This window comes from Quercus robur, chromosome 7 (genome assembly GCF_932294415.1).
Source record: "Quercus robur chromosome 7, dhQueRobu3.1, whole genome shotgun sequence".
NCBI lineage: Eukaryota > Viridiplantae > Streptophyta > Magnoliopsida > Fagales > Fagaceae > Quercus > Quercus robur.
The window spans coordinates 16893815-17037993 of NC_065540.1; the positions used below are offsets into that span (position 1 = coordinate 16893815).

Sequence of the window (144179 nt, forward strand, 5' to 3'; positions counted from 1 at the left end):
ACGTGCAAGACACATACTTGTCATAAAAGAAAAAGTAATTAAAGTCAATTCTAGATTTTATTTGTATTAAGAGCATCCGTAGCAGATGTTCCAAAAATTATGTCATTTTACCACATCAAATGCCTACTTTATTATTTTACCACATCATTTTACAACATCCCATTTATCAGATGTTTTATAATTCAATTCTATACATTAAAATAATATTTACTACACAGTAAAATAATATTTACTACTCATCAACACAATAAACAAACAACAAACAACAAACAATATACCACATCTCTTCCGTACCGTGGCAAATTTGCCATGGTACTGTTCAATGTTGCAAAAAAAAAAAAAAACAATTTACCACATCTACTAAATGGGCTAAAATTGGGTTTGGTGTGGGATATGTGTCAAATATTTAGCATTTGGCACATATCCCACATCTAGTGTGGGTGCTCTTACGAAATAAAAATATGAATCATTTGATTTTTAAAATATATAGGAATTTAAATTAATCAAAAGAGACATGAATTTTAAGAATTTTGATAATTATGTCGTAAAAAGTTAATCTCATTCACATAAGAATTTTGATCAACCACAAAGTTAAGGTAGCTATTTAACTTATAAATATTTATTTAACTATAATAGTTTTTGAGTATCTACTTGCTAAAGACAATATATCTAATCTCTAAAAACTTCTAAGAATAATAACGAATATCATCATCTTTCAACAATAAACAATTGAGTTTTGCTAAGAAATTTAAAAAATAAATAAATAAATAACAAAAGTCATGTGTCATCGAATTTTTTATTAGATAAATTATAAGTTTTGAAAATTTAAACCTAGAAAATCAATGTTCTTTAAATAAAAAATAAAACACCTAATATCATCATTCTAACTTTTTAAAAATTTGGCGAAAACACCATTTTGGTCTCTACATTTTGGGGTCACAATCAATTTAGTTCCTACATTTTGGTAGCAGTCAATTTGGTCTCTATTATTTTCAATTTACAGTCAATTTGATCCCTACCATTAATTCACCAACGAAAAATGCCTACGTGGCAAAAGGTTTGTTCAATTGCCACGTTTAGTGTTAAAATATTAAATCAGAAGCTAATGTGTGGCCACATCAGCGATTACATGCAAAAAAAAAAAAAAAAAAAAAAGCCACATCAGCTTTAATATTTTTTTAACCAATTTTTTTTCCTTTTCTTTATTTCTTCTTTGAATATTCTTACAATTTTTTAACCAATTTCATTTTAATTCATTTCTTTCCATTTCTTGGTAACCAAACACTAATCTATAGTAACCAATCTTGACTCCATCCAAGGCCGTTTCTCTCCACTAGAGAACGTGGGTTTTCCCTCTTCTCATAGGGTGTAGAATTTGCAGTCCCTTCTACGAAGGTGTAGTAGTACCTCTGGGTAACAAGTTACCTGTGAGGCTTTGTGGGTTCTGTTTCGAGGGTTACAGGGAAACACAATTTCTTTTTACGTTTTATCAACTGGGAAACAATGGAAGACCTAACAAAATCCTGGAGTTGCCTTACACTTTCAGAGAACGAAGGTTCCAGCCTTCGCTTGACAGAAGAACAGGCAGAGATAGAACACGTTTTGGCTGTGAAATTTCTAACTAAGCGTGCTCTTAACATAGATGCTATTGCGAAAACCTTCACACCGCTATGGAGAGCAAAAAACGGATTCAAGATACAGAAAGAAGCGGACCAAGTAGTTCTTTTTACCTTCGACGATGCAAGTGAGATGGACAAGATCGTAGCAGCAGAGCCTTGGAGTTTTGATAAGCACCTAATGGTGCTGCAAACCTACAATAAGGAGATAGACTTGTCAGAGATGGATTTCAAGTGGGCTACTTTTTGGGTGCAGATTCATGATCTCCCAATCCGTTTCAGAAGCAGAACAGTGGCAGAGAAGATCTGTGAGGACATGGGAAAGGTAAATGCGATGATGGATGAAAACGAATTGGCAGGGGATGGTTTTGTTAGAATCAGAGTCACCATTGATGTATCAAAGCCTTTGTGCCGTGGACGAGTGATCTCTCTGGATAGCGGCAAGGAACTTTGGGTGTCCTTTAAGTACGAAAGACTCCCAAATATTTGTTACCGATGTGGCTGCCTTACGCACGATGACAGGGATTGTGTTCAAAGGGCGGAACCGGAAGGAAGCGAGTCAGGGGATTCTCAGCAGTTTGGGTCTTGGATTCGTGCGCCACCTTTTTTTCCATCCAGGAAAAACATGGTTAAGGTACCAGGCTTTTACACTCGACCAGCAAGGGACTCCTCCTCTTCTCCACCGCCGCCAACAGGGAAGCCACCAGTAGTAGTTATCCGTACAGGGAAGCCGTCACCGGTGGTTATTAGATCAGAAACGGAAAGCATAGATGACGGGATGCAGGGGAACACGGAAGCGGATTTTCAGGAAGATCCCTTGCATGAGTCACGGTCAGTTTCCTATAATTCAGGGATATTAAGGGATGCAAATGTGAAGACGCCAGCTGGAGGGGAGTTACGTACAGCAGAGGAGATATTTGAGGAAAGGTTAAACGAGATTGATAAAGAGTTGAATAGGTTTGACCCAACAATAAATACTGCTGCCAAAAATAAAAAAGTCTTAGAGTCACACTCACTCTCTGAGGACCAATCCGAATATACCCAAACTTCACGTGCACAGCAACTTACTTTCTCAAGTCCACTAACTGGGACACCACGACCAATTATGGACGAAACCTCAGTGCATAAAGTACAAAGGGTGGCAACGTGGAAAAGATTACACAGAACGGACATGGGGATAGATGTTGATATGGAGGACGTCGTAGGGGAAAAAAGGAGGGGGGAGATTAGTGATGACCAATCTGAGTTACTTAAGAAAAGAAAGGTTTCTCAGGGGGGTAAGGATAACAAATTAATATTGGCGGAGGCTGGTTCCCAGCCCTGCCAGAACCAATGAGTATTTTATGTTGGAACTGTCGGGGGCTTGGGAACCAACGAACAGAAAATCAGCTTGTAGAGATGGTGTGGGCAAAAGATCCCTCCGTCGTGTTTTTAGCCGAAACATGGACGGATGAAGCTAGGCTAATGTGGGTGAAAGAACGTTTGAAGATGAAGAATAAATTTGTGGCTCCTAGAAGAAATAAAACGGGATGTTTGGTGATTTTTTGGAAAGAGGAGTTTGATTTAACGGTGGAGACCTATTCGGAGTATCACATTGATTGTACAGTAAACAAGAATAAGGATAGGGAATGGCGTTTTACAGGTTTTTATGGGGAACCGGATACTCAAAAGAGGCATGAAGCATGGGGGAGGTTGAGAAGTTTGAAAGTAAGAAGCAAGGTGCCGTGGTTGTGTGCGGGTGACTTCAATGAAGTAACTAAGCAGTCAGAAAAAATTGGGGGTAGAGCACGACCACATAGACAGATGCAAGGGTTTAAAGATGTACTGGATGAATGCAGTTTTATGGACTTGGGTTTTGTTGGACCTATTTTTACTTGGCATAAACATTTTAAGAATTATACTGTATGGGAGAGGTTGGACCGGGCTGTGGCAACCAATGATTGGTTCTCAATGTTCCCAGATACAAAAGTGTACCATTTAGACACAACGGCTTCAGATCATAAAGCCTTACTAATTCGGCCTGAGGGCATGGAGTGTAATCAGCAAAAACCTTTCAGGTTTGAGCAGATGTGGATGACCGAGCAAGGATGTGGGGCAACCGTTGAAGCGGTGTGGAAGAAGGATATTGAAGGTAATGCTGGTAATAGAGTGATCAAAAAAATTCAGAATTGTGGTGAAGCACTTTTGAAGTGGAGCAAGACAAGTTTTGGGAGTGTACGGCGGGAACTAAGGGAAAAGAAAAAATTATTGTCCAAGGCAGAACTGGCAGCAAGTAGAGGAGGAGATGTGGCACGGGTGAGAAGGCTTGAACATGAAGTTAATGTACTATTGGACCGTGAGGCTCAAATGTGGTCCCAGCGGTCTAAAATTCAGTGGCTCCGAGATGGTGACAGGAATACCCGGTACTTTCATAGTAAAGCATCGGTAAGGCGACGAAGAAATTACATCAGAGGATTATACAATAGAGAGGGCAGATGGTGCACTGATCAGAGTAGTTTGGTGGACACGGTGGTGGATTTTTATCAAGATTTATTCACCTCCTCAAATCCGACCAGCTTTGAGACAATTTTGGAGCAAATCCCACATGTAGTTACAGAGGAGATGAACTCAGAATTGATGGGGGAATTCACAACACAAGAGGTAGAGGTGGCCATCAAACAAATGGCACCATTAAAGTCACCTGGACCTGACGGTATGCCTCCAATTTTTTATCAAAATTATTGGTCTTTGGTTGGTAATGATGTTACAGATGCTATACTTATGTATTTGAATACGGGTATGTTTCCACCCTCACTTGGCCACTCCTTTATTACTTTAATTCCTAAAGTAAAAAACCCGGAATACATTTCACAATATCGACCTATTTCCCTTAGTAATGTCCTTTATAGGGTGTACTCAAAGGTCCTAGCAAATAGGTTGAAAAAGGTGCTGCCTTCTATTGTGTCTGAGCATCAAAGTGCTTTTATGACGGACAGACTGATTTCTGATAATATCATGGTTGCCTTTGAAACACTGCATTACATGAGAAATCATAGCACAGGGAGTACAGGCTTTATGGCACTCAAACTTGACATGAGTAAAGCCTATGATAGGGTTGAATGGTTGTACATGGAGAATTTGATGAAAAAAATGGGGTTTTGTGAGGCTTGGGTGAAGCTTATGATGGGTTGCATATCCACAGCCACTTATTCGATCTTGATAAATGGGGAGCCACAAGGAAACATTGTTCCAACTAGGGGGCTTCGTCAAGGAGACCCTCTTTCCCCTTATCTTTTTCTTCTGTGCACCGAGGGCTTTCATGGTTTGTTGAAAAAAGCCGAAGAAATGGGAGAAATTAAAGGAGTCTCTATTTCTCGTAATGGTCCTAAACTAACCCATCTCCTCTTTGCAGATGATAGTCTTATTTTCTGCAGGGCACAAGATAATGATTGTCAAAAGTTGCTGGAGATTTTAAATACATATGAGAGTGCTTCAGGGCAGCAAATAAACAGAGAAAAGACCACTCTCTTCTTCAGCAAGTCCACATCCCCAGCTATGCAAGAATCCATAAAGCAAGCTTTAGGAGTTCCGGTGGTTCAACAATATGAGAAGTACTTGGGGTTGCCATCCTTTATTGGAAGGAAGAAAAGGGAGAGTTTTGACAACATAAAGCAAAGGGTGTGGAAGAAGTTGCAAGGATGGGAAGGGAAGTTGCTCTCACAAGCAGGAAGGGAGGTTTTAATCAAGGCGGTTGCTCAAGCGCTTCCTACCTACACGATGCCATGCTTCAAATTGCCAATCGGGCTATGTCATGAAATTGAGGCCCTCATCAAAAAGTTCTATTGGGGTCAAAGGGGAGAAGGTCGAAAGGTCCATTGGGTTAAATGGGAAGAGCTTTGTAAACCTAAATCCCAAGGAGGAATGGGGTTTAAGGATTTATCAATGTTCAATGATGCACTATTGGCTAAACAAACTTGGAGGCTCTTGCATGATAAAACATCCTTGTTCTATAGGGTGTTTAAGTCAAAGTTCTTTCCAACAACTACAATCATGGAGGCAGCCACTCCAAGCTCAGCCTCATATGCATGGCGTAGTATTATAAGAGGTAGAGAAGTCATAAAAAAAGGAGCAACTTGGCGGATAGGAGATGGACATTCTGTAGACATATGGGCAGATAGGTGGTTGCCGAGAAAACACTCTCCCAGGATTTTATCACCTCGGCCCGAGTCTCTGGTGGATTCTAAAGTGAGTTCCTTGATAGATGCGGAGCAGCGACAATGGAAAACAGAGGTGTTGGAGAACACGTTGCCCAGTTTTGAAGTGGAGATCATAAGGACAATTCCCCTGTGTCGCACTACTCAGCCTGATGTACTTACATGGCCCTATAATCCTAACGGAGAATATTCCGTGAAATCCGGGTACCGACTTTTGCAAAAGGAATTCCAGAATTCACAACCTGGACAATCTGATACGTCAAGGTTAAGTCCTCTGTGGCAAGCCATTTGGAAGCTACCTGTGCCAAGCAAAGTGAAGACTTTGGTCTGGCGGGCAACTAAAAACTCCTTGCCTTCTAAGGACAATCTGGTTCGGCGGAAGATCATTCAAGATGCAGGATGTGAAGCATGCAGAGAGCACACTGAAGACGTGAAACATGCTCTCTATAGTTGCCCGAAGCTTGAGGAGCTGTGGAAGAAGATGCCACTGTGGTACCACGAAAATTTGAGAAGAACCGTGTCCTTTGTAGACCTTATAGGGACAGTCTTCGCGGAGAATAGAGAACCAACGCTGTTTGCCATGGTGCTTTGGGCTTTATGGAACCGGAGAAATAACCTTAGACTGGGAAAAAATGCAGAAAATTTGGACCAATTACTGCAACGAGCCCGGGCAAGGGTGAGTGAATTTCCACAACACAACACGGCAAGGGGAGTGACAGGGGGAACTCAATCAGCAAGATGGCAACCTCCAGGTCCTGGGCAGTACAAGGTGAATGTGGATGGAGCTCTTTTTGCTGCAGAAAATACAGCCGGTTTGGGTGTGGTTATCAGGGACGAGCATGGGCAGGTAATGGTTTCTCTATCGGAACGCATTCCGCTGCCCTCAACGGTGATAGAAGTGGAAGTGCTGGCGGCTCGACGAGGCATGGAGTTAGCAGTGGAAACGGGTTTCAGAAACATAGTGCTGGAAAGTGATTCTCAGATCCTCATTAAAGCACTACGGGAAGACTCCTACTCTTTAGCAAGTTTTGGTCACATAGTGAAAGATATTCAGGTCATAGCCTCTTATTTGTCATCGAGTAATTTTTATCATGTAAGGAGGCAATGTAATGGTCTAGCTCATTCTTTAGCAAGGCGAGCTAAGAACCTATCTCAATCTAACGTCTGGATGGAAGATGTACCACCAGATATTTCATCTGTTTTACAGGCTGATCTATTTGGCCTTCTTTAATACAAAGCATCGTCTTATGGATTCTCAAAAAAAAAAAAACACTAATCTATAGTCCAACAATCACAGATCATATTCTTTCTAACCTTCAATTTGGCTTTCATTCATAGCAAATTTTATGCCATCAATCAAGAAAGATCAAATTAACTCCATAAGTTTCAGCCAAAATCCCCAAATTCAGAACTAACCCCAAACCCAGATTCACTGCAACACAACCGTCCAGCACCATAGATCCATCATAGAGCAAGGAGATCGGCGATGTTACATGTATTTCAATACAAGATCGGCAATGGTGTCTTGACTCTTGAGGCATTTCGTGGTGGTTGCACGACTGCCAGTGGGGTGGATCTGTGGCCACGGACTGGGTACCATGGTGGTTCAGTGGTACTTGAAGGTTGGGTTGTGGTGAATCTGAGTTTGGAGATGCTGGGTTTTCACACCCATCTTCTTCAAAAACTTGAAATTTTCAGAATTGACTCCTAGACTTTTCCACCATAGAACCTGACAGAAACATTTGGAAGAGCACCACCAAAAAAAACACAGCTACAACACAAATCCATTAGAAGTAATTAATCTAACTTCTTAAACAACAATAACCTTGAGAATCTTGCACTGGGTCTTTATGAAAATGGGTGCTCTCGGTTCTACCAAAAGAAAAATACTATAAAAGGTTCTCTTTTTAGCGGAATCCCAGATTTCAAAGAATTCATTTAGAGTCCCATCAAAATAAAGAAAAACAAATCAAAGTTAAGACAGATTTTCTTGGTATATTTCTCAGTAACAAGGGTTAATAGGTGAAGGGTCAGAGAAAGAGATGGATTGAGTTCATAATTGGGATGATGATGAACTATATTTGGTCGTAGTCATAGATTAGACTTTTACAATACTTAATATATGTTACTGATTCTCAACAAAAAAAAAAAAAAAAAACTCTGAGAAACGTGTTTTTTTTTTTTTTTTTTTGAAATCAAGTGCTCGTTTGGATAGCACTTATGTTGCGTCTGCCTTACCTCCGTTGTTTTTTTTTTTTTTTTTTTTTTTTTTCAGCCGTAATGGTTGACCTGTTTTCTATGAACAGTGTATTTGTGCACTGTTTATGGATCCCACAAACTCCACTTTTTATCAACTTTTTCATTAAAAATAGGTCCCACAGTACTATTCATATATTTAAAAATTATTTTGCTATAGTGTTTTCGGTTTTTTAGTTTTTTTATTTAGGAAAGGAAAAAAATTGGCACAAAAACAAATATTTTTAAAAGAAGATATGGCTTTTTTTTGCCATGTAATTTAATATTTTAACATTAAACATGCCAATTGGACAAACTGTTTGCCACGTAGGCATTTTCCGTTAGTGAATTAACGGTAGGGATCAAATTGACTGCAAACTGAAAATAACAGGGACCAAATTATTGCTACCAAAATATAGGGACTAAATTGACTGTGACCCTCAAATGTAAAGACCAAAATGGTGTTTTCGCCTAAAAATTTCTATCATTTAAAACTCAAAATATGTAAAGAAAATTTTTAAAATGTTAAAATTCAGCGGGAGTAATTTAGACATTACACAATAAAATATTTTAAGAATCATAAGCTTTCATTAGGGTTTAACTGAGAGAATAACAATATGACATATTTGCTCTTTTCCAAAATATTAAGAGAAAAATTGCTTGATTTTAAAGTTTAAGGAAGAATTATAAATTACCTCCAACATAAAGGATGAAAAACGTATTTTTCCTAAGTTTTTGTTTTTGTTTTTGTGTGTAAAAACTATGTGTTTTTACTAAAAATAGTGTGTAAAGAAAAAAATATACAAAAAGTCAACCCAAGAAAATTGTATGTGGAATAGTGAATTTTGGCTCAACAAAGTTGATTAAACCAACAAAAAATTTCTAAAAACATAACAAAATGACACAACATTTTCATAATGCCTTTATAATTTTGTTATATTTTATTTTAACTTGTAAAGAATTGATAGCTCAGCAATTTTAAAAATATTGTGACGACATCAAGATGTCTTAACATTTTTCACACAAAAAAATGTTACGTCCATGCCATTTTCACAACAAATCATAAGTAGTAAGTTATTACAAGTTGTTATTAGTGGGCAAAAAAGTAGTTTTGTTGGTAAGTTTAAATTAAAACTAATAACAATTTACCATATTTGATTTGTTATGAAAGTGTTGTGAAAATTATTGTAGATATTAGCACTTCTTATTCACAATACTTTTATTTTTAGTTGTAACTGGTTCTAGTTTGATATTTTATTATTTTATTTTGACCTATAATAAATTAACACCTCAACAATTGTGAAAATAATGTGCCAATTTGTGATGTTAATATTTTATTATAATGTGAAACAGCGTGAATTGGACAAACCAAAAATAATATAGCAAATATACTACAACTTTATGAATTCACAAAAAAAAAAAAAAAAAAAAAAAAGAAGCAACCAACGAAACAGTGAAAGTTGAACAAACGAAAACTACTATAGTGAAATTACTGTAACATTTCTATTCACTTTTTTTATATATAGAAATATACATTGCACTTACAATGTAAATTTATATTGTAAACACATAAAAATTAGCAAATGTTGTACACGTGCAAAATTTGTACAATTTTTTTTTTTGCAAATATATATAATATTTGCTACATTTTGTATGTATAAAATGTAAGCTTACATTACAAATAGAAAGTAAACATATAAAGATTCTTAAAAAAAAAATAACTCAAACCAAGTTGTTAAACTTGAAGAAATAAAAATAAATAAATAAATAAAGGGGAAAGATGCAACTCACTAGATTAAAAATACTATTCATAATATTATTTATGAGCTTATTAAATGTATATAATATTTGCTACTTTTTGTGTGTATACAATGTAAGCTTACATTACAAGTACAGAGTAAACATATAAAGATTCTTAAAAATAAATAATAATAAAATTAAAAAAAAAAAAAAAAAAAAAAAAAAGCTCGAACTAAGTTGGTGAACTTGAAGAGAAAAAAGGGGGGGGGGGGGGGGGGAAGGCAAGTCACTAAAAAAAAATATTGTTCATAATACTATTCATGAGCCTATTCACTCTTTTTATATATAGAAAAAAGAGCATAAATTAATAACTGGAAAAAAAGAAAAAAAAAATACATATTGAACAAACCAAAAGTACTTTAGTTTTTACACATTCACCCAACAAGTGTCACAACATTTTCACAAAATATTTATTTTCAGTTATGGTTGGTCACAGTTTCATATTTTATTATTTTATTTTGACTTATAAGAAATTGACACCTTAATAATCGTGAAAATATTGTGAAATTTGTTGTGTCAGTATAACAATATATATGCGGGTTCTTATAAATATTTAAAAGAAAAAAAAAAGTACAAACAGAAGACTGAAAAAAAAAAAAAGAAAAAAAAAGTTGTAGCTACAGTGCTACTTGAACAAACTAAAGTAGCACTATAGCAACTGTTCAAAACTTAAAAAAAAATTAAAAAAAAAAAAAAAAAAAAAGGAAGAAGAAGAAGAAGAAGACTCAATAAACCAAATGTGTACTGTGAGGGCATTGACGCTTTTTAAATAACTAATAGATATACTAGTCGTTATCTTGTGCAATGCACCAAATAGTTACAAATCAATTAACTTTTTATAAGATAAAACACTATATATATATATATATATATATATTGTAAGGATCATATTTGAGTTCCTAGCCCAAAGAGTGGATGGATTCGGGCCCAACAAGCCCAAAATAATGAATTTGTAGAGAGTGGGTTGAAAAACTGGTTTAAATTAATTTGAACAACAGATAAAATGAGCTCAGATGACAAAAATAAGAAGATAGATTGATTTCAACTAAAGAAAATTATCCTCGGCACGGTCCGAGGATACAAGTTTTTGTATATTTCTCTTAAGTTTGATTATAAATTTTTTTTCTGATTGCTACAGTGTTTCTCTCTAGATTTCTCGATCCTTCTCTCTCATTGCCTCCTTCTTTTTTTATACTAATTTCCCTTTTCATCTCTACCCTCCACGTGCAAACCAGATGGTTGGTGTTTGATACTTGTTCTATCAGCACATTCCTGAAGTCTTTAGGTAGTAGCTATAAGGCTCAAAACCACTGTTCAAGTATCACCTCCACATTAATGCGGCCAGAGAGTTAGCTGCAGAACATTTAATGCGGTGGTAACAGCTTTCTCCTTAGATATTTTAGGACTCCCCTTTGTCCTTTGTTATCACCTCCACATTAATGCGGCCAGAGAGTTAGCTGCAGAATATTTAATGCGGTAATAACAACTTTCTCCTTAGATATTTTAGGACTTTCCTTTGTCCTTTGTTTCTGCAATGCTTATCCGTGCCAACAGAACTTCCTGGAACATTCCCCCAGACGGCAAACCACCTCTACGGACCTTGACTTTGGTTAGTCGAGGAGGCATTCATCCTTAGCCCAACCTCCTAAGCTGTTATGATCAAAACTGACTTCTTCACTTACAAACATGGGCTCCCTTGACAATGTTTATCCCTCATCGGACGCCCTCTAGTCTTCGACTTGGGCCTTAGGCCCACTTAGATAATGGGCTCTTGGGCCCAATACCCCTACATATATATATATATATATATATATACACAGAGAGAGAGAGAGAGAGAGAGAGAGAGAGAGAGAGAAAGAGAAAGAGAGAGAGAGAGAAATAACCATATTATGTCATTTTTTATTAGATGAAACAAACAGTCAAATACACACTACTAATGTTTCTCCCATACTATTCATTTCCAGAAAAACAGTTAATAGATATTCACAACATGAGGGAAGACATGACAAACATACTTATTGCCTCCTAGACATCAAATTTCAAAATGAAACATACATGATCCACATTTTCATATGCATATTTTCAAATATCAAGATACTTTGATGTCAAACATGAATAAAAATATTTCTTTTAGCATTTACTCAATTTGTAGTTAGCATAGAAATCTCAACCATGTTGCCACAATGCATTAAAAAAAAAAAAACATTATTCATCATGTAAAACTTTAGTTTTTTTTTTTTAGAAGGATGTAAATCTTTAATTAAGTCCATATATTACCTTTAAGGGAGGCACATAATAGTTGCATATTTAACTTCATAGGATCTATTACTAAATATTTTACAATTTTAAGTACAATTTATATCAGTAGGAAACTATCTAGAAATTAAATTGAATTAACAAATTTTTTTTTTGAGAGAAAGAAAGTACCACTTATATTTTTGAATTGAGAAAAAAATAAATTTAAATTCTTGGTCAATCACATTGATCATCAATCAATTAATCATAACTTGATTTATGATCATATTTAACAATTGTTGATACCCATTTTCGTGACACATTTCATACAAGCTTGATTCATCTAAGCAAAGCGTGAAATTTTTTTTTTTTGTTGTGCTGGGAATGAAACAACCCTATACCAACATCTTTGATGTTTAACTTATCATTGTCCCAAAATTAGAAATCGAGTTAGCAAAGTATAGAGTTGTTGTTTGCGGCACAACATTTTTTTCTTCGTCAAAGGAGAATCGTATTCTGCCTTCCATACAACAAATTAAGGGACCCCATTTTTGGAATTCATCTTGGAGGAATATGGAGAGTACTAAGGGAGGAATAAATCCCACCAACAACTCTTGGTGATGGGATACCATTGGTTTGACGCAACCAAATTCGCTAAAAGTCATTGCACCTCCAAGTGCACTCCAACCTCATACTCACATATCTTATAAACCTTTAAGACATGAGTATTCCAAAGCATTCCACACTTGGGGGCATGATCTCATTGGACTTATCCATCCACCCTTGAATGGGTGCATTTGAGTCTTTGCCTCACTAAATAATTCACTAAGTGGGTGGAAGCAATTCCACTCAATAAAAGCAATGGCAATGGTTGTAGCCAACTCCACTAAGAAGCATATCATTCATCATTTCTACATCTCACACAAGATTATAAGTAATAACAATATCTCTCGCTCATACCAATTTTTGGAGGCAAGCCCTATAAAACATTAAGAAGTCGACGAACTATCATATTACCCAAGCACGGTGAGACCTCTACATGCGAAGGTGCAATGCCTTCAATAATGTAGGGAAAGCCAATGCTTTCTCCTAATGCAAAACCTTGCGAAGTGGCAAGAAAGCCAAAAAATTACTCTTACGACAAAACCTCTACATGCGAGGGTAAAAAAAAAAAAAAAAAAACTCTCAATAAGGTGGAGAAAGCCAAAGCCAGCGAAATGTTTTTTTATTATGGCAATACCCCTACTTGTGAAGGCACTAGCCCTTGACATGGTAGGAAAGCCAATACATCCTTAAAGGTAAAACCTATCGAATGATTAGGAAGCCAACAAGATATCACATTATTCATACGTGGTAAGACCCCTACTTGCGATGGTGCAACACTTTCAACAAGGTAGGGAAAGCCAACGTTCTCTTAAAGGCAAGCCTTATGAAGCGGTATGGAAATCAACACAATATCTTATAATTCAAGCATGGTGATCCATTACATGGTGGACATAATCATCCCTAAAAAGTTATTGGAAAATCAACGCAACTAATCACTATCTCATTGTCACATGGTAATTTGCTATACGTGAGGATAAAACCCTTTCTCAAGAAATTAGCAAGCCTACACATTGTATGTGAGAACACGATCGCCCTATGAAAGGTGACAAACAAATGCACCATGAACCGCAATGGGTGAAAACGCAGCCCATATGTGGGGGCTTCTTGAAACTAACAAAGTAGCAACCTAATACATGTTAAGAATAAGTCGACTACCAAGCGGCGAGCCAAGTTTCAATATATATGAGCTGCTGTTTGCAAAACCAAACCTACCCGTCAATATAGCACTGAAAAATAATGCATAGCCAGCGAGACGTGTGCTAGGCCAAAACCTGTTCGCAAAGGCATGACAACCAAGCAACATGTCTGCTACCTTGCCCTTGCAAATGAAAAATAAAATTCACAACATATCTAATCAAGTGTGAGTCATTCTCAAGAGACTAATTGTGTACAATCTATCAAAACTATGCAACTCAACTACAAGGTATGCATGGGCTTTTCAAGCAAGTTTTCCTCAACATATCAAAGCATTCATAACCATATAAGGACTATTTTCACAACAAAAACATACTCATAGCCTATTAGAGAAAAGTACAAAGTCATTCTCAAGGTACAAATTACAAGCCATATACATCCTCGAGGTACGAATCATTTTTTCATTTCAAAATACAAAATTTACATCCAAATGTCATATATGTTTGCTTTGTACAAAATGCAAATTGTGTCTACTAATCATGACAGTACAAACTCAAAGTGGCACCAATACAACTTGATAGGAGCTGTTCTATACATAAGTGGGCTGTCCACAAGGGTAAAATACAAGAGAAATTGTCTCCAAAGCAGTAGCCCATATTACACACTTCAACTAGGTCGAAATTTCAAAGCTTGGGGCTCAATACAAGACAATCGGATAAAAAAAGGGAAGCAAGAAAGGAGGTGAAGGGAAAAGTTGAAGTAATGTTGTAGTCCCCATCCAACGTCACCAGCTTTGGGACATTGGGTTGCAGTCATTCTCTTTTTTACTTCAAAGCCACAAGTGGGAGACAGACCAAAATGGTTCAAAGTTATTAATAGCTGTCATGGTACCATCTATTGCAGCTCTACGTTGCTGTCCACAGAGGCTTCAACCTCGGAAAATGATACATTGGCAATGAGATTGGCCTCGAAAATGAAAGTGCCAACGATGGCATTATGATTGTCTATGCCAAAGTCATCTTACAAGAGACCATGCTACAACACACTCAGGAACTCCTATTGGCATGACAAGAAAGGGTGGCAGTGGATTTTGACTTGTCACATCAAGTTTTGACTTGCCAAAGAAGTTGTGGCTTCGTTCTCAAACAAATAGAGCGGCTGTTTGTGTACCATTTTTAGTATGTCACAATGATATAACAAGAATAGTGGCTGCAACATTGCCAAAAGTGAAAGCATCTTGACACAATGTTTCATTGAACAACATCTCTTATAGCCACATATCGTTGAGGAGCATCTCATTTGATAATAAGTTACACTATCCATTCCTTTTGGTGCACACAACAACCATCTTACAAAGCGTCTTCTCATGCTACCATGGTCTATTTTGCCCTATCAAGGCCCAAGACACAAGGGTTATTATGGATTGACAATACCATGATAAAAAAGACGCACACCATATGGAATCACTAATCTCAGCTTCACCAACACTTTCCTCATCATCACAACAAGCATGAAGCAACAACAACTTGTGGCTCTACACTTTTATTTGCATTCGCCACAAGAACACAATTCTGGGGGCTGCTAGCACGTACAATAACTATGTCATACCCCTATAATACATCACCATGTAAATCTTCGCTCAATTCCATCTCAACTACGCTATCCCAAGGCAACCAGCAATATCACTCATCGCTCATGGTTGCAGATTCGTCAAAACTAATTTTGGCAAACATAATCTTGCATAATTAACCAGCAATCAAGCAAATCAAGAAAATTAAAGCATCCTCAATGTGGTACAATTTGCATTGAGGTTCAAGATAGCCTCTCATTCATCATCATCTTCTCCTATGGACCCAAATCAAATTTACAATGAAGTATGCTGCTTCTACTTCCATCACCAATGCCAACTCAATATTAGGTGTGGTCACGCTACAAATTGATTTCCATGCCCTGTGATTATTAGAATCTATGGGAGTCGGCTTCAATATGAAATTCGACTTCAAACATAACAATAGTTGAACTTCATGGGTCTCTATCTAGCCGTAGGTCTGTGATTTTCCAAAGAAGATCCATCCTACACAATCGATTGCACAATTTATTCAACACATCGCTAAATATAGCCAAGAGATCAACAAAAACAAAATTAGCTCACCAAGGAGGGTGTCACATCCAATTTATCAAGCTTATGCAAAGAATAGTTTCAATAACTTATTGCTGCATTTGATGCCATTCTCCTATGACAAAACCTTGATCCTTCTTGATGAAGTTCTTTTCTCTTCACCATTGGCACTGCTTCGCCAACATTAGTACCAAGACGTCCCATGGCCATGGGCGGCAATTTGTCGCAAACCTCCATTGACGTCATCCACGATCTCCTCATTCGCATTGCCTTCATTCGGCAATAGCAGTGGAGGATTAAAGGTAGGTGTTGCAAGACCTGACGAAGCTTGAAGGGTTTGAATGAAAGATTAAAAAACACACACACACACACACACAAACAAACAAACAAAAAGACTAGGAAGATCTTGAGAATTAGAAGTGATCTTTCTTTCTTGATGCCTTTACACAGTTCCTCTCTAAAGGAAGAAGCTTATAGGTCCTCTCTTGCCATGAAGCCCCAATCCTAAATCTCTCTTTTATTCCTTAGGAGTTGCGAAATGGAAGAGGTGTTATTATGTGCAAGATGGTGTGTAAGAGCACTAGCAATAGTGGTGCTAAATAGCTATATTGCTATTTTTAGCACCACTAATACTTAAAATACATGCTACAGCAATGGTGTTGTAAACTCTCTCCCCCACATTTTCTCGGCAATCAAGTAGAGCAAAATCCAAAGTTCCGAACAAATGAATTAAAAAGAAACAAAACCCAGATCTTTGTTTTACTTGCGGAATCCCTAGTCTTGACTCAATTTGACTCCTTTTGCTCAAAACAAAAATGAAAAGCACAACCACTACTCCACACAATACCCACCACAACACATTTGGAAATCACCTCCTCACTGGCCTCCGAAAATCCACAGGTCTCCGCTTCATACTCTTTAATTACAAGAAAATGATTTCCAAGAAAACTGTTTTCCTATAAAATTTAGATTAAAAAAAGAAAGGAAATGTTACGGCTTTTGGGTAATCTATTACAGATCAAAAGGTAGGAGTTTGAGATTTGTAACAGAAGTGGAATTTGGTTTTGAATTATTGGATTTTTTTTCTTAAAAAAAAAAAAAAATTGTTGGTGATTGAGAGTTATTGGTTTTAATTATTTTTTTTTATTAAAAAAAAATATTTGGCTGAGTTTCTAATGAGTTTTGTAAGGGTGAAAGGCTAGGGAGCCCATATCTATGTATATGTTGGGCCAGGGGCCCAATTCAAGGACGTTAAACACTTCCAGAGGGGTTTGTGCCAATAGGGGAAGAAATGGAATCCAATCAGAGCCACTCGGGGGAAAAAACGAGGAAAAATACCATGGCATTGAATGCTCTAAAGCTGACTAAACCATGTTTTTTTAGCTTTACAATTACTCCCAAAGACTTTAGGGAGGAGCTAATGGGGCAAGTATCAGAGTTATCAATCTAAATCTACACGTGGAATGTGGAAATAGAAGGAGGAGGATAGTATAAAATAGAGGAGAGACCATGATAGTGGGGGATCCAAAAAAATGGAAAAAGAAAGGACGACAGCAATATGGACTAGATTGGTAACCTAATCCGGAAGACATACAAGAACTGATCTCCTTAGACCGTGCCAAGGGCGACTTTCTTCAAATATAACTTGCCTGTTCTTACTTTATTGTCATTTGAATCTACCATAATAACTATCCAACTCATTAGAGCCTAGATTTCCAACTCACTTTCTACAAATTCATTGTTTTGGGGTTTTTTGGGCCTAGATCCATATATCTTTTGGGCTAGGGAACCAAATTGCGTACCTACAAGTTTGATTAGATTTTTAGATCATATATTTTCTCCGTGTGTGTTTGAATATCAGAGCTTGATTTCATTACTCTTCTTTTAACTAGTTTTTTTTTTTTTTTTTTTTTTTTTTTGCTGAGGCGTTTGGTTGGTGAGAAAATGTTGCAAAATGAAGGATGTATTATTTTATTGTAGTAGATATATTATTTTATTGTAATATTTATATTATTTTATTGTGTTGAAAAATAAAATAGATCCACTGCTGCTGGATATTTTGTAAAATGAGTAAGTAAAATAGATAAAATAGCTTTTTGTGGTGTCAAATAACTAAAAAAATAGCCCTATTGCTGTGTATGCTATAAGTGGAGGACAATGAAGTTTGAAAGAGAGAAGAATAAAGTGGCGTGTAAACTGATATATGTCTTGCAAAATGGAGAAGTGGCGTGATGTTATGGAGAGAAATCTTTATATATAAAAGCAGCAATGCCGCTACAGTGCTTCGGCATTGTTCATTCAGTGTATTTACACTGTTTATATCACTGTTCATCTACAGTGGAATTTGGTGAGGCGCTTTGTTTTTTTTTTTTTTTTTTTTGGCGAAAAACCACTTTTAGTCCCTACATTTTCATGCGATTCCCATTTTAGTCCTTATATTTTATTTTTCCCTCTTTTAGTCCCTATCCTGAAAAACGCTTCTCGTTTTAGCCCCTGCCGTTACATCAAAAACGGAGAAAGCTGATGTGGCAAACGGTAAGAATAAATAATAATAAATTAATGTCCACGTGGCCTAAATTAATAATAAAAAATATTTTTTGGCATTAAAAAATGCCATGTCAGCATCTAAATTAAAAAAAAAATTATTAATTTTAACTAAATAAAAAAAATTAAAAACTAAAATTTACATGAATTGAGATCTAAGTGTGTCTTGAACAAGAACACAAACCCAGATCTAAGAACACAAATCCAAAAATTAAAAATCTCAAAATCACCATTTTCTCAAACCCAGCAATATCATGAAATCCTAAAGCCTCATAGTATCAAATCAATCCAAAAATACAATACAACCAATCCAAACAAAAAAATCTCAAACTCAGAACAACCCATCAACCACCACGTTTGAAGCAAGCCACAAACCTAGGGACAATCACAGTGACCAAACCCACCAATAAATCACAAACCAAACCACAAATGAAGAACCAAGCCACGAAGCAAGCCACGCACCAAACCTAGATCGGAACCACCAACCATTGCCACCCTGACCCAAATTGGAACCACAACCCAACAAAAATTTACCCATGAAATCCACGAATTTAGAACAAACACCGTGGCCCACTCCCAAAAAACACAATCAACAAACCCCCCCCCCCCCCAAATCCAAGACCAGCGACAAAAGCCAAATGCGAAAGAGGGAGAGAGAGAACTCAACGCCGTCGTGCCGCTGCCTTGGATCTGATCTAGTCGGGCTGATGGGTTCATGATGGGCCGATGGTTTTCAGGTGGATGTGCTCTCTCACGTTTGACCGATGAGAGTTGTAGTGGAACGAGCTTTCCGTTAGAGAAGAGCTCGTTGGCGGGGAGCATGGCCACCGGATCTGGGTTTGCTTGAGGTAGGTTTGCTGGGTTTCTTTTTAAATGAGATGGGTTGTTCTGAGTTTGAGATTTTTTTGTTTGGATTGGTTGTGTTGTATTTTTGGATTGATTTGATACTATGAAGCTTTAGGGTTTGATGATATTGCTGGGTTTGAGAAAATAGTGATTTTGAGATTTTTAATTTTTGGATTTTAATTTTTGGGTTTGTGTTCTTAGTTTTGGGTTTATGTTCTTATTCAAGACACACATAGATCTCAATTCATGTAATTTTTAGTTTTAATTTTTTTTTAATTTTGTTAAAATTAATAAATTAATTTTTTTAATTTAGATGCTGATGTGACATTTTTTAATGCCAAAAAACATTTTTTATTATTAATTTAGGCCACGTGGACATTAATTTACTATTATTTATTCTTGCCGTTTCTCACGCCAGCTTTTTCCGTTTCTAATGTAACGGCAGGGACCAAAACGAGAAGCGTTTTTCAGGATAGGGACTAAAATGGTTATCGCCTAAAAATGTAGGGACTAAAAGTGGTTTTTTGCCCTTTTTTTTTTAAGTTCCGAATAGTAGCTACAGTCCCAGCCGGCACTGTAGCTATAGTAGTTACAGTTTTTTTTTTTCTTCTGTTTGTACTTTTTTTTTCTTGTATATATAGTTTTACTGACACAATATTTTCACAAATTATTGAGGTGTCAATTTATTATAAGTCAAAATAAAATAATAAAATATGAAACTGTGACCAACCACAACTGAAAATAAATGTTTTGTGAAAATGTTTTAACACTTGTTAGGTGAATGTGTAAAAATTATAGTACTTTTGGTTTGTTCAAGTGGCACTGTAGCTATAGAGTTTTTTTTTTTCTTCGGTTTTCTATTTGTACTTTTTTTAAAAAAAATATTTATAAGAACCCACATATATATTGTTATACTGACACAACAAATTTCACAATATTTTCATAATTATTAAGGTGCTAATTTCTTATAAGTCAAAATAAAATAAATAAAATATGAAACTGTGACCAACTACAACTGAAAATAAATGTTTTTTGAAAATATTGTGACACTTGTTGGGTGAATGTGTAAAAGTTACAGTACTTTTGGTTTGTTCAATATGTACTGTTCATCACTTTTTCTTTTTCTTTTTTTCCAAGTCATCGATTTGTGCTCTTTTTTCCACAGTATTTTTGCACTGTTCATACGATGTTTTTCACTGTTCATCTACTGTTCCATTTTGGTTAGCCACCTTTTTTTTTTTTTTAATTTTTTTTTTTAGTCTTCGGTTTGTACTTTTTTTTTTCCTTTTATATATATCACTGTACATCCAATGTTTGTGCTGTACATCTATAGTGCCATTTTGTTGAGCCACTTTGTCTTCTTCTTCTTCTTTTTTTTTTTTTTTTTTTTTTTTTTTTTTTTTTTTTTTTTAGGTTTTGAACAGTAGTTACAGTACCAAGTTGGTTTACTCAAGTTGGTTTACTCAACTTTGTTAAGCCAAAATTCACTATTCCACATACAATTTTTTTGGGTTTCCTTTTTGTATATTTTTTTTCTTTACACACTATTTTAAGTAAAAACACATAGTTTTGCATACAAAAACAAAAACAAAAACTTAAGAAAAAACATTTTTCATCCTTTATGTTTGGGGTAGTTTACAATTCTTCCTTAAACTTTAAAATCATGCAATTTTGCCCTTAATATTTTGGAAAAGAGCAAATATATCATATTTTTATTCTCTCAATTAAATCCTAATGAAAGCTTATAATTCTTAAAATATTTTATTGTGTAATGTCTAAATTACTACTACTAAATTTTAACATCCTAAAATTTTTTTTTACGTATTTTGAGTTTTAAATGATAAAAATTCTCAAAAAGATAGAATGATGATATTCAATGACACAAGCCTTTTGTTACCTTTTTTTAAAAAAAAAAAATTCTTAGCAAAACTCAGTTGTTTATTGTTAAAAGATGATGATATTCGTTATCATTCTTAGAAGTTTTTAGAGAATAGATATATTGTTTTTAGCAAGTAGGTACTAAAAGAATATTATAGTTAAATAAATATTTATATGTTAAATAACTACCCTAACTTTGTGGTTGATCAAAATTCTTAAACGAATGAGATTAACTTTTTTCGACATAATTATCAAAATTCTTAAAATTAATATCTCTTTTGATTAATGTAAATCTCTATATACTTTAAAAATCAAATAATTCATATCTTTGTTTTATAATATAAATAAAATTTAGAATTGACCTTAATTACTACAGTTTTTTTTTTTCACGGCAAGCATGTGCCTTGCACGTGCTACCCTAACCCTAACTAGTAAAATAAAATAAAGGAAAACCCCACTTGGAAAGAAAAGTCGAAGGCCATAATATGACAAAGCGAAAGTGGCGTGGGCCTTTGCAAAGCTAAGGCATTCTCCACAATTGATATTAAGGAGTTTTATTCCTAAAAGTTGGCTACAGGAGGTTAAATTCCAGTAGTTGTTGGCGTGGCATACTATCACAAGACAAAGCGGCTAAAAAAAAAAAAAAAAAAAAAAAAACCTAATTTTTATTGAAAGACAAATGCTACTGGAATGCTAAGGAAATGAGCTAGAAGATTCAAAGGCCAATTATGTATTACAAACCAAAAGTGGTGTAAAGATTTAGGCTCTGTTTGAATATCACTTATTTTGTTAAAATTGAAAACTTATTTATGAAAATACTGTAAATAAAGGTAAAAATTAGTTGAAATAGTACAGTGGGGCCATGAATAGTACTAAAAAGTGCAGTGGAACCCATAAATAATAGAAAAAATAATTTGAATAGTAAAAAAATTTATAATTTTCATCCAAATCCAAACGCACACTTAAGCCACCTAGTCATCCAAGGAGAAAATGTTAAAATTTCTCACAGTAGCATGAAAGCCACTTAAGCCACCCCATGAAGAGAAATTTAGTTATATGAAGCAAGGACCGTTTTGGGTTAGGCCTATCACTTGGTTACCACTCGACTTTCTTGGACTTACGACCACAACATTTCAACAAATGGGCTTCTTTGACTCGTGATTTTTCTTACAAGTGGGTGCCATGACGCATTACATTTCTACAAATGGGCTTCATCGATCAGTACCTTCTCAACAAAAAATGAAGCGTTTGGATGGACTAATTCCCAAACTCGCAAAATTTTCAAGGAATGGGAAACATCAACTACTCAAACATATGCTGTAAGTGCCACACGTGTTTGGGGGGCCTAATGTTGATACTCATTTTTGTGACACATTTCATACAAGCCTGATTCAACTAAGCACGACTTCCTTATGGGCTCAATTCATGTATTATATTATATTTTATTCTTTTAAGCATAACCCAAGCTTATGCAACTTATGGGGGAAATTGAGGAAGTGTAGTTTGGAGGGTATGGGTCGGTTCCTTACGGACCTTTTGCATGAGCCCAGCCCATGTGTGCTACTAAGTGGGCAAGGAACACTTGTAGCACCTCTAGCTCATGGAGGAGGTCTTGTACCCAAAATTTTCATCCCAAAAGAGCTTTTATGCTCTAGCTGACTATGGTCCAAATTTTTTACTCTACCATTTTTTGCCAAAAACACATAGCTAACCCTAAGTGGCTGGTCTTGTCTGCTGCAACAACCAAATGCAGACTCCAAGGGCTTGCCATGTCTAGGAAACATCAGTCCATGAATTTAGGTCACTCCATTTCCCAAATTATGTAAAAAGCAAGCCAACTCTCTTACCTAATTAAAGCAAATCTGACCATAAACTCTTTGATTGAGACCTTGGGTTCAAAGCCTCTTCTATTGACCAAAAACTAGTCACTTAGTGCACCCCAAACTCAATACAAAAGACCCCAATCAGATTCAAAAGGGACCAAACCACGTTTTCCCCAAAGAGCTAAAACTTGAAAGCAAAAACCCACTAGGGTTGTCCACGGGTCGGTCCGGGTCGGGTTTGTGCCCAACCCGAAACCGACCCAATCAGATCGGGTGGAGAAATTCCAGACCCGCCGCCGACCGCGAAAAGCCACCGGTCGAGTCGGATCGGACTCGGGTGGGCGGCGGTCGGAGTTGATTTCGACCGAAATAAATTGTAACAAACACTGAAGAACCAAAATCAACAGAACAAAAATCAAACTTCAGTAGTTTGATTCCTGAAGAACAAAATCAACAGATCTACAAACTCAAAGAGAAGATCTACAAACCCAAAGAACAGATCCACAAATCCACAGATAACCGAACCTAAGAGATGAAATAGAAAGATTGAATCTGAGAGATGGAGGCGAAGACGAGCTGGGACGTTGCGGGCGAAGAGCACAGATCAACGACGAAAAGGCAGAGATCGACGATGGAGAGGCATATATCGACGACGACGATCGGCGAAGGGTAAACATCGGCAGTTGGATCGACGAAGGGTAAGAACTGAGAGTGAGAGGATGACTTTGGAAAGCAAGGACTGGAATGAGACTGGTTAACAAGCTTTAGACCTTTAAACCCATTGATATGGCAGTCAGGTCAGGTGGCTCGGGTATTGGAGGAAGAGACCCGCACCCGATCCGCCGGAATCGGTTTTGGAAAGTAAGGACCCGCCGCCGACTGCCGGAGGAGTCGGATCGGACGGCGAACGGTTCGGGTCCGGTCAGTTTGACCGGGTGGGTCGGATTTGCGGGTTGTTTGGACAGCCCTAAAACCCACTGAGTCAGGAAACATTCTCATAATTCTGAACCTTAGGGGTGGAAATATAGGTAAATGGGAACCTTCTCTCTCTTCCTCACAACTTCTCTCAATTTCCTCTTCTCGATGACTGTGGGTTGAAGTTTCAAACCTGTTATGTTTTTATGCTTTTTCTGCACTTTTGTTAAACCCATTCAACCAGCTAACATTCTCGCAATTCTGAAGCATAGGGGTGGAAATATGGGTACAGGGGAACCTTCCCTCTCTTCCTCACAACCTCTCTTAATTTCCTCTTCTCGCTGACTGTGGGTCGAAGTTTCAGACCTATTATGTTTTTATACTTTTTCTGCACTTTTGTTATTAGTATTTTAATTTTCTCTTGTCAAAGTACCATTAGTTTTTTGTTCGTTATACATTTGGAATTTTGGGCTTGATTCACCACAATAAATACTTCTAAAGAACCCAAGGGGAGATTTGGGCCTTTCTTGCATTTTTTGCCCTTGTTGCAAAAACGTCCCTGACAACAATAAAAGAGGAGTTACTAATAAATTATATATTTCACATTTTAAATCAAATTCAAATCTATAGAGGTGCAATTCATCCCTCTTAGTGGACTTTTTCTTCTAATGAAAACAGGAGGAAACTTTATGAACATGTTATATATTTTAGAATTTTTCACAAATTTCAAAAAAAATCTTACAAACCTCAAAGTTCATGAACATATTTTAACATAAAAAGAAAACAAAAGCTATCCTTATGTTATGGAAACTCGTTGATCACAAACCAAAGCAGTATACTCTCTCATTAAAAAGTCAATCTTTTATAATAATACATAAAAGAATTTCAAAACACCGTCCCCAAAAAAAGCCAATCTAATTAATGTAAGCCTTGAGAATAAAAAAATTTCGATACCCACTGTGCATCTACCTATAATTTGATTTTTATTTTTTCTTTAAAATTTATCTATCAACCTTACCTAATTTTGTAACTTCAAACGTAAAATATACAATTCAATATTTCCAAGTGATGATTCTCATTGGAAAAATCTAATAGTTATAAATCAAAACTTAAAATTCTTAAAAGTATGATGTCAAGAGCATAAAAAAACTTTGGATAAAGGTGTAATATATATGCCTTTTGATTTCTCAAGAATAATGCCATAAGAAACTGTAATGCATCCAAATGCTAATAATCACTATTACATACCTATCACAAACTGTTGTTACAGTCCAGAGTTTCTTTTCCATGAATTTGGTGAGATCATAGGAAAACGAACCAAATTTCTCATACATATATATTCACTTTATAATATAGAAAATAAATAAAAGAATTATATTAAAGATGAGAATTGGAGGAGAGGAAAAGAAACAACAAAACTAACCCTGCCCACTCCTCTTTTATTCAAACATGAACCATTAGAATTAATTAACCCCCACTTTATACCAGAAATACAACTTTTCGTGCAAATTGAAAAATAAGGACTCCTAAATAGAAAAGCTACTATCTTACCACAACACAATGACTCCAACTTGACCATCCGGTTATAAGAGATGAGAAGTTGCTACAACGATTTTACATTTAGGGTTTGTGGAGCATAATTTTTTTTTTTTTAATAAAAAAATCCATACATATTCCATGGTAGTTTTTGTATTTGTATGACTTTCACATCTTCAGGACTCTTGAGGTGAGAAAACAAAAGAGAGTAATAGATAGGGGCTGCGTGAAGAGAGGAGTAATTATGCGAAGGAAGACTGGAGTGGGAGAGGAGGTTTACTACGTGAGGATTGTTTGAAGTAAAAATAATTTAAATAAAATAGAGATGACGTGGAAAATTGTGGTGTGAGTAGCAAAAAGTCAACCAAAAGTCAGAGGCAGGAGTCCTAAATGTGAGTGAGATTAAGGAAGGAGTCCTAAACGTGCTCATGTATTATCGGGTTTAATCAGAATTTAGGTTTTGTATTATCGGGTTTTAGGAAAAAAAAATCAAAATTTTTTTTATTTAAATAATGCTAACGTGAAAATTTGTGGAGCTTAGTAAAAAAGTAGGAGGCTTCAGTTTATATAAATATATATATATATATATATATATTTTTTTTTTTACTACGCACAACATTCTTAAATAATGAGAGACAATTATCATTTTTTTGTTTTGAGAAACAAACACACACACACAGTGACCGTGACTTTTGAGTGGAGTTGTGTGTTTTTTTGTTAGAACTCATTTCCTTCTCCCTTGTGTATGTGTGTTTGTTTCTCAAATTTTATATATATATATATATATATATATATATATATTTTGTGTGGTAAAAAGTATTTTCCTCTCTATGTTTGGGATATTTCTTAATTCCTTTAATTATCTTTGAAACTAACCAATTTTTCCCTTTATGTTTATAAAATGAGCATATACTCAATCCATTATTTTTTTTATTATTTGATGTTAATAGTGTTAGGCATGTGCTGTAATAATTCCTCCCTCCCAGAAGATATTTAATTTAGGCTGCTTGCCTGCTTTGAAGAAAGACTTTGTCTCCTAACTAATATCTATATATATATATATATAAAAACCCTGGTCCTTAGGTTAAGTGAGTATGCAATCTTTTACTGGGTCACTAACCAGCATGGAAGAATGAGTGTGGTTGCCTTATTAGACCAGACAATAGAACCAAAAAATAAGAAACAACATGGGCTGCTCTTAAGTATTTTAATCTTTCTAGAACACATTAACAAATTTGGTTTATCTGTGTAGGCTTGGGGGAATCTGCATTGTATATAACTAATTAGACAGGCCAGTGTCCGTGTCCGTGTCCATTGAATCATCCAAAAGTTTATATTGTCTTTGATGCACGCAAAAAGTCCCCTTTTTTACGTATACCTTTTAACAAGGAGGACTAATTATTGGCTTTATGTTATATCATCAACACCATTATTGTTATTATTATTATTTTGATCTTTCTTAAATCTGTGGGACAAAATTTGCCTCATTGATTATATGTATCTCATCATGCATATATCTCTCATCATAATTCCCTATGTGCAACAGCTATGCCTATGGCCTATGGGACATCAAATATCACTTTTATTGTCAACGGGATTCGCTCAAAAATTTATTGTTTATTTATTGAAAGCTAATTAAAGTATGATTATATTTAGAAAATGTGAAATTTTAATATACTATACACAAGCAAATAAGTTAAAATTGAAATTGGTAACGATGATTGTTCACTAGGGTTTACATTATAGCATTTGTGCTCCCATTGATTGCTTTCCCAAACTGTAACCACCAGAACCGAAAAAGAAAACGAAGAAGAGAGAGAGAGAGAGAGAGAGAGGTTTTAAACTGGATTAATTTAAGCTTAGGAAAATCAATGCAGTATTCTGGTAGGCATGTTCATTGGAAATTTTGGCATATGATTACATCGTGTTAATTGGTTAATATCTCCTTTTAGATGATTAACATCAAGTTACATAATTAATTTCTTTTATAGTATATAGAAATATGGTGTACTAGTTTGAAAATCAATATGGGCTACTGTAGTGGATTGAATTATAGGAAAGAATCATCTAAATGAATCACTCATGGACATGGAGTATTCCAGTAATAAAACAATTGCTAAAGTCAAATGGAATTGCCGAGATCATCAAGCAAATAGCTGATATCATGTGGGACTTCCATCTATATGGGGATTGCTATCTATGAATATGCCAATATGGGGCTGCTATATCTTTACTTGTCATCTGTCAACTTCCCTTGCAAGTTCTGTATTTGAAAAGAAAGTACTATTAACATTAAATACTCCTAACGAGTAACACAAATCTTAATATTTTGCTTCCAAAACCAGCCAACTAATTAATGCTACAACCTTTTTCTTTACGTTTTATGGAACAGGTTGGATATACTACAGCCTATAGGTTTATTTATGGCGTAGTCTAGGCATATTGGCAAAAATGGCCCATTACCATCAATTTTCAAAATAATTTGCCCAGAAACACTGTTTCCAAACTATATAGCAATATACCACTTTTTTAGGTACTCGAGCTTGCCAAGCTCGAGTACCATGTTTTTTTAATCCACTATCGCCCCATATTCAAGGAGCCCAATAGTGGCGTTTTTAAGCCCTATAGTGACGTTTTCCGGCCAAAAAACGCCACTATAGGGCCCCTTAACCTGTTATGGGGACTTATAAAGAAATTTTGCAGGAAAACGCCGCTATAGGGCCCAAAAACGTCACTATAGGGCTTAAAAACGCCACTATAGGGCCACTTGAACCTGTTATGGGACTTATAAAAAAAATTTTGCAGGAAAACGCCGCTATAGGGCCCGAAAACGCCACTATAGGGCCCCTTGAACCTGTTATGGGAACTTATAAAAATTTTTTGCAGGAAAACGCCGCTATAGGGCCCGAAAACGTCACTATAGGGCTTAAAAACGCCACTATAGGCTCCTTGAATATGGGGCGATAGTGGATTAAAAAAACCAAGCTCGAGTACCTAAAAAAGTGGTATATTGCTATATAGTTTGGAAACAGTGTTTCTGGGCAGATTATTTTGAAAATTGATGGTAATGGGCCATTTTTGCCAGGCATATTCATATTTTAGTCATGGGGATATGTTTTTGTTACGTGAGAAACGCTAAGATGCTGTGTTGGGCTTTATATCCCAATATTTTAGAGATTGGGCTGCGGCAATGACAGACATCGTATAGCCCAATCCATATATATTTGTTGTACTAAAAGCCTGACCAAGGCCTGAAGTGGAGTGTCAGTTGTATACTCAGTACTCACACTTTTCTTTTTGAGTGATCAGTGCATTTTAGAAAGAAAAGTTTGGGCCTCAGTTGCCTTATCTTCTTTGTGCCCAGGTTTTTGTGGTCAACTTTTTAAAACCTTGTACGACCATAGTTTAATTAGTTTTCAACAAATAAGTGAATAACTTTCATCAAACTGCTACATCCAAACACAATCTTAGAGCAAAAACGGCATTTGATTATAAGTAAAAATTGGGGTGATTGGACTCTTAGATTTTTTTTTTTTTTTTTAATTTTTTTTATAGAGTTTCAAACCTATGATGTCCACATTTGATGATTCCAATAAATCATTAGATCAAGACACTAATCGGTTTTTAGTATAAGTAGTGATTAATCCCAAATCTCTTATTTAACTATCAGAGACTTTACCTACGTAAAAAAAAAAAATCAGAAACTTTGTCAATTGAGTTAAGTGAAACCCACTAATCCTAGACTTAACCCCGCAGAGAAACATAAGTAAACGTGGTTTTGTTATTGAGATTATTGTTGTTTTGATTACTTGCAACATGAATAAGCATTGTGTTAAAAATGTCACGGTTTAGAATATAAACATCATTTTGTAATTAAGGCCCTTTCTCTAGTTCTTATATGTAGACCAAAGGTTGCACTGAAAAACGACGTGGTTTGGGATAAGTCCAAAACAATGGATGAGCAAGCCCAATTCTAAAAATTCCAAGATTTTTGTCTGTAGCTATAATTTGGTTTTTATATCGACCATTCCTCTATTACTTTCCCTTCATATGCTGTTACAAGGTTTATTTTCCCATTTCTACAATATTTGGATTAACCCAGTAAAGCAAAAAATGAATAGATTTGATATATGCAATCTATGCATCTCATCCTCGGCACCATGTTGCTAAAATGCTAAATTTACCAATCAAATATAACAAAATGCTTATGCATTAGTGGAGGTAAAGCCAAATGTTTTGGCTTTTGAGCTACAGTTTACGGCTATCTTTGCATGTGCACTATAGCTCAGATGCTAAAATATATATATATATATATATATATATATTGTAAGGACTCAATTGTAACAACCCCAAACTGGTATTGGGTTCGTACGTTAAAGGCCCAAACAATAATATTTGTAGAGCATGGGTGTCCAAGAACTAGGTTAACTCTGAAAGAAAAACGATTAAACTACACGTTTATAGATAGATTATCACTGATATAACAATTAATTTTTCTTTGAAACAAGTTCAACTCTTTTGTTCTTAAGGCTTTCTTCTGAGTACTTTTTGTTTTTTTAATGTTCTGATCCCTTTCCTCAATACTTTTTTTCATGTTATATACTGCCATCTTCATATCATCTTCACCACACACGTGTAAGTTGGGTTCAGGGGATCTTTTTCTGTCCCATCTAACACCTTCTGGAACCTCCAACTAGCAGCTGTAAGGCTGCTTCATCACTGTTCAGGTATCACCTCCACATTAATGCGGCCAGAGAGTTGGTTGAGAGACAATTAATGCGGAGACAGCTGTTGTTATAGATATTTGTTTGCCTTCTCTTTCTTACCCTTGGTCCCATATCACACTTTTAGTGGTAACGTAGCTCCGAAGTACGTTTGTAACAAGGTGGCGTTTTGGTCGTCCTCGGACTCATATTGCCGAGAAGGATTTTGTCCTCTGACGAATACTGAACTCATCTTATGTGACATCTACTCTTCCTTTCGTTTGGTTACCCCTACAACCTGATATGGGCCTCCTCGGATAGCTTTACGTCCTTAGATGGGCCACAGGCCATATTAACTTGACTTTAATAATTTTAGTGATTAACCGGCCCCCACATATATATATATATATATATATTAAAAGATATATTATTTTATTATATTGGTGGTGGTGGTTGTTGTTGTTTATTGTAGTAGATATATTATTTTATTATGTTGTTTATATTATTTTATTATGTTGTTTATATTATTTTATTGTGTTGAATGCTAAAATAAAACCACTAATATTGGATGTTTTATAAAGTAGTAAAATAAATAAATTAATTTTTTGTGGTACCAAATTGCTATTTTTTTATATCACCAATGCTATGCTCTTATGTGCAATAAAGTGGCTTTTCTTGCTTAACTAGTTGGCATATATATATATATATTCTTTTTTTTTCAAAAATGTTTAAAGTTCAAAATTTCTCCACCCGAAATTAGTGAATTATCCAAAAAGAGAAAAGAGTACAATAAAGCGGCAAAAACTATTGAATAGCATCAAATTGATGTTTTGCCTTTCTTAATTATTAATTTGATGCAATAACCCATTGGAGTATCTAGATGTGGGACATGACCTAAACCTCATGGACAAAGAGTAAAATAGTTTAATTAAAGGCTAGGACACACTACTCTTGTTTTTTTCTTTTTAAATAACTAGTTAGGGCAGCATGTGTGTAAGGCACGTGTTTGCCGTGGGAAAAAAAAATACTGTAGTAATTAAGGTCAAATCTAGATTTTATTTGTATTATAAAACAAAGATATGAATCAATTGATTTTTATAGTATATAGAGATTTACATTAATCAAAAGAGACATCAATTTTAAGAATTTTGATAATTATGTCGAAAAATGTTAATCTCCTTTGTTTAAGAATTTTGATCAACCACAAAGTTAGGATAGTTATTTAACATATAAATATTTATTTAACTATAATAGTTTTTTAGTACCTACTTGCTAAAGACAATATATTTATTCTCTAAAAACTTCTAAGAATGATAACGAATATTATTATCTTCCAACAATAAATAACTGAGTTTTGCTAAGAAATTAAAAAAAAAAAAAAAAAAAAAAAAAAAAAAAAAAGATAACAAAAGGCTTGTGTCATTGAATATCATCATTCTATCTTTTTAAAAAAATTTATCATTTAAAACTCAAAATATGTAAAGAAAATTTTAGGATGTTAAAATTTAGTAGGAGTAATTTAGACATTACACAATAAAATATTTTAAGAATCATAAGCTTTTATTAGGGTTTAATTGAGAGAATAACAATATGACATATTTGCTCTCTTCCAAAATATTAAGGGAAAAATTACATAATTTTAAAGTTTAAGAAAGAATTGTAAACTACCCCAAACATAAAGGATGAAAAATGTTTTTTTTCCTAAGTTTTTGTTTTTATTTTTGCATGCAAAACTATGTGTTTTTACTTAAAATAGTGTGTAAAGAAAAATATATACAAAAAGTTAACTCAAAAAAATTGTATGTAGAATAGTGAATTTTGGCTCAACAAAGTTGATTAAACCAACAAAAAATTTTCTAAAAACACAATAGAATGACGCAACATTTTCATAATACTTTTATAATTTTGTTATATTTGATTTTAACTTGTAAAGAACTGATAGTTCAGCAGTTTTGAAAATATTACGACAACATCAAGATGTCTTAATATTTTTCACACAAAAAAATGTTATGTCCATGATATTTTCACAACAAATCATAAGTAGTAGGTTACTATAAATTGTTATTGGTGAGCAAAAAAATAGTTTCAATGGTAAGTTTAAATTAGAACCAATAACAATTTATCATATTTGATTTGTTATGAAAGTGTTGTGAAAATTATTGTGGACAAACTAAAAATAATATAGCAAATTGTGGGGCCAGAGAATTTGGCGACCTCGACCCACTTTGCGCTAGGCTCATGGCCCGCGCCGAGGAAATAAATGCTCGAGGACATATGATGAAAATCCAAGTGGCCTAGAGATGTTGCCAAGGACGATTCTGTCCTCGGCATTCCAGACTCCAGTAGGAAAGAATGGCACGCCCTTAAAGGCAGCCTCCTAGAGCGTTCCCTGAAGAAAGGATGAGTACAGTAGGACGCACACGAGGGTATGGTGTAGGGGCAGTTCAAGGAAAAGCTGTCACCTCCGCATTTAAAGCGCCCAACTAATGTCCTGGCCGCATTAATGATGAAAGGACCCCTGAACAGTGTGGCCTTGGTTGCCGCAACTCACAGAGGGTTTAGGAATGTGGTTGATGGGACGAGCACTCGAGTAATGGCCTGCACAATCAACAGATGGAGGGTCAAGATCGACTGGAAAGAAATATATAATGGGAGAGACCCCCCAAGAATGGGGGATCGCAAAAAAGGGGCAGGAAGAGAGAAAAAGGAGAAAACTGCAACAGTCTACATGGTCTTGAAAACGGCGATAACCTAGTACTGAAAGTGGAAGAAGCAGAATACCAAGCTCCTCGAATGAAACACCCGGGGACAACATTTCATGCTCGAACCCATTTTCTTATTGGTCCGTACGCACCTAACTATGTCTAGTGATTGTGGTTCAGACTAACACCTAGTTCTTAAGCCCACTCTCTAAAAATTCATTGTATTGGGCTAGTTGGGCCTGAGACCATTCCTTCAACAGAAGGAGCGCTCAAACCTACACCCTACACAAATATACTACAACTTTATGCATTCATCAAAAAAAAAAAAAAGCCAAAAAGTTAAACAAACCATAACTACTGTAGTGAAATTACTTTAACTTTTTTCATTCACTTTTTTTATATAATATATATATATACATTGCACTTACAATGTAAAATTATATTGTAAATACATAAAAATTGGTAAATGTTGTATACATTTGCAAAATTTGTTCATTTTTTTTTTTTTTTTGCAAATGTATATAATATTTGCTACTTTTTGTGTGTATACAATGTAAACTTACATTAAAAGTAGAAAGTAAACATATAAAGATCCTTTAAAAAAAAAAAAAAAAAAAAAAAAACAAGCTCAAACCAAGTTAGTGAACTTGAAAAAAAAAAAAGAGGAAAAAGGCAAGTCACTAAACCAAAAATACTGTTCATAACACTATTCATGAGCTTATTCGCTCTTTTTATATATAGGGAAAAAGAGTACAAAATCAATGACTGAGAAAAAATAAAAATACAAAATATAAAAAAGCGATGAATAGTACATATTAAACAAACCAAAAGTACTATAGTTTGTACATTCACCCAACAAGTGTCACAACATTTTCACAAAACATTTATTTTCAGTTATAGTTGGTCACAGTTTCATATTTTATTATTTTATTTTGATTTATAAAAAATTGACACCTCAATAATTGTGAAAATATTGTGATATTTGTTGTGTCAGTATAACAATATATATGCGGGTTCTTATAAATATTTAAAAGAAAAAAAAAGTACAAAGCGGAAGACTGAAGAAAAAAAATGTTGTAGCTACTGTAACTATAATGCCACTTGAACAAACCAAAAGTATTGTAACTTTTACGCATTCACCTGACAAGTCTCACAACATTTTCACAAAACATTTATTTTCAGTTATGGTTGGTCACAGTTTCATATTTTATTATTTTATTTTGACTTATAAGAAATTGATAAAAAATAATTGTGAAAATATTGTGAAATTTATTGTGTTAGTATAATAATATATATAAAAGAAAAAAAAAATTACAAACGGAAGACAAAAAATATATAACTCGGTAGCTACAGTGCCGCCTGGTACTGTAGCTACTATTGAAAAAAAAAAAAAAGCAAAGTGCCTCACCAAATTTTCACTATAGATGAACAGTGAAATACGTTGATGAACAGTACATAAATACTGTAATGCAGCGGCATAGTCGCTTTAAATAAAAACACTCTTTGGTGGAACAATATTTTTAAAAAAAAAACCCCACATAGCTGGTCATTCTATAAATGTTTCTAGCACCAACCCAAAATACCAAAATGAAATATCAAATCAAAGTGAATAATTTGGTGCCTAGCCATGTTAAAACTCACTCCTTTCCAGTTTCCACCATCGAACTCTCTCTCTCTCTCTCTCTCTCTCTGAAAATTATCGTAGTAGTACTCATATATTTCAAAGAAAAATATATCGTGAGAGGTTTTATTCAACTCTCACCTCACATTTGGTAGGTCCTGCACACTTGTGAAAGTGCTATATAAGATGGTCTCATATGCTTTCTGAAAAAAGAAAAAGATGGTCTTATATGATAATTTTTCATTTATCAAGGTGCCTAATTAAAATCATATCTCAATCCGAACCTAGCTTATATTCTTTTATTTTTTTATAACACAAGGCTATCTTATATTCGTTGGTTGGTGATCGAATGGCTAGAAATATTAATTGGAAAGGGAACATATTCCATGTTTGCTTGCTTTGGCTAGCGTGTCCTTCTTTAATGATGGAAGTGGTTGTTCTTGACCAACCATAACCAAAGCCTGTGTTGGTTGTATTGTATCATCATCATCATTATCTGTCAGTATTGCACTAATTTTATCTCAAGGCAAAGCATTCTTGAAGATGCTGAACACACACCATGCATAGTGATGACCTAACTCTCTTACGTATGTTGGAAAATTGTAAAATGGGAAACACTCATCGAGAAGTTAGGCTTAGGGGTTAGGACTGGGTGACAAACTTGGCAGAAATCTATTTAGCGTGTGTTCTTGTTGGGAGCCCATTTGAGTGGATTGCATCTTTTTCTTACCTGTATGGGGCCCATTTGTTATGTTATCTATCAGGAAGGCCCATCAATTTATGCCCTTCCATTTCTTTGCTAATTCTTTTATTGATATTGACATCAAATCTGGTATGAAATTGATATTGCTTTCAAGCTATGTATAGCAACGATGACACAATGTTTATATGAATTCTCCCTCTCCCAATGTGAATTTTGTTGAGCTACACGGAAGTTAGTTGTGTTTGATCCGAATTATAACCTAACTTAATATAAAAGTGTTAGTTTTTAATGAAAGATTTTTTTAGGGTTAGTTCATAGAGAAGAGGCTTGGGCCGATAGGTCCAAGCCATTTTGACCACCCCTTTTTTAGCAAATTGTGAATCCTTTGTGCAAGATACAAAATACGGTTGTTTCAAATTAGGGTTTGATGTGTTGTTTTTTGAGAGAAACAATAGTGCCACATCTTTTATTTTTTCTTGAAAATAGTGAAATTACTGCAATTTTGTGTACATAGTGTAGACAAATTGCTGAACCACGTAAATATTGTCTTGTGTAATTAATTTCTTTGACAAATATTTTTTTCTCTATTTTTGCATTTTAGAGATCTGAGAATTTTGTGAATATATTTAATAGATGAGATAATTATTACATCATATATGTGAGATATGAATATTAAATTAAGCATTTTGCTTATTTTATTATTAGGATTATATGGAGAATAGGCAAACTGTTCTATATGGTTGCGTGGCTTCCACATAAAAAGCCACCATTTTTCTTTCTTGCACTTCAATTAAGTTGTGGATATCTTCTGGTGGAGGCGTGAAAAAAACTATGGTTATTTTTTTTATAATCAGAATTGCAAGTATTACTTAAGGTTCACTAACAAACAAGTCTCACTGATTTAAGTCGTGGGATAAACCAAGTGATCATGATGAAGTCGTGATATAATGCTGCATAGAAATTTAAGAAGTAATCGTTATGAGTTTGATGTTTTAACAACCAATGGTTGATGAGTTAAAAGCAGAAATTCAAAGCTAGATTAAGTATATATGAAATTCTGCGAGACGAAGCTATATACGTGGAGTTATTATCTTATCCAATCAAGCAGAGATCAATGTCATATGAGCTTATCAGAAATTAAGCAAAAAGTCAACCCCTTATAATTACAAGAAAACAGATGGGCAAGAAAAATATAAGGGACAAAGATAACACAAAAAAAAAAAAAAAATGTTCAAATAATCGATCTGGCCTGAGAGAGACTAAGAAGGAATTCCAAAGAAATTCACAAAATAGACTCTGACTTTTTAATTTCTCTATATTAAATCTTATATTATAAACCATAATTGTCTAAACATTTTGTCTATATTTGCTAAAAAAGTAATAAAGGAACATCCTATCTTGGGAAATTTTAATCAATGTCTATTACACCATCTAAAAGATACTTTATTATTAAAATATTCTACTAATTCTGCAGTTTGAACACTTTCTCTCTAAACTCCTAAACACTCTAAACATTCCACCCATATTTGTTAAAAAGGTAATAAAGAAACAACCTATTTTGTTGTAGGGAAATTTTAATTAGTGCCTATTATACACCTAAAAGATACTTTATTATTAAAATATTCTACTAATTCCGCAATTTAAACCCTTTCTTCCTAAACTCCTAAACACTATAAGCATGAGAGTTGTGAATTAAGTGCGACGGTTTTCTTTTCCACATTAGTGGAAGAGCATAACTCAATAAAGAGATAAGATATAATAGTAAACAGAAAGGCAAATTGCATTGTTAATTTGGCAATAGAGGAGAAGCTCTAGACAGTTATTATTAAAGGTGATGCAATCAATGTAACAGATCCTATAAGCTGCTCTTTGGTTCTTCCCCATTGGTCTATTTCTGATATTGCTTTTTTGTCAAAATCAATTTAGATGATTCTTTCCTATAATTTAATGTAACAGTTCTAAATATTTAGTCAAAGAAAAAAAAATACGGTTTTGTTAATGGGTATTTTTAAGAAAATTATTAATAATCTATTTTAGAAAAGTTTTAACTCAACATTTCATAGGAAATATAAAAAACTGCCAAAACAATTAACTGCCTTTTCTTTTCTCATAAAAATTTCTAAAAATATTTTGTAATCCAATGCCCTGAGTGCATCTAGCAACTTTTTGTAAAAAGAGAGGCGAATCTCAAGTTCACATTATTTATTATCACTTTATGTCTGTACTGCATGAAAAATGCAATTCCATATACTACATTATTTGTGAGACAGCAATGATCATCCATTTGTTGCTCATAAACGCGTATTGTAATGGTAAAGCTCAGGCAAGCACCAAGCCGTTATTGATGATTTAGTTGTACAAGTAAAGCAACTGTGCATGATCAAGCATGGAGTGTATATAAGAAATAGAAATAACTAAAAGCAAAGAACAAGCAACTTTTTTCCTTTTAAGAAAGTCTTGACTGTTTTGACAACAACCTTTTCCTAATTAATCTGTATTACTAATCATTTTCCCTCTCAAAACAGTAACTTTAACAAGTCGTATTTCAAGCTGTTAAGTGCATATGAGTATGACCATTTAGATAGTGTTTAAACATATGTTTTCAGTTTTTAAACAACATTACACGTATTTTCATACTATTTCACTCACACATATTTTTTAAAAATATAAATAACGTTACTAGAATAATGTTACTAAAACAGCACCTTATTTTCTCAGTTTCATAGAAGCTTGTTCAAGTTTAACAACTCAACCATTATAGTTTTCAACAGGACCCAGCAATTTCTGGAAAATTCATTACAGATTAAATTAAACAAACTATTACAGAATCCCCTAAACCAATTATTATCATCATCATCATTCATTATAAAAATCCCACATTTTTTTTTAATGTTTTATACAGCCCAAAAGGCGACTTTAAAAAAGGGTAAAGAAAAAGATAAAGATAAAAAAAATGCAACTTTCTAATACTACTTTAGCTGGATATGCACAAAAAAGAGAATGCAACGGCGCATAATGCATGAATTTTTAATTGGCATGCGGATGAGTATGACGACCAGAAACCAATTCTACAACAACTCTCTACCTGCTGTTTAACCTTGAATATTAGTATGATTCTCCTTTTTATTTTTCTATTTTTAATTTTTTGACACAACTTGTAGCTTTGCAATTGCATACCAGTTCATATACAATTTATATTATACAATAATTTACAGTAAAATAAGCAAAGATAATATTTTCCGCAACAAACCAAACAATCAGTATATATTAATAAAGATGATGTTAATGATAACCCTATTAAAAATTATATTATTTTAATCGTAACAAACAATATTAAGTATTATCTTAAGACCCGAGGAATGGTCAATTACTCAAAAAGCTCCGATGATTCTTAAAATAATTGACATAGTGAACATTGAACCAACCAATACACAAACCAATTTAAAAAACCCATAAATAAAATTGGACATAATCCAAATACTCGTCTTTAAATTTTCTAATACTAATCACCTGCCGGCGCTTGACATGGCAAAAATCTTGAATTTCCCAAAGCAAAACACAACTTGATCTAGTAAACGGCCTGACCCATCCAAGCCGAACTCAAATACCCAAAAAACAACAACTATAAAAAAAACCAGTCAAATACCAACAAACTTGGCTGACCCATCCCCACATTTAATTCATAGCTTTCCTTTCCTTTTCCATAAAAAACAAACAAAGCCTCCCAAACTTCCCAAACTCTTAAAACTCTCAAATTTCTTTGATTTCTCTCACACACACAAAAAGTACACTTCTCAATTCTCAATTCTCAGGTAATTAATTTCCCGTAATTCATTTTCCATGGCGATATCTCCGGAAATTTTCCCGCCAAGAAAGCGCCGACCATCGGCGGGATCATTCATATCTCCGAAACTTTCCGACAAGAACCTCGTCCAATCTCTCCACCTATTATCCCAAGAAATCTCAACCTTAAAACCACTCCAGTTCCTTCATAAGCGGAACTCGCTTTCCCTCATTCGAAAATCGAAGCTCCTCCAAATCCTCTTCGAGGAGCTACTTCGATTTCCGGTCCTGGCTCTCTCTCCCTCGGCCACGCTCTGCTTCGAAGAACTACACGTCGTTTTGCAGCGAGTCAAAACGCTCGTCGAAGACTGCTCCAACTGTAGCAAGATGTGGTTGCTGTCGCAAACCCAAACCGTTTCCAACAATTTCCACGAACTCACCGTGGAGTTATCAACGTTGTTGGATATTTTCCCGATGAAAGAGCTCGATTTGAACGACGACATCGAGGAGCTCGTCGTTTTGATCAGAAAACAGTGCTCCAACAATAAGCCTTACGTGGATCCCAGAGACGACGAGGTTAAACGCGCCGTTTTGGGTTTGCTCGACTCGATCAAGAGCGAGATCGTTCCGGAACAGTCTAAGCTCGCCGAGATTTTCTCCAAGTTGGGGCTTCGTGACGCTTCGAGTTGCAGAGAAGAAATTGAAAATCTCGAAGAAGAGGTTCAGAGTCAGAACCAAAGCGACGAGAAATCGAAATCGGAGGCGATTTCATTGATCGGTCTCGTTCGCTACGCTAAATGTGTGCTGTTTGGAGCTTCGACTCCGGATCCGGATACTCCACGCCGGAAACCGCCGCCTGAGGCGGTGATTCCGCCGGATTTTCGTTGTCCGATTAGTCTAGATCTGATGCGAGACCCTGTAGTCGTGGCAACAGGACAGACGTACGATCGGGACTCTATCAAACTTTGGATTGACTCAGGACACGCCACGTGTCCAAAGACAGGTCAGACCCTGGCCCACACTGAGCTTGTACCTAACTTGGGTTTGAAAAATCTGATTGCTATGTGGTGCCGAGAGAAGAAGATTCCATTTGAAGCAAAGGGGAGTCAAGTAAAAGTCAACGGCATTAGAACTAACAAAACGGCATTGGAAGCTGTAAGAATGACAGTGTCGTTTTTGGTTAACAAGTTGTCCGCTTTGGAGTCGATGGAGGCTGCAACCGGTGTCGTTTATGAGCTTCGTGTATTAGCCAAGACTGATCATGATAGCCGATCTGCTATTGCTGAAGCCGAGGCTATTCCTTTGTTGGTACGGTATCTAGCTTCGGATGTTGGATTGAAACATTCGAACCTACAAGTTAATGCTGTGACAACGTTGCTTAACCTATCAATTTTGGAGGAAAACAAGACGAGGATTATGGAAACTGATGGAGCTTTGAATGGCATTATTGAGGTTTTACGTTCGGGTGCCACATGGGAGGCTAGGGGGAATGCAGCAGCTACGATATTTTCACTCACAGGTGTACACGCACATAGGAAGAAACTTGGGAGAAAGGCACGTGTCATTAAGGGATTGATGGAGTTGGCGAAAGAGGGGCCCACCAGTTCAAGGAGGGATGCATTGGCGGCAATTTTGAACTTGGCGGGTGAAAGGGAGATAATTGGGAAGTTAATTGAAGGAGGGGTTGTACAAATGAGTATTGAGTTGATGGATAGGTTACCCGAAGAGGCAGTGACTATACTCGAGTCGGTGGTGAAAAGGGGTGGATTTATTGCAATTGCTGCTGCTTATAGTGCGGTGAAAAAATTGGGTATGGTATTGAGAGATGGATCAGAAAGAGTTCAAGAGAGTGCAGCAGCTACTCTTGTTACCATTTGTCGAAAAGGGGGTTTGGAATTGGTGACAGAGCTTGCTTCTTTGCCCGGGATTGAGAGAACCATATGGGAATTAATGGCAACTGGAACAATGAGGTCCAGAAGGAAAGCCTCTACACTCTTGAGGATCCTCCGGAGATGGAGTGCTGGTTTGGATGTGGATGTAATGGATGGTCATACCACAACCGTGACTTCATCAAGAATAGCAGTACCTAGTTAACATTTGTTGTGAGTTTTTTTTTCTTCATAAATGTAAAATCTTGTTAAAAGTTTGTTTATTTGTTTATTTTTATCTTTTAAAATTTGTTATATGACTTCACAATACAAATTCTTTGAAGTGTGTAATTTTCTTTTAGCAATCATATATTGTATCCCAAAAAAAAAAAAAAAAAAAAAAAAAAACTTCGTCTTATTAATTATCAGTTCTTGATTCCCTCCTAAGGCTTTAAGTCTTTAACGAAAAATTGCACAACGTTTTTTTCAAAGTTAGTCACAAATTATGTAGACTGAGAGGTTCTGAAGCAAAAGCCTAATCTAATTCTTTATTTTGGAATGAAGTTCAAATGGGTTGACAATGTAGAACTAACATCACACAAGTGACACAACAATGTCATTGCCTAAACCAAAAAAAAAAAAAAATTTAAATTAAATATTCTTTCAAAGTAATGACCAATTGCTATTCTACTTTGCAATGACCCTAATTAAAATTGTGAGTTTATAACCGTAAAATTGTTCTTTATGAAATATTTTAAACGAGCACCTCAAATTTGATTGTTGACATTTTGCTATGCTTATTATAATTGATTATATTTTTTAATAATTAATGGTAGGCATTAAATTCCAAGTTCCCAACTCTCTCTTCTCTGTTTATACTTTATATGCACGGACACCCATTGGCAAATAGTTCTTTTTACGCGTCTATATATTATAATAATTAACCTCTTTTATTTTAATATATTTGGTCAATATTTGAGCAAGAGTGCCGAGTAAAAAATTCAACGGCATATGCTGCATGTAACTGCGTGATTCACATTACATATATGCGTAATACATGTGTATGTCCAAAAAGTTAGAAAATCTGATATAAAAGCAAAGTTATAATGTCAAGGTCAAAACTTGTATATAAAGTTCAAACGTGTGCTAGCCTCTACCCAGAAGCTTCAAAAACCAGTCCCTACACGGCTACGGTACACCATCAACACTCTTCCAAATACAAAAAAGGTAGTAAAGTTGTGTGGAGGAAAAGTGTCTTTGCATTTGCAACTTGCAAGTGATGTGATTTTTAGTTGACTTCTAGAACCAGACATGAACTCCGCTTTCATCAAAAAAGAAAAAAGAAAAAAAAAAAGACATGAACTTCGCTTTCCACAAAGCAAAACTTTGAATTTTCATCTGAATAGTAGGTGAAAGTATACAGAGGGCGTCTGGGCTGGGCATTTTGTGCGTCTGCGTTTGATCAGTTCACGTTTTTTTTTTTTTTGCCGCATTTGTTGACTGTTGGGAGACAAATTTTACTGTTATGAACAGTAAATTCATTGTTCACGTACTATGCTGACACTATTTACGTATTAAAAAATATTAAAAATGGGTTCCATAGTACTATTTATACATTTAAAAATTATTTTGCTACAGTGTTTTCAGTTTTCAGTTTCAGCAACAATAAGCTCAATCCAAACAGACCCTATAGTGTTTTTGAAATACCAGCTGAGCCTCAGATTTGGTGTTTCTTATCCAATAGATAATTGACATCTGTAAAAAAAAACCACATCAGTTTACTCCACAAACCCAAATAAAAAGACAATCTTGCTCCTGAAAAATTTTCAAACCCCGCCCACTGTTATTCTCTGTCCCTCCTCCTCTCTCTTTCAAATTCAATTCACAAAATGAAACCCTGATATTTTTTGAACCCCTGCCGCTTTTACTCCCTCACTCTCTCCTTTGTCCCTTTCAAATCTAATTCCAGAAATCAAACATTACTCTCTCTTTCATACCCAAACTCCCTTCCATTAACAATTGCCTCTTCCATTTTCTTGTTGCCACAATGCTCTTCCCCCACCTACGGCGCAAGTTCTCACAGTCACTGCCAAGCATCACCGGTCCAACGAGACCAGCCTTTTATATCCTCTGAAAATCACCTTTACTCTTTTTCTAGCATCATCGTCGGTTTGGAGAACCTGGGCCATTTTCTCACTCACCGATTCCAACGCCCAACGACCCAAAAGGGTAATTTTCCCATTCTATCTGTTTCTTTTCAGTACATTTTCACATCTTCTTTTTCATTTTCTTCTTGTTTTTTTGCAACTACAGATGGGTTTTTCACTTATCACAATTAAAAAAAAAAAAGGAACATTTTAGTGTGGAAAGGAGATAGATAGGAATACTAGAACCTGAAACATGTTATATATTTGATATCTTGAACAAGATATTTATTTCTGATATATATCCCCAACTTTTATGAAACAAACATTAGGATATTGAAACTGATCTGTATCTCTTTGAATTTAGCATTGTTGCTTTAATTATTCCCAAATTTAGTGGATGAAAATTTGTTCTCTTTCTTTGAATTTGTTTTTGATATCATCAGAGTTATTGGAAATTTGTAGCAGCTATGCTTGTTCTCTATATTAGATATGAATGAGCTGCCCTGTTCTCTCCCTAATGAAGCTTGTGTCTTAATTTCATTTGGCGATGTGGAGTCAGTGTCATAGGTCCCCCAAATTGTTTTGATCAAGATATGGGCAATCCAATAGTTTGGCAAGTTTGTTCTTTTGTTCTTCCCTAATAGGCTTCATTCATGACAAAATGAAAAACTTATTTGAAATGGCCAAGTTGTAAGTTTCTGATGTACATTAGTTAGCCATATAGGTTGATTAAGTGTATTAAATACTGTATGAATTGTTAGTTATCATGCACCTAAATGAGAAGTTTTAGTTTTAAAGGTAGATGACTTACCTTGCAGTTGTCATCCTAGATGATAAATATTATTATGTTATCTTGTGTTCATGCTAACAATACCTTTTTGTGTCATAATGTTTTTAGCATTTGTAAAAGGCATGATGATAAAAAATCAGCTACAACAGGTGCAACATCAGCTGCCACACCAGAGTAGCTCAGGCTACAACATATTGCAGCAGCTAGTGCACCAGAGCAGCACACATAAGCACCAGAGTAGGCAAGGCAATCAAACAGTGCAAGAGCAGATGATATGCAGATTGAAGGATTGGATGAGCATCAAGGGATTGTGTCTTGTGTTACAAAATTGAAGAAGCTCAAGAATAGTATAAATCTTTCGAAACGGCAGAGCAGAAGTGTAGCTTAGTTGTAATTGTACAGTAAACGATATGTAGTTTGTATATAAGTATAGTTAGCTTAGTAAGTCAAGCACGTGTAAGAGTGTTATGGTTGTTAGTCCCTGTTCACGTGTAGCAATCTGTTAAGTTAGTTACAGAGTTGATCTGGTTCTTTTGGTGTATATATGTACAGATTTGATTCAATGAATAAGATGAGCAAATCATTTTCATCAAAACAAATTTTCTCATAGCATTAAAGGTGAATGTTAGTTATGGATGGTGTGGCCAACTTGTTCAGCTACTTTCATTTCCATTTTACCAATGTTATAAGCTTGAACTTATATTAATAAGTTGGACTTGTTCAGCAACTTCCATTCCATTATACCAATGTTAAAAGAGTGGGTTCATATCAATAAGTAAAGAAAAGTTCACATACATTTGAGATCATTGTAAACTTCAATGGTTATTATCTATCTAAGAATATCATACATAAAAATGAGAGTTTGAACTTGACGTTTCAAGCAAATAGCATGACTACCTAATTGGGCAGCCCACTGGATAGCAGCAGCTTCAGCAATGAGAGGAGAGCCAAGATGACACAGCTATTTGCAAATTGTCCAAATAGGAGGACATGTAAAAATATTCATCCATAATTGCCTTATTCAAAGATGAACTTATAGAAATGAACTTTACCATCACATTTAAAAATATTCATCCATTTCATATAGAATCTGTGTTAAACTAGAAGCTACTCAAAATGCAAATATAGAATATAACATGTTTTTGTAGCTTCATTAATTACAAAAGGTATTCAAAAGAGTTTTACAAAAGGTATCAACTATCCAAATTGTTAGATATCCCATCTAAAAAGCAGCTGACTGTGCAGTTTGTTATTCAAAAAACTATATAAAAAAGTTCTCCATTATATTCAGAATTTTATGCATATGACCATGTAGTTTCCTATTCAAAAAGCTGTCCAAAAGTTCTCCATTATATTCAGAATCTTGTGCATATGACTGTGCAGTTTGCTAATCAAAAACTGTCCAAAAAAGTTTTCCAATATATTCAGAATCTTGTGGTTGAGTCCTGGGAAAAAAAAAAAGTGCATGTTAAAAGGCATTTTTTTTCTTCCTAATGTAAAAAGTTTAAGAAACAGAACATGTTAAAAGGCTTTTTTTTTTCTTTCTAATGTAAAAAGTTTAAAGTGACATAATGTACTTGGCTAAAGGGTGATATTAAATTATTTTCTTGAAGCATTCTTGTATGACTAAACATGGGATTGAACAACTCTGGGGGAAAGGATGATGATTGAACACCTCCTAAGAGAAAGAGGAAATAGTAGCATATGGTTAAACTTAACAAGCAAAGATAAGAAAAAAAATGATTAAAATAGTAGTTTTGGACATACCATGTATCATAGAACTAACTTGTGGAGCTTGTGAACTAGTTGCATCTTTTCCACTTCTTCTCATCTTTTCTACTTGAATTTCTTGATTCATTCTTGTAGAGCTAAACATGGGATAAACAATAGACATCTCCGGGGGAATGAATGATGATTGAACATCTCCTAAGAAAAAAAGGATACAATAACAAATGGTTAAACTTAATAAGCAAAGCTAAGAACAAAATGGTTAAAATAGTAGTTTTGAACATACAATGTATCATAGAACTAGCTTGTGGAGCTTGGGAACTAGTTGCATCTTTCACGCTTCTTCTCATCTTTTTCACTTGAATTTCTTGAAGCATAGAAGTAGATTGTGGAGCTTGTGAAGTTGAAGCATCTTTCACCTTTTTTCTTTTCTTTTTCTCCAATTGACATTTTATTCTAGCATTGGTTATCCCTTTCTTTCTCACATGTGGTGGATCAAGGATTGGTTTCTCCCCATCTAAGTTTCGTTGCACCTCATCATGTGCAAGATCTTGAGGACATCCTTTACCAACATCTTCCACCCAATTTGTAGCCATCATATACTTTTCAAACTCACGTGATAGCTCTCTTAGATTATCCATAATAAATTTTGTCCCACCATCGGTCAGTGAAGCCTTATCAAACATATTATATCCAAAATGAGTTAACATGCTCATACGCAATGTACGACTTGATTTCTTTTTTGGTTGAGAAAAATCATCATAACAACACAATCTCTTTTTTGCATCTTTTGTCCATCTAATTGATATATATGTATTGGGTATTTTGTTCACATTGTTAATAAGAAACACCCTTAAAGCATGGAAACACAACAAGCCCAAAGTCTCAAATAACTTGCAATCAAAGCAATTGGTCAATTCAGACAGATTAAAATGCACAATATATACCCTACTACTCATCTCATTATGTAGTGAATATGTGAAGTTATTCTCATGCTGGTTAGTTTCAATACAACTCAATCCCCCACCTGAATTGAACTCTTCTTCAAACATTTTAAACAAAGAAATAGTATAAACTTTAGCAGCATGACTTAAGATACCTCCATACCTCATTACTTTTGAAGGTATGTCATTCTTACAACGAAAATCTTCATTTATTTCATTTTGGCGCACTTCTACCACTTTTTCCTCAAAAAATTCAACAACTTGGATAAGTGTCATGGATGTTTTCAGGATTTGATGAAATACATTATTTGTACTCTCACTCTGTTGGGTAGACTTCATCTTTGCATAAAAGAAATCCACATTGAAGGCTGGACACCACTTTTCTCGGATTTGGTATAACCTTTTAAGCCATGCATGATCCTTTAAATTATGCTTCTCAATCATGCCAATCCAAGTTGACTCAAACTCCATTTCAGTTAAACATCCATTTAAGCACTTATTAAATCTTTGATGGAAATCTGGATTACCATAGAGTCCTGGAAGGTTTTGTTGGGCATTTTTACTAATATGCCATGAACAAAGTCTATGACGAGATTTAGAGAAAACTGCCTTAATAGCATTTTCCATTGCTTGGTCTTGATCTATAAAAATAGATTTTGGTTGTCGACCTCCCATTGTTGTCAAAAAGTCTCAAACAACCAAATAAATGAAGCAGTGGTTTCATCTGTTAGAATGGCACAGCCAAATAAAACATTGTTCGAATGATGGTTGATCCCCACAAATGGTGCACATATTAAGTTATACTTATTGGTTCGAAAAGTGGTGTAAAAAACAATGACAGTTTTTAGACCCCTTAAACAATTGATTAAACCTAGGTAATTAGCCAAGTTGTTACTTAGTCCAATTAAACAAGCCTAGGTTATCACAATAATAAAGATCAAATCATGCAAAGCAGCGGAAAATAAATAACACAAGATATAATCACCCAGGAAACCAAACCGGTAAAAACCTGGGGAGGATTTGACCTAGCTATCCTCAAGGTAAACCTGAATCCACTATCTTGAAAGAATCGAAGTTCATACAAAAGGACTTACAAGCACCCCCGCTCGACTTCCTAATGCTACCAACCAGTAGAACTTACTGACACGACCACGTGCAAACTCCGAATCCACAGACTTCTTCTTTCTTGGATTCCCACCAGCTACAAGCACCCTCGCTTGTGTATTCTTTAAGCTTTAATGGCAGCAACTGAATTGATCATCAAGGTGTAGAAAATATCTCCTCCTTGAAAACCCTAAGTTTGTGTAAAGGAAAGCTCCTCTAGATCTCACAAGAGATTTACACAAACCGCAATATGAGCAACACTAAAACATGGCTAGGGTTTGCCTTTTATACTTAGGACAAATAAGAAACCCTAAAAACGTTTTAAAACAACTAAGGCTGAGTTGGACGAATCTGCAGAAAAACATTCTGCCCGAGCTTCGATCGGTCGAGCCTAAGCTTCGATTGATCGAGCCAGGCCGAAAGCCACAGTGCTTCTTGCTTTAAACTCGATTCCAACTTTATATTGACATACAACTTTGAGCTAGCTTTAAACACTTCTAAACACATTGTTTTGATCATGGTTTGCTAACAATACAAATTAGAGTTCTAAATACATAAAATCCTAAACTTTAGAACCTAACAAACAACAACAGCTAGGATATGAATCCCAATAGAACAGAAGCATCACATCCTTGTACCAGTGCCAAATTGAAAGAGATGTGAATCAGTTTCAATACCATGTTTCTTCAACTCTTTGTTTCACAAAAGCTAGGATATACATAAAAAATAAACTTCCTATTTAGGCTATCACATATACAACATGTTTTAGTTTCGTATTCCCATTTATCTCATTTTCACCCTCTAATGTGTCTTTGCTTCTTCTTTTTTCTTCTTTTTTTAATTTTATTTTGGTGATAAGTAAGCAAAAAAAAAAAAAAAAAAAAACCATCTATATTTGCAAATAAATTAATAAAAAGAAACTAAAAAAACTTTCTCCTTTCCACACTCAAATGTGCCTCTGCCTTTCTTTTTTGGGTGATAACTAATAAGTGAAAAAAACCATTCCGTAGTTGCGAACAAATAAAACTAAAATGAAAAAGAAGATGTGAATAGGTATGAAAGGAAGCAGATGAAAAGAAATATTACCCCTTTGGGGCGGATTCTCAAAATCAACGGTGGACCTGCGATGCAGTGGTTGTGATGCTAGATTTGGGGTTTTCAAAGGATTCAACTTACAGTCTCGTAGGACCTGTGATGCTCGGCAGTGGCTATGTTTGGCAGCAAAATCCTGGTTGAGAGAAAGAACTAGCTATGTTTAGCAGCAAAATTTGAAATTGAGAGAAAGAAAGGAGAAGGAGTACTTGAGAGAGAGAAAAAAGAGAGGGAAAGGGAGCACCTGAGAGACAGAGAAACAAATGGGTTTTGGGAATTTCAGGTTTAGTAAGCGAGGGAAAAGTGGCGCGGTTTGATTTATTTTCAGGGGCAAGATTGTCTTTTTATTTGGGTTTGTGGAGTAAACAGATATGACTTTTTTTTGGACAGATGTCAGTTATCTATTGGGTAAGAAACACCAAATCAGAGGCTGAGCTAGTATTTCGAAAACACTATACACTTTCTCGAATAGTAGACTTTTAAGATACCATATGGTTCAGCTTAAGGGTGGCCATTTGTGTTTGTGGGTCGGGTTCGTATCATGTCAAACTATGAGTATTCGGCTAAATGAGTTGATCCGAACTCGACCTGTTTAGTAAACATGTCAAGAATTCTCAACCCGAGCATGACCTGTTTATTAAATAGGTCAACCCGACCTGACCTGACCCGACACATTTAACTCGTTTAATTGATAAATCATGTAAAAGTCAATACAAATAACCTGTTTAATAATCTATTTGATTAATAGGTCATACCTAGCCTATATAATTTTTATTAATTTTCATATATCTAAAATTAAAATACAATTACAACTATAAATATAGTAATAAACATATAAAAACAACCATAAATTAAGCAATAATATAAATAAATAAATAAAACTAATAACTTAATAAGCTAAACAGGTCAGACGGATTTGCATGTTGAACACGAACTCAACCCGTTTATTAAACGGGTTAGCTATGTCAACCCGAATATGGCCCAAACACATTTAACCTCAACCCGTGACTTATTTATAAACGGGTTAGTCGTGTTGGGTTTGCAGACCGTGTCAAATTTTGCCACCCCAAGACTTCAGCTTCTAAAAAGAACCTTAGACTAAACAATGTAGAAGAGGAAAGTGTTCTCATATTTTTCTTTTGCTATGAAAGCACAATCAATGAAAGCAAAATTAAGTCTTTCCCGACCTTTTCAGACTTTTCACTACTTCTAGGCTCCTATTTATGATCTACTAAAAGTAAACCTCGTTGAATTATCTCCAACAATTTGGATTTGTATTTGTCAATATATGTATTGCACGTTTTTAGCATTGTTTTTAGCGAGCCCTTGATTTTGGATTTAATCAAAGGTATAACAGTGGTCCTTGATTGGAGTCTAATCATGGGTCACCGACCATATAGATGGTCCATTGGTACCTCCCTAGCTACTAAGTACTTAGCGGTTGAAGAATAGGGGAGGGGTTTGGTAGTGATAGGAAATTCTAACCATACAAAAATAAAAAATCTTAATCATCGGTCCTATAGGTTAACTATCTTGTATATACAATCTTTCTAAGATAAACAACAAAAATTTATGATAATACACTCTTCGATTTTCCTACTAACTCACACGCGGGCGGCGGGTCAGAAGAAATTATTGTAACAACACTGGCAAATTGTGCATGCTGAAATGTGAGGTAGTAAACAAATTGAATGGTGCAGTGAAATTGGTGTAACTCTAGCTTTATATATATATAATTGTACCAAGAGTTTGTGCTGAATAAACTACAAAGTTGTTTCTCAAAAAAAAAAAAAAAAAAAACTACAAAGTTTTTGACCTTTTTTTTTCCCCAAAGATCATGTTTTGAACATTTTTTTTTCTACCAATAATTCCCCCCCACCCCCCCCCCCCCCCAAAAAAAATCTCCTTCACTCTCTCTTTATGTGTGTTTGTTTCTTGAAAAAAAAAAAAAAAGAAGAAGGTAATTTGGCCCAAAAATACGTTTTAATAGGCTGACTTAGGAATGCAGTTTAATACACATGTTTGGGCCTCGTATTGCAGTTTATGAGGGCTCATTTAGTGAATGGGCTCTTTGTCTAATTTTGCCTTTCAGATTTTTTTTTTTTTTTTTAGAGGAATTTAGACTTGAGGTGGGGATTGTGCATTAAACAAAGAAAGACTATGATATTGAGGAACCAACTAATAAATCTTTTTTCTTTTTTTTTGAGAGGAAACCAACTAATAAATCTAAACAATAGAAAGAAAGATACTTTGTAGATCAAACCCAAAACAACACGCAAATAGAGAATAGAGGAACACCATTGAATTATCTCCAGCAATTTGGGTTTGTATTAATATATTTTGCACGTTTTTAGCATTGGTTATACTCGGTCCTTGATTGTTGCTTTAATCAAGGTATATTAATTTTCCATAATCTAACACTAATCAAGGGTCTCTCTTCCTCTATATCTTCCATTCAAAAATAAAAAAAAGGGGTCTCTCTTCCTGAGCCTTCTATTAACAGTTTGCTGTCTTGTATATGGAGTTGGTAGTTAATTGTAGTTACCTTTTCAATCCCTTACTCTTACCTTTTCAGTCAAAAAAAAAAAAAATCCCTTACCGTGTCTTAGTTTTTTGAGGTCCTGTAAGCTTTTTGGTTATTACCGGCAAGGAAAAAAAATTAACAGATGTGTTTAGAATAATAGTTAACAATCTATTTTGAAAAAGTTTTTATGAGAAAAAAAAAAAATCAATATTTTAACAACTTTTTCTATTTCCCAGAAAAGTGGTGTTAAAATATTCCTAAAATTGAACCCACTTCTAAAATTACTTTCTTACCCACTAGTAATAGCAAGTGTAAGAATAAGGGCCCAAAATTATATATTGAGTTTTGGGTTTTGTCCGAGGACGTTGAATGGTTCGAAGAGGGACAAATAGTTATAGGGGGTTCCAATCTAAAGTCTCATAAGAAATGAATGAATGGAAGGTGGTCTGAGAAAGAACTCTTCCTCGGATATGATGAATGTAGCTCAAGTATGTATTCTAGTAATTAGGATGACCCTCCTAGAGGCTCCAAGGATAGGGACATGCCTCATGAACATACGAGAATGAAGGAAACCTAAAAATATCGAAGGAAACCTAAAAATATCTAAGGGAAAACTGCTACCACTGTATTAAATGCACTGTACCTACTTTTTTGGCCGCATTTATGTGGAGAAGACCCTTGAACAGTGCTGTCTTGGTTACCACCACTCACAGGCAGCCAAAGAGGGTGTATGATGGAACAGACACTCAAGTAAAGGATCAAATGATTAACAAGTGTAGGATCAAGATGATCCCAAGAGAGCTATATAATGTGGGAGGCCCTCTATGAGAAGAGGATCGGAAATTTCATCAGAGAAAACATTGTAGCAATCTAAATTGCATTTGTACCCAATTGTGATTAACTTATAAAAGTGAGACCTCCGGACTATAAGTCCATTGATATCAAGATCTCTTATTTGTGTTTAATTGTCATTTAATTCAGTATTAGCCGTTGTCCTACTCACTAAGGCCTAGTTCTTTGACCCACTTTCTACAAATTTATTGTACTGGGCTTACTGAGCCAAGATCCTACAACTTGGGCTTGGGCTGTGAAACGGGTCCTTACAGCAAATAATAATATACCACATAAGATTTGTTGTGAAAGTGTTGTAAAAATATTGTGAATATAACATTTTTCTTTGTGTATATATAATCTTTATAAGGTCATAACAAAAATTCACAATAATTTCATAACACCTCTCTAGTCTCTAACTTGCCTACCATCTCTCACATGAGTCATTAAAAAGAATTTTAAATCGAAAATCGTGGTGGGCTGAGATGTGAAGCAATATAAAAATTGAAGGGTGTTGAGAGAGAGAGATATTTTATTAAGAACGTTTATTCTTTCTCATTTCCTTTTATTTTAGAGATTAACAAAAGCGTGTTAATGGGCTTCCTCGGGAATCCAGTGTAATAAATATTTTTGGGCCTATATATTGCCGTTCATAAATGACTCATTTATAGAATGGGCTAATTATCTACTTTTACAACTCACACTTGAGGTGGGTCATTGTGCCTTAAATAGGTTTGCTGCCTATTTAAACTACACATTAAACCTAGAAGACCCACTATATTGAAGAAGCAGCGAAATCTATACAATAGGTCTATATAGATTATAAACCCGTGTAGGTCTATTTATATAGACGTTTTATTGGTCTATAATATATAGACCTACATGGTACGGAAAATAGTGATTTCATTTATATATATATATATATATGTAGGTCTATATAGACGTTTTATTGGTCTATATAGACTTACATGGTAGGTAGATAGTGATTTCGTTTATATATATATATATATATAGATTTATTAATTAAGAACCTTTATTTTATTTTATTTTTCCTTTCAAAAATTAAGAAAAACATATATAGTGGATTTTAGTTAACTCAATTGATCGAGTCTTTTATTGTAATAAGAGATTTTTGGCTCGAATCAAAAGTTGTGTTAGGTTCTAAAACTTTAGAAACTAATGTATTAGAACTTCAATTTGTATATGTTGGCAAAACATTTAGTCTAGGTTTAGACTTGCTTAAAGTTTGGTTTAATGTAAAGTTGGAATCGAGTAATTGCAGGAATTACTATTCAAAATCTGCAAGGCTCGATTGATCGAAAGTTAGACTCGATCGATTGAAAGTTGTGCATCAGTAATTTTCTGCAAAATACTCAAACCAGCCCAAGCCCATATGACAAGTAAAGTTAAATGTTTCACTCCAAGTATAAAAGGAGAAACTCTACCTACATTTTAGAGGTCTTTGTTGAGTTGTGTGTTGAATATTTTGTGAGATCTCAGAGGTGCTTACCTTCAAACACACACATAGAGCTATCAAGATCAAAATTCATATCAAGAACTTGATAATTGCTTTAGTTGCTGCATAAAGAACTTTCAAGAAGATCTAAAACCTTTAAAAGTTGTCTCAAAGTCACAAGTAAGAGAACTTGTGGTTGTTGTAGATCAAGAAAAGAAGTAGTTCGTGAACTCGGAGCTGTCACGTGGTCGTAGTAGTAAGTTTTCTACGCGAGGTAGCAATAAGATGTTAGTGGTCTAAGTCTTATTGTACAAATTTCAATTCTTTCATAGTAGATCTGTTTTTACATTGAAGATAGTTAGGTTAAATCTTCCTCAAGTTTTTTACCGGTTAGGTTTTCCTAGGTCATTAGATCGGTGTGTTCTTTATTTTCCGCATTATATTTCTTTTATACATATTTGTTTAACCTAGATTTAATTAACAAACTTGTTAATCAACTTGGTTTAACATTAGGTTAAACATATTGTGTTAAGGGTTCTAAAAACTAACAAATTGATGAGTATCTTGACTTAATAATAAAGAGTAATCATCATGAAGCAGACGTCATATATTGAAAAATTATCTTATTTATGAAAAAGAGAAAAAGAAAAACAATGTATATGGATTTCTTCAGGAATCCAATGTACATATTTTTGGGCCTATATATTTCTTTTTATAAAGGGCTTCTTTAGAAAATGGGCTATTTGTGTAAGTCACTTGGGGTGGGGCATTGTGCCTTAATAAATAAGTTGCTACCAATTCAAACTACACACCCTTAACGTGTTAAACAAAGAAGACCCATGATTCCCATCAAAAAAGAAAAGAAAAAAAGAAGACCCATGATATTGAAGAACTAGCGAAATCTAAACAATAGAGAGCTAATTTGGAGATCGAAACAAAGCCTACAAAACACGCAAAAGAGATTTCAAAGGTAAAGAAAGTTTGATAATAGCATCTCTCTTAACTTCTAGAATTGACATTAACTGGTCTCTGTCTCTTATTGGCTGCCCTGTCTCAATCGTGGCTTATAACATTCTTAAGCCCCAAGTATCATTCTCATTCCAGTCTCATTTTGTGCATTACAGCCATCATGTGAGTTTGAAGATGACATACCAAAAACAAAAAACGAGGCTCTTGAAGATCTCTCCGAATCCTCATGTTTCCTTCCTTCCAAAGATGACAGATTGTCGCGGTGCAGAAGGTAAATTTCGCTATCAACAAACATTCGCAAACAAAATTCCTGTAGTTATCAAGTATTCTTGGAATAAACCCCGTAATAAACCATCTCTATTAAAACAAACCACCTAACACAAAAATATAACATAAAACTTTTATTCATGCAGAGGACTACGTTAGCTATACTCCGGAAGTAACTAATAATTTTCCGAATCGAACTTAGCAGAGAAAATGCAACTTACCCAAGTTTAGTTCTTTATCATATAACTCGCACCAAGATACAAACAAATGTCATAAACTACTAGACTAGTACATGTTTTTGGGCTCAAAAAACCATTGATATCATATCGGTCCCCGCTCTAGTTCGTCACTAAAGATGAGCAAGTTTGAATGTGGTAGACAGTTGGGGTTCTGATGAAGTTGAAGGGGCTAGGTAGAAGAGGGGAAATGTGTGGCTTGTAGTGCAGAAACGTGGCTAACTAGATTTTTTAACAACAGGAGAATGTCTCATCCATTCAGTTCTCGATCCAGTGCATTTGAATGGTTCTGAGTTCGTTTTCGTATTTTCAACTTTCAATGTCAATATACAAACAAACAGTCCCATGTCCTTCACGCTTTCCATTCAAGTTGATGTGTTTGATGCTTTGTTTTGTTCTGAACCGAACCTTTCTAATATGGTTCTTTTTACAAAGCTGAATTCGTTATTATTGCTCATATGGTTGAGCGGTAAGATCTAATTAAAGCTTTGCCTTTTTTTTTTTTTTTTGGTACAATTGTATTTTTTTAAGCTCAACAAGCTAATGAAAATGATCTCTCCCAAACGAACATCAGTCTTAGTCTTAACATGGCTCACCTACATACTAGATAGGGTGTATAATCCTCTTAAGAAACACTTGCTGCCATTGAAGATTACTCTGCTTGAGCACTAAGTATGCAATTAGGAAACTAATTTGAGCCCAAATTGTGCGCTTGTTTTATGTCATCTTGGCTAGTTAGAACTCTACTTGAGAAAACTCTGTTAGAGAAAAAAGTGGCAGCTTTTTTTCTCGATCAGGCCTGATCATTCAATAGTGATCACTTGGCATTTTCTTGCAGACCATATTGATGTAATTTCGGACTAGGTAATTTGTTGAAAGTGACTAAAAGTGCAGTAGTACCTAATGAAATTTTAAAAGCCTAGCACAATTATTTAAGCTAAATAAGCAAGTGTAAGGTAAGCCCACCTCTAATTTGTTCATCAAGTGAAGCCCCTAAAAGCTGTTTAGTTGGTCCTTCTGGGCCCTTATAGAGCACTCTCACCTTACAAATACGATTCAAATCTAGCCGAGGTAAGTATTACAGCCCTTAACAGAATAGAAAAAGAATAAAAAAGGTTACACCATGCCAAAGCACCCAAATAGTATTTCTCAAAAAATATTTCATCTTGGACGTATATATAATATTGCTGAGTCATGTTGGCAACGAACTCGCACTTCAGAAGTATTTTTTTAGCTGTGTCTTTCGTTCTTTGTACTTTTATTTGTCCTCATAAGCTATCCCCTACCCTTCAAAACAAACAGTTTAACCCATAAAAATATACTATGTTAATAGAAGCTATAGAAAGAGACTACTTACTAACCATTTCTCAAATACAATCATTGTGCATTAGGTAAAACTTTTTATTTTTATTTTTTATGTCATATGTAGTAGTAGCTGGAAATAGAATTTCCTATAATGCGTTCTGTTTCGTAAACAAATTGCAATTGCATGTGTAGGCGTGTGTATATACAGTATTAGAAGTTAGAACTCTTGTGCAATATGCCAGTATGTGATATCCATCCCAACTCCCAAGAAATCACCATTGGCATAACAAGAGAGGACTGGAAGTTTTGAAAGAAATGCAGTGGCCAAGAACCAAATAGGGCCCTTTATTTAGGATCCAGCAATGCATGTAAGCCACGTACAGAAAATCGGTTTAGAGCTTAGAGAACTATTTCATTAGCCGTAGTACGAATGTGAACTAGCAGCTGCTCTGAAAAAAATCTGATTATCTGAATTGGTGAACCATTTCCAAGTAGCCGACTAGCACTCACTATCAGTGTTCTAAGGAGTGAACAAAAGGTAATCATTATAAGATAATAAATTTCTGCTCGGTTAGGTAATTAAAGCTGGAAAACAATTGGCTTAAGTCTTAAGTCTTAACCTCCTAACCGACCCAAAAAAACAAAAGAAAAAACAATAATAAAAGAGAGGAAAGTTTTTTTCACAACTTTTTTTTATACCATTTTATTACAGCTTTATCGTAATTAATACATGATAAAAATAATGTTTAAAAATATATGAAAGTAATATTGTTCAAATAGTTTTATTAATGTGTATTTTTAAGGTTTACATTAGTAAACTATTTAAAAAAAATTTATGAAAAAATGATTTACTGTTTTGATAATTTTTTAATTTTTCAATAATTATTTTTTTCAAAATAAATGATTAATGTACAATATACTTTAATGTACGATATACTTTTAAGAGCATATATTAATCAATCCCTTCTTTATTTATAATAATTAATAGGCCTATTTTTTTTTATTTGGCATGCAATTAATAGGCCTATTACAATCATTATAAAAATATAAATTATGTTATTAATTTCTCTTTTGCTCCTGTCGCCAAACGTGGCCCACCTTTTGCCTTTGTGTCAGCTTTTTCTTCCATTGTGGACCCCATTGGTACCTCAAATTCCAAAAGCCTCACTCTCTATTTATCTATGCACTCAAAGGAGATGATTGATAGCTTAAAGTTATCTTCTTTATTTTCATTTCTCACACAAGAGAGGGAGGCAGAGAGAATCATAGACTCATAAGGGATTGTCACTGCCTTTGTATTTTCCTAGCACAGAGAAGAGACTGTGTGTGGGTGTGGGGGGTGTTTTTGATGGGTAATTACAGGTTCAAGTTGTCAGATATGATGCCTAATGCCTGGTTTTACAAACTCAAAGACATGGGCAAAGGTAGAAACCACAATACCCCTACTACAAAGAAGAAAAAACAACCAACATCATCTTCAGCAACACAATCTTCAAAACCAAAGCAACCCCACCAATACATCCCTAGAAAATCCTACTACTTCACAAGGGACCTTATCCCAACTGATCATAGACTCTATAACTCTCCTATAACTAACCCAAAACCAAAAGCCTCTGACAACCATTTCCATGACCCACCAAGGAAATCTTCCAAACAAAGAGTCAAGAAAAGAACTTTGAGGTCTTCTTCACCTAAGCTTGTCACTTCCTCTGTCTCTGCTGGTTGTAACTGTGGTTCCACGCTTGACTCAATGTGGACCAGATCAGATTCTCCACCTGAGTACTCTTCTTCTTCTTCGCCTTTTGATACCTCACCTGAGACTGAATTTCACGAGCCTGAATTCAGGTCTGACCGTATTCTTGCTACTGAGTCATTGGTGTCATGGTCAAGATCTTGTGCCTGCAATGTTAATTCTAATGCTAATGACATTGTTTTCAACGTGGATGATAAGTCTTTGCCTAGTAAATTCGGAAAGCTAGATGGGTTTGATTCCTTATCCGAGCTTGAACTTGCTCCTATCATAACCAAGCCAGCTAAATTCAATGATATAGAGAAGAAGGAAGAGCCAACAAAGTATAGGAGCAGCGCAGCTAAATTTGAAGAAAGAAATGCACACGGGTCTTTATCGGTAAAGGTTGTGAAGGAAGAGAGACTTACAACGAAAGAGCAGAGAAATAGTCCTGTAAAAAGATTGTCTTTGAATTCTCCAAGAGGAGTCAGGCTTAGAATGAATAATTCTCCAAGAATCGCAAGTAAGAAAATTCAAGCACTCAATCGTAAAAGTGTGTCATCAACCTCAAGTTCAAGCTCAAGGAGGAGTCTTTCAGATAGCTTTGCTGTAGTGAAGTCTTCCTTTGATCCTCAGAGAGATTTCAGGAATTCAATGGTGGAGATGATTGTGGAAAACAACATCAGGGCTTCAAAGGACCTTGAAGACCTTCTTGCTTGTTATCTTTCTTTGAATTCAGATCAATACCATGAGCTTATTATCAAGGTGTTCAAGCAAATCTGGTTTGATCTGACTGACATCCAATTGAAGTAATTTTCTTTGTCTTAAAAAGACTTTTTGTTACATATAGTATTCTAATAAAAGTTTTAGTTCTTAGTTGAGTATTTGAGTAGATAATAATCTCAAAGTTCTAATCTTTAGTGGGATAACACAATGAATTGCACATCGAACTTTAGTCTCATGCGAATTGTATTGAATATGGAATTCTTCTGTAGAATATACCGTGTTTATTTTTTTCTTTTCATTTTCTTAAATAAGTAAAGCTATTTTCATAGATTTATTACAGTTACAAAATTACTGCAAGCAAAGATTGTTAACCATGACAAGTTCAGGATTTCAATTGATGTGATTCTAAAAGTTCAGAATTCAACTTGAAACTAACTTAAGTATCAATTGATACATTTTTAAAAGTTCATAATTCGATTTAAAAGTAATGATAATGTAAGATTTAATTTATAACAGTATTAAACTTCTTGATTTAATTTAAAGATTTTGAACCTATAGGATTTAATTTGAAATTGTCCTTATTATAAGTATAGGCTTTAAAATGTAATTTACCCAACAAATTTTTACCATGCCTATGCAAGTGGATTAAAAAGTAAGTTGCATGTTACTTTTGAAGATATGGGTTCTCCTTTTTTTTGTGCATGTATTTTTAAGTGGAGTTTTGTCCTTGTTCTGCAACGCTCAGCAACTAAAGTTCATTCTTTATAGAAGTTGTTTTTATTTCCTTGGTGTTTAGTTCTCTGTCTTCTTCCTAGAAAATAACTAAAGAACTAATTTTATGGCCCCTGAATTTCAGCACTTTCTTGCACCAACACCAATTTGGGATTAGACAAAAATTATATATAAAAGTAAGCAATTTAAGGGACCCTCACAAACAATATTCTGACAGAGTTTTCCATCAAATCCAGTATTTCTTGCCCAAAAGAAGATAACTCTTTCAGGACAACTTCAGTTTTTATCTTAAAAAAAAGCTAGAGGTGTCTCTCTGGGTAGTATATTCAGCTTTAAGTACTTTCCCTTCCCCTCAGGAGATAAAGATAGAGAGAAGGGAAAAAAGCTGAGTTCAAAACCTTCAAAGATGAAAAATTGTTAATTCAAATAACAAAAAGGTAAATTTGAATTTCTGCAAATAGTGTGAAACCCCAATAGCTTTGTACTGTTGCAAAGAGTTTTTCAGAATTGCTAGCTTTGTCTAAAGTTGAAATTTGATGTTAAAGTTACTTCGAACATATCAAAAGCAGTTCGAACTTTCAAACCTTAGATTGTGGACTAAAAGCATTAAGGACTTGGGAGGATCATGCGGCTTATTTTTTACAGGGCTTTCAATTAAATTATAGCCATGTTTATATCAATGACATAACTTTTTTCACAACTTGTAAAGAAGATGATAAATTGTGACGGAACAGTAGCGTTACTTTTACATAACTCGATCATTTACATTGTTTTTTTTAATGTACAAATCTCAATAAGTTAGATCAATAATAGTAAAAAAAAGATCGAAATTTTCTCTCTAGACTTCATGATTAAAATTTACCTTATGCAAACAAAGAAGGAAAAAGCCCTGAATGCCTTATTTAATGTGACAGCATCAGTTTCATATAGTCCTTGTCAAGAAAACACTGATTCTTGTGTCGTCTCTTTCCGGGACAAAGAGTTTCAAGCTTGGCACAACTACCAAATAAAATGAAAATTTTTTGCATTACTTTAATGAAGTTTATTCTAAATACTCCCTAGCTTTACGGTATCAACTACTGTCTTGCTTCTGTTACTAGTTGACTTTGGAGCTACCATATTATAATTACATGTTAATCAAGTTCAGATTTAGCAACAAGCCTAGCTAGTTAATTAAAGACTTTAAATCTCAAATTCTTACAAAGTCCAGCTTTTCAAACCTGCCCTTAATGCAATCTGGTTTAAGTAATTAAGTTGCTTGTTGGCTTTAACTTGAAAATCTACAAATTGCTGAATTATTAAAAGTTTAGGACTGAAGAGTACTTCCAGTCTTTACAGAACCTTTTTTTTAGGGTAAACGACAGAATTTCATTCAAAAACAAAAACTATACGTGAGAGAAAATACAGTACAAGCTAGAGGAGACACCTCCAACTGAAAATATTAACTTTGACAGCAAAAACAACAAAATCTGCTAGATTTAAACCAACTACCTTATCTATTTGATTTCCAAACACAACTATCACAGTAACCAAAAGAAAGAAATCCTATAGAGAAAAATGGCAAAATTATCTTCTAACTATGGCAAAAATTAGCTTCTAATAAGTATTCTATAGTATGGGCAGTAGTAATTCTGGCTAGGGAAGCAGGATCAAGCCATGAAGTGCCTTGGTGGGCTTCGTTACGCTAGTGTGCATTTACTTATTTTATTTTGACTATGTGCTTGTTCTACTTGTCAGTCGCAGGCCACCATTGTTATTGTTTGGAATATATTCATGCGTAACTAGTGTAGTTAGTTTTCTTTTTCGTTTTTAAGGAAAATGGTGTAGTTAGTTAAATATTAAAGTATCACATGTAATATTAATGACAAGAACAAACTGTTAATATAAAATAGGTCATGTTAATAGATGCTCTTAAGACAATTATTAATAAACCATAATAGGAAAGTTTTGACATCATTTTCATGAAAAATATAAAAAACTGTTAACAACATTTATTTTTTTTATCATTCTTCCAATAAAATGTTTTTAAAAATAGCTCATTGGTTAGTATTTCCCATATAAAATAATTGGATCAAAATGCATAGGTTTAAACTGTGTTACCATTGCACACCCTTGGTGCGATGGTCACTCCACAAGTATAAATACATGTGGTGTGTGGGGGGCAAGAACTATGGTTCAAGTCTCCAAGAAAGAACTTCACACACATATACACTTAGATTAGATTAGAGTAGAATTCTATCTTGTATAAAAAAAACTGTGTTGAGTTATGTGTTTTTTTTATAAGTGATGTTGTTATTATTTTTTTTTCCTGAGTAAATTGATGTTCTTAAATGTATGTTAACTACTTAACTCTTCCCAATGTGGATCATTTTTCATATATTTGAAAAATACATTTTTCATTGTATGTGTCATTTCTTGAACTTATAAAGCTTCCAAGAAATATTGAAAGTATTTTTTTTTTTTTAAATACTGGAGTCTATACATTATCTTCCCAGAACGTACAAGTATATAAATTAGAATATGTTTTTCAAAAAAAACTTATATCGACCTTAAATTTACTCCATCCCAATATATTCCAAGGAACAGAGCTAATTAATCCTACTATTTACCATTAGTATTAGATATAAGAAATAATATATTAATTATGAAATAAACTCTTTCCATTTCAAGTGATTCAAATGAAAAAGATCTTGATTCCAAGTCATGATGATCCGCCATGAGACTCGAGTTTTGTAGTTTTTTTTTTTTTTTTTTTTTTTTTTTTTTTTTTTTTTTTGTGAAGACATTTTATAGTTGAATTAACACTTATTGATATTAACAATATAAGTGCCTTGCCTTTAGACGAAGTAAGGCTCTTTTTAGTTAGGTAGATAAAAAAGTGGGATGATGGAATAAATTGCGATGATAAAAAGAAAAGGTAATAAAATTTTTTTTTTTCTACTATGTGTTTGGTAAAGAAGATGGAAAAGTGAAATAATGGAGAATAAATTATTATTATGCCCTTATTATAGAAAATTATTAACTTTTGCTCTCAATGACATACTTTATTTTTTTATTTTCTTCTCAATTTGAAAGGAAAAAAAAAAAAAAAAAAAAAAAAAAGAATGGTAGGCCAGGTTGGAAAAGTCCATCCACCCTCATTTTCTTTACTCTCCTTTTTCACTCCTACCAAACAGAAATCACATTTCCCTCTCATTTCCATTATCTCCCTTTGACCCCAACCAAACATTGCATAAATGTACTATCTCTGACACCGAGGTCACTTGAGTAGTCTTTCATGAACCAATAAGTTTGACAATAATTGTTCATCACAAAAGTTTGACAGTGTATTAATTGGCAACCATTTCATCCAAATTAAAAATAAAAATTGGCAACCATGCCTTAACTTAGTCAATTTCTATAAATAACCAAGCAAATACTAACATAAATTAGGCACGAAAAACAAAAAAAAAAACAAAAAAGATAGGACGTTTCTTGTTTGATCCTCAACCTAACAATTTCAAAGACAAAACACAATTAATACGGAAGATCTTATCGTAACATATTGAACATTGACGTACGTGTGTTATTTATTAATAACGTATCTGGAGGGAAATGAATTTAACTATTGCAACCGTTGGCAGGTTCTCCTTTCTTGTTGTCTTTTTCTTTGTGTCCCATTATATAATAGTAGGTACTTGGGTTAGGGTAGGCCGGTGGAAAATTCCGAACCCACAACTATATTATATGTGCACACCACACACTTACAACAAAAGGACAAAACTATATTATATATTTTTGTACAAATTCAATGTTCATTCTTCAACCAAAGCAATACAACTTTGAATAACAAAGAACTATTTGCAACAACTTTGCACGTAAATAACTAAATATTTACATACCCATCTTTCTTAATATGCACATTTCTTTTTTAAGAAAAAAATATTGTAGAGATTTAGAGTGCATGAATGCATATGGAAGTGTGAAATGAGTAAGTTTAGTACCACAAATTTTTCCATAATTTTACCACAATTTTGTTACTTATGAGTAATGGAAATAAAATAATTGGTCCATGACTCCATGTGGGTCTGTAATTTTATCATCCACGAGTCGTTATATAGTAAAATTGTGGCAAAATTGTGAAAAAATTTGTGGCAAAATTATGAAAAAGTTTGTGTCGCTGGATGAGTTACTCGGCTGGAACACTCTATGATAATTTATAGCAGATGATGACAAAGCTCTTAAACAAACTTCTCATTGTATTTATTCACCACATCAAACTGGTCCTACTATTTCGGTGAGCAATTAAGTTGCTGCCGTGGCATTATCTTATTTGGGCGTTTTCTCTATTTTAATAATTTTGGTCAGAGACATTAAAAATAATAATTTTGGTCGTATATAAATCTTATTCTTACGGCTGGTGAAATGGTATATTGTAATGACTACATCATTAAAAAAAAAAAAATTTAGAGTTAATGATGTCTATGTTACACCGGTCATGACTTATTACATTAACAAGTTGTAAAATAAGATGATTTCGCTCAACTCTTTTGTTGTTTCTTCTTAAATAAACAAATAAAAAAAAAAAAAAACCCTCTTTTGTCGTTCAATAAAATATCTGAAGTTCAATTTCTGTTTACACTAAAAACCAATTGAGTATCTTAATTTGATGATTAAGAGTAATCATCTCATCAAGAGGAATAATATTAGAGATACAAACTTTTTTACAATTTTTTTTTTTACAAATTGCTGATGTAGTGAGCGATTATTGATAAACGAAAAAAATGATATTAATGATATGTTTAAATAAAAACCAATGAGAAGTTGACCATATCAATAGTTTGTAAAAATATTATAAAATAATTTGTAACTGTAGCATTACACCATCAAGAGTAGACGTCATAAATTTGTAAAATAGTCTCTCAAAAAAATTGTAAAATAGATTGTAAAAAAAAAAAAAAAAAGGTTTTCTTTTATAGCATTGCTTTTTTTACTTTTAGTTTGTGGATTAGGTTATTGAGAATTAGAACTTGGCTACAACAACTCCATGAAAAGAAACAAATGTATGGACCTTTGGGGGTCTTTCCTTATAAAATGAATGTGAGGAATTAAGGCACGGTTGGAGTTTAATTTTGAAGGGTTTGTGTCGGCGAGTCGCAAGGAGAGACCAGTCAATGGACAAAAAAAAAACTAAGAGTTGAGGACAAGACAACATAAATGCGCAGATTCTGGATTTTTGCTTGATATTGCCATTGTCATCTTCTCTCATCTACCTCCCCAAACATTTTCAACGAATTCTTTTTTTGTTTGCAAATAGCAATGCATGCATGTGGTTGGGGCTACACTGCACAAGGAAGCTGATCCCATTCCCCTATTCACAGAATCACAATAATTGCAAAACGTGAATTTTTACTAAATCGCTTGACATGTTGCAATCAATCTATGTTGGATTTCATTGCCCATCACCAAACCATGCACCGAAAACAAAAAAAAAACGTTGTCGTAGGATATGAAAAGGGTTGGATTTGCTTGTGAAATGTATTTGGTTGTTGTTTAATTTTTCTCATTATTATATAATATATATTTTATAGATAAGATATAATTTTAGTCTATAGCATTCACTATATGATTAAATTGAGACACCTGATGCAAGGCATTTCAAGTAACTATGTGTCCATATCCTAATCCACTTGTAACTATTTAGTTAGTTAGTTAGTTAGTTAATTAGTTAGATGATTTCTTAAGTATTAGCCTATAGGATTTAGACGCTTGTCAACCGCCTAGAGGCTGTCAATGCCAAGCAACTAGTATAAGTAGGAGAACGTAAGCCCTTTGTAAATTAGTTTTGGTAATTGAATAAATTATTAGTCTTTATGTGCTATTTGGAATTAAATGTTCTTGCAAAGGTATTTATCCACTTACCAATATGGTCTAAGTAACTCAGTTCTTTTATTGTTTTTAAACCATACACAAACAACCCATCACATTCCCTGCATCAGTTGATTTTTAATATAAGAAAGTCGAACTCCAAATAGTTTATTCTAGTTATTATATTTTGACAAAGGTAAGTCTAGAATATTGGTTTTAGTATGCGGTTGGGGCTACACTGCACCAAGAAGCTGATCCCATTCCCCTATTCACAGAATCACAATAATTGCAAAACGTGCATTTTTACTAAATCGCTTGACATGTTGCAATCAATCTATGTTGGATTTCATTGCCCATCACCAAACCATGCACCGAAAACAAAAAAACGTTGTCGTAGGATATGAAAAGGGTTGGATTTGCTTGTGAAATGTATTTGGTCGTTGTTTAATTTTCTCATTATTATATAATATATATTTTATAGATAAGATATAATTTTAGTCTATAACATTCACTATATGATTAAATTGAGACACCTGATGCAAGGCATTTCAAATAACTATGTGTCTATATCCTAATCTACTTGTAACTATTTAGTTAGTTAGTTAATTAGTTAGACGATTTATTAAGTATTAGCCTATAGGATTTAGACACTTGTCAACCACCTAGAGGTTGTCAATGCCAAGCAACTAGTATAAGTAGGAGAACGTAAGCCCTTTGTAAATTAGTTTTGGTAATTGAATAAATTATTAGTTTTTATGTGCTATTTAGAATTAAATGTTCTTGCAGAGTTATTTATCCACTTATCAATGTGTTCTAAGCAATTGAGTTCTTTTATTATTTTTAAACCATGCACAAGCAACCCATCATATTCCCTGCATCAGTTGATTTTTAATATAAAAAAGTCCAACTCCAAATAGCTTATTCTAGTTATTATATTTTGACAAAGGTAAGTCTAGAATTTTGGTTTTAGTAGTGAATAGTGAATAAAATTCAATCTTTACTTTTTTTTTTTTTTTTGAGAAGAAAATTCAATCTTTACTTAAATGCTACTAAAAGTGAGGATAAACCTTAGAAATTAGGAATAATGAAAAAGTATTATTGACATGACAACCAGTTTTTCTCTCTCTCTCTCTCTCTCTCTCTCTCAATAGAGAGACAACTAGGGTTAAATCATATAAAATCACGAGAAATTTCAGGAAGTTATCTCATACTATTTATGTGATGGGTTCAGGTGATGTGAGAGAACTGGGGGATAATTGCACGTGTGGGAGACAAAAATCTTGGGGAAATCTTAAATTTGGACAAGTCAATAGTCATTGGTGTACCAGGGCGTAGTAATAAGCTGACCTTTATGACTCATGTGCGCATGTCTTTTCCATTTGTTGTTACTTCTTACTTTCCCGCTCATGCACCCCAAAAATAATAATAAAAACATTAAAATCATTTTTTTTTTTCTGAATAAAACATTAAAATCATTTTAGGTCCATAATTTGTACACCTAATATAAAGCTAAGTTCAACTAAATAATAATAATTATTTTCTACATTTGATATACATGTCATTTGTCTCATAATAAGTCCGTTTGATTATGCATTTTAGGAGTTAAAAGAACATTTTTAAAACTCTTATTTTCAACTCAATACATTATTCTACAACAGCTTTATATGTACAAACGAACCCAATATATAAGTTCTATTAAATATTAATAATTATCTTATACATATGATATACATACACATCATTTGTCTCATAATACATGAAACTCGCGGTTATGTAGATCCACATATATGAAAATGGGCTTCAATTTCCTACTAACTTGGGAAAAAGATACATGTGAAAATGCTTCACGGACAATCTGGCATGCCTAAACTATAACCAAATTTGGCCTTGCAGGGAATCATGGGCTCTTAAAAGAGTACTGCTACGTTTGTGCATATTTCATGTTTCTATCAAAAGATTTTTACCATGTACAGGAGAATCAAAATCCACCTTTCTTTGAGAAAGCAAGCGTGGATGGGTGATATATTCCTTTATTCAAAGTTCAAACACATCAAAGAGGCCAATTATTTGTGTGTTATATGGACAATTAAATCATAAGTCACCACGTCAAGCTCACTTTTGCTCGTGAATAATGAACATGAGGCGGTCCTGGCCATCTTTCGGTAGGAATGGACACGCATTGTAATAGTTGTCCGTATCAATCAAGAAGTAATGTCCAAGATGAACCGATCCCATCGTTATTTCTACCATTATATGAAGATAAAACATAAAAAAGTAAAGAAACGAAACAAACAAACCAACCTAGTCTATCAATAATTTGCTACGATGCGGAATTATAGCTCTCTTTCTGCCAGTTAACTTTGTCCTAATTTGTTTCCGTTCCATATTTATGTACAAAGTTTATAAAACAAAATGACTACAAGAAAGATTTATACATCTAAATCAAAGAGCTCACAGGGTGGGTGTATATTATATAGTCCTTATTGATGAGCTGTGTCACATATTTTCACCTCCAAATGCTGGCGTTGTAGAGCATTTAGAGGGGGCCCCAATGGCCTAATCAATATAATTGGTAGTTAATAATGGTAGACTTTTTGTAAGATTATGATTTGTAATAGTCGTTTGATGGGATGTGTTAGTTAAAAAAATGTACCTTCCCAATCTTTACAGGGATTATGGTTGGATTCGATTCATTACCCCCCCGAAATAAAAGACTTTAGGTGTGTATGTTTTAAAACTCCTCCTAGTGTGAGAAATCTAAGTGTGACATCTCAACCGATTAAGATGAAACTATCAAGTAATGAAGCTTCCAAGCTTCAATCATGACTACTCTACTTAATGAATTGCCAATAATGAATCTTTGAACGAAGAATGCAAATTACTGACATATAAAAATCAGGTAATGTCTTTAATTCTTATAAGGGTTTATGAAGATTATATAGTAAAATTATTAGTATTTTAAACATTTTTTTTCTTATAAGAAAGTTATATACACGTTTTAGTTATGTTGAGCTGCATTCAACAGAGTGAAAACGACATTAGTACACGAAATCTGGAGTATTAGCTAGCAGTATCTGGGTCTAGAAATCTAGTTCCCTAGCTTGATTATTCTTAATAAAAATCCAATACTCAATTCAAGTTATATTGATAATTTAATAGCATAGTGATTTTTTCAGGTCAGATTCAATAATTGGATAACTGTACCTTTTATATTTTTTAATGAAAGAGAATTTTTAAAATTCAAATCATCCGCATCTAAAATGGCCATTTTTAACCAAATAATAGTCTATAGATTTGAAGTGTAGATTCGAATTTGATCTTGTTCAAAACCAGATCTTGTTAGGGTTGCGTTTGGATGGTTTATTTTTTGTCAACTTATTTTATTATTCAGTTTATTTTTGTTACTATTTATGAAGTCTTATTGCACCTTTTGGTACTATTCATGGGTCTCATTGTACTATTTCAATTAACTTTTACCTTTATTTACAGTACTTTCAGCAAAAAATTTTCAATTTCAACAAAATAAACGGATCCCAAACAAACCCTAGACATGCCTACTTGGGCTTAGGGAGTTAAAGTACAATCATCCAACCATATACTCCTCTTTTCTTTTCCTTCCATCTATGTTTAATGGGCTATAATTAAATCGTACGACTACAAATTATTTTACAACTTTTTTACTATAACTTTGACGTAGTAGACTATGAGTTGTTAATTATTACTTCACATAGAACCACCATTTTTTTTTACCAATTACACTGTCATATCACATTGTGGCAAGAAGTTGTGAAAAATTTTGTAGCCCTAGAATTTTTCTTAACAAGTCTCATTATGCTTGTACTTAACCTAACAATTTATAGCCCAAGCTCACTTCAGTTTCTACTCTCCCCTTTCTTTCTTTTTTTTTACATTTTTATTTATTTATTTAAGAGTACACTTTAGTTTCCACCTTAAATGAATGGTAGCAGGACCTGAATCCAGGGAAAATAAGCTAAAAGGCCTGACTTCATGGACCTTGGCTTCGGTAGAAAAGAGATTGACTGGGGTTTAAGTAGGTTTTGAGCTATAAATTACTATAATCTTTGTAACATATTGGGGAAGTAGATCATGATATTAAGGGCCTTTTCTCTATTTTCCATCCGACCAAAAAGAGAAAGTTCATCATACATACATTTGATTCCACGACAACTTTAATCTTTCTTGTATCAGTTGCATGCACCCCCCCATTCAAATCAGATAAAAAAAGTACATTCACACTTCATTAATTTAGATATTGATACCTAATTGTCTAGAATCTTTGGACAAAATTAAAAATAAAATATTGCATGATTTGGAGGAATAGTTTTCATAAATAAATACCATCTGTCTATTGTTACACAAACATCACAAAAACATAACACACTGAAGAAATTTTATTTATTTTTATCATTCACCAAGACAAGCTTTTTCATTTTACACACAAATTTTGTATGTAACCAATCTATAATTCAAATCCACAACCTTCCAAACCATGGAGTACAAACTGTGCATCAAGAGGACCCATGCATAAGGAGTAAGAGTACAAACTATACATCAAGAGGATCCATGCATAAGGAGTAAAATAATTGTCTTAAAAGACAAAATAGGGGGAAAAATCATGAACACGAATCGTATGAACAGGAGCATTATGAAATGGTATACTGTATATGACGTTCCATATATGTACTTGTGTTGTGTGCAAATCATGACAATGTATGGACAAAAATTTTGTATAGAAATGTCATTATTAGTGTAAGGATGATCTGGTCAATTATGGAAATTGTCTTACAGTCTTTGTCGGAACTGTGATTTATACTTGAAGGTGAATACTTGAGCTCTACGGAATAAGAGGGTCGGGTCCCTTGGCAATCTGGTACAATGATCATTTCCCCAGAAACACATTCGAATTCTCCCAGGGTCCATTCCTATTGTCACAAGTGAAACTTAGTATTTGTTTGAATGATTGGTGGGGTAAAATTAAGTTGTTTATTCAACATATTTAATTTATGTACAACTTTACTTAGCATTCATTTGAATGATCTTTTTTTTTTTTTTAGAGTTTCATCCTATGGTATGAGTTCACTTTTGTGATTTTTGTTCTTTATCATTAAAATAAGATATTAATCAGTTTTTGAATGATCATTTAGTTGTTGTCACATTGATGTTTGTAAATGGAGTTGGCGAGAAAATTGAGCTTAATTTTTGGGGCTAAAATATGGTTTCTACTGGTTAACAAGGGTTTGAAGTCCAAAAGAACAGGCAATTTTGAATTTTGAGCGCCTCACATAATATTAGGATCATATTAATGCTCTGTTGTATTTATTGTACCATGATACTAAACTAACTAGGTTAAGGATTTATATAAAGGTGACTCCTACGTAAAGCTTCTCTCAATTTTTTGGGGGCAACATTTACATTATATTGGCACTAGAGCAACAAAAGAATAGCCATGAATGTATAGCAAAACCAAGAACTGTAAAAGCAAGTTACCTCTAGCTGTTTTCCAACAGTCACAACAATTGTGTCTGGGCCTTCTTCAAAAGACAAAGAACCATGCTTCGATTGAATATGAAATTGAGAGTTCTCGATGGGAAGGTGGAGGCTTAGAGCATGACCACATGAATTCCCATTCTTCTCATTTGGCAAAGATGGATTTTTTTCCATGAGAAGGTCAATGTGATCGTATCTGTATAAGGTCAGAACAGTCTCTTTCTCATTAATTCCTTTCTGGAATCGCTTTCCTGCATTTTCTATGAAAATTTCAATCAATTGTTTTGCTACATTGTCAAGTTTAGTCGCAAGATTCTCCATATTTTGACTGCAAATAAGAAAATAAAGTTATTAGCACTTTTGTGGATGTTATTTAAAATATTTTTTTATTCATATAAAATTTATGCAATGGAACATATAATGTATTTTGCATTCAACAACAACAACAACAACACACACATATATATATATATATGAAAACGTAATTTAATAAAAAAATTAAATTACATAGTTATAATATTGTTTTATATAAATTAATTGAGAACATGTTATTAAAATAACTTTTCTTAAATATACCATAATCAGCTAACTAATTTGAATATATCCAAAAATATTTTTAAAAAAAAATACATCCTCATTCCATGAAACATATGTAATATGCTACATTAAATTTAAATTATTATATAAATTTAGAATTATAGCATTTTTTTTCCTTTCCAAATATAAGTACAATGCCTATATTATTGAAACTTGAATTTTAAGGTAATCTTGTGAATATTTATCATATTTATTACATTTTTAAGGCCCATATCTCTAATTTCTAATATCTATTTTGTTTATATTTTTTGGTTTATACAACAAAACTTCATACTTTCAACCCAAAAATTAAGGGAAAAAAAAAAAAAAAAAGAGAATTTTTGAGCCTAAAACAAAAAAGGTAATCTACAAAAAGAATCAATTTAAGGTCCAGTTAGTCCAAAATGGACCGAACTGGACCAACGTGGACCGAGTTGGACCTAAGTGGATTGAGTAAACCGAAGTAGACAAAAATGGACTGAAATAGACTAAAGTGAACCGAAATGAACCAAAATAAACCAAAATAGACCAAAATATTATGCCATATAGATAAGAGTAAGAACATAACATTCGTCCACTCTAAGAAGTCCTCTTTTTTGCTTCTTTTAACTTAAAATGTTTTCATACATGATACATCCACAATTATATCCATTGGGGTAGCCTCTTTTCTAGCAATATTAAGCTTCATCCAGGATTAGGAAAGCTTCCAAACATTGGTACTTAACGAGTAATGCTACAGTTACAAATTATTTTATAATATTTTTATAAAATGTTGATGTAGCCAACCTCTTATTGGTTTTCATCTAGGTTCACCATTAATATCATTTTTTTATTTACCAATAATCATTCACCACATCAGCAGTTTGTAAAATTTTTTGTAAAATAATTTGTATCTCTAGCATTATTCGTACCCAACATGCTTGACCATTGAGCAATCAAAAAAACATCACAACCCATCAATTGAAGAAAAGTAATATTGCTTGAAACTCCTTGGACCATCGGTTAATCCATTGTTGGCCATCTTCAAAAATAAGTGATGCTAGTGATACCTAGACTTGTTGTCTAGCGTTTAGGGAGGTATGACTATGAGATGGTTAAGTTGTCTTGAATCTTATCTCCATTTGCACTTGCTTGACCTCCGATATTGTTGGTTTAAGTATTGGAGCTTGGAGCTCTCTACTTGCACAAAAACTTGGTGGTTGGTAAGCTGGTCAAAGCGATCATTCAAGGCAATGAACATACACTTCATTTCCTTGTATATTTTCATTTGAATTTGCTGCATTTTCCTAGCATTCCAATCATTGCTCCTCCAAGCCTGGCTTATACCATTTGTTACCAAATTACGTAAGAAATTGAGTTATTGATTTGTTACTAGTGGTGGATTAATTTTATGAACCACTATCTTCCTACTTTTCTCTACTTTTCTCTATTTTGTATAAGAGAAATAAGGAAAGTAAAGTTTGCTTCAAGGGAAACCTAGACTTTCAATTTACTTCTAAAAAAAAAAAAAAAGACTTTCAATTTAAACTAGCTAACAATTTGTAATTTCGGAAATCATGATTGATCTTTATTCATTATCTCTGTGTGAATATATATAGGACTGACTTTCAACTAGATAAAAATAAACCCATAAACACAAACTTCCCATAATGTATTATTAAAATTAATCATAACTCATCCTAATTAATCTAGTATAACCTATTTAAATCAATCCTAACAAATCACAAACATTTGTCACCCAATATTAATAAAATAAGATACTAGCTAGAATCAAAAAGAAAATATCCATGGGGATAATACAACAATAATTTTAATATTGAGATTATAGTTCGCATAAAAAAAAAACATGCATAATTAATTTACACATTACATAATCCAATCATCTCAAACACTGCGAAAATCACATATGCATTTAATTAGCTTATTTATTATTTTTTATTTCTCATAAGGGTAGTCAAAATTAACTTTAAGCAACTAAACTTAGCAAAACGCCAAGACGAGGTTTTTCTATTTGGTATCTCGTAATTTTCAGTAATTTATTTTCTAAATATGAAACAAAAAGATAAAGTTAGCTTATTTCTAAATAAGCTAGTTTTGTTGCTTATTTCATCACCTAGCAACAGTCTAAGACTATACACATATTTGGGCCGCAGGTCCATCAATATTTGGTCGTAAAATGTACCAAACTTTCAGCCCAAAAAACTCCAAAAATCTTAAACAAGCCCAAGCCCAAGCCCAAAGAAATAAATGAAACCGATACCTGAAATTTCGATATCTTTCGGTGCCGATAAATTTTCCCGCCGAATCCAACCTTTCAATATTAGAACGATCCCACACAATCCCCTCCCGATTCCCGAAATTCAAACTCCCCTCCGAAATTCGGAACACCGATTCGGCATCGGCTTCTCTCAGCAACGACCTTAACTCCTCCCCGGAAATCCCGTGGCCATTGATCCGAAACGCACCGCACTGCTTCGCGGAGCGGAGGATCCGATCGACCGAGTCGCGGCCCGTTAGAGATCCGAAATCGACGATCTCCGGGATCGGATGACGCGGAAGGTGGTGGGGCAAAGAGAGGTGCGGGAGTTGAAGCGAGTTGTCGAGGAATTCGGTGAAGATCTCGTTGGCGGCGGAGCGAGATCCGGCGGCAGTGGGGATCGGAGAAGGAAGTGGCGCCGCCTTGCGTAAGGCACTCATCGTGCGCATTTTAGCAGCGGCGGCGCACGTTTAGATTGAAAAACTGGGAAGAAGAAGAGAGAGAGAGAGAGAGAGAGAGAGAGAGAGAGAGAGAGAGAGAGTAGTGAGGATTGGTTATATTTATATATGTAAAGGAAGTTTTGAAATTGAAATGAAAGCTCAGGGACCCGCGGGGAGTGGTGGTGGTGCATGTATGGCGTAGTAGGCACGTCTACAGTGAAAGGTATGATTATGAATTTCGTTAAGGTTTAATTTATTGTATTTGTTTCATTGTATCAAGTGTACGAGCAATATAAGCGTATATTAGTTCACAATTAGGGTGAGTTGTGACAAAAATTTGTGGTCCTAATATTGCTCTGGACCATATTACAATTATTTGGATATATAAAAAAACTAGGCGCCCTTTTCGAAAGTATGAGGTTGGCACTATGTTCTTATCATCCGATTAATTCTATATTTGGGAGTGTGTTTTGTTGTTAAAGTTAAGTATTTGGGTTGACAAAAAGGAAGAGACACCCTTTTCCAAAAGTCTAGAGATTGGTTTGCTTCTCTATCTTTTTCAATAGCTTTTGTAATCCAAATCATTCATACTATAACTATGCATTAAATCAATGCTAGTCCAAGTGTAAGTAGAGTAGTAGATGGCCTAAATATATGCTTGGAATGAGCTTCCCCCAACATGTTAAATTTGTTCATGGCATCTTCTTAATACTCCTAAATAATTCTTCATTTTTCATAGTCTAAGACATTGTTTTTTAATTAATGTGTTCGTTTGAATAAGTTTATTTTGTTTATTGTGTAAAAGTATATTAGTTTTTTTTCTTTTGAGAAAGAAGACATCCATTATATAAAATTAAAGGACGGTCAAATAAAAGTATATTAGTTAGTATATAAGAAATAAACAAAATACGTGAATGGAAATAAGTTTTTGGTTTGATTATTATAAGAACCTAAATTTGAATTCCCCTGCACTTGTTGTAAGCAAAAGAAAATTTTATTTATGTACATATGAATGAGTAAATTTTATTCAACACCTTACAAAGATAGTTTAATCAGTTCAATGACTCATAAATACAAGCATTACAACAACATCAAAATAGCTACAAGCAGCTGCAGATCACTCGAATGATCATATTATGCACCCAAAGCATTGCTTTGAATCCACACATGATTAATAGCATAAACAACCTATGCCCGCTTACACAGGTCGTATTCAGTGATCAAAACTCTCACTTTGTAAGGAATCTGGGAGAGATGATTGGTAAATAACTCTACTCCCTCTGTTTTTTTAAAGTGATCATTCCCAGATGTTGGCTTACAGAGGTGGTCCTAAAACTTTTCCCTCTCAGCTTGAATTCATAATGATTCAAGCATTTGCTTAAGCACTCCATGAAAATAGCAGCAACTTAAGTATTAATGGGAGTCTCAAACTTCACCATACATATCTTTGGAGGGCCTAGCTTTATACCCATAAAAACCACTTATAAACACCTTGCCTTAAAGCTTGCCTGGTTCCTGAAACCCAATGTTCTCAACAGCTCCCACAGTTTTGAACAATCTCCTCGTGTTTATTTCCTCCATCACAGCCCTGCGCAACAACTCGCTACGTGCATCCACAAGTGAACGATTCCTAGTTAGCTTCTGTGGGACCTTTGAGCCATAGTTTCTCCCATAATCAAACTGCAACTCGCAGTACTGTTTGGAATGATTTGCACTCATCATATCTGTAGGACAGAATCTTGTACATGTGGGAGCCTTTGCATTGCAAATGGGTTCACCTACTCTTCTAGTACTCGAATCATAATCATCTTCATTGGCCGAGTAGTAACTCAAATTTGAGTATTTGAAGGAGTTCAAAGAGCTCTGAGAACTTGCATCGTCATTGATAAACAAATATTCTGCATTTCGATGCCATGTTATCAAATTTAGATAGCTATTAAGGCATCATTTGGTTAATAAACATTTCTAAAAGGAAAATGCTTCATTTATTGTAAAAACTTTACAAAACTAATGTAGTAATAAATGGGATTGACACCAAGGCAACAACAAACTAAAAAAATGATAAAGTAAGTCTCATGTACATATAGTACATTACACACGACAAAGACTACTGTCATCTTCTTATTGATAGTTAGAGTACAAGACTCCAAACATGTTTAAAGTCAAACATTTTCCCTAAAAAAAATGAAAAATACTAAAACAACTACAAACCTTTTCCCTTGCATCACTCAAAAAAAATTTAAATTTCTTTCTTGTTATGTTTTTAAAATTTTGAAAATTTAAGTAAACTTGTAATCACATTAGAATTAATCATAAATATTAAAAAAAGACTGGAGTAAACAATACCAAAAGACTAAAATGTATACCTTGAAGCCAATCATTGCCAGAGGCTACATTGTTCCCATGATTATGGGTCTTGTAGGAAGAGGTAAAAGCTGGGAGACATGCTTGAGAGGAAGAGCAAGAAGAGGATGAATAGAAAGGATGGTGGGTACTATCATTGTCTTCTTCTTCTTCTTCATAGCTAAAGCTGTGCTGATTGTGAGACTGGGATGTGCCCCCCCAATCCTTCCAAGTTGGGACCAAAGAAGATATCTCATCCTCTATCATCTCAGCTATCTCCAATGGTTCCCAATCGCTAATTTCCAATTCTTTGACCATCTCAATTGCTACGTCAATTGCAGTGTCGTGTACAACATCGAATGAAAAGTATATGTTCCTGGCATGACCTGTATTACATTGAAATGTTACAAGTTTGGATGGCAACTAATATTTTTTAAAATAAGAAAACCCTAAATTTGTCAAACGAGAGTGCCTATATTAGAATAATTAATAATAATAATTGAAACCTGATATATCATATTAACACAAATGTCAAGGAATAATGGAATTCGCCACATACTTACTCTTTTTTTTAGAGAAAGTTTCAACCTATAGCGTCTGTTCTTGATGATAACTCTTTATCATCAAACCAAGACACTAATTAGTTTTTGTTGTACGCGGGGATTGAACCCCAGATTTCTTATTCAACCATGAGAGACTTTATCCGTTAAGCTAGCTGGAACCCACTCACATACTTACTCTTGGAGTATCATGTCCATTATCAATTTGTATTTGGTTTGTTTATTTTGTTTAGTTTGTTTGCTTATGTATATTATTTTTAAAATCTCCTTCTTGTAGACACTTTTCCTCAAATAAGCAAATAAGCAGATAAATAAATCCAAAACAACACCATGGACTTTAAATTTAGAGAAATATTAGGAATACAAATTTCTTCATATATATATATATATATATATAGCAATTTATTAAAATGTTAAATTGTGAATGGAATAACATTACCTTTACATGGATTTATTGCTACAATTTCTTTTATTATGTATATCAATCAATACTGTTAGGTTATGTCAAAGGTTATAAAAAAAAAGTTGTGAAGAATTTTGTGTTATTAGATTTAGAGCCATGCACCCAAAAAAAATCATTAAAAATTTCACACATCTTCTCATGATTCACTTCACTTTGACCCACTATAATACAAAGATAAAAGAGAGGTGAAATTCTTGTGCCTCTAGATTATCATTAAAATTTAAGCAAATATAAGAGAGGTTATAGCTTTTAGCATACCGTCCTCCGCAGAAATTTGCACTTTGAGGAAAATGGAATCATCTTCAGGGTCCAAGGTCCCAGTGATAGTCATATCAGTGCGCCTAATTGGATCAGAAACAAAAGGTGCCAAACCCACCACTGTTCTTGATTTGGGACTTTCGGTACGTGTGATGGGCAACAATCCACCTTCTTCAGAAGCTAGAAATGGGTCCAACAAAAGCTCTCGGGCTGGCAATCTTTTTGACACAGTCTCTAAGCATTTTCCCACAAATCTCTGAGCCTCCATGTCTTCAATTCGGTAAAATGCATCGGGCAGCTTTCCCTATTAAGTCACCAAGCCAAAATGTGAAACTTAGCAAGATTATGCATTTGGGGCATTAAAGAATAACGTTATTAAATATTTATAACATTGAAAACTATTACATTTATGTTTTGAGCTCTCTTAATTTTAATGCAATAGTGCAGGAATTGAACAATTTCATGGTGCGAATTATATAAAATATATTTAAATATCATGTTATTTAAAATTTTAAATAGCATGATTAGTAGCTTAATTACCGAGGTAACTTTCTTGTATATTTGGGCTGGGTTGGAGCACTCGTTGTAGGGGTACTCAGAAGTAAGCATTTCTAACAAACACATGCCAAAGGAGTATATGTCAACAAGTTCATTGTATTCCTCTTCGTATAATTCTGGTGCCATGAACTCTGGTGTACCTGATAATTAAAATATAAAAAAACATAAATAAGACCAATAAACAAAGGAGATCAAATTCAATAATTCAAAGGGTAAAAATTAATCCACACACCTTGTTATACTCACTCTGTTATTCACACCAAGGTTATCGATTCCGTACCGTACCGGCCGGTACGACCAGAATATACCGTACCGGCCAGCAATCTGGTATGCTTGACCCCCCTGTTTCGTACCGGAAAAAATACTGACTGTACCGGCATTATACCGGCCGTACCAGCAAAATCCGGCTATACCAACCGGTAATTGGATACTGAACTGAAACATTAAATATACCTTTTTTTTTTTTTTTTTAGTTGATGTTAAAGTTTAAAACTACGAATTATTTGTTCTTAATTGAAGTAATGTTTTATGGTAAACATGAATTTTTGAGGTATTGTTTTATGGTAAATAGAGATTTTGTGTGTGTATGTGTGTGTGTATATATACATATATTAAATATATAAAATAGCGATAAACCCGAAACGGTACACTGGTATTGATCGGTATCCAAAATATATCGTACCGGTAGCCAAACCGGTACGGCTTCCGATACGGTATTGACATCCTTGATTCACACTCAAACTATGCATAAATCATAACTTAAAGTCACATTTTCTAAGTATTTTTTTTATTTTTTTAAGAAGATCACATTTTCTAAACAAGATGTGTGTAATAAACACCACTCTTAATCAAAAATCAAAATAATGAAAGAGAGTGTGTGTACCTATGACACTGTGGGCATGTTGGGAGCCACGAAGGATGGCTGCTAGGCCAAGATCACCAATTTTGACTTGTCCAAGATGGCCATTGATGAAGATATTATCGCATTTGAGGTCTCTATGAATCACAGGAGGATCATGGCCATGCAAATAAGCAAGCCCACGTAGGATTTGGCGGCTCCAGTTCTTAACTGCTCGAATATCTACTCGCCGATACTTCAGCCTATACCTGTTTTTACATCCCAAAATGAAAAGAACTAAATTTTGTTTCAACTTTTTATTACAATTTTTTGGGTAGCAAGTGGTGTAGGTACAACTCGTCACTTACAATGGCACAAATCCACCCATCATTGACATTATTTTTATTATACACTAAACAAAAAAATATTAAGATACTACTTTTGATAATTATAGGTGTGACTAGATTTATTGTAGTTTAAGATGACTTATGAGGTTAAAGTGATAACTAGTAATTAATAATACTATTTTTTGTAATGCCCCATATCATTGGTTTGAATCTAACCTCCCCCTAACAAAGTAACATTGACATATGAAAAGATTATATATCTACGGTAAGCTTATTTTTTAACATGTATCATACTTAACTAATCTTAACCGTTCATCTATTATTATAAAATATATATTACATAAGGCATATCTTTTTTTTTTAAGTCTAAGATTAAGTACATCCGGTACATATTAAGAAAAAAAAATTATTTATATTTGCTTATTTAATTTAAGTGGGTAGCTAGTGAATAAAGTAACGTTGACATATGAAAAGTTTATATATCTACAGTACACTTATTTTTTAATATGTATCATTCTTAACTAATCTTAACCGTTCATCTATTATTATAAAATATATATATATATATATATATTACATAAGGCATATCTTTTTTTTTTTTAAGTCTAAGATTAAGTACATCCGGTACATATTAAGAAGAAAAAAATTATTTATATTTGCTTATTTAATTTAAGTGGGTAGCTAGTGATAAACCTTAAATTCAAAATATAGCTAAAACAAAAATAGAGGAAAATAGAATAAGGTCATGTGATTACTTACTCTCTGAGTGTACCGGAAGTGAACATTTCGGTGATGAAGTTGAAAGTTCTACGATTGATATCAACCCAAGAGGTGTAGAATCGCATGATGGAGTCATGGTCAAGGTTCTTGAGAAGGTGAACCTCTGAGTAAAGTCGCTGCAATATTTCTGGTGTTTGAAACACTTCCTTAAGCTCAACACGGTTCCAAGCAACCTCTATTCCAAGAACCTCATCAAATCCTTTATACACTGTTTTCACTGCTCCTTTCCCAAGAATTTCCCTGAACTGCAAAGCAAACATTAAAGGTCGATTCACTATTATTTGGAAATTTGTATATAAGACGAGTGTAAAAGAACTTTTCCAAAATATAAACAAAAATATTAAAACTACTACCAATTTTACAATTAAATGTTTATATAAAATCACAATGAATGCAAATGGTACTATATTTACAATAAAATAAATAAAATTTTAATTATTTTTTTATTTTATGTTTAAATCTTGATACATAGGTTTATAAAATTTATATAATAAAATTTATAATACTCCTAATATTATTGTATTAAAAATAAAAATTGACTACTTATGGTGGTTGTATAAACTAAAGTACCAAAGTTTGGGAAGAAGGGGTTAGGTCTCGATTTGCAGTATATGTTGATGCTTAATAAGGTTATGATTTATGAGTTCTATTGAATCTGGCATTGAATTGTGTAGTGAAATTTTTGCTCTACAATTCATAAAAGTAATGGAAATTAAAGTGAAACTAGAAAACTATTTCGGCATAGTATTTAACATGTATAGATAATTATCCTATCAATAAATCAAAATGAGTGAATAAGGTAATTAATTAACTGGATTAGAGATTAGAGAATTTTAATCTAGAATCAACAAATCAGTACATATATAAATGTTTAAAAAAAAACTTTTTTTTTCTCATAATGATTGCATTGGGGAAGTCTTATATATTGTAACAAAGAAAGTCTTGATAGGTGTATTATCTTTATCTCCACACACAAAGATATTTTTATGTTTTCTCTTTTTAATTTCTTTTTGTTTGGAAACGAAGGCAAGAAGCCGAAGGCACTTGCTATGAGCCTATGAGTGACTCTTCAGCCCATGGGCTGGTGTTGAAAAGGCCGGGTGTGTGTTGAGACCTTTTTTATTTTTATTTTTTGGGCCAAATGTGTTTTGTGACTATTGTGTCAACCAAAATGGTCTAGCCATATAAAAAATAGTAATTAAGTGAAATGCTCCACGGCATAAATATTTAAATATAAATTAACAATCTTATCAAGCTTGACCCAACTAATTTGAGGTAAGCTTAACTCACACCAAGCATTTAGTAGGTATGAATTTTCTTTTAGGACATTTTTTTAAGGGGGGCTATGCGATTTTCTTATTTTAGAACTCATCAAAGCTACAAACAGTTGACCCCCTTTATTTGGATTTTGGAACAAGAAGTGGTTTCTAAGTTCCAACCCCAATCATAATGTGTAATCCTTGAACTCATTACTAAACTCATCTATCATAGTCAAAAGTAATTTCTCAAGCAAAAACCACATGCTCTAAATCACAAAGGTCAAGAAGAAGTGGCTTTTGAAAGTTATCTAGAACAAGGACTGCACCAATTTCCACATGCTCGAAAATTTCTTGAAAAAAAGTATAAATTCCTCCTGCATGTATATAATACTGTCCTTGCAATTTTTATCACTTATGGGTTATGGCCCAAGTTTATTGTAAACCTCAATACTCTATAAGCCAATACTTGTAAGTCAAGTAACTATAACCAAATCCTACTAAGATTATAAGGTGAATATGAATTCTTTTGCTCTCTTTTATCACTAAACATGATGAAAAGCCAGACTATATTCTATAATCAGCTCGTTTATACAAGATTATGCGGAAAATTTGAACTTTTTCTAAGTATGTACATAGAAAGAAACTCAGAATTAAATACTTACTCGTCCATATCGACCAGATGGATCAGTTTCAACGTATCCAAGCTGATCCTCAGCTCCATCAACACACCCTCCTACCCTTGCCTTGTACATGACTGAGAAATCAACGCTAGCTATATAGATTACTGTTTATTTTCCTATATAATACTTGCTTGATAGTATTAAATATGTAATAATAATTTTAGACAACAAAGATGGAAGTGAATATATGCTAGAAGATCCGAGGCTTCCCCTCATGATTTTCATTAGAGAACACACCAAACAATAACCAGAAAAGCCTTGAGTAATCAACGCTAAGCATAATCCAAGCCATTTCCACAACCCCACGTGAGAACTCGTATTCCTTAGGAACCATTTGTCTCAAAGAGAAAAGACTTAGAGAAGTGAGGGACAGATATATATCCTAGATTTTTCTTTTTTCAAAAAAAGACAAGAATATTAGAACTAGTTAGGAAACTGTTAAAGACTATTTGGGTGGTGTGGTTGAGAGCAAAAATTGAGAAGAAGTTTGTGGAGGAAATTAATAGGAAAAAAAAAAAAAAAGCTTTTATTTTTATTTTATAAACTGAAATGATCATATGTGGGACTTTGGCTTGAAAATGGGATTCTAAATTTGAAGTATCTGTGGCCATGCTTTGGTAGTACCATTTGTGGATGTGGGAGCAAATCACAAAAATTAGATTTCAAATAGAGAAAGAGATTGAGGAAATCTAAGAGGAAAAGTTTGGAAGAGATATTGAGAGAGAGAGACTGAGATGTTTTGAGAAGATTTTGGTGCAAAGACAAAGAAGGTAGAAACAAGAGGTGGTGCTAATGGTAATATTATATAAGGACATTGATCATCACAAAAATAATAATAATGACCTTCTATATGGGTCCCCAGATAACGTGGCTAACGGAATTCACACCGTCTAAACTCCAAACAAAGAATAAATATACTACTATGCCTATAAATAAATAAATAATGACAACTGTAAACTTGATTATAACCTAAGAGTACAATTTTCACTAAAAAAATTAACATAAATACATATTTTTAAAATCTAACTACTGAATTATAAGTTATATATGTTCTTAACACATATGTCAAATTTCATATCAATCAGATATAATTTATTATTCAATCTATAGTCATGTTTTTATGCATAATTTTAGACTATAAAAATTTAAATTTTAAAACTTTTATTGATAATATAGATATTAATATTTGATTTTTTAAAATAAAAATAAAAATAATAATATACTGTGAAAAACAATTAACGCCGTTTGTTATTTAATATCAAAGTCATATAGTATTATTATATATATATGTGTATGTATAGGGAAAGGGGACGAGGTCTGAGACTGTAGTAGTTGATCAGCTCTGCCTGGTGATGAAATCAGCAATGCCTCAAAAGCCAGGTCTTAAATTCGAAGCATAGTTAATTCATCCATTGGGATCACAATTCGGATATACATTCACCCATTTATTTTTGGTGGATCTCGTATAAACAAAAACTTTTATCCTCTTTCTTTATATTGGGAGTAATATTTTGATATTTTCATAAATACACTATCAGCAAAACGCATCCAAACGACACACTAAGTATCCATTTGAGTATAGCTGAAACAACCCAACGTCTGTATTTTGGTGTTTCCTTTTTTTTTTTGAGAACATGTACTGGCTTTTTTTTGCTTTTCCAGTGAGTCATGTGCACTGTTTACAGGACCCACGAACCTCTTTTTTCATCAAAATTTTAACTAAAATGGGTCACACGATACTATTTACACATTAAAAAATTATTTTGCTACAGTGTTTTTTGTTTTTTAGCAAAATAAGCAGTATCCAAATACACCATAAATTATAGGTGTAGTATTATATGCATTTGCATATTTTAAAGACTATAACGTAAAAGATAAAATTTAACTACAAAATCGGTTGTAACTTAAAATAAATATTATTACATATTTTGAAAATCTAACCATTAAATTATATGTTCTTTACACTCTTAATACACATGTCAAATTTTGTGTCAATCGGATATTATTGACTTTTTTTTTTTTTTTAGAAACTGATATTATTGACTATATGATCTATAAGGTTATATTTTATGCATAATTATAAACTACAAAACTTGCAATTTAAATAATTTATTGATAATACAGCTATTAATCTTTAATTTTATAAAAATTTGGCAAGTATGGAGGATATAGAAAAAAGATATAATCTAATTGTGGATTTGTCAAAATTCACCTCAAAAAAAATTAAAATAATTGAGTAAGGTTGTTTTGTAGCTAAACTTTGTTTTTTTTTTTTTTCTTCCCCAAATGATGTTCTCACTTGACTCAAATTTAAAAAAAGAAAAAAAATTTGCAACTCATTATAATATGGGTTTTTCTTTGGCTTGTTCCTGCGATTTCTTGGACCATGTAACCGACTCGATTCTATGCTAGACAAAAATTTTGAAAGACTATAATTGATCAAATATGCTAAAGCAGTTTTGGATAAGTTACATACCCAAACACAATTGACAAAGTTGCAAAGGTTAGGTGCGGAGAAGAAATTTTGATTTGGGGAGCAGATTATAATATTGACATATCAGTAAAGAGATTTTCAAAATACATATGTACACACATAAGTATAGTAACAAAATATTTTTTAAAGAAAACTTATTATCTTTATCATCTTTTCACAATTATTTTATTTTATTTTATTTCTCTAATCCTTTCAAGTACTATCATTCTTAAAATTAAATCTTTTAAAAAAGAGTTTCCCCAAGAGAAAATTATTTTTATTAAAAACCTATTACTTGATTTCAACAACTAAAACTAACCACATAAAAGTGGAAAAAACTAAAAAAAAAATAAATAAACATGATTCTAGCAATACTCTTTTTAAAAATTTGACTTCTATTAAAAACTTTTTCTTTATTTTTTTCTCAAGGGTGTCATTTGGACAACAATTTATTTGATGAGATCATTGGATTTGCTGATCAATTCTTTTTTAGGGGGCTCCATCAACTCTTATTTTTTGGGGAATCAACTCTTAATTTTGTGGTTCAATATTTTAAAAAGTTATAATACGTATACACACATGTACACATTAAGAAAAATTTTAAAAATTTTCCCTGGGCCAAGCCAAGTATAGCTCCACCTCTAGGACCAGCTATCCTTATTGAGTCATTGTTTCAAATATAGGTAATATGGTGATGAAATAAGAGATTTAAGATTCAATTTTCGTCTACACCAAAACCAATTGGTCTAGTTTGATGATAATGAGCTATCATCAAGAGCGAATCTTATAGGTTGTGAAACTCTCTAATATATATATATATATATATATATACGAATTACATATTCAATTCAATGACACAGTATAGTTAATCCAATGTATTGAATACAAGAAGTATTTCATCCGAAATTAATTAACCAAAAGGCACAATTTCAATATTAAATTCCAATAAAGACAAAAAATAATAATAATAATTCAAGATTGATACATTTTAGAAATATATAGTTAAATGATTTAAATTTATTATATCTCAATAAAATAAAATTTTTGATAATCGATAATTTAACATTTAATCACATATTTTTAACACTCCTTCTCATGTGTGGACTCAAACTCTCCTACTCTAATATCATATTAAATTACCAATTATTTTAAAAGTTTTTAAATGATTTTAAGTCATTACAAACCATTTATCACAACAACAAGATTCTAGGAGAGTTCTTCATAATAATCCTCATTTAATCAAACTTAAAATACAATCGACTCAAAAAAACAGGTATCCACAAATTACTCTAGGAAGTACAATTTCCTTGCCCTTGATAGAAACACCAAATATCTCATTTCAGTATCAAATATTGGTGGCCGGCACCACATTGATCTCAAGTTTAGCTTTTTGTTTTTCATCTTTGCAATAATCCATTTTCGAGTGTAATGCACATTGCACAATCTAATTGTTTCATCAAAAGAAATAGTGGAGGCCCTTCTCTCTTTTTTTTTTTTTTTCTTTTTTTTTTTTAGCTCACTCCTCTTTTTTTAAGCACAGTAAATTAAGTTGAAAAGACCACAACCATTCATTTTCAAGATTTCTCTTTAATAAATATTATATGCATAAAGCTATACGAAAATGTCCCACCACTTATTGTATCTTTATCCTTTCCCAACATACGTGACACCCTAATTTGTTTTCAGCAATCACAAATATGCAAACATCATTATCTTTTCCTCAAAAAAAAAAAAAAAAAAAAAAAAAAAAAAAAAAAAAAAAAAAAAAACACCATTATCTTTGTCACTTTGTAAGATTATAGATGAAGGGTTGACCATGCGTGTCAATGATCCAGAGTAATAGCTTCTCTAAAACTCTAAAATAATGGCAAATAAAAAGGGTTATGTGAGGTCATAGGCCTTCTTATGATTAATTATTCCTTAAGGAAAATATTTTTTTTCTTATTAAATGAGAATAATTTCAAGTTTCAACTTTATAGTTTTTTTTTTGTTTGAAAAGTAAACTAAGAAATGGAAAGAGTAGGTAAGAGTGTAGGACTTATAAAGCATGGTCTCAAATGCAGGTTGGAATATTTTTAATTTTAAAATAATTTATCGGCAATTACAATCCATAATAACCAGAAGATGCCCCACCCTCTGCTGATTTGGTTAAAATGCTTTCTTCATATGTAAATGGCCGGTCTGATTTGAGGCTTGTAGCCATGACATTGGCCTCTGTGGCCAACTTGTAATGTTCTCTGTTTGTACTGTTTTTGTTAATATTAATATCAAGCCTTTTAACCCAAAAAAAAAAATATATATATATATATATTATATTTAGACTGTGAAGTCCTACCACAATGTAAAGGATTAAACAAGCCCAATTATAGACTTGCTATCAATAAGAAAATCATGTTATTGGAGATTAATATAAAATTGGGAAAAAAATCCTATTTGCTATACATCACAATCAAAGGAAGTATCAAGTGTCTGGGTCCACCCAAGTGGGATCCAGCAAGTACTTGATGAATCATTGATGATAAATAATGCTTGCTTCTGTTCTGAGATGGCTTTTCGGAATCTCAAATTTCATCTAAATGGCTGGCTCTGTTTGCTCAAATCTGAAAATAGTATATATCCATTAATTATATCTTAAGTTCTAAATACCAGTCATGGTGTACTGCACTCAATAAATAAAATAAAAACTATCCAAAAAGTAGTAATTATTCATCTTAATAGAAAGATATTGACAATAATATGAGAGAGAGAGAGAGAAAAAGAGGGGAACATTTTAAAAGTGAAAGGAGATTTGAAATTTTTAAATATTTTATCTGAAGTAAAAAAATTTAAATATGAAGGTTTCCTTTAGGATTAGGATAGTGGGTTTTATTGACCAATTTTGCTTTAAAATGAATTGAATAAAAATACAATTGTGTTTTGAAAAATACCATGGTTAGAAAAAAAAAATAGAAAATGAAATTACATTCTTTCCCCTAAACTATTATTCATGTAACATTTGTTCTCCTAAATTATGAGGGTATATACTTAACCCCTAAACTATTACTCATATAACACTTTGCAAATCATCCTAGGAACATAGGTAATAAAAAAAAAATTACATTATTTTACTGAATAAGAGAATTTCAAAGGAACATGTATTTTGAAACTCTTCATATATAAAGTATAATTCGACAAATTTCTTTATAAATAATTAGTATCCGAGATGTGGCTTGATATTGTGTGGCCAAAACTTTTTATTTATTTATTTTTATTTTTTATTTTTTAGAAGAGTGGCCAAAACTTGATTTTTCAACGCGTAATTAGATGTATTAAAATCAGTTACAATAATTATTTATTTTTTGTTTTCTTTCCCTCATTCATCATTATAAAAAAAAAAAAAAAAAAAATTTAGAGATTAGTTTAATGTTAGACTCGCAACTGGTGTCATTACTTTTTTTTTTTTTTTTTTTAGAGAAATTAGTATCCGAAGTGTGGCTTGATATTGTGCGGCCAAAACTTTTTCTTTATTTTTTTAATTTTTGAGAAGAATGTGGCCAAATGATTTTTGAACGCGTAATTAGATGTATTAAAATCAGTTACAATAATTATTTATTTTTTGTTTGCTTTCCCTCATTCATCACTATAAGAAAATATTTAGAGGTTAGTTTAATGTAAAACTCGCAACTGATGTCATTGATTTTTTTTTTTTTTTTAAAGAGAACTGAAATAATTTATAAAGTCATTCAGCAAAAACAGAAATAATTTTAAACTAGTTTGGTGAACAATAATAGAAAGAGGAGGCTGCCAAGAAACTTCCCAGTTCATAGATTTGTAGTTCGTACTACATGTTAAAAAATAAACAAATAGATTCGCCTTAAAAAGTGGACCCACGGCTTGTTTTGTTTACACACTACACGTCATCACATTTAACACAAAAAAATTTAACAATATTTTTGACATCTGCTGGACAGGGTTAGTATTTTTATTTGGCTCATCACTATAGCCACTATTTTTTTTTTTTTTGGGTAAAACATGATTAAACATTAACTTAGGAATTCACAAGTCTATTACAACGCAAATTAGCCTTGTCAAAAGCTAATATATCCTCCACCACTATTTTACCAATCACTAACGAATCCAAAACATCAGCATATGTCAAATTTTTTGATTTTACCTATTACTAACGAATCCAAAACATCAGCATATGTCAAATTTTTTGTGTCTAAAAACTATCTTTGCAAAATGGTAGCTCACATAAAACCAAGACTCGACTGGGGTCCACTTGCGCTGTATTCAATCCTTACCCTAAAACCAAATATTCTTAGTAGTGTACAACTGTGGGCCTCTAGCGAGGAATTTAGGGTCTCCATCACATTTCTTCCAGCCTGTGATCACACTCTTACTGTCACCATATCACCTAATAGTTTTAGATTTAAATCAACCCCTAACAGTTGAGTCCATTATTTTGATGCACAAACTAAGCATAATAATCTTATCCCTCAACAAGCCGACCATACAATGATGCTATAAACATGTAACACTTACGTAACATTGTATTGTTCAATGCAGCCATGTGTTTGAATTTAACTAGAAAACTGTACAATACCTAAGGAACTGTACCTAGGTTTTGTCCGGCGCCGTAAATATGAAACTAGGAGTTCAGTAGAATATCTCGATAGCACTTGATAAAGTAAGACATTGTACTGCCAAGAAAATGGAGCCACGAACAAGATAGGCTGTAACACCTTTCCAATAGTAACATAGCCAAAGAGTTACATCATAAACATCTGCAGAAATTATTATCTTCCTATAGAACTTACATCAGACATCAACAACATTCTATTCATGCTATTTTACCTACAAGGGGTCGCAAGAAAAACAAAACCTGGGGCAAAACCATATCTCAAACATCCTATATACGAACATCTCAGTAAACACAGCTATTAAGATTAAAGGGGAAATTTTAGTAGAATGTACAAAATGCCTTTGAACCACAAACAGAAAAAAAATGGTCTCATATCTCAAGCTTCCAAATGGTTACGAAGGTGCTGTATAGGAGGAAAGCTCAAACTTAGGCTGCTTTGTTAGAATTTACTGTTCTATTCATTCAAACTTTAACCATATAGATATATCATCCATTCCCACTGAAGTCAGACAGATAAAGGTGGGAATTCTTCTTCATCTTTCAAACGGAATGATTGTGCAATCCTACATGTCCAAAACAAAGAAACTTAAAAAATAGACCCATGTATGTCAGCTAGTACCGGATTAAAATTTGACATGAATGGTGAATGGTGATATTCCCCTACCTATCTTGATTCACACCCAACACTGGTTTTGGGCTTTGTATCCCTGGTGACAGAAGGCTTACACTTAAGTTTTGAGCAGGTGCTGAGCCAGAGTTTTGTTGCCGGCTCCTTTCGGGCAAAGATCCCTCAACTGGCAGATGCCCAATTGACCCAAATTCAACCACTCCCTCAGACGGATGCATTGAACCATTGGCATTCGAGTACAACTTCCTTCCAGGAGAACCAGAGGTGTGATCTGACGACCCAGACTTTCCGCCACCATAAACAGGAAATTGTGCTTGTGCCGGCTCACGACTGCTTCTCTCAGACCAAGATGACTCAGGTATTGATGTGGTTCGGCCGTTGTTACGAGGAGACCTTACTGGTGCTTGATTTCTTCCCCTGGGTGTCAAGGGCCTGTCCCGGTAATGGTTCTGCAAAAATTTATGCATAAAAGCACTCTAAGATAATGAGACCGTCCACCTGAACAACTTAATGAAAAACAGAAGCTGGATAGAGACACCAAGATCAACAATGCCGTGGCCCCACAAAAATTTCAAGGATTCCACAATATTCAAATACCAAAAAGAAAAAAAATCCAGAGACTTAGAGTGAGTATACCGTGTTGGGAAAATATGTCCCTGTTCCTCTTGGTTTTGGCATCTCTTCCATACCAAATGCCACACCACCAGGTAATATTGTTGGGTTATTGAGGTAGAATGGTGCCCTGGGTACAACACCATTGGTGTTCATCTGGGAATACACATTCCTGTTCAGCTGCACAGACTGTCGTATTACATCCCATGGCTTCTTGCCATGGTGCTGTGGAAACAACAGAGGCACAGGAGTAACAGCTGTACTCAAGGCATGATAGAACCACCTACCATAATTCAAACTATTAATGTGACTATCCTGGTCCCCACTGAGATCTGACAAAGGGTTCAAACCTTCAGGATTTCCAGAACTGCCATTTAACACCCAATAATTAGAATAATTAGGATAAAGATCTTCTAAGGACCAAGTAACCGGACTCGAACGTGGAGAGTGGTGCTTCAATCCAACAGGTGACAGACTGTCATTATCACTAACCAACTGGTTCTCATACTGGTCCAAGTGCACAATCAAGGCCTTCTCCTCAGAAGGTGCCTGCAGAAGCCTAGGCAAATCTTTCTTCTCAGTACAACCAGACTCTTCTGGCTGTTTTCGATCTGGATTTCCATCCCCATCCCCATTTCCCATTACTCTTTGAGAGAAATAGAGAGGAGGTGCATGATGTGCTTTACCCAAAGAGGATGTACTATCCTTACAACTTGAAGGAAGGGATTTAATTGCATCATTTGAAATTGTTAGATCTTGAATTCTGGAGGTAGCAAGGTCTTTCGCATCCCCAACAAGACGATGTTCTGAAACAGTAATCCCATTTACAGAACCATCAGCTTCTGACAACATGGTTGAGCCTGATGCATCAACAGAGCTTCTTTTTGGTTCATTCACAGCATGAGCAGAGCTCGTACCAGTCCCTGATGTGTTAACATTATTGACTCCAGCATGTGTTAGTCCCTCATTACCCAACCGACCTTCGGCAGTCATGCTATTTAAATAGGCAAATTCTGATTCATGAATTGTATGATCTTCTTGTGACTCTGTACCTGAAAATGAAGATGAAGTGCCAAACACATTGTGTCCAGGCATTGGGACAGGATCTTGAACATCAGGCCTCTGCCCACTCCCATGCCTGTCCAATGTGTTTGAGAAAAACCTACAGATTTCATCCTCTATGTTTGCTTCCTGCTGGGAGAGGATATGCCCAAGCTTTCGAGCACCATATGTGAAAGCACTCCTAATACGGTAAAAGTTTCCTACAGAAGTCAATCCAGATTTATCATCAATGAACAAAAGTAACTGCAACCTCATTCAGTGCAACATTATTTGGAGTCTTCTAAATGCAAGTTTTTTCATGAATTTTTTTTAAAAAATTTAACTCAAATTTTTTCATGAAAATTCCAAGAAAAACTTCCCACATTTTGAAAATTCAACAATTTTGAACTCACAAATGATTACATGAATAAATCAATACCACCTACAGCCCAAAATAAACACACACACTGAATCTATAATTTTATTAGCATGTAAAATGCTAATGTTTCCTTTGTCCCATGATATTGCCAAAATATATCTGTTTTCTACAAAAATTTCCCCCAGAATGAAGTAACTTTAACTTTGTTGGATAGCTTATCTACCTTACAGTTACAAGAAGCAAAATTTCCAGAAGGAATTGACCTAATCTTTTTCGTTAGTAAAACAATAAAAAAGATCAGATATTTCAGTCCCATTGAATGACATAGAAGAAGAGGCCATAGGCCTCCCACCTGACTAAAGGAAAAGGAATTCTACCTTTGCTCACACTGCGACCAAGGTTGTTATTTTCTTTTAGTGGATCAACTATGTTAAAACGCTTTGGGGGAAATGTCAGATATTTCAGTCCCATTGAATGACATAGAAGAAGAGGCCATAGGCCTCCCACCTGACTAAAGGAAAAAGAATTCTACCTTTGCTCACACTGCGACCAAGGTTGTTATTTTCTTTTAGTGGATCAACTATGTTAAAATGCTTTGGGGGAAATGTCCTTGAATTTGTATCATACCCCCTTGCAGGAACTGATAACATTTCCAAACATCCCTTAAGAAAATCATTACTGAGCAACAGTTCAGTGCCATCATTTTCAGGTGTCTCAGCTGCAAAAAGGACCAAATAATGACTAAGAGCCATCTAAACCAATAAGTGTGCCACACATGCAAAACAATGTTGCTTACCCACAAGTTCTGGCAACGACGATAAGCGGACTGGACCAGTCAGGCTGATGCAGTAGTTGTCCCAGTCAAATTTACTGAAGTAGTCCAAAAATTTATATAAAACCTAAAGAGACAAGATGGTTAAGTTTATATAATACATTTGAGTAGCATACAAGTGCTAATTGCAGAAAGCACTCACCGCCAGAGGACCATTTAAGGATGCATGGAAAAGATGGAAGATATATAGAACCAAAGTCTCCAAAGCATACGTAGAAATCAAGCCATGATGAGCTCCAAGAATACGGCTCTCATAGTAGCACCAAGCCTTAATCAGTATGATACTACGTTTAAATAGATGATCTTTGCCAATCAGACGATCAACCTGTACATAGCAGCATCAAGGACATCAAATTCCAAAAGCAGAGCCTACTACAACAAGCTCAAGATGACCAAAAGAAAACATAGAAGATGTCCAAATTTGATTAGTGTGGATATTATTTTTCTTACATGATTTGTAAACTATCTTGCAGATGTTATTAAGTCACATCTAAATAAATATGGAATCTGTGAACTATAGAAAAAAATGAGGGTTTCGTCTACAGAACTACCAGTAAAAATGAAAACTGAAGAAAAAAACCCAGAGAAGAACATTAACAGCAGAAAACATAAAAATATCCAAACTCCACTTTGCTTTTGAAAATAAATGGATAAACATAGAAATATTAACATTCACTTTATTTCTTCACCTGAAAAGAGATTCATGATCTTAAAGTGCTAAATTCTTAAGCCTTTTCAGCAATATAACAGAAATTTCAATCCAACAAAATCTATCTTCCAATAAATTTATTCATGTATACAAAACTAAATATTCCAAAGCATTCAATTAAATGCAAGAAATCAACCTTCATTTACTAGAGGAATTTTACAGTGAAGGCTACCTTCTCAAGAAAGCATAGAGTACAGAGCCCTCCTAACTGGTTGAAGGAAATATCAACAACAATGTTCTGTACAAGACATTTTACAAGCTTAACCTGCCACCAGAAAACCCAATGGTCAAATTGCAAAAAATTATAACCAGCAGAAGGGCAATCTAAGATGTAGCTTACTAGAAGGAAAACAATGAGTCATCTAAAAGTCATACTGCAACGCTTCATATCTTATAAAAAGAGCAGATTATAGATTCACAAGGATAAACAAGCATGCATACTACATAAACCAATCAGTGGAGCACTATGCAACATGCAGTGATAGGCTATATCAGAGTCCTATTCACTTGTGCTGACACATGGCAAGCTATCCAAGCAAAGAAGCCTGAAGTGAGCTGGCAGAGGCTGGTCTGGTTCAGCAGTCCTATACCTAGGCATCTTTCATTGGCTGGCTTGCAATTAGAAACAGACTTTCCACAAGGGATAGGATGATAAAAACGGGTATGTGGGTGATTGATTATGCCTTTTCAGCAGTAATGAAATTAAAAGTAGGGATCACTTATATTTTGAATGGCCTTTCTCCAATTGGGTATGGAAAATGATATTGCACAAATGTTTATTTCATAGAGACGGAATGTGCTGGGATGATGGCTGAAATGCACTATTACCTTTTTCAAAGAGAGGAGAAGGCTGCTTCGTGCAGACTAACTTGGAATGCAAGAATCTATGCTCTTTGGATTGATAGAAATGCTCAGGTTCATGGAGAAATGAAAAAGGATTGGCCAAGGATTATTTTTTGATAAGTGGATTAGCCAAGGATATTATGAGTGATGTCAGATTTAGAGTAGCAACAATGAAGAATGTCCCCAACACTTTAAGAATGGAGTCCTTTCCTCTACTTGGAACATCCCTTGTTCCATATTTAAGGGGCATGATTTGACCTGGGTTAGCTGCTGTCTTGTTGAATTCATCTGCTGTACTTATTGTTTGGAATTGTTAGTTCAGGTGAATTGTTACTAGTGTATTCAAAGTTGAGTTTTGTTTGTGTAAAGTGTGGTTTGGTAGCTGCAACAATGATGGCATGAATTTCTCATTTTTTAAAAGAAGTTCTTTTTCAACCTATTCACCCACCACCCCCCCAGTCCATTCTTTCAAAAAAAGAAGATAGGCTTTATTAGCGGCATCCAAGTGACAATAATAGTATAGGTCAACAAGGACAAGTCTAAATCCTGCATGCAAGTTGAGGCTTTAAATGTGAAAAGGAATTCCAATAGGAAATGGGTAATGAAATAAATGAACACAAATGCGTAACATTCAATAACTTCTACAGACTAGATAACCTAAAGGGTTGTAAGTTGCAACACAGTAGATTTTATCAAATTACTAATCAAATCATAAATTCACCTCCATGTCAAGTTTCTAACAACCAACCCACAGCTAATTGCCACTCCACTTGAGGAATAGCCGAGCCTTGCACACCACTAGGTGAGGACTAATATGTCTATAAACAAGGTCTCCTTAGCTATAGTATTCTCATGTAATCTTCCCCCCATTCATATCAATTCAGCCCAACTCTATTAAATATTTGACCCTTATATTTTCATGATGCCTTTCTGTGAGCCTCAATTCAATATTTTAACAGTACTGCCATCATGTCAAGAATTTGCATGAGACCATGCATTCAGGCCAGTGCTATAGTGTATGAAGTGGTAAAACAAAAGAATATATACCAACCAGCAAATGCAGAGTAGACTAAAGATGCACTTCTAAGTGGCAAAACAAAAGAATGTATACCAACCAGCAAATGCAGAGTAGACTAAGGATGCACTTCTATATATGTGTGGGAGCATATAACTATTGTGGTGGTAATCATAACATATAAGAAAACTCTACCTTACTGCCCAAGTCACCAATAGTATTTTTTTTTTTTTTTTTTTTTTGGAATGGGGAATGTGGGGGAGGGGAGAGGGAATTGCAGTGGGAATGGACGTTACCTTTCCATACCCGAGAATAACAAAGGTTGAAGCTAATAAAATTCTAGTGTCTGACTCTCCAACCTTACCCGCATTATCAGACAAACCATAACAGGTAGACTTGAAATTTCCAATCCAACCTTGAAACACACAGACGCTGACCCAAGAAAATGAATCACACAGATAACATCTACTGAGGACAGAAATTCCTATAAAGGGTAATGGTTATCAACCCTTGCCAAATATAGTTTATAGATCCTTTAGTGTAAAAATACTAGACACGGGCTTTCTAAAATTGATCACTCATCAATACTATTTTCTGGATATGAGGGAGAGAAGGGAAGAAAAAAAAGGGGGGGGGGGGTGTGGAGGGACACCTTGGAAGAAACATTGTAGTCTTCTATTCAATTACCAAAAGCAAAATGTCTATACTAATTATGCAAATGATGACAGAGTCTATACACAAATGTAAAACAACAGGGTGATCAAAAAACCTTCAAAATCAAACCAGCAAGTCCTGTATTTGAAGCAAAAATAATTCTCAAATTAGTTCAACTAAATCAAATATATTTTACTAAATATATGGACTAACAAAGATCTTTAGTAAATATAGGGATTATAGGCTAGAAACCTCTGCCCGAATCATTTGGACATCCTTTACTACAAACTCAGCAGCCCTGTTCTGATCTTCTCTTTCAAGGACAGAACAAACATTACTAGCCAAAGCCTCCTCACCATTTAGAAGACCAAAGGCAGTCAAATCAATATCGCCATCAGGCAGATAAGTCTTCAATGGTACAGACCCAAATGGAAATACCTGAAAGAAAAATGAGTTAGAAGAAAGTAATCTACATCTTAGCTATATTTACATGAAGTTTAGTATTTATAATATCAAAAGGAAAACTATGAAGAATCATTAATTTTAAAAATTATTCAAATTAAAAAAGAAGAGGACGAAGAAGACGAAGAAGAAGAAAGAAAATAGAGAAATCCATATGCAAAATGTTGCTTAATTAAATAAATGATCATGTAGAGCTTATATTCCACTCATTTAAGTGCAAAATTGGTTCCCTAGCCCAAAACCCACATCTAGTACAAAATAACCATTAACATAAGCAATCAAACTCATCCAAAAATTTCATCCAACTCCCAACAAAATGGAAAAATTATCTCATATGATAATAACACCTTGAAACACTCACGACCACACATTACACAAAACGTGCATTTGATTTAGCTTTTTTTGGGGGATTTATGTAGTAATGGAGCTTATTTGCTTATAAGAAGCTTTTTAAAGCCTCACTTTTTCTAGGTAAAATTGAACTTCTATTCACTTTTAGTAAATCAGCAAATAAGTCAATCCAAATGCACACCACATGATGGTTGATTTGTGGAAGCATCATACAATGTGACTTTAGTATGGAATAATTACTACACTAAAGTAAAGAACTTCTCATCAATCCGTCCCTATCTTCTTTAAATGAATTAATACACATAAAACAAACATTCGTACATCTCTTCTTGACATTTTGAACCGAATTAGACCTTTCTTCAAGAAATGGTATAACATAACTTTATAATTAAATAATATAGATAATTATTTCATCAAAAAGATATGAGTACTTTTACTTCATTTGAAATATTTAAATCATTCTACCACTATAAAAGTTCTGTTACTTTTTTTTAATCTTGATATCCAAAAGTCATGCACCTAAGGATAGTTTATGCGTTTATTTAAAAAAAAAAAAATGGATAGTTCATGCAAAACAGCATGAAAAGTTCCTTAGGTGTTGTCTCAGAAGCATGAACACTCCAAAACCCCGGTGTAATCGTGTCAAACACGCTAGGGACACTCCTGCATGTGAGTCCTCAATGCATTGTAAGGAAAAAATATTTTTTTATTATTTTTAAATATGTTTGAAACTTGAAATAAACATAAATTATGCCTATAATTAAATTTTTTTTTTTATCTATTAAAAAAATAATGATTTATATTAATTAATGGTTGAATTCCTATCATAACCGTCATAATTTTTCAAGAATTGTTGTGTCGCCATGTCCTGTATCGTATCATATAAGTGTCCGTGCTTCTTAGGGTGTTCTTCCTTAGTTCTCCCAACTAAACTCAACAATACACTTCCTTGTGTTTAGTTACAGCTTCCAAGGCGGCCACACGGTTGAATTAATTGAAAAGACGACCTAGCATCTATAATGCCTAGGGAACTGTACCTAAAGTTTTACGCACATTTTATTCCATAATTGTGTTCTTTCTTGGCTAAAATCAAATCAATTTCTTAGTGACCTATTTCAAGTTTGAACAATTGCAAAACTAACTAACACTAATGATTTCAATTTTCACAGTAATAAGCTCAAATTCAACACAATTGCACAAAACACATAGATACATAGACACGTACCTCGCAACCAAGCAAAGTTCTAAGAAGCCTTTGAACGTAATCAGTAACCGCTCTCCTCCTATTCTCAGAGACAACAGTGGGCTGAACCTGAGCTATGATCCCCTGTGTCGCCTCCTCAGCTCGCTGCAAAGACTCCGCGGCAATTCCCGCCGTTTGGTTCGAAGACGAAGACGAGGACGACGAAGACGACAGCCGTTCTTCCAATACGGCAGCGTTCGGTGGCTCCGGCGACAAAGCCCGAAGATCGCCCATGGAAATTAACCACAACAGATTTTTTTTTTTTTCACGGTAAAGAAAAAAAAAAATTTACCTTCGGAATTCACCGACGGTAAGAATCGACAGTACAACAACCATGACACCGCGTTGAATTCACGGAGAATCTACGCCGTTGATCTGAAATGAGATTTGATCTTGCAGCGCGATCGGACGGTTAGGTTGAATTGAACTCTTAAGGGTTTGCGATATGAGAGAGAGAGATCGGGTGGTTTGTTGAAGAAGTTAGAGAGAGAGAGTGAGAAATTTGTTGTGTGATTATAAATGTGTTTGTTTTAGCTTTTTTTTGCGGAGAGAGGAGAGAAGAGGAAGAGAGAGCTTAAGAATACGCAAAATCTGTTTGTTTTCTTTTGTGTTGTGTGTTTTTGTGTCCCTTTCTATCTTTGCTTTCTTTTCTATTCGTTCCCACCTGTGCCTTCTTCTTCTTCTTCTGTTATCTTCTTCTGTTTATTTTTTTACCATTCCGTTTCGCAAATTTTTAGGCCCGTTAGGTAACCCTACTATACACAATTTTCACATTTCAAATATAATTACATATATTTTAACATACTTTATCACACACACATATATTAAAAACACCCAAAATACCTCAGTCAAACTTAATTACCAAACGGGCCTTACTCTTTACACCACTCTTTGCCTTTCTGAACTTTTTTTTTTTTTTTTAAACAATGCCATTGCCTGTTCCTTTCAAGGGCACATGTCCCAACTGCCTTTCAAGTTTTTAACCTCTCTTTTTTTTTCTTTTTTCTTTTTTTTTTCCTTTTCTGTTTTTTGGTTATGTTTATTTTGTTTTTTCTAATGCAAGAAACCAAAACAAAACATTTGAAATGATACCAATGTACAAAAATATATGATGGTTTTCTTAATTTGACATGAACAAGAACAAGAATAAGTTGTTTCAAATTATCGAAAACAATAATACTAAAAAAAGTAAAAGTAGGGAAAGTTTCAAACAAAACAGTCTTCAGGTCGGGATATCTTCGAAGTCTCTAAAGCGCACGCACACAACTATTTGCTTACTTGAATCTTCCTTATTTATCGAGGAAAACATAATGACAATGGAGATGAAACTTTTTTATTTTTATTTTAATAAATTATGCGTATTTTGAGTTTGTTTAGAGAAAATAAGGGAAGTCTCAAAACAAAACAGAGTCTTCAAAACAAATTCTGTCTAATGCTACCAAGGCGTGCACACAACTATTTGTTTGCCTAAATCTTCCTTATTAAGAAAAACATATTGATAATGGAGATGAAGCTTTCAATTTCGGAAAGTTGTATGGGTTTTGAGATAATTTGAAAAGAATTTGGGAAGTTTGAAAAAATAGAGTCTTCAAACCGTGTTCCCTCCAAAACCGACAAGACGTGCGCACACAACTATTTGTTTACGGTTTACCTAAATCATCATTATTTATTAAGAAAAACGTATTAATAATAGAGATGAAGCTTTTAGTTTTAGAAATTATATGTATTTCTAAATAATAATAAAAAATCTATCTTGTATAAAAAAAAATTATATGTATTTTGAGACAGTTTAAAAATAATATATTGAGATCGTGAGAATAATTTTATTCATATTAATAACATTTATTATTAAATCCCATGTTAATTATCCATGTTTATGTTTTCTTGATACACATATCTAAATTTGATACACATTATCGTTATTTTAATGAACTCCATTTATATCTTTATTTAATTTAAATGATTAAAGGTTATTCATGTCTTTGTATTTATAACTAGGCTACACGACAAAATTAATCATCTAATAATTTTAATATTGTAAACACGTGTCATTGGTAAATATGCAATCTCAAAATATTTTAAAAAGGTTAAACCATTTTTCATTTTGAATTAATTGACATCCAATGTCCTAACCTCTTTTTTAACTAATTTAGAAATATTACTAAATAAACACCTCACTCCACCTCCTGTGTTCGATCTAAAGCGCCCCCCTCCCCCCCCCCCCCCCCCCCTCTTTTTTTCTTCAAATTGATAGATAAAACTTACATAATTAACGGCAAACAATATTGTGCCCTTCTTAGTCCTTTGCTAGTCGTACTCATATATCACTTCCCAAATTTGGTTGGATACAAAATTAAGAACATCATTATTTGCTAATATCCCAAAGCCATAGTGGGTTCCAGTTAGCTCAACTGGTAGAGTCTCTAATAGTTAAATAAGAAATCTGAGGTTCAATCCCCGCCTACACCAAAAACTGATTGATGTCTTAGTATGATGATAAAGAGCTATCATCAGGATTAGATGCCATAAGTTAAAACTCGATTTGATTAAAGATAGTTGTAAGGGCAGTTTTTGGGGCTCAGGCCCAACAGGTGGGTGGTTCTGGCCCAAAAGTCCCTCAACAATGAATTTGTAGAGAGTAGGTTACAGAACTAGGTCTTTGACAGCGGAAACGTAGTTATGAACAAGCCATGCAACCCGTTGGACGTAGAGATATTCCTCCAAGCTTTTGGAATAACAGTCCGTGGGGCTGTATATTCTGCTTTTTATCGCTAACTCCTTTCTCTTTTTTCTATCTTTTTCTTCTTCTTGCTTGCGATCTCTTGGCCATGGGGATCTCCTTCTCTTATATAGCATCCTTCCTAAGATCACGACCCTACACTTGTTAATCATCTGGGCCTCTACTTGAGTGCCTGTCCCATAGGACATCATCCCTCTTTTCTGTGAGTTGCACTGGCCAAGATCATTCTGTGCGCCTGTCCTTTCCACATTAATGCGGCTGGAAAAGTAGCTTTTTGGCATTTAATGCGGCAATCGTGGTTGCCCCCCTCCCTGAACGTCATGCACTGTTCCTTCGTATTGGATGACTTTTCGCCATGTATAGGGTGTGAATTAGACACACACTTGGCGAGTCCGAGGAGGTACTCCTCCTCGGACGCCCCTAAGCAGGCCCGACCCAACATGGTTGGGCCGGGATATCCTATGCCCATGCCTTTTCTTCTTGTCGTGGTTGGGCTTAGTACATGTACTATGGCCCAACGTCGACTGACGGATTTTACCCCCACAATAGTCATTTCTTATCTTATAATCATAAACGCATGCCATTAGGTATCAGTCATATGCAATCTCAAAATATTTAAAGTTTCAAACAACATTAAGCAATTTTACATGTTGAACTAATTGGAGTCCTACTCAACTTATTAGCTTTACATGCCCTTTTTTTTGTTGCAAATTAATAAACAAATCCTACATAATGTCAAACAATATTGTGCTCCTAGTTCTTTGCTAGTCATATGTCACTTCCTAAAATGGGTTGGATGCAAAATTAAGAACATCATTATTTGCTAATATCATAAAGCCACAGTCTACTAATATCATACAAACTTTGATAGCTAATCAAGAAATATAGTGTTTACAACCTAGTATCCTTAAAAATTTTAAAACAAGCACCTTTTTATTTTTCTATCATATATATTTTTTAAATTAAGTTTTGCTATTAGTTTATTACTAATAGCATATATGTTATATATTATAGCACCAATGGTCCCCCAATAAGGTATCCAACAAGTGATAGGAGCATTACCATCAGCTATTCTATAAAAAATGTCATTTTGACACACCAAAAGCCAACTTTATTATTTTACCACATCATTTTACAATATCTCATTCATTACATGCTTTATTCTTCAATTCTCTACATTAAAATAATATTTACAACACATTAAAATAATATATTAACTCCTCCACATCATCATTAACAACAACAACAACAACATCGGCCACCAACAACCACTGTCACAACAACACCAATAGCCATCACCAACACAAACCCACATCCACCAACACCACCTTATAAATAAAAATAAATAAATAAAAAAACCCACAACCAGAGAGAGGCAGAGTGAAAGGTGAACAGAGAGGAGAGGGAAGAAAGATCGATGGCGGCCTCGGGGTGAGATCGGCCATGATTGGAAAGGGTGAGACCATAAGTGAGATCAACGAGATCGAGCTCAACTGAGTGAGATCGATGACGACTACAACCACCACAATTCATCACCACTGTCATCTATAACCAAAACCCAAAATCAACCAACTAACCCACTACCACTGCCCACCATAACCAAAACCCAAAATCAACCCAACCACCAAAATCAACCCACAACTGCCGCCACCCACCAACATCAGTCCATCACAACCCATGAAAATCAACCCACAACCACTCGCTGTCAAATCCACCATCAAATCACAACAAAACCAAAATAAATAAATAAATAAAAGAAAAAAGAAAAAAGAAAAAGAAACCACTACCATAGAGATCAGCTTGGGTTTCACTGGAGAGGAGGCAGTGATGTGGAGTAGAGGGAGAGAAAGCAGAGAAATGGTTGAACAAGAAAATGAGAGAGAGAGAGAGAGAGAGAGAGAGTAGAAATTCGTCAGACAAGGAAATGAGGAGATAGAGGGAAGAAAGAAAAAGGTAAGAAAAAAAGAAAGTGGGCCCATCATGAATAAAAAAATAATATAAATTATAAGATTTGTGAACAGTGCGTTCTCAAATTTGAGATTGCATTGTAGCATGTTGCAAAAAAATTTAAGATATGAAACACCTCATGATGCTTATATTTTGGGGTTTGGTGTGCCAAATGCAAAAAATTTGGCATATGGCATACCTTCTACAAATACTAAGAGCATTAGCATTGGAAAATGCTAATGCTACTCTATTTTACCATTCTAAAAACTCACTTTATCATTATACCATCTTATTTTACAATACCTCCACATCTCAAACTTCTATTTTTCTCTTTTACTCATTAAAATAATATATTTACAAAATAAAATAATATATATCAAAATTATATATTCTCTCCCATCTCTCTCCTCTCTCTCATTTTCAGCTCTCTTCCCTCTGTTTCTCAAAAAAAAAAAAAAACTCTCTTCCCTCTGTAACTTCCGCCGGAGCCTTCATTTCCGGCGAGGTGGTGAAATAGTCCAACAATAACCATCAACTCAAACACCCAAAACTTCATAGATCAACCAAAAACGCATCAATCAACAAAACCCACAAACAAAAAATCCTAAATTTCACAACTCGGCTTCAATAAAACCCAAAACTTCATGGGTCGTGGATCGTGGCTCGTACTCGCACTGCTCCGGTTGTGGATCGTGGGTCGTGGATCGCAAATTCGTGATATGGGTTGCGGGTGGCTGTGCTCTGTAGTCGTGGATCGTTGGCTGTGCTGAGTTGCGAATTCGTGATATGGGTTGCGGGTGCTCATGGATCGTTGGCTGTGCTGGGTTGTGAATTCGTGATATGGGTTGTGGGTTGCGGGTGGGGTGCTCGTGGATCGTTGGCTGTGCTGGGTTGCGAATTCGTGATATGGGTTGCGGGTTGCAGGTGCTCGTGGATCGTTGGTTGTGCTGGGTTGCGAATTCGTGATATGGGTTGCGGGTGGTCGTGGATCGTTGGCTATGCTCTGTGGTGCTGGGTTGCGGGTGGCTGTTTCGATTTTTGGGTTGGCGTGATATGGTGCTAGGTGGCTGTTTCACCGTGGTGTTGGTTTTTGGTTCAGCGATGGAGAGACAAAGATGAGAGACAGAGACGAGAGATGAGAGTCAGAGGAGAGAGAGTTAGATAAAATATTATTATTTTTTTACAATACTTGCTACAGTGCAATACTATGTTTAGAATTGCGCTGTAGCAGTATTGCAAAAAAATTTGCAATACTGCTGTTTAGCATTCTCCAATGCAGATGATTTTGGAGCTTAAAATTCCAAATTTCTCTTAGATTTGGCATTAGTATTCTCCAATGCTAATGCTTAGATCTGCCAACCCAATTGGATCTTTTACAAAGACATTTGTACGGTGTGCTTGCTTCACCGTGAAAAAGAAAGACAGGATAGCAGTGTGTTGAGCTTGAGTTTGGTGACTCAAAAAAAAAAAAAAAAAAAAAAAGAGTCAACCCTGCTATTTTGACCCAAAAAAGAGAGGAGAAATTTGTAAATAGGCCTTTCTGGGATGGGCAAGGCTTTGGGCCTTCCGCCGACATAGGATAGGACCTGGCCTAGTCCAGTCCAGCTCACAACATAAAAAGCAAAGAGGGGGAGAGACTGAGCCACGTAGAGAGAGAGAGAGAGAGAGAGAGAGAGAGAGAGAGAGAATGTATGCGGTAAAACATTTATTTTATTTTATTTTGAACTTAATAAATTATATTATCTTCTTTTTTAAAATTTTATTTTCATCCGTTATCAATATTTTCTTTTTGCCAATCTCTTAAGCTTAAATTTTGCTATTTTCAAACTCTAAATATTCATTTGTTATACTATAAAAATTATAATAATCGATCATAGAGTAATCCAATGATCATGCATTACAAACAACTTTTAGAATTTTAAGACACTTCTAGTTTAATGATATATTTACTATTCTCTTTTATGAGAAGAATTAGGATTTGAATTCCCCTCTCCATTGAGAATATGAATTCGTAAAATTATTAATTAAAATAAAAAATGATGTGGGTCAAATTTCAAAAAAAATTACTAAGGTAATTTTTAAAATATTGATTATAAAAGGTTAATAATACTTGAATGGCCTTCCTTATTATGAAGTTACACCTAAGGGGGTGTTTGATTCACTGTGGCGTATCATTGATGTGATACATATTACAATGATATGACATTAAGATTTTTCGTTTATTTTATTTTTCTAACATTACCATAATTTAAAATTACAAAATATATCACATCAACTTAATCTCATCACATTCCTAAACAATCTAATATTGTATTCTTATATTAAATTACATTAATATAAGATTATGGTGTAATGTAACATCACGGCGAACTAAACATCTCCTTAATGGTCTATTACTATTAGAAGGTTATTTTTACTGTACAAAACTACAAATACGATGCCTATTTAGCAAGAAAGAAAGAATTTTTCAAAGAATCCCAGGTTCAAACCAAGGAGTTGTTAAGGTCCGTTTGGGTAGTGCAGTTGCATCCGCGTTTTGCAAGTTTTGGGTGTTTTTTTTTTTAAGTATAGCGCGTTATGCACTGTTCATTGGCCATGAATAGTGATTTTAGGCCAATAAACAATGCTGAACAGTAATAAATAGTAAAAAAAATTTTTAATTGTTTTCAGTTTTCAACAAAATAAACTGTATCCAAACACACACTTAATCTACAAAACTTGATTAAAGAGGTGAAAGAACTTTAAAATTGAAAAACAGCTTTGAAAATAATTTGTTTCCCCTTTCAATTTTAATAAAAATAAAGAACTAATCAAATAGTTGAAATTTAACGGGCATTTTACCAAAACATGAGGCAAGTACATAGGCGAAAGGAACAAACTCCTTGAAAATGAGATGAGATTGGAAATGCAACATTAAATTGCATGTAATTGTCATAATAAATGGATGAAAACAAGTTAAACCTCATAAATCAATGGGGTGGTTGGAATTTGAAATCAATCAGAGGAGCACGTGGGAGTAGTCTATGAAGGAGTATTAGGGTTGGTTGGAATACTTTTCTTCAATTTTCGTGTTGCCCGGATTTGGCATGATATTTGGCGTGGAAATCATTCTCTAAAAAAGTTGACAAAAATCTCTCAGTTCATATGGGTAGTTGATTAGATTAGGTAGCCAGGTAGGGTGAAGATAGAAAACGGAATTTTGTTAAGGTTTTCATGTTTAGGAAATGGAGTTAGTGATTTTTCTTTTAGATCTTCTCTACTCTAAAAAAGTTGACAAAAATCTCTCGGTTCATTAAGTAATGGATAGTTGATTAAATAAGGTAGGATGAAGATAGAAAATGGAATTTTGTTAAGGTTTTCACGTTTAGGAAATGGAGTTAATGATTTTTCTTTTAGATCTCTACTCAATTATTCTCATAGAGTTGGTAGCCGATAGAATGTGATTGAGAGCGAAGGAGAGTGGTAGTTTTGATGTTCGTTCTTATTACTTATAAAAAAAAAAAATATTCATTTTTATTATGAAGTTATTCAAGGTCTCATAATTTATTCTTAGTTTAAATAGCGATTGGAAAAATACCATAACTTGTGATAATTTTATCAAGCAAGGTTTCTCTTTAGTTGAGTAGTGTTCCAAAAACAGAATATTTTGTTTTATTTTATTTAAAAAAAAAAAGACAAGTTAGGTCGGGTACCCGATCTGGAAAGTTTAGGCATGCAAGGAAACCCGCACCTGATACCCAAATTCCCTACCGGGTTGGGTAAACCCGCATAAATTGGGTACCCGAAACCTAAAACATTTAAAAAAAAAAAAATCTGTGCTTGGGCCCAAGTTGGGCTGGATGGTCCGGCCCATGCTCATGCAGAGCCAAGTTAAACTTCCTCTACCTTCTTCGCAGAATCGGAAACTGGAAACTGGAAACAGCTCTCTCTCTCTATTTCTCTCTCTGTGGGTTCAGAATGGGACGAAATGAAACGGTGCCGTTTTTGGTGTTGCTACTGTCACTATCTCTGCCATGGATCTCTCTTGCTTACAGACCCGGAGACCTCGTTCCCATGAGTAAAATGGGTCAATACCACTCTGTTCGTACTCTTAAATCCTCTCTCTCTCTATCTATGCATATAATATTGAATTTCAGAATTAATTTATCGATTTTTTAAACTTTCAACAATTTCAGTCGAGAACCGTGTGGCACGATATGATTGGTCGACACTGTCCCATCTACGCTGTGAATCGGGAGGTAACCCTTCGAATTCAAGCACTTTTAATTTTGTTCTGACCATAAATTCGCGTTTTCAAATCTCGGTTTTCGCGTTTTCACAGGTTTTGATTCCGATACCGAAACCGGTGGGTTACACTGGAGCTGATCCGTACAAAATGCGAGTGATTTTTTTTTTTCACCGTGAATTTAGAAAATTTTATATGAATTAAGTTAGTGATAAATAATTTATTATTATTTTTGGTTATTGTATGTAGTTCATTTCAAGTTGGAAGAGAAAAGTTTCTGATTCCGTGGCTTCTTGTTGTAAATCGTAAGAGTTCCGAGGTTCCGATGATCGAAGTGCATTTGGTGAGGATTTGTTTTTGAATTACAAGGATTAGTGATTGTAACTGTCTTAACTGATTTTTAGAATTTTCTGATTTGTGTAGAGGTACTCGGGGAGCGATTTGCATGGTGTCACTGCTAAAGTTGTGGATATGCCTCACCATTGTATGTGTTTTCGTGTAAAAGTAGTTATCGATAATGCTTGCTATTAAACAAAAAAGATTGAATCTCATGTTGCACATAGAAGTATACTTTTCGTGTTTATTGTTTATTCACTCCAATTCATTTCCGATAGAATGATAAGTGATTTCTATGGGGGATCCAAATATGTGTGTTTTATTTAGTTTTTGCTCTAAATTTTGCAATGTGTATCTGACTTTCTTAGCTTTTATAACATATTTTGCCTTTCGAAAATAAAGGAAGTGTTGTTGCTGTTGAAATGTGTTGAAATTCACATGATGTTTCTGTTGGTTTCGTTATAGAGTTTAGTGGCTGATTCAAGCTTTGTAAGTATATTTTGGCATCGTGTATGTGAATATTGCTTTGCCATTCTGCTACACTTTCATGGTGCCTAAATTAAGTCAAAAGTCTTTTTTCTTTTTTTTGGGCTAGACCGTGAAAGGGAGCAGTCTTTGGCTTCTCTTTGCCATTATTTTATATATTTTTCTTCTTTAAATTTCAAAGTTCTTTTTTTTTTTTTTTTAATAATTTTTTTTAATAAGTAACAACATTTTTATTGAAAACAAGAACAGACCCAAGTACACAGGGAATGTACTATGGGTGAAATAAAATTTTAAAGTACTTTTACATCTCTTATTTGTTACCGGTACTTGTCTTTAACCTAATGATTTCCCTTGGGATTGTGTCCTGTATTATCCCAGCTATTTCATCAAGTCTTCAAGATGTTTGTGCTGTACTTTTTTTTTTTGATTGGTGATGAACATATTTTGAATATATTCATTCAGGATATTTCTCCATGAAACTTTGGCTGGTGCTATATCTTTTTTCACTTGTGCATTGAATAATTTTTTTTTCCCTCTTGTTTTATGCTATAATATATAAGAGAGCATAGCTTAAACTTATGAAAGTTATGTTGTGTTTAGAATCAGTGGGAGATATGCTTGGTAGGGGGTAGAAGAAACGTTACTGACAAGATTGATTTTAGATATTAATTGTATAGTGTGGTGTCATTGCTAATCATCTCCAACCCACCCACCCCCCCCCCCCCTGGCACGGGGTCAATTCAAGTGTACCTAGTCAATTTTAAGAGTTCATTTTGCTCATTAACTTAATGCCATAATCTTTGTCTTTAACAGATGTTGAAATCCATCCAGACATTAAAAAGCAGTTCTGGGATCCTCAACAATGGCCAAAGCATGTGCTTGTCAGATACACATGGTTAGTATACTGGGATTTACATGTTTTGACCGTTATATTTTTAGTTACTGGGTTTGTGTTGTTGCTGTTATTTTTTTTTGGGTGGTTAGCATTATCTATGTTTTCCCCAAAGTTCCTGATTTTGATGAGAATTCTATGTTGATGTGCTCTGAAGAAATGCAATTTGCCTGTACCTTTGTATTTATGAGTTTTTGGCTTTGCTTGCCTTCTCTGGATTTTAAGTTGAAAGTTTGGATAAGATGTCCCATATATTGCACATTGGCTCTTGTGTTTACAGGACATTTCCAATGTGTTGGTGAGAATTCTATGTTGATGTGCTCTGAAGAAATGCAATTTGCCTGTACCTTTGTATTTATGAGTTTTTGGCTTTGCTTGCATTCTCTGGATTTTAAGTTGAAAGTTTGGATAAGATGTCCCATAAATTGCACATTGGCTCTTGTGTTTACAGGACATTTCCAATGTGTTGGTATAGGTCATGAACCCCACCAATTGTGAGACAACCTGGCTGAGCTATTCAGGGCAGATTCCTTTGTTTAATCAGAATTTTTTTTGGGGGGTGGGGGTGGGGAGTTGGTTCCAGTGAGTTACACATATTAGCATGAATATATTTTTTAATATACTCTTGGAAATATGGAAGGCTGCTGTAATCTTGGATTGATCTGCATTTTATATAATTTTTTAAATTTATAATTCGATAGTTTCAACTATGGGGGAGGGGGGATTTGAATCCTAGTTCTCTTCTTAAAGAAGAGCAAGCAATGCCACTGAGCTATGACGCTCCTGAGACAAATACAATATCTCTTGAGGCTTGATGGAATTTTAGTTTCTTCTCTTTAAAACAAATGGCATATACAGTGCTTACTCATGCTGTCTTATCAAGCATACGATGAACATATTGCATGATCAGCTTTTTGTTTCCTGCAAATTATATCAAACCTCTCTTTAGTCTCTCTATTGTGATGGATGACAGGGAGGAGAATTCAGAGATAGACGTGACTTCTGGATTTTATGTTCTGTTTGGATCAGGTAAAAATTTTAGTTATGAATCTTATGATTGTTGAAATTGGTCTTTTTTATTCATCATAGATCCCCCTCAGTTAAAGGATCAACAAGAGGCTGTGGGATGAGCTATATATATATATATATATAATGTAAATATTTCCTATGAAGCAATGGTATTTGGTGCTTCATTTTCCCTCTTTCTTCTTTCCTTTTTTATTTGGTGAACTGCTGCTTTTTCACCATTACAAATATGATGCTTGATAGCATTAGTCACATTTTCCCTTACTGACACTTTTCCAAGCCTAAGAGCAGTCGGATGGAATATTAGCCACCCAAATAGGATGTTTCCTGAGATATCTAAAATGAACCCATTGGGTCCAAATGGACCCATTATTATTAATTACTCTCCGGAAAAGCTTTAACATGGCAGTCCTATTCCAGCCCTCAATAGTTCTTAAACCCAATCCACCTGCATCCTTCAGTTCAGTCTACATTGGACTAGCTGATTGTAAAGCATGGCCTCTCCATGATCCTTGTTGTGAACCAATAATGGAGGGAATGACTCCTAAAATGAAATGCCAGACTATATGATTCATTACTTGAGGGAGTCAACTCAATTAAATGTTCCCTTGACTCTCAACTAGTGCAATCTTCATGAGTTTGTGAACTAGTTAGTAATTTTTTATGCTTTATTATCATAATTGCTACTAAATATCTTCATGCAATTTTCAGGGCTTTTGATGTCATTTATCCTCTCAATCTACATCTTGCAATCATCACGGGAAAAATTAGCAAGGTACTCTTCTTGTGTCTATCATATGAAGCTTAAGCCACTCTACTATCAACTGTGAAAAGGACTTAAAATTAGCTGCTAGCCTACAAAGATGTTGTGGTAGAATAGTAGGATCATTATTATTTATTGGCTAAAATATTGTTTTCGTTCCTAAACTATGACCAAACATTTGGTGCCTCATGATGTTGAAATAGATCTTTAAACAATGTTTTAGCCTGATTGTTTTTTTCCTCTTTCCTTAATTACACCTAAGAAAGGGAATTTCTATTCTTTCCAGGTTTGTAAGGGAGGCTGTTGCTGAAAGCAGCATGCCTGAAGGAGGAGTGGCAAAAGTTGAGTAGTAATGTGAACCCTAAAAGGTCTCAATATACCATCCATTTGTGCAAATTTATCATCTCAAAGAAAGCATATGATCTCTTGGGGAAGGCATCTACCAGCAAACACAAGTCTCATGCAACTATTTCTTGTAGCTAGAGGATCATTATTACTTGATGTCTAAATATTTATATGAATGGTCGTTTGTGAAATTCAAATACTAAAGGGTCTCTTGGGAATAGTTACAATTTAGTCATTGGGAGTTAGTTTTTCTAAAACTAAAATTAGACTTGGCCTAAATGAGTGTATACAAATGTGTTAATCTTTCACATAATTACCTTAACAGCATCTACCCACACAACAGGGGTTAATAGTTGGCAGCAATTCCCATTTTCCTTTGACTAAGGGATAAGATTTAACAATAATCATATTTTTGTTTTTGTTTTTTTCCTTCAGGTTGCCTGATTTAACAATAATTTAAAACAAATTTAATAATGTAACTAGCTGATGAAGATATCATTCTTGTATGTAATAATGTAATATAGTGCCATTTTACATGTACCATAATCTAAGCACAAATTTACACACGTGAGCTATTGTTGTGTATGGGCGGTTGTATTCAATATTTTTTGGTAAAATTTTGATGTAGCGTTCTCACATTAGAGGGTATATTCATGGTTTTAAAACATGGATCGGTCTAAGAACTAGAAAAGTTCCGGTTTAAGATGGTTGACTGGTTTTTGTTTTATTTATTTATTTTTATGTTTTATACCAATTATTCGTTTTTTACCGGACCATAGATTAGGGTCCGATCAGGTTCAGATTTTAAAACCATAGTTTTACACCGAGAATAAATTGAATTTAAAATCATTTATACAAAGTCCTAAAATAGTTTCTAAAAATACAAAAACAAAGTATTAAAATCTTAAATAAATGAGTTTAAGTTTTATAAAGATTTGGTGTAAAATCTTATTTTTACACCTTCTATAACATAATCCACATGTTGTTTCAAACAAAACAATAGGGTGTGTCACACACAATTAAAATCTATACAATAAGTTCTCTCTCTCATATTTTTACAAATTAAAGAAGATTGGAAATGTTTGGGTTGATATTTTGTTACACCATAAAGTAAAAAAGAAACAATAAACTTTTTTTTTAGAGAGAGTTTTAATCTATGGTGTCCGCTCCTGATGATAGCTTTTTACCATTAGACCAAAACACCAATCAGTTTTTGGTGTAGGCGGGGATTGAACCCCAGATCTCTTATACAACCATCAGAGACTTTACCAGTTGAGCTAATGCCTCCAAAATCTTCCCAGACTTGATTGAGTAAAGGTAAAACCATGAATGAAAGATGACATTTTAGCATCTCTTTGGTAATTTAGGCCCTAGAATCACACCATAAAGGAAATGAAGAAACAAGAACCCAGTGCCTCCCAAAATCCTTCCGGGCTTGAGTGGAAAAAAGTAAAATGGAACAACCTTTTTACAAACCAGCCATTTTTTTTGAACCAATAGAGAAAAAAAATAAAAAACAAAAATTCATCCAAAGTTTTTCTCACTTTCGTTGAGTTCTTCACTCGATGTCGTTTGAGGAGATAGTTGATGGTGGTCGGAGGACATGGTGGTCGTGATAGTTGATGGAGGGTTTTTAAACCAACTTCACCCCAAATTTACACACGTGAGCTGTTATTGTGTGTGGCAAATCATATTGTTTTGTTTGAAATAATCTGACGATTATGTTATTGGGGTGTAAACATAACATCCGAGCATTCATATCAGTTTGTGGATGATAAAAAAAAAGGATATAGAATTTACACAGTGTTATCTAAAAATGACTCTCATAAGTCTGTGTATAATTGTGTAAATATATAAGTTTGCTACAGTAACCATATAAATTTACACCGACACCATTCATTTTGCATTAAGTTGTTTATCTTTTCTTTACGTATCTCGAGAATGGATATCAATTCATACGTTTATTATGTAATGCAATATTCTGCAAAGCCAGTGAGGATGAGGGAGAAGAGAGGGAAATGTTATCTGCAAAGCAAGTAAGGATGAGGGAGAAGATAGAATTTTCTCCAAATTAACTTGAACTCGTGTGGGAATACAAAATTTGGTTTTTTTTTTTTTTTTTTTATTTTAATAAAAATCTGATGTGGCATAATTTTATCTATATATATATATAAAATCGAAGCCTTTGAAGTTCCCACAATTTTCCACGTCAGCACAATATTAAAAAAAAAAAAACTTTTTAAGACTAAAAAAAAACCGGCATTATCAAAAAGGAAAAAAAAAACACCCAAAAATTTCAGCTCTTAAAAAACAAAGCTCAAAGCGTAAAAAGAGGCTAAAACCAAAAATTTCGTTTATTATTATTTTGTTTCTATCCAATAGATAATGGCAAAAACCAAATTAACATAGTATTGAAAGGTCAGAGACTAAATTAACAAAATTGAAAGGTTAAGGATTAAATTGAAATATGGTGTAAAAAATAGGGACCAACTATGTAATTTACCCTAAAAAGTTATGTTCTTTACATTATTATTCTGTTGAACAACAAGTCTCCAAACTAAAATTCACTAAAATTCAAGAAATAGATTAAAATTACGTTGAAACCCTAAAAAATCTTTATAAAAACAATTTTTTTTGCTGCCACATTAAACAAACGAAATAGAGATAACATATATATTGGAAGGATCTTGTAACAAATTAAAAAAAATAAAAATAAAAATCACCAAGTGTTTGGAAAAAAAATTAAGTTATTTTGATTTTATCTCTTTGTACAAATTCAAAGGCACTGCAAATAAATTAGGTAAACACAATAATATTAACCAATAAAAATAGAAAAATAAACAACAACATACAATCAAGATACCAAATTTTAACGTGGAAAAACCTTTCAATTAGAAGGCAAAAAACCACGGTCCAGTAAAATCTTCTACTATCAAATATTAGGTTCACAACAATTTTGTCTAGAACAAAAGCTAGATATTAGCAAAATATCAAGAAACACAATTCTTGAATCATAGTCTCTCTCGAGCTTAACTCATCAACTCCATGCTTGTACTTAACTTCGATAATATATGGTCGAAGTACTTTGTTTTGCAAGTTAGCACGATTGGCCCATCAATCTTGGTTTCTGGATCACCATGTTGTGACCGCATGAGCAATTCTTAGAGAGTTGGATGCGAGAAATACTTCATTGGAACTTCGTATCTCTTCCTCTGTACTTTGTACACCACATATAATGGTATGTAGCCTTTTCTTGAAACTTGATTATTTTTTGCTACTTTATTAGCCTTCATATTGTTGGAATGGCTTGGCTTTGGGTGTAACTTGTTGACGATTGAGTTGAAGTTACGTATTAATGAATTCATGATTCTTTGAACCTTGAGACGGTGAGAAACTTGAAAAAAAAAAGCTTGATCTTAACAAGAGTATTGGGTTGGAGAGAATGATAGAAAGATAGTATGACTTTGTGATTGTGGACACAGTAGTGGCTTGGTTAAATAGTTGAGCTCTATGTGTGAATTGTACGTGTGATTGCTAGTTCACTACTAGGAAAAAGAATACCATTTCATATTTGGAATATAAATCTAATCTTAATTATCAAATATAAATAAATAGAACTTGTAGGGGTGATAGGCCCAATAATATGTAGCGGTAAAATACTGTCATAGGAGTCCGTGTTAGTGAATGAAGAGGTGAGGTTTGGTCATAAGAGTTCAAGAAGGTGGTCCGAGGATGAATATATCCTCGGCTGAGCAAAGTTGAGGTCCGAAAGTGTGATCTACCATCTTGGGCAACGTTCCAGAAGGTTTTGTTGGCAAGGACAAGCATTCTGGAGGCACAGGACAGAGGAAATCCATATAATATCTAAGAGAAAGCTACTATCACCGTATTGAATGCTCTATAGCTAACTCTCTGGCCGCATTAATGAGAAAATAATACCTGAATAGTAATTTTCAACCTTACAGCTGCTCCCCAAAGACTTCAGGTAGGTGTTGATGGGACAAGGATCAACACCAGTAATCTAATCTACACGTGAAGGTTAGAGATGAAAGAAGGAAGATAGTATAAAACAGAAAGAAGATCCTAAGAGAATGGGATTGGAAAATTAAGAGAAAAATACTGTAGCAACAAGAACTGTGCTTGTAACCAATTTTAAGAAATATATACAAGAACTGATCTCCTCGGATTGTGCTGACGACGATTTTCTTTAGATAAAACCAGTTTATCTTTACTTTATTGTGATATGGATCCATTATAATTGTTACCTAACTCAGTAGAACCTAATTTTCTAACATACTCTTTATAAATTTATTGTATTGGGCTCTTTGGACCTAAATCATTTTACCTTTTGGGCTTAGGAACCAAATTGTGTCCTTATAGAACTAATCTTACTTGTACTATGACTATGAAACCTAATTCTATTGTAACCCTTGTTGTCCCTGTCTCATGAGGATTAGGTTTATCATTTACTCTAATAATAAGAATAAAAATAAAGGAAATTAATTAACTTGTAAAAGTTATCCACTTATCCTTTGCCTCTTCCTTTTATAATAAAACTCGGAAATCACAACGCCTAAGGTTTGAGAAATGTCTTTCTCAAAAAAAAAAAAAAAAAAAAAAAAAAAAAAAGGAAAAAAAAAAAAAGAAAAAGAAAAAAAGGTTTGAGAAATGTATGGGAGATAACCTAATTTATCAGCCCAATAAACTTGCAAATAAAAATTAACCCAATTCTAAAACTTTAGGTGAAGGCCCATGATTTATGAAAATATGAGCCCATTTGTGCTAAACGAACAAAATCACAACTGGGCTAGGTAGAGTGGCCCGCCTAACATAATTCTAAACATTTTCATTACTTTCAATGTCACCAAAGGAGGAAAGAAAATCTGTGTTAATTTGTGAACCAAAAAATAAAATATATTATGATCTAAGATTAAGTAAATATAGAAACAAGCTCTACTAGGGTTTGAGTCATTAATGTTTTATATTTTTGACGGTTTAGGGTAATGTTTGATAAAATTCTTTAAGGTAATTAGGATTTTTAAATCTCATCTTGAGATAACTGTACGTAGTTTGTGAAATTCAAATCCCAAGGGTCTCTTTTTGAACCATCAATCAAAAACATGCATCATAGAATCTATGGGTGCAATTTTCTGCACAATATATCAAATTAACAATTGGAAGTTAACTTTAAAAAAATAATAATAATAATTGGATGACGAATCTTTTTGTTTTAATTGAAGAACTTCTGCAATCAAAAATCTTCTAGATCATCTGTACCCATTGAAGGGTTAAAATAGAACAATTGGACAGTCTATTACCAAATTAGAGGGAAGCATCCCTTGGGGGTGGCACCAAGGTGTGGAGGCAAGCAATCAAACTTATTTTCTTTTCATCTTTTTACAAATTTAATAGACACTTTGCAAACACAATAATAATCAACATATGCAGAAAAATTCAACTAACATAAAACAAAATAAGACACTGAATTTTTACGTGGAAAAACCCTCCAATTAGAAGGGAAAAAATCACAGGACCTAGTCCAACAAAATCTTTTACTATCAAATAATGACTTTACAACAATCTTCTTTGCTTGGAAAAACTAGAAGAGACTACGAAAATATATTTTACACAATTCTTAATTAAACGTTAAGTTTTTGGACCTATAGTCCAAACACTTGAAGGTGTAATGCCTGTTGGATATAAATGGGTATCTGTACGTAAACAGAATGAGAAAAATGAAATTATAAGGTACAAAGCACGATTTGTAACTCAAGGTTTCTCGTAGAGACCTAATATTTATTATGAAGAAACATATGCTCCTGTAATGGACGTAATTACATCCAGATTTTTGATTAGCTTGATAGCAAAAGAAAATTTGGATATGCAATTAATGGATGTTGTTACAGCATATTTGTATGGATCATTAGATAATGATATCTACATGAAAATCCTTGAAGGATATAAAATGCCTGAAACATATAATCCTACATCCCAAAGTATGTATTCTATCAAGCTACAAAAATCCTTATATGGGTTAAAGCAATTTAGACGCATGTGGTATAACCGCCTCAGTGAATATCTTTTGAAAGAAGGATTTGAGAATAATCCAATTTGTCCATGCGTTTTTATCAAAAAATTAGAATCTGGATTTGCTATTGTTGCAGTATGTGTTGATGATTTAAATCTTGTAGGGACTCTAGAAGAGCTAACAAAAACAACAAATTGTTTAAAGAATGAATTTGAGATGAAAGATCTTGGTAAGACAAAGATTTATCTTGGCCTGCAAATTGAACATCTTTCAAATGGAATTCTTGTTCATTAATCAACGTACACAGAAAAAGTCCCGAAGCAATTTTACATGGATAAAACTCATCATTTGAGCACTCCAATGGTGGGTTAGTCACTTGATGTCAAGAAAGATCCATTTCGACCACAAGAAGATGATGAAGAAACTCTTGGTCATGAAGTACCATATCTTAGTGCAATTGGTGCTTTGATGTATCTTGCAAATTACACACGACCTGATATAGCATTTGCAGTTAACTTACTAGCAAGGTATAGTTTCGCACCAACTTAAAGACATTAGAATGAAATTAAGCATATATTATGTTATCTTAGTGGGACTACTGATTTGAGATTATTTTATTCAAATGGATCAAAATCACAGTTAGTTGGATATGCTGATGCAGGTTACCTTTCTGATCCACACAAAGGCCGATCACAAATAGGATACTTATTTACTTATGGAAATACTGCTATTTCATGGAGATCTATTAAGCAAACAATTTCTGCTACTCCTCAAATCATGTAGAGATTATTACAATTCATGAAGTGAGTCGTGAATGTGTTTGGTTGAGATTGGTAATTCAACATATTTGTGAGAACTATGGATTATCATTAATCAAAAATAGTGCAACAATAATATACGAAGATAATGCCGCTTGTATCACTCAAATTAGAGGAGGCTATATCAAGGGTAATAGAACCAAGCATATTGCACCAAAATTCTTTTATACACATGAGCTCCAGAAGAGTGGCGATATTGATGTCAAGTAGATACGATCATGTGAAAATTGGGCCGATATGTTCACTAAGCCATTACCAACTGCGACTTTTAAGAAGATGGTGCACAACATTGGCATGCGTTGACTTAGAGATATTTTTACCATGAACAATGGAGGTTCTATGTACTCATGAGGGGGAGTAAATTTTCTAAAGGATGTGTGCTAATTGTACTCTTTTTCCTTTGCTAAGATTTTTTCCCACTAGATTTTCCTTTGCAAGGTTTTAATGAGGTAATCCTAAGGCATGCACTAGAAGTCATACAAGAATATTGTACTCTTTTTCCTTAGCCAAAATTTTTTCCCATAGGGTTTTTCTTTGGTAAGGTTTTAACGAGGCATGTTCTTAAAAAGTGATCATCCAAGGGGTAGTGTTAGAAATAAAGTCTGATTGGAATGTGTAAAGTTTGGGCAATGAAATGGTTATTTGGGATGTGTAAAGTCTGAAATGTGTAAAGTTTATAGGGGAGATGTATATTTATAATTGTACTCATTATTGCAACCTTATCCCATGAACTCTACAAGCATTCTATGGTTCTATATATTTGTGGGATTGCTTTACTGTCATTGTACACATTTAAGAGATATCAAAAGGATTGTGGATGACCACTTGAATACAAGAGTTTATCAATATATATTTCTTGTTTTCTTCTTACTTTTTTTTATCTATTTCTATTATTTTGCAACAATTTTTTGGTTCTTTGGTAGTAAAATAGTTTTTTTGCTAAAATACAATCACCATTGTAAATGTTTTTATTGTTTTTGTTAAGATTTTAGGTTGGATAGTTGCTATTTGGGTTAGGCTAGTTAGATTGATTGGGGATAAAGGAGACCCAACTACAAAAATGAAATATATAATAACTATATATATATAAAATAAAATAAAAAATTGGACGGGGGCGTCCATCCTTGCCTAAAATATTTTAATAATTTTTTTTAAAAAAAAAATTGCTACCACCTCAACAAAAGAAATTGACCGAGCATAATTATTCTCTCTTTAGTCTTTATATCTATGTAAAATTCAGTAGGAACTCAACACTCAACAGAAACATAAAATTACAGTAGTAACAATACAAAATTGTGTCTGTTACATAATTATTCTAGCAAACAACAAATCTCCAATTAAACAAATAAATTAAAATTATGTTGAATTAACCCTAAAACATCTTTATAAAAACAAATTTACTTGCTGCCGCGTTTCAAACAAACGAAATAGAAACAACATATATATTGGAAGGATCTTGAAACAAATTTTTTTAAAAAATTAAAGTGTTTGGAAAAATAACAAATCAATTATTTTAATTTTTTTTCTTCGTACAAATTCAATAGGCACTTCAAATAAATGAGTTATATAAACACAATATATAATATCAACCAATAGACAGAGAAAAATAAACCACCACACAGAATCAAGACACAGTATTTTAATGTGTATGTTTACTATTTTTTTTTTTTTAATAATTGGATAACAATCTTTTTGTTTTGCTGCAAGGGTGAAAATAGAATGACTAGACGATCTATTACCCAATTAGAGGAAGGCATCCCCTGGGGGTGGCTCCAAGGTGGGGGCAAGTAGTATCCATTTGTAACAAATAAAAAAGAATATGGATTCTTTGGAAAAATAGCAAATTAATATATATAAATATGGCCGATCATACTTATCTTCCTTTTATCTTTATACAAATTTAATAGACACTTCAAATAAATTAAGCAAACACAATAATAATCAACGGAAACCAAAATAAATAAATAACAACCACACAAAACAAAATAAAACACCGAATTTTTATATGGAAAAACCCTCCATGGAAAAAACTATGGGACCTAGTCCAACAAAATCTTTGACTATCAAATTATGAGTTTACAACAATCTTCTTTCTTGCTCGAGCTTTAACTTCGATGATACTCCTTGAACAATAAAAGCAACCCGTCGAAAAATTGGGTTCTGCATGCAAGAACGATTGGCCCTTCAATCTTGGGGTCGAGGTCGCCATGTTGTGATCGAAGCATCAAATCTTGCATAGTTGGATGCGAGAGATACTTCACAGGAAGTTCGTACCTCTTCTTCTCTTTGCCCACATAGACTGCAACGTGACCTTTTCTTGAAAGGTGATTGCCTCTTTCTTTCTTGTCTTTCATGTTTAAGTGGTTGGCGATGGAGTGAACGAGCTTTGAATAATAATGCATGGTTTTGTTTGAACTTTGAGAGTGAGTGAGGAATTGGAACTTAGGGTAGGGTAGGGTTTGTTTAAATAGGAGATTCCACTGCGTACCAAGTACGTCAATTAGTAATTAATTTACTACAAGGAATAGGAATATAATATGTGAACGTAACAGTGTTTCACTAGGATTAAGAAACTTAATCTAAGTCTTTTTGGTAAAAAAAACTTAATCTAAGTCGTAACACTATCCTTGTTTTTTTTTTTTTTTTTTTTTTTGGAGATAAAAGATAGAATTTTATTGAATATAACCAAACAATTTACGAGTAAAGTATTACCCTGTTCAGCCATAGCCAAAACAGGGGAAGAAAAACTATCCAAACAAAACCAAAACCCAGTCAAGCCGAGAGTTTTTTAATGCTTGGTTTGGCCGAAACAACCTCGGTGATTTTTTTCCAAAAGACCCGTCTTGGCTATAAATCGTGAGGTAACCCTTCGAATTCAATCAATTAATTAATTTTTTTTAGGTCCATAAATTCACGTTATCAAAAGTCGGTTTTTGTGATTCCGATACGGAAACCCATGGGTTAGGCTAGGCTAGAACTGATCCGTAAGAGCAATTTTTACTCCTTTTTCAAATTTACCTTAGATCAGTAAAATTATGGGATCAGTGAAGGTTTTTATTTATTTTTTTATTTTTAATTAGGTTAGTGATAATGTTAAAAACAAAAATTTAATTGGAAGAGAAAAAATTTCTGATTCTATGACTTCTTCTTGAAAATTGTAAAGTTAAGAGGTTCCGATAATTGATATGCATCTGGAGAGGATTGGTTTGAAACTTTAAATTAAGGATTAGTGATTCTCATACATAGCTTTGTATGTGTTAATTTTTATGGGCATGTTCTGGATTTTAGTGACTGTTTTAACTAATTTTTAGAATTTTAGATTTGTGTAGAGGTACTCGCGGAATTAATGATTTGCATGGTGTCATTGCTAAAGATTCGGATATGCCTCACCATTGTACGTAGTTATTGATAATGTTTGTTAGGGTTTGTTTGGAACGGAGAGCGATTGAGGGACATGGAGGGGAGAGGAGGGATTAGTTTAGGACATGTCAATTAAGAAAGCATGACTTCGAAACGCTACTTGACCAAGAAAATAATGAGTTTACAAGAATTTTCCTTGACCATAAGAGATACTAGAGGCTACCAAAATATATATAAAAAAATCTTCGATCATAGTCTCTCTCTGGCTTAGCTTCGAAACACTCCTTAACCAAGAAAATTAAATTGTCGAAGAATTGTGTTTTGCATGCAAGCACGATTGCACCATCAATCTTGGTTTCTAGTTTGCCATGTTCTACACCTATAGTCACGATGCATAGGCCATGTCTGAAAACGCAACTATAGACCAAATGGACCTATAGCCACGTTTTTAGGGGCTACAACCGCGTTTTAAAAACATGGCTATAACCCGCATTTTTTGTAGTGAAAATAATGAGTTTACAACAATCTTCCTTAACTAGAAGAGATACTAGAGGCTACCAAAATATATATACAAAAATCTTGTGTAATAGTCTCTCTTTGGCTTAACTTTGAAACCCTCCTTGACCAAGAAAAGTAAATTGTCGAAGAATTGCTTTTGCATGCATGATTGGTGGCCAATCTTAGTTTCTAGCTCTCCATTTTGTGACCAAACCATCAATTCTGCCTATTTGGTCCAATTGGTCCACTTCGGTCTGCTTTGATCTATTTTGGTCCACAATTTAGTTTAATTTAGTTTGTTCAATCTAATTTTGGTCCATTTCGGTCTATTGGATCCCATTCAATTAATTCGATCCACTTTGGACTATTTCGGTATACTTACGTAAGAATGGTAAAAGAAAACTTTGGGTTGAGTGTATGATTTTAAAAATTGAAACGGTCAAATAACCGAAAAAGGGTCTGATTATTTTTAAAACGATGTTTGAGACTTGATAGTACCTATTCTAAATCCAAATTTATTAAAAAACTATGTAAAGATATTTAAGCGGTTGAGTGGCTTTGTTGTTTAGTTGCAAAATAGATTTTAAGTTGATGCTAATGTATATTTGTTTCAAGAAAAGTTGTTATGTATAAAAATAAATAAATAAATAAAAACTTAAAATCGAAAATGATAAAGTTTTAGTTTTTTTTTTTTTTTTTTTTTTTTTAAACGTAAATGCTATTGTGTCTACCAAAATATTATTAACCCAATGTAAAATCAATTAACAATAGTTTTCTTTTTTAACTTTTATTGTATAGTATATGATATATTGACTGAAGCATGCAAGCAACCCCAGATCGAAGAATTGCGTTCTGCATGCAAGCACGATTGCACCATCAATCTTGGTTTCTAGTTTGCCATGTTCTACACCTATAGTCGTGTTTGAAAAAACACAGTTATAGACCTATCGAACCTATAGTCACGATGCATAGGCCACGTCTGAAAACGCAACTATAGACCAAATGGACCTATAGTTACATTTTTAGTAGGGATGGCAATTTATATGCGACCTGCAGATACTCGGCCCGACCCGACCCTAATGGGCTAGATTTTACCTAGCCCGATAAAGAATAGGGTCGGGTATGTGTTTTTTTTAAAAAAAAACCCGAACCGGGTCAAGTTTTATCAAAACCTGGTTCGAAACTTGGCCCGGACCCAGACCTGGTTACCCTGAAATTACAAAAAACCCCTTATATATATAATGGTCAACCCTAACCCACCCACCTCTCATTTCAGCTCACGCCTCACACAAGAGCACGCTAATTCTCTGTCACTCAGTCACTCAAGGGCACGCACAAGAGCACTCTGTCACTCACTCTCAATCTCACAGCTCACACACTCACACGACCTCCGTCTCACTCACTCTCAAGCATCGCTGTGCGCCGCCCAAGCTCTCTGCCTCTCACAGCCGGTCTCGTCCCCAGCTGTCACCGTGGGTCTGTTCTCTACTATCACTGTCGGTCCATTGATCCAATTTTGGCTGTATCAACGTCAATAATCGGCTTGCAAAATATTGTGTCAAGGGAGATAAACCCTTTAGATCCTCAGGTGCTAATTGTAATTTTATAGTCTGAACCCGATGAAATGAAGTTGATCATTTGGTTTACACTTTAGTCTACAATGGAGTTGAGTTTTGTCATGTATTTTATTACAAAAAATGTAATATTTTATTACAAAAAATTGTTTTTCTAAGCTGGATTTTGCTTTAGATTACTGTAATTAGCTCTTGAATAGGTTTGGTTTTGATAAACAGTGGGTTCTTTGAAGAAATTGGGTTTGATTCATATGACTTTCCGTCAGATTGAACTTACTTTGTAGATGCCTCGGTTTCTCACTATTTTTTTTTTTTTCAGTGTTTTGTATAAAGCATTTGGCTAAGATTGCTTTTTGGATAATTATAACATGTACAGAAGAAAAAAAAAAGCATTAGGATGTTAGTGGATTTTGATCCCCTTTTGTTATTTAGCAACAATTTCAAGTTTTAAAGCATTTGGCTTTTTTAGTTGTTTGATTTGTGGTTTCTGTTGCCATAATCCAAGGAGGGACAGCGTTTAACATCATCCCAAAGTTTGCTACAATAGCTGGGACTTTTAGGGCTTTCAGCAAGAAAAGCTTCCTTTTTGCTACCCAAATCTGGTTGGGCTAAACGAGGCCCGCGGAGCCTGGCGGGGCGGGTCTGGGTCCCCTAAAAAAAATCCATTTAATAATTGGGCCAGGTCCGAGTCGTGGTTTCAGGCCCGCGAGTCGGGTTCAGATATGCAAAAACTTGGCCCGAACTCGGCCTGTTACCATTCCTAGTTTTTAGGAGCTTCAACTGCGTTTTAAAAACATGGCTATAACTTGCGTTTTAAAAACATGGCTATAACCTGCGCTTTTTGTAGTGAAAATAATGAGTTTACAACAATCTTCCTTAACCAGAAGAGATACTAGAGGCTACCAAAATATATATATACAAAAATCTTGGGTAATAGTCTCTCTCTGGCTTAACTTCGTAACACTCCTTTACCAAGAAAAGTAAATTGTCGAAGAATTGCTTTTTGCATGCACGATTGGTGGCCAATCTTAGTTTCTAGCTCTCCATTTTGTGACCAAACCATCAATTCTGCCTATTTGGTCCACTTTGGTCTACTATGATCTATTTTGGTCCACAATTTAGTTTAATTTAGTTCGTTCAATCTAATTTTGGTCCACTTTGGTCTATTGGATCCCATTCAATTAATTCGATCCACTTTGGACTATTTCGGTATACTTACGTAAGAATGGTAAAAGACAAGTTTGGGTTGAGTGTATGATTTTAAAAACCGAAACGGTCAAATAACCGAAAAAGGGTCTGATTATTTTTAAAACGATGTTTGAGACTTGATAGTACCTATTCTAAATCCAAATTTATTAAAAAACTACGTAAAGATATTTATGCGGTTGAGTGGTTTTGTTGTTTAGTTGCAAAATAGATTTTAAGTTGATGCTAATGTATATTTGTTTTAAGAAAAGTTGTTACTTACGTATAAAAATAAATAAATAAATAAAAACTTAAAATAAAAAATGATAAAATTTTAATTTTTTTTAAAACGTAAATACTATTGTGTCTACCAAAATATTATTAACCCAATATAAAATCAATTAACAATAGTTTTCTTTTTTTAAACTTTTTTTTATAGTATATGATAGATTGAAAGCCTAAATTTTTTTTAAAAAATGAGATCAATATTTTTTACTCCTTTTCAAATTTACCTTAGATCAGTAAAAGAAAGGGATTGGGTGATTTTTTTTTTCTAATTAGATTAGTGATAACATTAATTTTTTTAATTGGAAGAGAATTTTTTTTTTGATTCCTTGGCTTCTTCTTGTAAGAGTTTTGAGGTTCCAATGATTGATGTGCATGTGGAGAGGATTGGTTTGAAACTTTAAATTAAGGATTAGTGATTCTCATACGTAACTTTGTGTGAGTTAATTTGTATGAGCATGTTATAGATCTTAGTAACTGTTTTATCTAATTTTTAGTATTTTACGATTTGTGTAGAGGTACTAGCGGAGTTAACGATTTGCATGGTGTCATTGCTAAAGATGTGGATATGCCTCACCATTGTATGTAATTATCGATAATGTTTGTTATTGTTTGTTTGGAATGAAGAGTGATTGAGAGACATAGAGGGGAGAGGAGGGATTAGTTTAGGACATATCAATTAAGAAAGTAAAGAAAGTATGACTTCAAAACACTCCTTGACCAAGAATATGATGAGTTTACAACAATCTTCCTTAACCAGAAGAGATACTAAAGGCTACCAAAATATATATACAAAAATCTTGGATCATATTGTCTCTCTCCGGCTTAACTTCAAAACACTCCTTGATCAAGAATAGTAAATTGTCGAAGAATTGCATTTTGCTTGCACGATTGGTGGCCAATCATGGTTTCTAGCTCTCCATGTTATGACCAAACCATCATTTCGGCCTAAATGGTCCAATCGGTACATTTCGGTCCACTCTGATCTATTTTGGTCCACAATTTAGTTTAATTTTGGTCCATTCGGTCTAATTGGTCTATTTCGGTCTGTTAGATCCAATTCAGTCCATTCAGTCCACTTTGCTCTATTTCAGTATACTTACTTAAGAATGGAAAAAGACAAGTTTGAGTTGAGTGCATGGTTTTAAAAACCAAAACGGTTAAATAATCGAAAAATGGTCCGATTATTTTTAAAACCATGGTTGAGACTTAAGGAGACCTATTCTAAATTTGAATTTATTAAAAGAACTACGTAAAGATATATAAGCGCTTAAGTGGTTTTGTTGTTTAGGTTGCGTTTGTTTCGCTTGAAAAGGATTTTAGGAAATCATTATACACCAGCCTATGTGTTTGGTACCTACAGAAAATTGGGTCAAACGGAAATCATTTTATGCGTTGACTGTAAAATAAGGCTTCTCATCCGTAAAACCATTTTAGGTTTTATTTTACCTTCAAATGATTTCCACTCCAGGAAAATAGAAGAGAGAGAGAAATAATAAGAAGAGATCGCACTAGAAGCAACCCTAGATTGCACCACCGCCCCTAACCCCAGATTGCATCGGTCTCGTCGCACCCTAGCACCGGCGAGATCGCACTCATAGACAATCCTCACACACACTCACAGACATCACACACTTGAAGATCTCAGCCCACCCGTCCCTCATCACCGATCCACAAACACCCAAGACCCACTTCTCCGATCGCCAGCAATGCATCGACAAGTACAACTTGAGCTCTAATCTTGACAACCGACCATAGGTCATGCTCCACCAGGCTCTCCAACGCATTGGCCGATCTAGCCGCCACCGACCACCAGCCCACTCCACTCAACCCCCAAACCCACTTGATCTGGCCGCTACCGCCTCCATCCACTTCGATCCTCTCTTTCCCAATCTATCTCTCTTTCCCTCAATCTCTCACTCTTTCTTCCTCCTCTCACCGAGTTTGTGAATAAAAAATGTTTTTATTTTGATTTTTGGTTGTGTTAAGTGTATATTTTGAAATTTTCTGTTATAAAATTTGTTTAGGAGCTGAGAAAATGTGAAAAATTTGTAGGAAAATAGCATTTTCAGAATGTTACCAAACACCGGAAATCGTTTTCTGGACTATTTTCCATTGCAGAACCAAACACCTGGATTTCATTTTCCTTACGGAAATTCACTTTCTTCTGCATTCATTTTACACTTGGAATTCGATTTACATAGAACCAAACGCAGCCTTAGTTGCAAAATAGATTTTGAGTTGATGCTAATGTATATTTTTTCTAAGAAAAGTAGTTAATAACATACCAAAAATACCTAAAATCAAATAGGATAAAATTTTAATTAAAAAAAATGTAAATACTATTATGTCTATCAAAATATTATTAACCCAATAATGTAAAATCAATCGAGAATAGTTTATTTTTTAACTTTTATTATATAGTATATGATATATTGAAAGTTGACACCCTAAAATATTTTAATAAAAAATGTAAAAAATAAAAAATTGTGACCTCATTAACAAAAGAAATTGACCGAGCATAATTACTCTCTCTTTAGTCTTTATCTCTAATCTCTATGCAAAATTCAATAGGAACTCAACAGAAACAGAAAATTACAGCAGTAATAATACAAAATTGTGCCCGTTACATAATTATTCTGGCGAACAACAAATCTCCAATTAAACAAATAGATTACAATTATGTTGAATTAACCCTAAAATATCTTTATAAAAACAAATTAATTCGCTGCCGCATCAAACAAACGAAATAGAAACAACTTATACATTGGAAGGATCCTGTAACAAATTAAAAAAAAAAAAAAAAAAAAAAAAATCACCGTGTTTGGAAAATAACAAATCAATTATTTTGATTTTTTCTCTCTGTACAAATTCAATAGGTACTTCAAATAAATGAGTTATTAAAGTATAAACACAATAATATTAACCAATAGAAATAGAAAAATAAACAACAACAAACAATCAAGACACGGTATTTTAATGTGGAAAACCCTTCAATTAGAAGGGAAAAAACCACAGGCCCAGTAAAATCTTCCACTATCAAAGATTAGGTTTACAACAATTTTCTTTAGAACAAAAGCTAGAGATTATCAAAATATCAAAAAGCACAATTCTTGATTCATAGGGCTTAACTCATCAACTCTATGCATGTGCTTAACTTCCATAATATATGGTCGAAGAACTCTGTTCTGCAAGTCAGCTCGATTGGCCCATCAATCTTGGTTTCTAGATCGCCATGTTGTGACCGCATGAGCAACTATTAGATAGTTGGATGCGATAGATACTTCACCGGAACTTCGTATCATTTCTTCTTCTTCTTCTTCTGTTCTTTGCCCACATATAATGGTACGCAGCCTTCTCTTGAAACTTGATTATTTTTTGCTGCTTTTTCAGCCTTCTGTTTGTAAGGATTGTAATGGCTTTGGCTTAGGTTTGGGTGTAACTTGTTGATGATTGAGTTGAAGTTCCTTCGAACTGAATTCATGATTCTTTGAACCTTGAGATGGTGAGAAAATTGGGGAAAAAAAAGGCTTGATCTTGACAAGAGTTTTGGGTTGGAGAGGATAATGGAAAGATATTATGAGTTTGTGATTGTAAACGTAGTAGTGGCTTGTTTAAATAGTTGAGCTCAATGCGTGAATTGTACGTGTGATTGCTATTTTCTTTTCAAATCTTTTCTTTTAATCTATTTTCTTAGCAGCCACATAACAGTCATACAACTATCAAAACCACCACAGATTTGACCACCAACAACCACCATCAATATCAGAACTACCAAAGGCTGAACCCCTCACTATAAACTCCTAAATTCCTAATCACAAACACTGACAAATCAATTATTTGTGCTTGGAAGGAGAGGTGAGGGAAACTAAGAAAGTGCTTGGTATTGGGATTTTTTTGGCCAAACACTCGGTATTGAGATTTGATTTCATATTGTGGTGTTGCGGGGTGTTGGGTGGTGTTGGGAATTGTGTTTGGAAAATAAGAAAGTGCAAGAATTCTAGAGAAAATAAAAGAAAGTGAAGATTTTTTTAAAATTAATTATATATATTTTTAATTAATCTTTTCAGAAATTTTTTGCTTGACATGGATTTCTTTTATTATTAAAATTCTTATGTGGATTTTTTAATGTTTAATTATTTGATTTTATATTATTATGTTAGCCACTTATACGCCAACAAGGCAAACCGTTTGTCACGTAAGCATTTTTCATTAGTGAGTTAACAATAAGGACTAAATTGACTATTTGTTGAAAATAACAGGGACTAAATTGATTCCTATCAAAATGTAGGGACTAAATTGACCGTGACGTTAAAATGTAGAGACCAAAATGGTGTTTTCACCATTTTTCTTGTTTTGTTGAAGTTAGAGCATTTACAGTAGTGGTGCTAAAAAGTTTAGCTTTTAGCACCTTAAAAAGTTACTTTATCTATTTTACCATCTCACTTTACAATACGCCAAATATCAAAAAAAAAAATTTTATCACTTAATTTAAAATAATTTAAACAACTCATTAAAATAATAAATGAAGAAAGAGAATTTGAGTATTTTAATTGAAGGAAGAGATATAATCTTAATAAAATATTGTATTTTATTTTTAACAATTTGCTACAGTCAACTGGTATTTATACAGTTTACTGTAGTTGCAAAAAATTTAGTTTTAACTTCCCAAATAATACATGATTTTTTGGTTCTTTGGTGGTAAAATAGTTTTTTTGCTAAATACAATCATCATGTTAAATGTTTTTATTGTTTTTGTTAAGATTTTAGGTTGGATAGTTGCTATTTGGGATAGACTATTTAGGCTAATTGGGGAGAAAGGGGGACCCAACTACAAAAATGAAATATATAATAACTATATGTAAAAAAAAGAAAAAAAAAGAAAAAAAAGGACGGGGTGTCCATCCTTGCCTAAAATATTTTAATAATTTAAAAAAAAAATTGCTACGACATCAACAAAAGAAATTGACCGAGCATAGTTATTCTCTCTTTAGTCTCTATCTCTATGTAAAATTCAATAGGAACTCAACACTCAACAGAAACATAAAATTACAGTAGTAATAATACAAAATTGTTTCTGTTACATAATTATTCTAGCAAACAACAAATCTCCAATTAAACAAATAGATTAAAATTATGTTGAATTAACTCTAAAACATCTTTATAAAAACAAATTTACTTGTTGCCGCATCAAACAAACGAAATAGAAACAACATATATGTTAGGTTCTAAAGATTTAGGTTTAAACATTTAGAATTACATTTGTATTGTGTTAGCAAACCGAGAATAAAACTTGTTTAGTCTAGGTTTTTAGACAATACTTAAATGTGATTGTTTCAAGGTTCAAATCTAGCTGATTGCAGAAAAAAGAAGTGAAGTTGTGCCTTGCTCGATCGATCGAGAATTTGGCCCGATCAATCGAAAATCGCAAGCACAGTTTTTTGCAGAATTTTTAAACAAGCCCAAAGCTCGCAAAAACGTTTAGAGTTTCATCTAAACTTCACCACATATAAAAGGGAAACCCTAGCCATGTTTTGGAGTGCTGAAAAGACTTGTGCGTTACTCTTTATGAGATCTATGAAGTTTTTTACCTTCTAACTATACAAGAATCTACCAGAGCAAAATCTACAATTAAGAGTTTTGGTAGAACATAGTTGCTACATCAAGATCATTACTTATGGTGATCTGAAACCTTTGAGTGGGATCTCAAAGTTACAAGTTAAGAGGCTTGTGTTGCTATAAATCTAAAAAGAGAAGGAGTCCGTAGATTCGAAATTTGCACGTGGTCTTGTCAGTAAGTTACTACTGGAGGTAGTAATAGATTTAGGGTTAAATTTGATTGTAAAAACTTCGATTCTCTTATAATGGATTTGTTTTACCTTGAGGATAGTTAGGTCGAATCCTCTCCAGATTTTTACCTTGAAATGGTTCGTTTTATCTGTTTTCCTAGATCATCATATCGTGGTGTTATTTATTTTCCGCTTCTTTGCATGATATGATTTATTTGTGTTTAACCTAGATCTAAATAATTAATCTAAATAATCACTTGGTTAATATATTAGATTAAACAATCTGATTTAAGGGGTCTAAATGAACAAACAATATATATTGGAAGGATTTGGATACAAATTAAAAAAAAAAAAAAATTACAGTGTTTGGAAAAATAACAAATCAATTATTTTAATTTTTTTTTCTCTTCGTACAAATTCAATAGGCACTTCAAATAAATGAGTTATATAAACAAATATATAATATCAACCAATAGAAAGAGAAAAATAAACAACCACACACAATCAGGACACAGTATTTTAACGTGTATGTTTACTATTTTAAAAAAATAATTGGATAACAATCTTTTTGTTTTGCTGCCCATATCAACGTGTATGTGTCGCTTATAACTTGATGCATCTCACCAATAGCATACATAAATAAAAACAAGCAAGACGCTTCCTGTTTGAATTGGGGAACTTTTGATATAAAAAATCTTCTAGACGATCGTTACCCATTCAAGGGTTAAAATAGAATGACTAGACAATCTATTACCCAATTAGAGGGAGCCACCCCTCCATGGTGGGGGCAAGTAGTATCCATTTGTAACCAAAAAAAAAGAAAAAGAAAAAAAAGGGTTTTGGATTCTTTGGAAAAATAGCAAATTAATATAAATAAATATGGCCGATCATACTTATCTTCCTTTTATCTCTATAAAAATTTAATAGACAATTTAAATAAATTAGGCAAACACAATAATAATCAACGGAAACCAAAAAAAATTAACAACAACACAAAACAAAATAAGATACCAAATTTTTACATGGAAAACCCTTCAAGGAAAAAACTATGGTCCAGTAAAATCTTTCACGGTCAAATAATGAGTTTACAACAATATTCTTTGCTCGGAAAAACTAGGAGAGACTATGGAAATATATCTACACAATTTATTTTCTTTTCATCTTTTTACAAATTTAATAGACACTTTGCAAACACAATAATAATCAACAGATACAGAAAAATTCAACAACATAAAAAAAGATAAGACATCGAATTTTTACGAGGAAAAACCCTCCAATTAGAAGGAAAAAAAATCACAGGACCTAGTCCAACAAAATCTTTCACTATCAATAATGAGTTTACAACAATCTTCTTTGCCTGGAAAAACTAGGAGAGACTACGAAAATATATTTTACACAATTCTTAATAAGAGTCTCTAGCTCGAGCTTTAACTTCGATGATACTCCTTGAACAATAAAAGCAACCCGTCGAAAAATTGGGTTCTGCATGCAAGAACGATTGGCCCTTCAATCTTGGGGTCGAGGTCGCCATGTTGTGATCGAACCATCAAATCTTGCATAGTTGGATGCGAGAGATACTTCACAGGAAGTTCGTACCTCTTCTTCTCTTTGCCCACATAGACTGCAACGTGACCTTTTCTTGAAAAGTGATTGCCTCTTTCTTTCTTGTCTTTCATGTGTAAGTGGTTGGCGATGGAGTGAACGAGCTTTGAATAATAATGCATGGTTTTGTTTGAACTTTGAGAGTGAGTGATGAATTGGAACTTAGGGTAGGGTAGGGTTTGTTTAAATAGGAGATTCAACTGCGTACCAAGTACGTCAATTAGTAATTAATTTACTACAAGGAATAGGAATACCATATATGAACGTAACAGTGTTTCACTAGGATTAAGAAACTTAATCTGAGTCTTTTTGGTAAAAAAAAACAACTTAATCTAATTCGTAACACTATTTTTTTTTTTTGAGATAAAAGATAGAATTTTATTGAATATAACCAAACAATTTACGAGTAAAGTATTACTCTGTTCAGCCATAGCCAAAACAGGGGAAGAAAAACTATTCAAACAAAACCAAAACCCAGTCAAGCAGAGAGTTTTTTAATGCTTGGTTTGGCCGAAACAACCTCTGTGATTTTTTTCCAAAAGACCCGTCTTGGCTATTAATCGTGAGGTAACCCTTCGAATTCAATCAATTAATTAATTTTTTTTAGGTCCTTAAATTCACGTTATCAAAAGTCGGTTTTTGTGTTTTCCAAGGTCTTGATTCCGATACGGAAACCCATGGGTTAGGCTAGGCTAGAACTGACCCGTACAAAATGAGAGCAATTTTTACTCCTTTTTTAATTTACATTTGTTGGGAATTTTAGACCCCGATTGATAGAATTAACAAACAAACAAATAAATAAGACAAGATATGATGACCTAAGAAAACCAATGAAATAAACTAGTTTCACAATAAAAAACTTGGGGGAAACCTTCCAAACCTTTGTCCCTAGACTCTACAATCTCCGTATATGAACTCACAGTAGAAACTTTTTATCGCTTCAGAACCTCTGAACTCTTCAATATATAAACGTCACCCTTTGATGCACGGATCCCAGTACGTGACTCACTTCTTTGCATGAATCCCAGTATGTGACTCACTCACCAACTTGAAGAAGAAGAATGTTGGCTGCAAAGTTTTTTACTTCATCAATAATGAAAATTAAGAAGCACTTGGTTACAAAACTCTAAGGCGCAAAAGAAGCAGTAGCTTCTTTTAGAGAGAATAAGGCATCGGTCACCTTTTGCATATGTTTTCCTTGTATTCTCTTATGTGACGGCCTCTAAATTAAGACTTATATAGGTCTACGGTTGTGAGAAAAGAAACCCTACACAAATACAAAAACCGGCCGAAAATCAGATCTGAAAATCTGAATTCCAGTAACCTCGATAGATACCTTGATCGATCGAGAATCTGTCGAGCTTCATTCATTAAATCTCGATAGATAACTATCTGTCGAGCAGTTGTCGAGCTATCTGTCCGCAGGTGTCGAGCTATTTGTCTAACTTTAATGAATAGCCCTTCTTCACTTGTTTCTTGGTCCAATTTTCATGGCTTTAATACTAGACTTGAATAACATGTTTCTTGAAGTATTAAATACATTATAGATCTACCCAAATACAAGTAAAATGCGTTTTGTCAGAGGATTAGCCAACTACATAAATATTGACATATGTTCCTAACATGAATCACATATGTCCTAACAACCTTAGATCAGTAAAAGTATGGGATCAGTGAAGTTTTTTTTTTTTTTTTATTATTTATTTTTTTATAATTAGGTTAGTGATAATGTTAAAAACAAAAATTTAATTGGAAGAGAAAAAATCTCTGATTTTGTGGCTTCTTCTTGAAAATTGTAAAGTTTGGAGGTTTGAAACTTTAAATTAAGGATTAGTGATTCTCATACATAACTTTGTGTGTGTTAATTTTTATGGGCATGTTCTGGATTTTAGTGATTGTTTTAACTAATTTTTAGAATTTTACGATTTGTGTAGAGGTACTTGCGGAATTAATGATTTGCATGGTGTCACTGCTAAAGATGCAGATATGTGTCACCATTGTATGTAGTTATTGATAATGTTTATTAGGGTTTGTTTGGAACGGAGAGCGATTGAGGGACATGGAGGGGAGAGGAGGGATTAGTTTGGGACATGTCAATTAAGGAAGTAAAGAAAGTATGATTGGTAAACACTACTTGACCAAGAAAATAATGAGTTTACAAGAATTTTCCTTAACCATAAGAGATACTAGAGGCTACCAAAATATATATACAAAAATCTTCGATCATAGTCTCTCTCCGGCTTAACTTCGAAACACTCCTTGACCAAGAAAATTAAATTGTCAAAGAATTGCGTTCTGCATGCAAGCACGATTGCACCATCAATATTGGTTTCTAGCTCACCATGTTCTACACCTATAGCCGCGTTTGAAAAAACATAGCTATAGACCTGTTGGACCTATAGTCATGATGCATAGGCCATGTCTGAAAACGCGACTATAGACCAAATGGACCTATAGTCACGTTTATAGAAGCTACAACCGCGTTTTAAAAACACGGCTGTAGCCCACGTTTTTTATAGTGAAAATAATGAGTTTACAACAATCTTCCTTAACTAGAAGAGATACTAGAGGCTACCAAAATATATATACAAAAATCTTGGGTTATAGTCTCTCTCTGGCTTAACTTCAAAACACTCCTTGACCAAAAAAAATAAATCATTGAAGAATTGCTTTCTGCATGCACGATTGGTGGCCAATCTTGGTATCTAGCTCTCCATTTTGTGACCAAACCATCAATTCTGCCTATTTGGTCCAATCAGTCTATTTCAGTCCATAATTTAGTTTAATTTAGTTTGTTCAATCTAATTTTGGTCCATTTCGGTCTATTGGATTCCATTCAATTAATTTGATCCACTTTGGACTATTTCAGTATACTTACATAAGAATGGTAAAAGACAAGTTTGGATTGAGTGTATGATTTTAAAAACTGAAATGGTCAAATAACCGAAAAATGGTCTGATTATTTTTAAAACGATGTTTGAGACTTGATAGTACCTATTTTAAATCCGAATTTATTAAAAAACTACATAAAGATATTTAAGTGGTTGAGTGGTTTTGTTGCAAAATAGATTTTAAGTTGATGCTAATGTATATTTGTTTTAAGAAAAATTGTTACTTACATATAAAAATAAATCAAAAAAATAAAAACCTAAAATCAAAAAGGATAAAATTTTAATTTTTTTTAAACGTAAATACTATTGTGTCTACCAAAATATTATTAACCCAATGTAAAATCAATTAACAATAGTTTTCTTTTTTAACTTTTTTAACAATAGTTTTCTTTTTTTAAATGTAAATACTATTGTGTCTACCAAAATATTATTAACCCAATGTAAAATCACTTAACAATAGTTTTATTTTTTAACTTTTACTACATAGTATATGATATATTGAAAGTTGAAAGCCTAAAATTTTTTTAAAAAATGAGAGCAATATTTTTTACTCCTTTTCAAATTTACCTTAGATCAGTAAAAGAAAGGGATCGGGTGAATTTTTTTTTTTTTTTTTTTTTTCTAATTAGATTAGTGATAACATTAATTTTTTTAATTGGAAGAGAAAAAAATTTTGATTCCTTGGTTTCTTCTTGTAAGAGTTCTGAGGTTCCGATGATTGATGTGCCTTCGGAGAGGATTGGTTTGAAACTTTAAATTAAGGATTAGTGATTCTCATACGTAACTTTGTGTGAGTTAATTTGTATGAGCATGTTATAGATTTTAGTAACTGTTTTAACTAATTTTTAGTATTTTACTGTTTGTGTAGTGGTACTCGCGGAATTAACGATTTGCATGGTGTCATTGCTAAAGATGTGGATAAGCCTCACCATTGTATGTAATTGTCGATAATGTTTGTTAGTGTTTGTTTGGAATGAAGAGTGATTGAGGGACATAGAGAGGAGAGGAGGGATTAGTTTAGGACATATCAATTAAGAAAGTAAAGAAAGTATGACTTCGAAACACTCCTTGACCAAGAATATAATGACTTTACAACAATCTTCCTTAACCAGAAGAGATACTAAAGGCTACCAAAATATATATACAAAAATCTTGGATCATATTGTCTCTCTTTGGCTTAACTTCGAAACACTCCTTGACCAAGAATAGTAAATTGTCGAAGAATTGAGTTTTGCTTGCATGATTGGCGGCCAATCTTTGTTTCTAGCTCTCCATGTTATGACCAAACCATCATTTCGGCCTAAATGGTCCAATCGGTACATTTCAGTTCACTTTAATCTATTTCGGTCCATAATTTAGTTTAATTTTGGTCCATTCGGTCTATTTCGGTCTATTGGATCCAATTCAATCCATTCGGTTCACTTTGCTCTATTTCAATATACTTACTTTTTTTTTTTTTTTTTTTGAGAAAGAAGCTAACTTATTTTATTAACTTGAAACAATTACATCCAAATCTAAAATCGAAACAATATGTGATGGGACATCTTCCATCCATACTTGAAAATCTAGTATGCATAATGCATTTTTCGCCAGACTATGAGCACCCCTATTGCCGTTTCTCTTAACATGAGAATACAACAATTGTTCAAAACTATTAGCAACCCTTTTCATATCGTCTACCAGCAGACCTGTTGGAGATAGGCTACACTCTGATGACTTCAAAGCTTTAATCTGATCGAGAGAATCTCCTTCAAGAGTAGCTCTTCGAAAACCCAATTCACGCGCAAATGTCACTGCCTTTAGAGCAGCCAGCGCCGCAACCTCGTCAGGCTTGTAAGCTTGATGAATTTTTTCTAAACAAGAAGCCAGCACAGCTCCATTATTATCCCGAATTCCACCACTTGAAATTGATTTCCCTTGTAATATTTTTTCAAGGCACTTACTTGAGAATGGTAAAAGACAAGTTTGAGTTGAGTGCATGGTTTTAAAAACCAAAATGGTCAAATAACCGAAAAATGGTCCGATTATTTTTAAAACCATGGTTGAGACTTGAGGAGACCTATTCTAAATCTAAATTTATTAAAAGAACTACCTAAAGATATTTAAGCACTTAAGTGGTTTTGTTATTTAGTTGCAAAATAGATTTTGAGTTGATGCTAATGTATATTTTTTCTAAGAAAAGTTGTTAATAACATATCAAAAATACCTAAAATCAAATAGGATAAAATTTTAATTAAAAAAAAATGTAAATACTATTGTGTCTATCAAAATATTACTAACCCAATGTAAAATCAGTCGAGAATAGTTTTATTTTTTAACTTTTGATATATAGTATATGATATATTGAAAGTTGACACCCTAAAACATTTTAATAAAAAATGTAAAAAATAAAAAATTGCTAACTCATCAACAAAAGAAATTGACCAAGCATAATTACTCTCTCTTTAGTCTTTATCTCTAATCTCTATGCAAAATTCAATAGGAACTCAACAGAAACAGAAAATTACAGCAGTAATAATACAAAATTGTGCCGTTACATAATTATTCTGATGAACAACAAACCTCCAATTAAACAAATAGATTACAATTATGTTGAATTAACCCTAAAATATCTTTATAAAAACAAATTAATTCGCTGCCGCATCAAACAAACGAAATAGAAACAACATATATATTGGAAGGATCCTGTAACAAATTAAAAAAAAAAAAAAATCACCGTGTTCGGAAAAATAACAAATCAATTATTTTGATTTTTTCTCTGTGTACAAATTCAATAGGTACTTCAAATAAATGAGTTATATAAAGTATAAACACAATAATATTAACCAATAGAAATAGAAAAATAAACAACAACAAACAATCAAGACACGGTATTTTAATGTGGAAAACCCTTCAATTAGAAGGGAAAAAACCACAGGCCCAGTAAAATCTTCCACTATCAAAGATTAGGTTTACAACAATTTTCTTTAGAACAAAAGCTAGAGATTATCAAAATATCAAAAAGCACAATTCTTGATTCATAGGGCTTAACTCATCAACACTATGCATGTGCTTAACTTCCATAATATATGGTCGAAGAGCTCTGTTCTGCAAGTCAGCTCGATTGGCCCATCAATCTTGGTTTCTAGATCGCCATGTTGTGACCGCATGAGCAACTATTAGATAGTTGGATGCGATAGATACTTCACCGGAACTTCGTATCATTTCTTCTTCTTCTTCTTCTGTTCTTTGCCCACATATAATGGTACGCAGCCTTCTCTTGAAACTTGATTGTTTTTTTTGCTGCATTTTCAGCCTTCTGTTTGTAAGGATTGGAATGGCTTTGGCTTAGGTTTGGGTGTAACTTCTTGATGATTGAGTTGAAGTTCCTTCGGACTGAATTCATGATTCTTTGAACCTTGAGATGGTGAGAAACTTGGGGAAAAAAAGGCTTGATCTTGACAAGAGTTTTGGGTTGGAGAGGATAATGGAAAGATATTACGAGTTTGTGATTGTAAACGTAGTAGTGGCTTGTTTAAATAGTTGAGCTCAATGCGTGAATTTTACGTGTGATTGCTATTTTCTTTTCAAATCTTTTCTTTTAATCTATTTTCTTAGCAGCCACATAACAGTCATACAACTATCAAAACCACCACAGATTTGACCACCAACAACCACCATCAATATCAGAACTACCAAAGGCTGAACCCCTCACTATATAAACTCCTAAATTCCTAATCACAAACACTGACAAACTCTCTCACACTTTGCAAAATTTCCCTCCCAACTTTCCATCACTTTCCCAAGGAAAACAATTCACAAAAAAGAAAGTGAAAATGCGTGAGATTCTTCACATCTAGGGAGGCCAGTGTGGGAACCAAATACCTGCAAAGTTTTGGGAGGTGGTGTACGCGGAGCTTGGGATCAATTCAATGGGTCAGTGCAATGATGATGCAGATTGCAACTGGTTAGAAGCGAGTGAAGGTAGATCTTGCGTCGCCCATGGCAGCGTCCTCCTCATCTACTATCTCTCGTTGGACATCCTCAGTTGAAGCCTCACTCAATGCCACTGTAGATCTCCTCCTGCTCCACCACGCTCGACCATGGTTATTGGAAATTATAGATTGAGATTTGGGTGTGTGTGAGTCTATGAGAGAATGAGAGAGAAGGAGAGGTGAGGGAACTAAGAAAGTGCTTGGTTTTTGGGATTTTTTTGGCTAAACACTCGGTATTGGGATTTGATTTGATATTGTGGTGTTGCTGGGCGTTGGGTGGTGCTGGGTACTGTGTTTGGAAAATAAGAAAGTGCAAGAATTCTAAAGAAGATAAAAGAAAGTGATATTTTTTTAAATTAATTTTATATATATTTTTAATTAATCTATTCAGAAATTTTGTGTTTGACATGGATTTCTTTTATTATTAAAATTCTTATGTGAATTTTTTAATGTTTAATTATTTGATTTTTATATTATTATGTTAGTCACATGTACGCAAATAAGAAAAACCGTTTGCCACGTAAACATTTTTCATTAGTGAGTTAATGGTAAGAACTAAATTAAGTATCTGTTGAAAATAATAGGGATCAAATTGATTGCTACCAAAATATAGGGACCAAATTGACCGTGACCTTAAAATGTAGGGACCAAAATGATGTTTTCGCCATTTTTATTTTTATTTTTTGTTGAAGTTAAAGCATTCACAGTGGTGGTGCTAAAAAATTTAGCTTTTAACACCTCAACAATACGCCAAATATCAAATGTTTTTTTTTTATCACTTCATTCAAAATAATTTAAACAACTCATTTAAATAATAAATGAAGAAAGAGAATTTGAGTTTTTTAATTGAAGGAAGAGATATGATCTTAATAAAATATTGTATTTTATTTTTAACAACTTGCTACAGTAAACTAGTATTTATACCAGTTTACTGTAATTGTAAAAAATTTAGCTTCAAGTACTTCTCGAATAATACATGATTTTTTAATTCTTTGGTGGTAAAATAATTTTTTTGGCTAAAATACAATCACCATGTTAAATGTTTTTATTGTTTTTGTTAAGATTTTAGGTTGGATAGTTGTTATTTGGGTTAGGCTAGTTAGGCTGATTGGGGAGAAAGGGGGACTCAACTACAAAAATGAAATATATAATAACTATATATAAAATTAAAAATTAAAAAAAAAAAAATGGATGAGGGCGTCCATCCTTGCCTAAAATATTTTAATAAAAAATTAAAAAAAAAATTGCTACCACATCAACAAAAGAAATTGACCGAGCATAATTATTCTCTCTTTAGTCTTTATCTCTATGTAAAATTCCACAGGAACTCAACACTCAATAGAAACAGAAAATTACAGTAGTAATAATACAAAATTGTGTCTGTTACATAATTATTCTAGCAAACAACAAATCTCCAATTAAACAAATAGATTAAAATTATGTTGAATAAACCCTAAAACATCTTTATAAAAACAAATTTACTTACTGCTGCATCAAACAAACGAAATAGAAACGACATATATGTTAGGTTCTAAAGATTTAGGTTTAAATATTTAGAATCACATTTGTATTGTGTTGACAAACTGAGAACAAAACATGTCTAGTCTAGGTTTTTAGGCAATGCTTAAATGTGGTTGTTTCAAGGTTCAAGTCCAGCTGATTGTAGAAAAAAGAAGTGAAGTTCTGCCTTACTTAACCAATTGAGAATTAGGCCCGATTGATCGAAAATCGCAGGCACAGTTTTCTGCAGAATTTTTAGTTAGGCCCAAAGCTCACGAAAATGTTTAGGGTTTCATCTAAACTTCCACATATAAAAAGGAAACCCTAGCCATGTTTTGAAGTGCTGAAAAGACTTGTGTGTTACTCTTTGTGAGATCTAAGAGGTTTTGTACCTTTTAACTATACAAGAATATATTGGAGCAAAATCTACAATCAAGAGTTTTCGTAGAACATAGTTGCTGCATCAAGATCATTACTGATGGTGATTTGAAATCTTTGAGTGGGATCTCAAAGTCACAAGGTAGGAGGCTTGTGTTGCTATAAATTCAAGAAAAGAAGGAGTACGTGAATTCAGAGCTTGCACGTGGTCGTGTCAGTAAGTTACTACTGGAGGTAGCAATAGATTTAGGGTTAAATCTGATTGTAAAAACTTCAATTCTCTTATAGTGGATTTGTTTTACCTTGAGGATAACTAGGTTAAATCCTCTCCAGGTTTTTACCTTGAAACGGTTCGTTTCATTTTTTTTTTTTGGATCATCATATCGTGGAATTATTTATTTTCTGCTACTTTGCATGATATAATTTATTTGTGTTTAACCTAAACCTGAATAATTAATCTATGTAATCACTTAGTTAATATATTAGGTTAAACAATCTGATTTAAGGGGTCTAAATGAACAAACAATATATATTGGAAGAATTTGGAAACAAATTTTTTTAAAAAAAAATTACAGTGTTTAGAAAAATATCAAATCAATTATTTTAATTTTTTCTCTTTGTACAAATTCAATAGGCACTTCAAATAAATGAGTTATATAAACAAATATATAATATCAACCAATAGAAAGAGAAAAATAAACAACCACACACAATCAGGACACAGTATTTTAACGTGTATGTTTACTATTTTTTAAAAAAATTGGATAACAATCTTTTTGTTTTTCTGCCCATATCAACGTGTATGTTTCGCTTATAACTTGATGCATCTCACCAATAGCATACATAAATAAATTCAAGTAAGATGCTTCCTGTTTGAATTGGAGAACTTTTGCTATAAAAAAAAATCTTCTAGACGATAATCGGTACCCATTCAAGGGTTGAAATAGAATAACTAGGCGATCTATTACCCAATTAGAGGGAGGCATCCCTTGGGGTGGCTCCAAGGTGGGGGCAAGTAGTATCCATTTGTAACAAATAAATAAATAAAAATCAAAATAAAAAAGGATTTGGATTCTTTGGAAAAATAGCAAATTAATATAAATAAATATGGCCGATCATACTTATCTTCCTTTTATCTTTATACAAATTTAATAGACACTTCAAATAAATTAGGCAAACGCAATAATAATCAACAGAAACCAAAAAAAAAAATTAACAACACAAAATAAATTAAGACACCAAATTTTTACATGGAAAAACCCTCTCAAGGAAAAAACTATGGTACCTAGTCCAGTAAAATCTTTCACTATCAAATAATGAGTTTACAACAATATTCTTTGCTCAGAAAAACTAGGAGAGACTATGGAAATATATCTACACAATTTTTAGTAAGAGTCTCTAACTCGGGCTTTAACTTCGATGATACTCCTTGAACAATAAAAGCAGCCCGTCGAAAAATTGGGTTCTGCAAGCAAGAACGATTGGCCCTTCAATCTTGGGTTCGAGATCGCCATGTTGTGATCGAACCATCAAATCTTGCATAGTTGGATGCGAGAGATACTTCACAGGAAGTTCGTACCTCTTCTTCTCTTTGCCCACATAGACTGCAACGTGACCTTTTCTTGAAAGGTGATTGCCTCTTGCTTTCTCGCCTTTCATGTTTAAGTTGTTGACGATGGAGTGAACAAGCTTTGAATAATAATGCATGGTTTTGTTTGATCTTTGAGAGTGAGTGATGAATTGGAACTTAGGGTAGTGTAGGGTAGGGTTTGTTTAAATAGGAGATTCAACAGCGTACCAAGTACGTCAATTAGTAATTAATTTACTACAAGGAATAGGAATATAATATATGAACGTAACCGTGTTTCACTAGGATTAAGAAACTTAATCTAAGTCGTAACACTATCCTTGTTATTAAGGAAACTGTACCCTCTCTATAAATAATATTGAAATTTATTTAGAATTAATTTGTTGATTTTCGTTATAAATAATTTCAGTCCAGAATTAATTGTGTGGCACGATATGATTGGCTCACATTCACCCGTCTTGGCTATAGATCGTGAGGTAATACCGTAATAACCCTTCGATTTCATTTATTTAATTTTTTTTAGGTCCTTAAATTCCATTATTGGTCACGCTAGAGCTGATTCGTACAAAATGAGAGCAATTTTTACTCCTTTTCAAATTTACCTTAGATCAGTAAAAGTAAGGGATCGGTGATTTTTTTTTTTTTTTTTTCTAATTAGGTTAGTGATAATGTAATTTTTTAAAAATTGGAATGGGAAAAAATTTTCTGATTCTGTGGCTTTTTCTTGTAAATTGTAAGAGCTCTGAGGTTCCGATGACTGATGTGCATTTGAAGTGGATTGGTTTAAAACTTTAAATTAAGGATTAGTGATTCTCATACATTACTTTGTTTGTGTTAATTTTTATGAGCATGTTATCGATTTTAGTAACTGTGTTAACTAATTTTTAGTATTTTACAATTTGTGTAGAGGTACTTGCAGAATTAATGATTTGCATGTGTTACTACTAAAGATGTGGATATGCCTCACCATTGTACGTAATTATCGATAATATTCATTTGGGTCTATTTGGAACATAGAGGAATAGAGGGACATGGAGGGGAGAGGAGGGATTAGTTTAGGGCATGTCAATTAAGGAAGTAAAGAAAGTATGACTTTGAAACAGTCCTTGATCAAAAAATAATGAGTTTACAACAATCGTCCTTAACCATAAGAGATACTAGAGGCTACCATAATATATATATACAAAAATCTTGGATCATAGTGTCTCTCCGGCTTAAATTCGAAACACTCCTTGACCAAGAAAAGTAAATTGTTGAAGAATTGCGTTCTACATGCAAGCACAATTGCCCCGTGAATCTTGGTTTCTAGCTCGCCATGTTGTGACCAAACCATCAATTCAGCCTATTTGGTCCAATTGGTCTATTTCGGTCCACTCTTATTTATTTTGGTCCACAATTCAGTTTAATTTAGTTCATTCAGTCTATTTAAATTAGTCTATTTTGGTCTGTTGGATCTAATTCAGTCCATTCGGTCCACTTTGGTCCATTTCAATGTATTTACTTAAGAATGGTAAAAGATAAGTTTGGGTTGAGTGCATAATTTTAAGAACCGAAACGGTCAAATAACCGAAAAAGGATCTGATTATTTTTAAAACCATGGTTGAGACTTGAGAATACCTATTCTAAATTCGAATTTATTAAAAAACTACGTAAAGATATTTAAGCACTTAAATGGTGTTGTTGTTTAGTTGCAAAATAAATTTTGAGTTGATGCTAATGTATATTTTTTTTAAAGAAAAGTTGTCAATAACATATAAAAAAATCTAAAATCAAATAGGATAGAATTAATTTTTTTTTAAAACATATATACTATTCTGTCTATCAACAAATGTAAAATCAATTAACAATAGTTTTATTTTATTTTTTTAATTTTTATTATATATTATATGATATATTGGAAGTTGAAACCCTAAAATATTTTAATCAAAA

The 144179-nt window shown here is 33.7% G+C and overlaps 7 protein-coding genes and 1 long non-coding RNA gene across 10 annotated transcripts; 4 read left to right on the forward strand and 4 right to left on the reverse strand.

Annotated features, from left to right (window-relative positions):
• The first annotated feature begins 38729 nt into the window (after positions 1-38729).
• LOC126692528 (U-box domain-containing protein 16) lies at positions 38730-41203 on the forward strand. Its single transcript, XM_050388154.1, has one exon. The coding sequence runs from the start codon at positions 39050-39052 to the stop codon at positions 41084-41086; it is 2037 nt and encodes a 678-aa protein (XP_050244111.1). The 5' UTR covers positions 38730-39049; the 3' UTR covers positions 41087-41203.
• Positions 41204-42507: 1304 nt separating this feature from the next.
• On the forward strand, positions 42508-44396 carry LOC126692529 (uncharacterized). The gene is made up of 2 exons (XR_007645037.1): positions 42508-43089; positions 43906-44396. It is a non-coding gene; the product is annotated as an uncharacterized LOC126692529 (long non-coding RNA).
• A 230-nt stretch (positions 44397-44626) lies between these two features.
• LOC126691096 (protein FAR1-RELATED SEQUENCE 5-like) lies at positions 44627-47144 on the reverse strand. The gene is made up of 3 exons (XM_050386175.1): positions 45827-47144; positions 45584-45723; positions 44627-44758 (listed from the first exon to the last, which is right to left on the reverse strand). The coding sequence occupies exons 1-3, from the start codon at positions 47142-47144 to the stop codon at positions 44627-44629; spliced, it is 1590 nt and encodes a 529-aa protein (XP_050242132.1).
• Positions 47145-57447: 10303 nt separating this feature from the next.
• On the forward strand, positions 57448-58863 carry LOC126692530 (transcription repressor OFP1). Its single transcript, XM_050388155.1, has one exon. It carries the CDS (start codon positions 57602-57604, stop codon positions 58793-58795), a length of 1194 nt encoding a protein of 397 aa, XP_050244112.1. The 5' UTR covers positions 57448-57601; the 3' UTR covers positions 58796-58863.
• A 10812-nt stretch (positions 58864-69675) lies between these two features.
• On the reverse strand, positions 69676-74263 carry LOC126692532 (uncharacterized). The gene is made up of 3 exons (XM_050388156.1): positions 73632-74263; positions 70796-71123; positions 69676-70230 (listed from the first exon to the last, which is right to left on the reverse strand). Exons 1-3 carry the CDS (start codon positions 74075-74077, stop codon positions 70009-70011), a joined length of 996 nt encoding a protein of 331 aa, XP_050244113.1. The 5' UTR covers positions 74078-74263; the 3' UTR covers positions 69676-70008.
• Positions 74264-75040: 777 nt separating this feature from the next.
• Positions 75041-82924, reverse strand: LOC126692533 (probable serine/threonine-protein kinase WNK5). Its single transcript, XM_050388157.1, has 7 exons — positions 82137-82924; positions 80195-80460; positions 79134-79357; positions 78233-78390; positions 77693-77996; positions 76435-76797; positions 75041-75966 (listed from the first exon to the last, which is right to left on the reverse strand). Exons 1-7 carry the CDS (start codon positions 82224-82226, stop codon positions 75566-75568), a joined length of 1806 nt encoding a protein of 601 aa, XP_050244114.1. The 5' UTR covers positions 82227-82924; the 3' UTR covers positions 75041-75565.
• A 6397-nt stretch (positions 82925-89321) lies between these two features.
• Positions 89322-98665, reverse strand: LOC126692534 (uncharacterized). Of its 3 annotated transcripts, XM_050388159.1 has the most exons (10): positions 98003-98665; positions 96217-96402; positions 93625-93717; positions 92886-93068; positions 92708-92810; positions 92444-92629; positions 91544-91753; positions 90516-91414; positions 89916-90328; positions 89322-89814 (listed from the first exon to the last, which is right to left on the reverse strand). In XM_050388159.1, exons 1-10 carry the CDS (start codon positions 98252-98254, stop codon positions 89757-89759), a joined length of 2583 nt encoding a protein of 860 aa, XP_050244116.1. In that variant the 5' UTR covers positions 98255-98665; the 3' UTR covers positions 89322-89756. The 3 variants fall into 3 exon arrangements, with proteins under 3 accessions (XP_050244116.1, XP_050244115.1, XP_050244118.1); XM_050388158.1 differs by having other exon boundaries at positions 90516-91753; positions 98003-98664; XM_050388161.1 differs by lacking the exons at positions 96217-96402; positions 98003-98665 and having other exon boundaries at positions 90516-91753; positions 93589-93717.
• Positions 98666-106595: 7930 nt separating this feature from the next.
• LOC126692535 (uncharacterized) lies at positions 106596-111011 on the forward strand. The gene is made up of 9 exons (XM_050388162.1): positions 106596-106787; positions 106883-106945; positions 107029-107084; positions 107182-107275; positions 107356-107416; positions 108568-108649; positions 109620-109675; positions 110384-110447; positions 110722-111011. Exons 1-9 carry the CDS (start codon positions 106665-106667, stop codon positions 110783-110785), a joined length of 663 nt encoding a protein of 220 aa, XP_050244119.1. The 5' UTR covers positions 106596-106664; the 3' UTR covers positions 110786-111011.
• Positions 111012-144179: the final 33168 nt, after the last annotated feature.

Bases quoted from the DNA above. Each gene is read 5' to 3' on its own strand.
- LOC126692535 (XM_050388162.1), top strand. From the start codon at position 106,665: ATGGGACGAAATGAAACGGTGCCGTTTTTGGTGTTGCTACTGTCACTA. The intron at 106,788-106,882 runs GTTCGTACTCTT...CAACAATTTCAG, and splicing joins AAATGGGTCAATACCACTCT to TCGAGAACCGTGTGGCACGA. The intron at 107,085-107,181 runs GCGAGTGATTTT...TATTGTATGTAG, and splicing joins GGAGCTGATCCGTACAAAAT to TTCATTTCAAGTTGGAAGAG.
- LOC126692532 (XM_050388156.1), bottom strand. From the start codon at position 74,077: ATGCGCACGATGAGTGCCTTACGCAAGGCGGCGCCACTTCCTTCTCCG. The intron at 71,124-73,631 runs GTATCGGTTTCA...TCTTATTTGCAG, and splicing joins GAAAGATATCGAAATTTCAG to TCAAAATATGGAGAATCTTG. The intron at 70,231-70,795 runs GTAACTTGCTTT...TTGTGACAATAG, and splicing joins CTGTTGGAAAACAGCTAGAG to GAATGGACCCTGGGAGAATT.
- LOC126692534 (XM_050388158.1), bottom strand. From the start codon at position 98,254: ATGGGCGATCTTCGGGCTTTGTCGCCGGAGCCACCGAACGCTGCCGTA. The intron at 93,718-96,216 runs GTTTCTAGCCTA...TTCTGGTGGCAG, and splicing joins TCCAAATGATTCGGGCAGAG to GTTAAGCTTGTAAAATGTCT. The intron at 93,069-93,624 runs GTAGCCTTCACT...TGCTATGTACAG, and splicing joins CTCTATGCTTTCTTGAGAAG to GTTGATCGTCTGATTGGCAA.
- LOC126691096 (XM_050386175.1), bottom strand. From the start codon at position 47,144: ATGGGAGGTCGACAACCAAAATCTATTTTTATAGATCAAGACCAAGCA. The intron at 45,724-45,826 runs GTTCTATGATAC...TTTTTTTCTTAG, and splicing joins TTCCCAAGCTCCACAAGCTA to GAGATGTTCAATCATCATTC. The intron at 44,759-45,583 runs GTTAGTTCTATG...ATTTGCAAATAG, and splicing joins CTAGTTCACAAGCTCCACAA to CTGTGTCATCTTGGCTCTCC.
- LOC126692533 (XM_050388157.1), bottom strand. From the start codon at position 82,226: ATGTACAAGGCAAGGGTAGGAGGGTGTGTTGATGGAGCTGAGGATCAG. The intron at 78,391-79,133 runs GTACACACACTC...TTTAATTATCAG, and splicing joins ACATGCCCACAGTGTCATAG to GTACACCAGAGTTCATGGCA. The intron at 76,798-77,692 runs GTATGCTAAAAG...AATGTAATACAG, and splicing joins GCAAATTTCTGCGGAGGACG to GTCATGCCAGGAACATATAC.
- LOC126692528 (XM_050388154.1), top strand. From the start codon at position 39,050: ATGGCGATATCTCCGGAAATTTTCCCGCCAAGAAAGCGCCGACCATCG.
- LOC126692530 (XM_050388155.1), top strand. From the start codon at position 57,602: ATGGGTAATTACAGGTTCAAGTTGTCAGATATGATGCCTAATGCCTGG.